Below are 138,931 nucleotides of genomic sequence, written 5' to 3' on the forward strand. Positions count from 1 at the left end.
TCTGAAATCAATAAAAATATATATTTTTTAAAAACTTCAACTGCTAACCTCTCTAAAGAGACTAAGTAAATAATGCTAATGTGGTAGGCAGCTAAGCATGAGCAGAGCAAGGATGATGGGCAGGTACAGAAGGCCACCAGGGTGGAAAGTCCCAGGTGCATAGCAATGGGGAAAACTGGTAAAATAAGAACCTTGTCCCCAGGGTGACCTGTGCTTCCCTAGCATATCACTGGTCATTCGGTTTGGACACTCCCCTGACCTCTCCTCCCCTGGCATGTTGCTAGCCATACAGGTTAGACCTTAGACCTCCTTAGAGGGGAACAAACAAGGGGGCCGGAGAATAGCCCTTCAGCATTAAGGCCCCAGGACGATGAGGCTCTGACCTGCATCAAATCCACCTAGACCTCAGTTGTGTTTCAGCTCCAGGCTCAGACAAGCAGCCAAACCGGACAAGGGACACTATGGCTGACATCAGGACCAGCTGTGTTGACTAATGACCCCTGCCCTGGCGCCAGCCCTGAAAGGACACACTGGGAAAGCTGAGACCTCAGCTGGAGTGCGGCTCTCTCCAGGAGCACACCCTCTCCCTTCCCCTCTTCTTTCCCCCAGGCATGGTTTTCTTGCCTTTCTCTCTCCTAAGCTCCAAGGCCCTTCTTTTGCCTCTGTAACTTGTTTCCTGAGCCCATTTCTTCTACAGCTCACTTCTTCTACCTCTGTAACTTCATAGATAAACTTTCTTTTATAGTTTGAGTCTTGAGTCTTTCTTAGCCAGAATTCAAGTACCAAGGTTGCCGAACCAAGGTTTGGTCTGACTCCACTGGTCTAATACCTGGTGCTATTTTCACTGCCAACACTAAGAAAATAAAAGTTAGTGCTTTAAGAGCTCTAGAACCCCCCCCCCCCCCGGCTGGTGTGGATCAGTGGTTGGAGTGTCGGCCTGTGCACAGAATGGTAGCCGGTTTGGTTCCCAGTCAAAGGCATGCACTTTGGTTGCAGGTTGCGGGTTCCCTTCCTACCCACCCAATGGGTCTCTCTCACGTTGATGTTTCTCTCTCTCTCTCTCTCTCTCTTCCTCTCTCTCTCTCTGAAAAGCAATGGGAAAAATATCCTCGGGTGAGGATTAACAAAAACACACACACAAAAACCAACCTCTAGAAATCCCCAAATTACAGAGAGCATCCACCTTGAGGGGGGCGGGGGGGGGGGGGGGGAACTGTGCCAGCCTGAGCGAGGGCTGCACAAAGGCCACGGTGTGCGGTGAAGGAGGCCACGCCTGAAAAGGCTCAGACTAGGGACCATCCCTGTTGCCCAGGGGAAGGCCTTCCCTCACAGGGTCTTTCTTGGCCACGGGAACAGGGGTATCTTCCAGGAGCTGAATCCAAGACTTCTTTGAGGGCAAACGCTCTGCTTGCCAGGTGCCCTGCTTCGCCTGTGCTGAGGCTGCATGGTCCCGGCCACGCCATTGAACCACACAGGGCCTGGAAGCTGCCAGGCCTGGCCGGGGAGCAGGCTGGCTGGAGCTGGGACCTCAGATAAAAAGGTGACATAGGAACCTCACAGCAGCAGAGGGCGCTATAACACCAACTCTGGGAGCTGCCCTTCCATCTCCGTCCTGTCTCCCTCTGGGGAGAGGGAGGAAAGAGGATGCTTTCCTGACACAAACCCTGCCTTTCCGCGCCCCCTAGCTGCTCCCAGAACTGGGAATTGGTTTTCTGTTTGTGTGTTTATGGTCTGTCCTGCCTCAGAGGAATGTCAGCTCCAGGATTCCTGGATCCAGGAATCAGAAGTGGGAATGGGAGAGGCCCCAGGACTCACTGAAGCAGGACGGTAAGAAGCTAGATTCCCTGACAAGTGGAACAGGGAAGCTAAGACAATACAACGAAACAGGCCAAACAATCTGAGCAATTTACAGCGAGCGAGCGAGTGAGTCACAAGGTTTTACCTTCCTTAACCAAGGACACTAAGGAGCAAATTTCAGATCGTCTCAGGTCAGAATGGACTTGGTCCTGGGTCCTTTTTCAATACCATTCTTAATGACGTTCTTTTAAAAGAAACTAACCAGAAAAGAACCCCTGTCCCCTCCATACTCACATTTGGATGAATGAGCACACTGAAGAACACACCTGAAAGGCTAATGAGCCCTGGCAGGTGTGGCTCAGTTGGTTGAGCATTGTCCCAGGTACCAAAAGATCGCTGGTTCAATTCCCAGTCAGGGCACCAGCTTTGGTTGCAGGCTCAGTCCCCAGTAGGGGGTGGGCAGGAAGCAGCTGATTGATATTTCTCCCTCACATTGATGTTGAAAGGGCGAGGGCTAGGCCCTCCACCTTGCCCCAGGGTAAAGGCTACGCCCTCCATCTTGCCCCAGGGTAAGGGCTACGTCCTCCATCTTACCTTGGCCACGTGCTTGGCAAGAAGGTTCTTCCCGGAAGTCTAAGACTCTGCTAGCCACACCCAGGAACAAGACATCGACTTGCGCCTGGCCAATCGGCAGAGCATAGTCCTTTCTCCTCCCCTTACTCCAACCCCCCCTTTAAAACCCATCTCTAGGCGGGGTTCTGTCTCTTGGCCACTTGGCTAGCAGATGTGTCGGTGAGTCTGGTGGATGGAGAGCTCAAGCTAGCTTGAAATACAGATTCTTATGCTTTTGCATCGGATTGGCTGGCTCCCTGATGTGGTTTCTTGGGAATCTTGAAATCTGGGCATAACATTGTCTCTCTCTCTCTCTCTCTCCCTCTCTCTCTCCTGTTCTCTCTTTCTAAAGTCAATAAAAAACAATTTTTTTAAAAAAGAAAGCAAAGCTAATGAATATTCTGTGAAGACCCTCCCCTGAGAACTCCCCTAGGATTCTGGCAGGTCAAAGAAAGTTAAAAAGCCTCAAGACAAAAGAGCCACAGTGCGCCCTCCAAACAGCATGTCCATGCCTTGTGTCTTTGCTGGTTTTCTCCTAAACTCTAGGGAACCCCATGAGACTTGTAACCAGGGGAGCGGTGGGCAATGACAGCTCCAGCTGGGCTAACCCCCCGGACCTGTCTCCATGGCCCCCTTTCCTCTGACTTTTCCTCTCCTGTTGCTTCTCCTACCTAAGCCCCCCGTTGTTCCACTGTCCCCAGCTTTAACAAACACACTCTCAAAAGCCACCTGGACTCGTGTTGTGGAATCTTTTCTACACAAAGTCAAGAACCCACACACTATGGTGACAAGCAGGCTGTGTTCTAGGAGGCCCGATTAAGGAGTTTTAGATTTTATTCCAAAGGCATTTAGGAGAGATTTTAGAAATTTGTATTTTAGAGATATTACTCTGACAATATAGATGCTAAAATGTTAACAGTGATTGTCTCTGGGGGATGGAATTGCTTGTGTACGTTTTTTCTTTACTTTTCTTCTTCTCTGTTCACTTATCTGTATTTTATCATGTTTCCCACAATGAACATGGCCTACCTGTGTGTATCAGTGTCCAGGGGCTGCCATCATAAAGGACCACAAACTGGGTCACTGCAAACAACAGGAATCTGTTATCTCCCAGACTGGGAGACCCTGGGACGTCCAAAATCAAGGTGGCACAGGGCCATGCTCCCTCCCAAGGCTCCGAGGAGGATCCTGTCTCTCCTTTTTTCTTTACTTGGGTTCTGGCTAGGAAATAATTCAGAGCCCAAACCCAAATTATAACAGAACATTTATTTGGTAAATCATAGAGGTAGAAAAAGTAATTCCTAAAAGAAATGGACTCAGGAAACAAGTTATAGAGGTAAAGGAAGGGCCCTTGGAGCTTGGGAGTGAGGAAGCTAGCTGTGATGTGCCTGGGACCACCACGGAGGGGTGGGAGGGGGAGGCAAGTAGGAGGGGAAAGGGAAAGGGAAAGGCAGGGGCGTGCTTCCAGGAGAAGAGCACCCAGGGAAGGATCCTTCCTGCCTCTTTGGTTTCTGGTGGCTCCTGGTGCTCCTTGGCTGGTGGCTGCATCACTCCGGTCTCTGCCCCACCTTCACATGGCCTTCTCCCCTGTGTGCCTCTGTGTCTCCTCTTCTTATAAGAACACCAGTCACTGGGTTTAGGGTCCCCCTTAAATTCATAATGATCTCATCCAGAGATCCTTCACTAATTGCATCTGCAAAGCCCTTTCTTTGTCCCAAATAAGGTCACGTTCTGAGGTTCCGAGTGAACATCAAGTTTTGAAGGGCTGCTATTCAACCCACCACATTGCAGGATACAAATAAAGCATCAAAGGAAAATTAAAAAATCATTCCTGAGGCCCCATGAGACTGGAAGCAAAGCCTAGCAGCCAGGGGCCTGGAGAGGAGGCTGGTGCTGGAGTCCAGGCCCGGGTTTGGACAGCAGCAGCTGGGGATGCCGAGGGCAGGGTGAGGGAGAGGCTGTGGAGGCCATGTCACAGGGTTAACTGGAGATGGAAGTCAAGTGGGGCCAACGGCTGGCTTTCTGGCTTGGATAACAATGCTACGTATCCTGATGGGAATGAGGAGAGGAGCACGTTGGGGAGAAAGGCATCTGCCAGAACCAGGAGAAAACGCTCCACAAGCCAGTGGTACAGACTCCGAGTGACCAAGATATAGTCTCTGAAGGAAGAGTCCTAAGACTACAGAATCCAGTGAGAAAGGTGTTCATGGTTTCCTACTAATGGCAAGCATACTCTTCTTTTTTTTTTTTTAAAGATTATATTCTTTTTTAAATATATATATATATATTTTATTGATTTTCTACAGAGAGGAAGGGAGAGGGATAGAGAGCCAGAAACATCGATCAGCTGCCTCCTGCACACCCCCCACTGGGGATATGCCCACAACCAAGGTACATGCCCTTGACCGGAATCAAACCCGGGACCCTTCAGTCCCCAGGCCGATGCTCTATCCACTGAGCCAAACTGGTCAGGGCTGCAGGCATACTCTTCTAATGGTCATATTTGTCTAACACAGTGGTTCTCAACCTTCGGGCCCTTTAAATACAGTTCCTCATGTTGTGACCTAACCATAAAATTATTTTCGTTGCTACTTCATAACTGTAATGTTGCTACTGTTATGAATCGTAATGTAAATACCTGATATGCAGGATGGTCTTAGGCGATCCCTATGAAAGGGTCCTTCGACCGCCAAAGGGGTCGGGACCCACAGGTTGAGAACCACTGGTCTAACAGCTCCATTTTACAGGTTGGGAAACTGAAAACTAGTGTATACCATTCAGAATATATGGCTTTATCTGTTTTGCCTAGTTTAATCAGACTGTAAACTTCTATAAGGGAAAAATATATCTCATGTTCAACCTCACTTGTGATTATTAAAATGCAAATTCAAACTACACTGAGATAAACTGGATCTCATTAAAATTAAAAACTTTTGTGCATAAAAGGATACTATAAAAAAGTGATAGTTTGCTCAGTGGATAGAGCATCGACCTCTGGACTGAAGGGTTCCAGGTTCGATTCCAGTCAAGGGCACATACCTTGGTTGCAGGCTCCTCCCTGGCCCAGGCCTTGGTTGCGGCTCATGCGGGAGGTAACCAATAGGTGTGTTTCTCTCACATCAATGTTTCTCTCTGTCTTTCCCTCTCGCTCTTCCACTTTCCCTAAAAATCAATGGAAAAATTTCCTTGGGCGAGGATTAACAAACAACAAGAAATTGAAAAACAACTCACAGAATGGGAGAGAACAGTCACAAATCTGATAAGGAACTAATCTCCAGAATATATAAAGAACTCTTACAACTCAACGACAAAAACACACACAACCCAGTTAAAAAATGGGCAAAGGACTTAAATAGACATTTCTCCAAAGGAGGTATACAAATTAACAATAAACACATGAAAAGAAGCTCAAAGTCACTAATCATTAGAGAAATAAAAATCAAAACCACATTGAGATACCACTTCGTACCCACTAGGATGGCTAGAATAAAAAAGACATAATAACAAGTGTTGCTAGAGATGTGAAGAATTGGAACCCTGTGCATTGCTGGTAGGAATATAAAATGGTGAAAGCCTTGTGGGAAAGAGTCTGGCAGTTTCTCAAAAAAGTTAAACATGAAATTATCATATTGAGAAGGCTAACCCTTATTTTGTAAAACTGCTGTTTGAAATTCTCTGCTATTTTTTTTAAACAGCCTCTTATTCTGAAAAAAAATAACTTTGCTTTCTAGCCTGCTTGAATAATAAGGAAGATAAACTTAGCTGTCTGACTTTGTAGGCCAGAGACTAGATACGCCCATACTCTCATGCTATGCCAGGTGTATTTTTTAGTTGGATAGAAATGTGTTGTTTTCAAGGCCATCAACAAGATAACCACGAAGCACACATAGGGCTGGCTCTTTAATAGAAAATTCTGCTTGTAGCTTTGCTTAGAATTTGGATTCATTTTTCTCTAAGCCCACCGGTGAAAATTAAAAAGTGTAATTCCAAGCTCTTTAAGCATTGTTTGATTTTTTTTTCCTGGTTTTCTGCAACAATATGAGCCAGCAATTCTACTCCTAGGTATATATCCAAGAAAAATGAAAATATACCCACATAAAAACTTGTATACCAATGTTCATATATAGCAGCATTATTCATAATAGCCAAAAAAAGAGAACAACTCAAATGTTTGTTAATGAATGAATGGATAAATAAAACACAGTCTATATAATCCATGGAATATTAGCCATAAAAAGAATGAACTTCTGCCTAAACTGGTTTGGCTCAGTGGATTGAGCGTTGGCTTGCGGACTGAAAGATCCCAGGTTCGATTCCGGCCAAGGGCATGTACCTGGGTTTCGGACACATCCCCAATAGATGTGCAAGAGGCAGCTGATCGATGTTTCTCTCTCATCGATGTTTCTAACTCTCTATCTATCTCCCTCTCTGTAAAAAATCAATAAAGTATATTTTAAAAAAAAAAAAGAATGAGCTTCTGATACATGCTACAACGTAAATAAACCTTGAAAACATTATGCTAAGTGCAATAAGCCAGACACAAAAGGACAACTGGACATTATATGATTTCCACTCATATGAGATACCTAGAGTAGTCAAATTCTTAGGCACAGAAAGAAATGGAGTAGAGGTTACTAAGGGCTGGGGAGAGGGTGGAATGAGGAGTTATTGTTTAATGGCTATAGTTTCAGTTTGGGGGATAAAAGAAGCTCTGGAAATGGACAGTGGTGATTGTTGCACAACATTGTGAATATACTTAATGCCACTGAATTGCACACTTACAAATAGTTGAATTGGTAGATTTTATGTTATAGAAATTTTACCACAAAAACCAACACTGAAATTCCATTTCTCACCTATCAGGTTAGCAAAATTGAAAAGTATAGCAACCCACCCTGTTGGTGAGGCTGTGGGAAAGCAGGCCCTCTTATATTTTGCTAGTTGGAAATGCAACCCTTACTGAGAGGAATCTGTCATTAGTAACAAAACTACATATGTCTTTACCTTTTGCCCCAGAGACCCCACTTCTAGAACTTTACCTTGGAGATATACTCCCAACAATATGAAAATACATATGTACTTGGTTGCTCATTGCAGCAGAGGAGCTATTTAGATGCTCATACATAAAAAAGTGGTTGAATAAAAGTTCTTGCACACACCTCTGTGAATTGAGGTGGTGTGATTTCCAGGATATAATGCTAAGTGAAAAAGGCAACGAGGGAAAGAATATCTATAGTGTGCTACTTTTGTATAAGAAACAAGGGGAATTAAGAAAATATACATCTGCCTCCTCACTTGAGCATAAAGAAACCTAGGAAGGAAAGAGCAGAGAGAACTGAGGTTGATTACCAGAAGGCAGTGGGCAGGAATTGCGAGGACAGGATGGAGGGGACAGGGGAGAAGATACTCCTCTGAATATATCTTTTTGTGCAGACCTGCCTTTTGGAACCATGCCATTCTTCTACGTATTTGAAAAAGTAAGTAAAATCTCCAAAATGGGAGGAAAAGGTCCTAAAATTTAATACAAACAGAACCAAAGCACATTTGAAATGAATAACAAACACACTTGTTCTCACTCGCTGCAGCGGGCCCACACTCTGCTCGCAGCTTTGCTCTGTGCTATTCCATTCTCGGAGACGACTGTTGTCTCCTCCTCCAGTCGCCATGGAAGAAGAGATGTCATCAACTATGGCTATGGCCTGTGCTGAGCTGGCTTTGCTGGGGATGATTCCACCCCTCCCCCAGCTGTGTTTCCTTCCATTGCCAGATGCCCCCAACACCAGCATCATGGTGGGCATGGGGCAGAAGAACAGCTATATGGGCAACAAGGCCCAGAGCAAGCACGGTATCCTCACCGTCTTGTATGACATGAAGATGGAGAAGATTTGGCACCACACCTTCTACAACGAGCTGCTTGTGGCCCCCAAGGAACACCCTGTGCTGCTGACCGAGGTTCCCCCGAACCCCAAAGCCAACCATGAGAAGATGACTCAGATCATGTTCGAGACCTTTAACACTCAGGCCATGTACATGGCCATCCAGGCTGTGCTGTCCCTGTATGCCTCTGGCTGCACCACTGATATTGTTATGGACTCTGGGGATGGGGGTCACCCACATTATGCCCAACAATGAGGTCCACTCCCTCCCATTCTATCCTGTGTCTGGACCTAGCTGGCTGGGACCTGGCCAGCTATCTCACTGAAGATCCTCACGGGGTGTGGCTACACCTTTACCACCACAGTGAATGGGAAATCATGTGTAACATCAAGGAGAAGCTCTGCTACGTAGCCCCGGACATCGAGCAGGAGATGGCCACTGCAGTGTCCGCCCGCATCCTGGAGAAGAGCTACCAGCCTGAGGGGCAGGTGATCATCATCAGCCAGTGGTTCCCGTGTCCGGAGGCACTCTTTCAGCCCTTCTTCCTGGGTATGGCGTCCCGTGGCATCCAAGAGACCACATTCAATTCTATCACGAAGTGTAATGTTGACATCCGGAAGGACATGTATGCCAACACAATGTTGTCTGTAGGACCACCATGTACCCCAGCATTGCCGACAGGATGCAGAAGGAGATCACAGCCCTGGCTGTGATCAAGATCAAGATCATTGCCCTGGCCGAAACCTGTTTGGCTCAGTGGATAGAGCGTCGGCCTGCGGACTGAAAGGTCCCAGGTTCGATTCCGGTCAAGGGCATGTACCTGGGTTGCGGGCACATCCCCAGTAGGAGATGTGCAGGAGGCAGCTGATCGATGTTTCTCTCTCATCGATGTTTCTAACTCTATCCCTCTCCCTTCCTCTCTGTAAAAAATCAATAAAATATATTAAAAAAAAAAAAAAAGATCATTGCCCTGCCAAAGAACAAGTATTGGATGTGGATCGATGACTCCATTCTGGCCTTACTGTATACCTTTCAGCAGATGTGGATCAGCAAGAGTGTGACAAGTTGGGCCCGTCCATTGTCCAGTGCAAATGCTTCTAAACATACCGCGGGCAGATGAGTAGCATTTGCTGCATGAGTTGATCAAGTTTGAGTTTGCCCTAGCAAATGTATACACCTCATGCTGGCCTCATGGAAGTGGAATAAGCCTTTGAAAAGACATTGTCCTTGAAGCTTGTATCTGATCTTGTATTCAAGTTAACTGTTCTCTTGGTACGTATCTATGATTTTTAAAAAATATATATTTTTATTGATTTCAGAGAGGAAGAGAGAGAGAGAGATAGAAACATCACTGATGAGAGAGAATCATTGGTCAACTGCCTCCTGTACACCCTCTACTGGGGATCAAGCTCACAACCCAGCATGTGCCCTTGACTGGAATCGAACCTAGGCCAACGCTCTATCCACTGAGCCAAACCAGTTAGGGCCATATTTATGATTTAAACCCCTGTACATGTGGTTGGTCACTTGGTGGCCGAACAAAAACATGATTGTGCAAGAGAAATCCAGTGTCTTGGTGAGAATTGGGGTACTAACCTGCAGAAGCTGCCTATTCCAGGATTTCTTTAGAGGCTGGCATGAGTCCTGAACCAGCTGTCATTTCTGTCCTGCCAGTCTGATGGTGTTGGGAGAGTTTGAGGCTTGGAAAGTTTCTATCTCTCTATCCCTCTCCTTTACTCTCTCTCTAAAAATCAATGAAAATACAGTTTTTTAAAAAAGGTTTAACTGTTAGGGAATCAATTAGACATTGAGAATGACTAATCTTCACTAGCAGAGAGGTGTGGACAAGGAGCCCGGAAGGCTGGTGACCCTTGAGCCCTGGCAAAGGTCAGAGCTATGCACCCACTGTTTAGTGGAGACAATGGTAGCTGAAGCTACTTCCCCACCAGATAGTCATGTAAATCCTTACTGATAAGGTAGTTTGTCTGTTCCTGGAAATTGCCTGCCTAAGGGCTATAGGTGTATCCCAAACTGAATAAAAGGATGGCTAGGCCTGAGCACAAGTGGAGTCCTCCCTCTTGCGTTCAGCTCCCTCTTGGCCCCCCAATTTACAAATTATTATTTCTTGTCTCATCTCTGTCATTTGCTCACGCCCTTCTCCAGAGCCAGAACCCTGAACCACGCAGACATGGGTCATTCACATCTTATGATGACCTCAAAAATAGTATTTCAAGCATTATCACTGTGTTACCACACTAAATAGGAAATTTAGTTTCTAAAAACTCTTATCTGTTTTTTATTTTACTGGCTTGAAAGGCAGATTCCTGTTTTGAGAATTACATGTTGTAATATAATCACAAATAAGTTAATGGTTCAAAAACAAATGATAGTACTTTATAAAAGGAGCAAGACCGTTTTCACTAAGTTGTGACACCAGGCTAAGAGGGCTTAGGGTTGGAAAGCAAGGAGTGTGGGTAGTGCATGGGCTCAGGAATAAATCTGCTTATGCTCTAGAACAGTGGTTCTCAACCTTCCTAATGCCGTGACCCTTTAATACAGTTCCTCATGTTGTGGTGACCCCCAATTTCATTGTTACAAATTGAACATAATTAAAGCATAGTGATTAATCACAAAAACTATATGTAATTATATATGTGTTTTCCGATGGTCTTAGGCAACCCCTGTGAAAGGGTTGTTCGACCCCCAAAGGGGTCGCGACCCACAGGTTGAGAACCGCTGCTCTAGAAGAAGGGATCTAGAGAACCTAGACCTATTTTCCTTTCTTAGCTGATGTTTTCCTGCCAGAATACCTACGATGCTTGTTTCTTGCCTTAAGTTGGAAAACAATTTGCATTTTCACCTCTAAATTTATTCATCTTTTTTTAAAACCTTATGCTTTTAAAAAAATACATTTTTATTGATTTCAGAGAGGAGAAGAGGAGATACATAGAAACATCGATGAGAGAGATACATCCATAGGCTGCCTCCCACACGCCTCCTACTGGGGATCAAGCCCACAACCTGGGCATGTGTCCTGACTGGGAATCAAATCTGCGACCTCTTGGTTCATGGGACTACGTTCAATACACTGAAATACACCAGCTGGGCAATTCATCCTTTTAATTGATGTAAAATTTTTGTACACAATTCTCAATTCTTTAAGAGATAACAAGTTTTGGTTTTCTACTGTCATGTGAGAACATGAGGCTCCAAGAACAAGTCATTGTGAGAAAAATAAAGTGCTGCAGTAAAAAAAAGAGACACATACTTAAGGGCGAGAAAAAAATAAAACCAATGAACTTCCGCAACTTTTGAATATAGGATTTAGAGCACATGCCTTCAGGTTAAAGACAAAAAGAACTCTAAACAAATACTAAACTCTACTAGGTAGGCATTTTCCCCCATAGGCATGAATGAACAATTTGAAGTTACTTTTTGGAATTCTAGAATTGAGCAAATATGTAAATATACAGTATTGTGGAAATGAAAGCCAAGTTCCTCATGGTTGGAGAATGGAGTTACAAATATGGAGAGGGGATGCCTGGCCGGTGTGGCTCAGTTGGTTGGTTCTGTCCCGTGCACCAAAAGGTTGCCGGTTCAAGTCCTGTTCAAGGCACATGCCCAGATTTTGGGCTCAATCCCCAGTAGGGGGCGTGCAGGAGGCAGCTGATCAATGTTTTGCTCACATTGATCTTTCTCTTCCTCTCCTTTACCCTCTAAAACTCAATTTTAGGAACCTGGCTGGAGAACCTCGCTACACTGATGGACTGAACGCTGCCTCCGTGTCATTCCTTCTTCGCCGACTCCATCCATCCACACCTTTGGGAACCCCTGGACCTGCTGGGGCTGGACCCCAACATCTGGCACCCAGCGTGGGCCACGAACCCACCACCATGAGATTAAGAGTCTCGTGCTCTACCCACTGAGCTAGCCGGCCACATTCCAGGCTCACACCCCACGGGGCTGGCATCCACTGACTGCCGAAGGGAGCCGGATTCCGCGCAGAGCTCGACCGGCGGGGGCGCCCGCAGCCTCTCCCGGGGGATCGGCGCCAGAGGAGGCGGGAGAGCCCCCCTGATGCGGCTGCTGTGAGCTGGCGACACCGCCCCTCCCGCTTTCACCCCGCCGGCCCCGGCCCCGGCCCCTGCCCCTGCCCCTGCCGCGGGGGCGGAGGCCTCCCCGCACGCCTGTCTGCTCTGGAGCCCGCGGGTCAGCCGCTCTTGGAGTCCCCGCTCTCCCCCGTTCCCGCCCCCTCCCCTCCCGTCCCCCTCTCCACCCGCCCGAGCCCGGGCCATGGCGTGCGGGGCCATCTGAAAAGGACTCTGGATTTCCACCCGCTGCTGAGCCCGGCGGCCCGGAAGCGGCGGCGATGTGCGCCATTGTCAGCGCCCACCTCCGCCGCCGCCACCTCGCGGCTGAAGCACCTCCGAATGCAGCCGTCCCCCTTGGGCGACGTCTCGTCCCGCCTCACCACAGAACAAATTCTGCACAGCGTAAAACAAGACTATAAACGCATGCAGAAGAGAAGACATTTAGAAATTTGTTTTCAACAAACGGTTCCATGTTGTAGCTCGGATGCACAGCCGCATCCATTTCTCCTCCGTGCACCGGCTTGGCCAGGGACTTCATCTGCAACATCCTCACCTTTTTTAATATATATATATATATTTTATTGATTTTTTACAGAGAAGAAGGGAGAGGGACAGAGAGTCAGAAACATCGATGAGAGAGAAACATGGATCAGCTGCCTCCTACACACCTTCTACTGGGGATGTGCCCACAGCCAAGGCACATGCCCCTGACTGGAATTGAACCTGGGACCTTTCAGTCCGCAGGCCAACGCTCTATCCACTGAGCCAAACTGGTCAGGGAACATCCTCACCTTTAAAGAAAGAACAGCCCTTATTCACCCTAAGGCAGGGTGGGATGATCTGTGAACGCTTGTGGAAAGAACGGGAAGAAAAAGTTCGAGAAGAGTATGAAGAAATACTGAACACAAACCTTGCAGAACAAGATGATGCATTTGTGAAGTTTACGCAGGATCAAATAATGCGACGATACGGAGAACAGCCTGCTAGTTATGGTTCATGAATCACATTTTCAGCATTTGCGGGCTGCCTTGTTCCTTGTTGAATTGTTGCAAGAGGTCCCAATTATGACATGCAGCAATGCGAATACCCCCCTGTGAATACAGGTTATTTCAAGCTTTCGTCAGTGACAATTACTCTTAGGCAGCAACTGGTTTTGGAAATCCCTACCTTGTACAGTAGGAAAAACAACCCCCTTTACAGAGGTTAAACAGAAGGTCGAGGGACCGTATCAGGATTTCTTTTCTTGCCTCATACAGGCAGTCAAGAGAGTAATCACTAATGAAGAGGCAGCCGATATCCTAATTAAACAACTGGCTTTTGAAAATGCTAATAATGCCTGTCAGGCTTTATTAAGGCTGATTCGCAGAACGGGAACTATAAATGATTTTATAAAATAGTGTGCTGATGTAAGTCCAGCATTAATACAGGGTGTAGCTATAGCTGCAGCCCTCAAGGGGGAGACATACCCTCAATATGTACAGGGCATAGGACACGCTAACAATAATACAGATAATAAAAGAAATATGAACTGCTAAACAAAAATAAAAAATAAATAAAAAATAAAACTCAATTTTAAAATATTTTTTTAAAAATATGGAACCCTAGCCTGTTTGGCTCAGTGGATAGAGCATCGGCCTGTGGACCAAAGGGTCCAGGGTTCGATTCCAGTCAAGAGCGCATACCACGGTTGCAGGCTCCTCCCCAGCCTAGGCTCTGGTCAGGGTATGTACAGGAGGCAATCAATTGATGTATTTCTCTCACATTGATATTTCCGTCTTTCCCTCTCTCTAAAAATCAATCAATGGATAAATATCTCAGGTGAGGATAAAAAAAGAAAGAAAGATATATGGAGAGGGGAGATAGAATGAACCTTATAGCATTACACTGGAATTGGAGATATCAGTATAAACTCACTGATGTATACATTTCATTGATTTCCCAGCTCTATCCTCCAAGAGGGCACCACAATAACTATAAGTACACTTAGTACCCAGATCTTGGTTTCTAAATACATTTTCCACTAAACACTTTTTTTTATGTTAATAGTGATCCTCTTTGAGTGGTGTTTATTTATTTATTTACTTTTAATTTTTGTTTATTTCAGAGAGGAAGGGAGAGGGAGAGAGAGATAGAAACAGCAATGATGAGAGAGAATCATTGATTGGCTGCCTTCTGCATGCCCCTTCCTGGGGATTGAGCCTGCAACCCGGGCATGTGTCCTTGACTGGAATCGAACCTGGGACCCTTCAGTCTGTAGGCCCACACTCTATCCAATGAGCCAAACTGGCTAGGGCTCCACTAAACTTTTAAAAAACAACTACAAAGCATCAACTAGAAGTTTTATAGCAGAGGAAACCTGGTTGATCAATCAAAGTCAGCCTTGGCAGTAATGAAACTATTGGGCAATATATACCTCTTCATATTATACACCGAGAGCTCAGCATCACTTCCGTACTCTTCCTGCCTAAAAAAGTGAATAGCCTAAATCTAAGTATGATGAAACTGAAACTGAGGGATATTCTATAAAATAAATGGCCTGTACTCTTCAAAATGACAATGTCAAAACAACAACAACAACAAAGAAAAAAACAAAAACAAAATGACAATGATTATAATAGCTAGGAACTATTTCAGATTAAAGGAGTTTAAAAAACAAATGCAAACCTTGTATGATTTTGAATTTTCTTTTGCTATAAAGAATATTATCAGGACAATTGATAACACCTCAATAAGGTCTGTAGATAATAGTATCATTTCAGGGTTACTTTCCTGATTTTGAACACTGTTCTGTGGATATATAAGGGAATTCATTGTTGTTCCCATAGGAAAAGGAGAATAATACCTACCCCATGGGGTTGTCAAGAGCATTAAATGCACTGATTCACATACAGAATTCAGCATAAAATATTTAGTAAATATAAAGAAGAATACCACTGGGAATTTGGTTACAAGAAAGGGTCTCATTGGAGGTGGTATGGTCCAAAAAACCACCATCCTATACCTTCAACTTCAGAAATACCAGCTTAGGTGCAGAAAGACAAAGGCTCTGCCACTATGGATATATTAAAAAAAACAACAACACATAAAAACCACAATATATCTGCCAGGAAGGAATCGTAGTTAAGTGGGCACAATCTGATAACTAAAGTCTAGTTGCCATTGTTGACAGAGGCCTGTCATGCACACTGCATTTTAGGGAAAAGCTACAAACTGAACCTTTAGACTTCTGTACTGTTCTCCTAACACAAACCCTTATAGGAGTTTCTGGTATTGTCTTTTAACCAATGAGCTAAGAGCTGCACTGCTATTTCTTCATTTGCATATTTATGGACCAATCAGAGCAACTCCATAATGACCAATCAGAACATGTGATTCTAACCAATCAGGAGAGTGCTATTTGGACCAGTCAGACTATGCAAATTTGAGCTCCTCATTTGCATAAAATGGGCCAATCAGGGAACAGGGCAGGAGCTTTCTCTATAAAAAGTGGACTATGGTCCTAATTGGTTTGGCACGTAGGTCTGCAGACTGAAGGGTCCTTGGTTCAATTCCGGTCAAGAGCATGTACCTTGGTTGCGGGCACATCCCCAGTAAGGGGTGTGCAGGAGGCAGCTGATTGATGTTTCTCTCTCATTGATGTTTCTAACTCTCTATCCCTCTCCCTTCCTCTCTGTAAAAAAAAAAAAAATCAATAAAATATATATATTTTTAAAAAGTGGACTATGGAGCTCAGTTGGTTAGAGCATGACCCAACATGTCAAGGTGTGATTTGGTCTCTGGTCAGGGAACATATAAGTATCAGCCAATGAATGCATAAATAAGTGGAACAATAATGGATGTTTTTCTCTCCCCCCTTCCTTTCTCTAAAAATCAATAAATTAAATAAAATGTATAAAAAGCAGCCTCTCCAGGCAGGGGTGGGCTCAGTTGGTTGCGCACCATTGCAGGTTCCATTCCAGGTCAGGGCACAAGCTGGGTTACAGACTGTATCACCAGTAAGGGGCATGCCAGATTCATATTTCTTTCTCATTGATTTTTTCATCTCTCTCTCCTCCCTTTCTCTCTCTAAAATCAATTAAAAATATTATACACACACACACACACACACACACACACTAGTGGCCTGGTGCACGAAATTCGTGCACATTAAAAGGGAATTAATTAGAGGAAACATTTTATTTTATTTTATTTTTTTATATATTTTTTTGATTTTTTACAGAGAGGAATGGAGAGGGACAGAGAGTCAGAAACATCAACCAGAGAGAAACATCGATCAGCTGCCTCCTGCACACTCCCCACTGGGCACGTGCCCGCAACCAAGGTACATGCCCCCGACCAGAATTGAACCCAGGACCCTTGAGTCCACAGGCCAAAGCTCTATCCACTGAGCCAAATCAGTCAGGGCTAGAGGAAACATTTTAATATTGCTATTTGCCCTTTCTCTATAATAGAAGTGTTAGAGATGAAAGAAAATTAATAAAATGTATATGAAAATATTCCTCCTGTCAGAGTCTGGGGCATGCCGAGGGACCCAGAGTCAAGTCCCCATCCACCCGCATGCATCTCAAAATCACGCGAAACACAGACCCAGCCGGCCCCACCCCCATTGGGTGAGATCCAGACCTGGCTGGCCCCATCCATGTCAAGCCCTGCCAAGCGGGGTTGTGCAGCCTCAGGTCCCCCATCAAGCCCTGCTGGGTGGGGGCATGCAGTCTCAGGGTCACCGGCCCGGTGCCAGCCTCAGGTCCCCCAGCCCAGCACCGGGGCTGGGGGAATGGCCTGAGGTTCCCATTCAAGCCCCACCAGGTGGGAGGCGTGGCCTCAGGTCCCATGTCAAGCCCTGCTGGGCCGGGAGCACGGCCTCAGGTCCCCCACCCCAGCCTGGCAGCCACACAGCCTCAGGTTCCTGCTGATCACTTGTTATGGCTCATTATGGGGACCCCGCCTCTGCTGTGGGCACAGCCATCTTCTGTTATGGGAACCCTGCCTCCTCTGTGGGCGCAGCCATCTTGTGATGGCGTGATGGGGGGTCAATTTGCATATTACCATTTTATTATATAGGCTATACACATCTTCTATTTATATAAAAACCCTGGGTGTAACATTACGACCAGAGGCTTGACCAACTACAAGGAAGTCAGTCCTGCAGGGGTTGTCTTGGAAACGGCTGCACCTTCCCTGAGCTGTTTCCTGGGAGGGCGAGGTTTGAGGCAGGAACCAGCCCTCGGAGCGTGGAGGCGTATCTTTATAAAGTTTTAATACATTATTTTAGAGGTCGTGGTGGTACTGTTTTCCCCACAGAGTCTACAGGAATTGTTGCACATTTACTTTTCAGTGGAAGGACCTTTCATTTCCAATATAAATTACCCATTCCACTAAATGAAACTTCAACTTCTAGACTCAATATAAACAGTGAAGTTGCTAAAACTATTAAAAAGGCCCAACTTCTCATTATTAATGAATGCACCATGGCATCCAGTCATGCTATAAACGCCATAGACAGATTACTAAGAGAAAATTAAATGTTATATTTGGTGGGAAAGTTCTCCTTCTTGGAGGGGATCTTCAACAAAGTCTCAGTATTGTACCGCATGCTATGCGTTCAGCCATAGTACAATGAGTTTAAAGTACTCAGTGTTTGGGGATGTTTCAGAAAGTTGTCTCTTACAACAAATATGAGATCAGAGGATTCTGCTTATAGTGGATGGTTAGTAAAACTTGGAGATGGCAAATTTGATAACAGTTTTCATTTTAGGAATGGATATTATTGAAATCCCCTGTGAAATGATTTGTAATGGATTTATTATTGAAGCTACCTTTGGAAATACTATATCTATAGATAATATTAAAACTATATCTGAGCATGCAATTCTTTGTCCAAAAAATGAGCACGTTCAAAAAGGAAATGAAAAAAATTTTGGATATACTCAATGGAGATTTTCACACATATTTGAGTGATGATTCCATTGATTCCACAGATGATGCTGAAAAGGAAAAATTTCCCATCAAATTTCTTAATAGTATTACTCCTTTGGGAATGCTGTGTCATAAATTAAAATTGAAAGTGGGTGCAATCATCATGCTATTGAGAAATCTTAATAGTAAATGGGGTCTTTGTACCAGATTTATTATCAAAAGGTTGTGACCTAACATTGTCAAAGCTGAAGTATTAACAGGATCTGCAGAGGGAGAGGTTGTTCTGATTTCAAGAATTGATTTGTCCCCATCTGACACTGGCCTCACATTTAAATTGATTCAGTGACAGTTTCCCCTGATGCCAGCATTTGTGATGACTATTAATAAATCACAAGGACAAACTCTAGACAGAGTAAGAATATTTCTACCTGAACCCGTTTTCACACATGGTCAGTTATATGTTGCTTTCTCTCGAGTTCGAAGAGCATGTGACATTAAAGTTAAAGTTCTAAATACTTCAGCACAAGGGAAATTAGTCAAGCACTCTGAAAGTGTTTTCACTCTTAATGTGGTGTACAGGGAGATATTAGAATAAGTTTAATCACTTTATCAGTCATTGTTTGCATCACTGTTGTTTTTTAAAAAATATATTTTATTGATTTTTTTACAGAGAGGAAGGGAGAGGAATAGAGAGTTAGAAACATCGATGAGAGAGAAACATTGATCAGCTGTCTCCTGCACACCTCCTACTGGGGATGTGCCTGCAACCAAGGTACATGCCCTTGACCAGAATCGAACCTGGGACCTTTCAGTCCGCAGGCTGATGCTCTATCCACTGAGCCAAACCGGTTAGGGCCACTGTTGTTTTTAGATCATGTTTTTGTCATTTTTATATCATGCCTCTGTTGTTGTTATATCCTTTTGTTACTGTTTATTTATTAATGCATTTATATATTATTTTCATATACATTTTACTAATTTCCTTTCATCTCTCACACTTCTATTATAGAGAAAGGGCAAATAGCAATATTAAAATATTTTCGCTAATTAATTCCCTTTTAATGTGCACGAATTTTGTGCACCGGGCTACTGGTGTATATATATAAATGCCTCTTATAGAAACCCAAAGTACACCCCACTTTGTCCCTGGGGGCGTACTTTAGGTTTCCACCCGAGGCTTCATTTCCTGAGTTTGCAAACTATTCTCTTGAATAGTTTTTCCTCTTTCCATACTCCCAATTTGGGGCTTTTGTCATTATTAGCTTGGTGGTAGTGAACTTTGTCATAAGGTATTCCATTGGTGGGTCCAGCTCATGGAAGCAGTATGCGAGGTGTCCGAATTCAAGGAGGCAGCTACACCAGCTCTTGGGCACTGAAGCTCCTGCAGAAAACGGTGGGTCCCGCAGTTCTAGTGTCTGAGGTGAGTTTATCCTTACAAGGGCAGGTTAACAAGAATACTTAGCAATATCAAATACAATTCCTCCAATTCAAAACGACTGTCATGAAATAACTACCATGTGCTGGGCATTGTTGAAGGTGCGAGGCAGCCTCTCACCCCAAGGATCAAGACCACTGAGTGTGAGCCCAAGGTTGATGGGCAAGTGAGTGGCATCTGGTGACACATGTTGGCCTGGCTGAGAAGTTCAGCTTCTTTCAACTCTGCTCTCAGACTGGCAGGATCTCAGGCTCAAAAGGAAAATGTGCTTAAATTAACAGGAGACATTCTGTAAAGGTGGGAAAAATTTAGGGGTGTTTGGAACGTCTTTGCCCTGCTTTGTTTGTATATCACATTGTTGCCTGGACGCTTCACCTGGAGCTAAAAGAAAATTATTTCCGGGGATAGAGGACCCGATTCTGCTTTTCTGCAACGTGAAAGCTGCGAGCTGGATGGGCTTTTGCCTCAGGTCCTGGGCCTGGAGCTGGGCCCTGTGGTTCCGTGGGAGCCCGCAGGCTCAGGTCTGAGGAGATTTTCCCCAGGTGCGGTCGCAAGGCCGAGTGCGGCAGCGCCAGTGCCAGCGACCCAGGAAGCCCCCGGTCACAGAGAAGCAGCAGGGTCTCTGCACTCGGGGCCATCGCTTTCCAACTTGGGGAGACAAAATGGCGGCCATGCCCAGGGCCGAAACTACAAACGGGTTCCGGGCTACGCTAGAACCACAACTCCCAGAATGCTCTCGGTCGAACTCGGAGTCCGTGGAACATTCCAGCGTCTCTAGATGTGGGCACTAGCCCCTGTGTTCTCCCCTTCGTAATACGTTGCCCCTCCCTAGCCCGTCATCGCACTGGCCAACGGGACTCGTAGTTCTTCGGCTACGTAATTGAACAGCCCTCGGGACTAAGAAACTACACTTCCGGTTGGGTTTGGGCGCCTGCGCATCATGCCGCGGTGCGTACTACGGCATCCGGCGGGTACTGCGACGCCCGCGGCTGCGTGCTGACGCATTTAGTCGTGCTGACGTGCAGCGCGGCCCAGGCGGGGTGCGAGTGGCGCAGTCGGAGCCCGCTGCGGCCCTTGAGGAAGCGAGGAGGCGTCAGTGTCGACTGAGGCGGGCGAACCGGCGAGGCGGCGGCTTCAAGCCCCTAGAGACTCGGGAGCTGGAGCAGCGGTAGCACCTCTTCCCCTAGGAAGCAGCGGGCGGCGGCGGCGGCGGCGGGTGAGAGGGTGAGGGAGCGCGCGAGCCGGGTGGGGGAGGGGCGGCGGCCCCGGCTTGAGGCCAAAGCGCGCGGAGAACGGTCTAGGCCGCCGCGCGCACGCGCGCTCGCCTCCCCTAGCTCGCGCGGACGCCCTCGCTCGCCTGCCTCCCCTCCCCCTTCGCGCGGTTTCTGTCGCGCGCGGGTTTTCACCCTATTCCCCCTCCCCCATGGCAACGGCGCGCGCCCGCCGATTGCATTCAAGCGCGCGCGCGCTCTCGGCGAGAAGGGGGGAGCGCGCGAGCGCGCGGCTCGGCTTATCGTCTCCCCCACGCGTGCGGCCGAGGAGGTTCCTTGTGTAGCTGCCCTTTCTTGGCGGGGAGGAGGCGGCGGCGACCAGGGCCTGCCCCGGGATCATTTCCCCGCTCCACTCGGGCTTCCCCATCCTTCCTGGGCCTGTGGTCGGCTAGGAGCCTCCCAGACTTTGGGGCGCCACGCAGCCCCCTCCCCCCCTCCTCCCTCTTCCATCCCCTCCTCCCTTCCCCCTCCCCCATCTCTCAAGTCCGAAAATAAGCCTTGGCTTCTCAGTGCAGAGAAAGCCTTGAACTACAAGCCGCGGAGGTTTAGATCGTTCGGACTCCTTACTGTTCGCCCTGAAAGTATTAGGAAGAGAAAAGCCCCAAATCTTAAAAAAAAATACTCAACGTGGGTATGTAAAGGCAGACCGTGTGCTTTTATAAAATTTAGGTTTTTTTCCATCGTCTCCCCAAAAGTTGTGTTAAAGTTAGGGAGGAGGCTGGCTGTTGGAGCCTTCGGAAGAAAACGCTGGACTCTCTCAGGCATTATTTGGCACATAACGCTTCTGAGCCTTGGTCTCCAGTCACGCTTATCTTAAGATATCTTTTGGATCAAAAATTCGAAGAGAGTCTGTTTCGCCTTCCATCTTCAGTGTGTAGGCTTAGGTCTCGGAGCTAATATTTTAGGCTTTCTGGCTTTCATAGTGTCAACTCAGCTATACAGTGCCCTAGTGCTGTGCTTGCTTTGCTTACGTATGTCCATATTCCGGAACGTTCCCCCTTCCATCCTGTTTGGTGCCTTTCGTTTCTTGGATACCTTAATACTGGATTTCAGGACTGCCTTTTATCTCATTAGTTCAGCGTCGTGATAATTTCCCAATAGAAAAAATTCTCTTTTGCATTCCTTTGCAGCTTTTATTTTCTGCCTTTAGCTTGGGTAACTTTTGCATTTATAATCCCTCAAAAGTCCATGGACCCCAGTTTAAGAATCCCTATTTTATAAAGTTATCCGGTTTTGGTGATGTGTTGTTAATGTGTCCCTGGTCGGTCCTTCCTTTTAATGTTTTGGATGCTGTGGGTTGTTGTTTTTCCTTTTCCTTTTTTTGGCTCATTCTCTACAAGTTCTCCAGTTTGTTGTGACTTAATATCCTTTGCTTAGCAGATACTGGTTTAACCTCCCTAGGGAGCGGGAGGATTATTGTGTGAGGTGGTATGGAAGTGTGGGTGAATGGTTAAACTGAAGAATTAATTGCAGGTCAGAAGCATTCTGCAAGGGAAAAATTAGATGGGGTATAGAGAGGCAAAGAAGGACCTAGGTTTAGAGTGGGGGGGATTGGTATTGGAAAAAGTGAAAGTGAGGTTTGGAAGGTAGAGAAACTGATTTCTTGTGCTATAGTTTTTCATTTCTTTGTCATTATTGCCTTTCCTAGACTTAGCCTCATCTGTCATTCCCTTTACCTGGTATAGTTACCTTTTTTGTTTTCAATTTCTTATTGAGTCTGCTACTGAGATGGGCAGGGACCCAGCCTTAGAATTGGGGGGCGGGAGAGAAGGGGGTTCCCAAGCTGTTCTAGAGTTTGGGCTATCTCCCTTCCATTCAACATCTCACCATACCTCTTTTTTTTTTTAATTGCTTTAATACATTTTCCCAGGCATTTGTATGATGCTTCTTTATTCTGGAATTTTAAATAACATAGCCTTCCCTTTTATTTAATTCAGTCTCTTTTCCCTCTTTCACTAATCTATCCACTTTGTTCCTTGGGTAGTTTTCCTAACACATTTATATTTTGTGAAGTTATCTTGGTCAGGATAAGTTGGAGAAAGAAATAGAGTATATACAATATGAGAAAGGAATAGACTATGTGTAGCCAAGAAATCTAACAAGGAAAACTGGGGCTTGAGGGCTCGTTAGAGTCATGTTGAGGTTGGGACTAGTTGAGAGGATAGGACCTGGTGGGAGGCATGGGATAGCAATGTGAGAGAGATAAGGCAGGGCTGGAAGAGAAAAACTAGGAAGTGAGATACAGGAGACTGGTAGGGAAAGCCGGCAGTTTCACATAGTGATAGTGAACTATAAAGGGGTTGTTTTTCATTATAAGACAAAGAATAGAGAAGGTATGGGAACAGTTGAAACAGAGGAGGCTGGTTTGATGTATTTAGAGCATTGAACTGGAAACAGGTAATTAATAGGTGTTAGGGAGACTTGGATGAGCTGCAAATCGTGAGAAATCCTATAGGAAGGTAGTTGAAGGAATAAGGTATTGGGGTAGTTGAGAGGAGGTATAAATATTTGGCATCAAGGAAATGGCCCCTGGGAAGTAAAGTATGAAGTTTGTTTCCAAGGTTTATGAGTTTCTGACATGCATGTTGGCCTTTAATCTGGGTTTGAGGCTGCACAGGATACTTTTGATTTCTCTTACTCAGTTGGTCTACCTGTTTAGATATCTAGGGGCTGTTTAGTCCATTTTGTATTAATAACAAGGTAGTCTGAAATCCTTAGGTCAGTTCTTGGAAGTCTTTGAACTTGAGCTGTAGGCTCGTAAGTGTTTGTTGTGCCAGTTTGGAGGCCTCTGTCAGTAACCAGAGGTTAGGAGTTAGAGTAGTTGGTGGAGGCACCACTTGTGTGTATTGGGGCCAAAAGAGAGAATAAAGGGACAGTATGGAGAAATTTGAAAGGATCTTTGTTTGCTTAGGGTAGAAAAAAGAAAATCTAGGTGCAAGTAGGAATGGCTCTTGCACATTGAAGGAAAATGCTGTAAGAGCTGGGCTATGAGTTGGTGGAAAGAAAGCATTGTGGGAAGGAAGGTTTTGTTAGGAGACGAGGAAGATTATGCAGCTAAAGGTTGTTTAGTGTGTATGTACATGTTGTAATAGGGATGAAGGAGAGCAGGGATTTGGGTGGTGGTAAGTGGTTAGCTTGGGGCCAGGGGCCTGACCCGTGTTTCCCCGCTCCCCCTCAGGAGCGGTGGTGCCCCACTCCCCCCGGGCACGGGGCCATGTACAACGGGATCGGGCTGCCGACGCCCCGGGGCAGCGGCACCAACGGCTACGTCCAGCGCAACCTGTCCCTGGTTCGGGGCCGTCGGGGTGAGCGGCCTGACTACAAGGGAGAGGAGGAACTGCGGCGCCTGGAGGCTGCCCTGGTGAAGCGGCCTAATCCTGACATCCTGGACCACGAGCGCAAGCGGCGAGTGGAGCTGCGATGCCTCGAGCTGGAGGAGATGATGGAAGAGCAGGGGTGAGGGGAGGGCTGGGGGAGAGCCAAGCACTGAATGAGTACAGAGCTGGGGGAGTTAGGTGGGGTGTAGGTAGCTTAGGAGTTGTTGAAAGAGGCCTGGAGGGGAGTTGTAGGAGGGGTGGAGGTAAAGGAACTAGCACCTTGAAAGGAGTTAAGGGACAGTTCAGAGTGGGAGATGAGGAAACTGTCTGGGACATCTAAGGGAGCCTGATTTAGACAGAGGCACATGGGGAAAGGGGGCCATTGAGGGGGAAAAATGTGCTTTAAGGGAGAGGTGGGAATGCAGAAAACAGGCAAGAGAAGATCTAGATAAGTTGACCAGTGTTGTTATTGATAGAGAAGACGAAGGTAAATGTATTTAAGGATTTAGGCCTTGGAAAGTAGCAAAGGCAGGAAAACAGGAACTGGAATACCTGGCTGGATAAGAGAGGATCATGGGTTGGATAAGAAGTGAAATTTTGGGAAAGGAGCACATTCAGGGAGAAAACCTTTTAGAGCAGTGGTTTTCAAACTTCAGCAGTGGCGCCCCTTTTATACAATGCACCTTATTTTGTAATCCTAGGAAATGAAAGACCTGTTCTTGTCGAAGTTGGGGAGGAGCACCTGAAACTCTGCCTGTTTAACTTTATTCTCTTGGCCTGAGTGTAGCATGTTTAAAATCCACTGTTCTAGAGGGTGTAGTAAGTGGAAGGAAGATGACAGGGAGAAGATCAGAAGGACTTAAGAAAAGGGTGCTTTGGGTGACAGTGAGTGCAAAGTTCTATGTGTGCATGGAGAGGGAAAGGACCCTGTTGGGAATGAGGAAACTGTAAACCTGGGACTGGGGAAAGTGTCTACTCAAGCTTTAACCCAGAAGGGATTTGTTCTCCAGGTACGAGGAACAGCAAATTCAGGAAAAAGTGGCGACCTTTCGACTCATGTTGCTGGAGAAGGATGTGAACCCTGGAGGCAAGGAGGAGACCCCAGGGCAGAGACCAGCGTGAGTGTTTCATTCTCCTTTGATTTCCTCTGGACTATATACTGCTCCTTCTGTCCTCTCTTCTTACATTGTACTTTCTGTTTTGTCTTCCTTTTCTCTAATCCTGTTTGGCTCCTGCCTATAATTCTGTAAAAATGATTGTGTCCTTCACACCTTTGCTATTTTTTCCCTCTAGGGTAACTGAGACTCACCAGTTGGCAGAATTGAATGAGAAAAAGAATGAGCGACTCCGTGCTGCCTTTGGCATCAGTGATTCCTATGTGGATGGGAGCTCTTTTGATCCTCAGCGTCGTGCTCGAGAAGCCAAACAACCAGTTCCCGAGCCTCCTAAACCTTACAGGTACATAAGTCCAAGAAACCAGTGTCAGCTTCTCTCCCTAATTCTAAGTACTCTGCTTTATTTTATTTATTTATTTATTTTGGTGGACTGTTTCTTCCCAAACTCTTTGGATTTTGTTCTTTTGAAGTTGAAATATCTTGAGAAAATTTGTCTTAACACCCATCCTTCCTTTTCATTTTCCCCCAGCCTTGTTCGGGAGTCCAGTAGTTCTCGTTCACCAACCCCAAAGCAAAAGAAGAAGAAAAAGAAGAAAGATAGAGGACGGTAAGTTAGTTGGAAAGTTACTGTAGTAAACAAGAGGATTAGTTCTGTCATGCTTGCATTTTTTTCTCCCCAATCAACCTGTATATGTACCTTTCTCTGTCTATAGAGAATTCTTGCTTCTAGAAAGCAGGAGAGAGTTATCTCAGGGAAGAGGGAGTTACCATTCAGATTTCAGCTGGGAGAAGGAATGTATATGCTTCTTTAGTGGAAAGGGTTGATTCTGTAGCTTTATCAATTAAGAACTGGCCAACAGCATTTTGGATTTCTGAGATTTTCACTTTGATGTTTGTTGATATAAGGAGGAGGTACTTATGTTTTTTATTTTAATAAGTCCTGGGCTTAGGTCTGGGACATTAATGCTGTTGGAGTTGTTCGGTGCTTTAGAAGCCTTTAGTGGCGGGCGGGGGGCGGGGCGGGGCGGGGTGTTATAAGTGGGAGAGCTAGGGAAGGAGCCAAGCAGAATGACCTTGTTTCTGAACTCATCTTTAGCAGGTCAGAGAGCAGCTCTCCTCGACGAGAGAGGAAGAAGAGCTCTAAGAAGAAGAAGCACAGGTATGAGGTGGGAGTACATGGAATGATTTGAGAGGCTTAATGAGTTCAGTTATAGTTAATGGTTTATGTTTTATCCCCCCCCCTCCCCCCCCAACAGGTCAGAGTCTGAATCCAAGAAACGGAAGCATAGGTAAGAGCTCTTTGGGGCATAGGGGACATAGTGGCATGCAGAGCAGTGAGCCATTGCTTGATGGCCTTGCTTGCTTTCTGTGGGGCTTTTTTCTTGAAATAAAGCTCAATTCCTTGTTTTTTCAATAACTCCCTAATTCTTTTCATTTCATTTTTTAAATGTGATTATTACTTTTAATAATTTTAATTTAATTCCTAGGTCTCCCACTCCAAAGAGCAAACGTAAATCTAAGGACAAGAAGCGGAAGCGGTGAGTGAATTGGAGGAGAATTTGCTTAGCAAGTAGATGAATGCTGCCTAAGGGGTTAGGGTAGAATATGTCATGTACCTGACTGATAAAGGGTTGAGGGTTGGCTCAGTGGATAGAGCGTCAGCCTGCGGACTGAGGGGTCCCAGGTTCGATTCCAGCCAAGGGCACATGCCTGGGTTGCGGGCTCAATCTCCAGTGGGGTGTGTGCAGGAGGCAGGCAATCAATGATTCTCTCTCATCATTGATGTTTCTATCTCTCTCTCCTTCTCCCTTTCTCTCTGAAACCAATAAAGAAATATATATATATATATATATATATATATATATATATATATATATATATATTTTTTTTTTTAAAGGGTTGAGGGATGAATGAGGGGAAACCAGTACAGGTGTGACAGTACCTGAGTTATGGGTGGTGGTCTTCCTTCAGGTCTCGAAGTACAACACCAGTCCCCAAGAGCCGCCGGGCCCACCATTCAACTTCTGCTGACTCTGCCTCCTCTTCTGATACTTCCCGCAGTCGGTAAGGGGTGGTCCAGGAGGAAGGGAGGGAGAGGGACTTGTGGGTTAATTAATTTAATATTTATTGAGCGCCCACGGTGTGCTAGGCGCTGCACAGACCATTCGGAAGACACGGTCCCTGCCCTGTAGGAGCTGACAGGCTAAAGCAACAGGATGGACAGACATATACATTTCCCCTTCTCTTTTTTTTTTTTTTTTTTTTGGTTTATTTTTGTTTTGTTTATTTTGTTATTTTTTTGTTTTGTTCTGATGTATATGGACTGCCAGAATAGGGGGGGTTGGTGGTTTGTTCGTGGTGTCTGGGGGAGGAAGGAATCCTTGCCCTGGCTTCCTTAATCGGGGAAGGCTTCCTGAAGGAGGTGGGCTCAGAGGTGAGTTGTGAATGAAGTGGGTAGGGAATGGCTGGGTGGAGGGTTTTGGGAGGTTTGTGGGAGGTGAACAAAGGGGTAGAGGGAGAACATTTTTTGGGATCGTGTTGGGAAGAGAAGGACCAACAAAGTGAATTGGACTTGAACTTCAGTGAGTGATTTGAATCTTATGAATAAGAGAAGGTTTACTTGGAAGAGGGTTGTATACAGTCAGGAAAGGTGGATGGGAGCTGGGGAGGGGGTTTTCTGTACTCCCCTGAACTGATTTTCTTTCTCTCCCCAATCCTCAATTACCTCCCTCAGGTCTCGAAGTGCTGCAACAAAAACCCATACAACTGCCTTGACAGGGCAAAGTCTTTCCCCTGCTTCAGGGCGTAGAGGGGAGGGAGATGCACCTTCCAGAGAACCAGGTACCAACAACACAGGGCATCCAAGCAGCCCAGAACCCTCTACAAAACAGCCTAGTAGCCCTTATGAAGACAAAGACAAGAAGGAGGAGGTATGTTCATGAGTTAATGAATGTTTGTGGGGTTATAGGGATATGGACTTAGGTGTTTGCATGAAGAAAAGTAAGAACTTATTGAGATAAATGAATTTGGGTGTTTTTTTTAAATATGTTTTTTAATTTAGAGAAAGGGAGGGAGAGAGAGAGAAAGAAACATAATGAAAGAGAGACATCAATTGGCTGCTTCGCCTGTAACCCAGGCATGTGCCCTGACCAGGACCTCTTGATTCATAGGTATAAGTTCAACCATTAAGCCACACTGGCTGGGTGAATTCACTTGGTTTTTCTTTTTCCCCTGTATTTCTGTCTTGTTATCAGATTTTCTTTTATATTTGCAAATCCTTTAGAATTGTGGTTTTCAAACTTCACTTAATATAGTTTTTGCATTATCATCCTGTTTATGTATATAGAACTCGAAAGTTTCTTCATATTTGGTATTACTACTTAGATTCCTCTAATATTTTCTCTCATTAAATGCTGGTTGTGGCTAACTAAAATGTTTGAACCCACTACTGGGTTGCTACCTGCAATCTGAAAACACTATTCTGGAGTGTTTATTTTTCAGTACCTGTGCTTTTATACTTGCTATTCTAATGCAAACCCTAATGTTTTCTTGCTTCAACTATTATATTTTAATTGCTGTTTTGCTAAATTCTTAGCTCTCCTATCCATTTTCCATGTTCTCTGTCTTTTCCTGTGCTCCATCCCAGTGTTTATTTATATAAGTCCTCAAATCTTTGCCTTTTTTCTTTTACTTAATAGTTATTTTTTAAGGATAAAGTCAGAGTCCACCACTTTAGTGAACTGCTTTATCTTTCCACTTAAAAATACTTTTTTTCTATGTTTACAACATTTTATAATGGCTCTTTTCTGTAAAATGTACTGTGTTGTTTGCATCCTGTCTCTATATTATATGACCCTTGAGGTCACAGACTGTCCATATCTTCATGTTTTCCCCCAATGTTTTTTATGTTAAATGGCCTCTTGTTACTGAATAAATGTGATGGCTTGTCATGGGAAAAAGGACCAGTTTGGTATAATGGGGCATGCAGAAAAATTCCTCTGGAAAGGGTGTTGGAATCTTACGGGTGATAAAAAGTTTTAGTGCTTACATATCCCTATTCCTGCTTTTTTTTTCCCCCTCCCATCCTTAGAAATCTACAGTTCGAGCTAGCCCCTCTCCGGAAAGGAGCAGCACAGGCCCAGAACCATCTGCTCCCACTCTGCTCCTTGCTGAGCAACATGGCAGCTCCCCACAACCCCTTGCAAAAACCCCCATAAGTCAGGAGCCAGTGAACCCCCCATCTGAGGCTTCCCCAACCCGGGGTCGATTACCACCTAAGTCTCCTGAGAAACCTCCCCAATCATCTTCAGAGAGCTCCCCACCATCCCCTCAACCTACCAAAGTTTCTCGGCATGCCAGCTCTTCCCCTGAAAGTCCTAAACCCACACCAGCTCCAGGGTCCCACCGAGAGATTTCTTCTTCTCCCGCATCGAAGAGTCGCTCACATGGCAGAGGAAAGCGGGATAAGTCACATTCTCCCACTCCTCGTAGGATGGGGAGGTCCCCTAGCCCTACCACCACGAAGAGGGGGCGATCGCGGTCTCGAACCCCTACTAAGCGAGGTCATTCTCGATCCCGGTCCCCTCAGTGGCATAGGTCCCGGTCTGTACAGAGGTGGGGGCGATCTAGAAGTCCCCAGCGACGTGGCCGATCTAGGTCACCTCAGCGACCAGGCTGGTCCAGGAGCAGAAATACCCAGAGAAGAGGCAGATCTAGATCAGCAAGGCGAGGAAGGTCACACTCCAGATCTCCAGCTGCTAGGGGCAGATCTCGTTCTAGAACACCAGCCAGACGCGGCAGATCTCGCTCTAGAACACCCACGAGGCGTAGATCACGATCCAGAACACCAAACAGGCGTAGATCTCGGTCTAGAACACCAGCCAGGAGGGGCAGATCTCGGTCTAGAACACCGGCTAGGCGCAGATCTAGGACCCGTTCAGTACGACGGAGGTCTCGTAGCAGATCACCAGCTAGGAGAAGCGGCAGGTCTCGCTCTAGAACCCCAGCCAGGCGTGGCAGGTCTTCCTCTAGGACCCCAGCCAGGCGTGCCAGGTCTCGCTCTAGAACCTCAGCCAGGCGAGGAAAATCTCGATCTAGGACACCAGCAAGACGAGGGAGATCTAGGTCTAGAACTCCAGCAAGACGAAGATCCCGTAGTAGAAGTCTAGTTAGACGGGGAAGATCTCATTCTAGAACACCACAAAGGAGAGGCAGGTCTGGCTCATCAGAGCGGAAGAATAAATCCAGAACATCCCAGAGAAGGAGCAGGTCCAACTCAAGCCCAGAAATGAAAAAATTCCATGTTTCTTCAAGGCGGAGCAGGTCTCTCTCCTCTCCACGATCCAAAGCAAAATCTCGCTTGTCTTTGAGACGAAGCCTTTCTGGATCCTCTCCGTGTCCTAAACAAAAGTCTCAGACACCACCTAGGCGTAGCCGCTCTGGATCATCCCAATCTAAAGCTAAATCTCAAACACCACCACCAAGACGAAGTCGCTCTGGTTCTTCACCTAATCAGAAATCTAAAACACCATCAAAACGAAGTCATTCTGGTTCATCTCAACCTGAAGGGAAATCTGGAACACCACCAAGGCAAGGATCTGTAACAAGTCCTCAGGCAAATGAACAGTCTGCAACACCACAAAGACAGAGCTGTTCTGAAACATCACCTGACCCTGAGGTGAAGTCTAGGACCCCTTTGAGACAAAGCTGCTCTGTGTCCTCACCTTCTGCAGTGAAATCGAGCACATCTCCAAGACGGAGCCGGTCTGGGTCGTCATCTCCACAACCCAAAGTAAAAGCAGTAAAATCACCAATCCAGAGCCGTTCTGGTTCATCTTCTCCAAGTCCTGGTAGGGTGACATCTAATACACCACCAAGGCAAGACAGATCAGAGTCTCCTCGCTCCAAGGTGGAATCTATATTGTTACAAAGACACAGCCATTCTAGGTCCTCCTCACCAGATACCAAAGTGAAACCTGGAACACCACCAAGACAAAGTCACTCAGGGTCTACTTCGCCAAGCCCCAAAGTACAGCCTCAAACTTCACCAGGCCACAATCTTTCTGGATCAAAGTCACCAGGTTCCCAAGAGATGTCTAAAGATTCATCAGCACAAAGTTGTTCTGGGTCTTTCTCAGTCTGTTCAGGACTAAAGTCTAGCACACTACCAGGAGAGAGCTATTTTGGCACTTCATCTCTGCAGCAGGAAGGACAATCTCTCACTTCACTAGATTCTAGATCTGACACTTCAAGTCCAGAAAGGAGACAGAATCACTATGACACTCTGTCTCTGAAGAGCAAATCTCAAACACCTCCTAAGGGTGGTCAATCCAGGCCCTCTTCTCCTGTCACTGAGCCTGTACCCAGATCTCCAACAACACAAGATAGAAGCAAATTGTCAGTGAGTCCTCGGCTGAAATCTGGAATGTCTCCTGAACAGAACAGATCCCAATCTGACTCTTCCCCATATCCGGCAGTGGACTGTAAATCTCTTCTGGGGCAGAGTAGATTGGAGCCTTCTCCTGAATCAAAACAAACAGACTTACTCCTTCAGGAAGATAATACTGCATCATCTATACTAAGTGACAAATTGAGTCCTCCTCCAGTACAGAATAGACCTGAGTCCTCACCAGTACTCAAAGATACACCTAGAACCTCTTCAAAGGAAAGAGGTGGTGTTGGGTCATCTCCAGATACAAAAGACCAAAGTAGTCCATCAGCTAAACCAAGCCAAGATGAGGAATTAATGGAGGTAGCTGACAAATCTGAAGTGTCCTCAAACCAGGTCTTGTCCCATGTTTCTCCAGAACTCAAAGAAATGGCTGGAAGTAACTTTGAATCATCTTCTGAAAAAGAAGAAAGGACTGCTGTGTCTTTGACTCTTGACCAAAGCCAGTTGTTGCAGGCTTCTTTGGAAGCAGAACTCCCTGCAGTGGCGTCAACTTGGAGTGGGCCACATTATTCTCCAGAACATAAAGAACTGTCTAACACCCCTCCCAGGGAGAATAACTATGAGTCACCTTTAGAATTTAGAAACTCAGGCCCTGTTGCAGAAATAAATACTGGATTTTCTGCTGAGGTTAAAGGTTTGAATGAACCTTTTCCTAGTCAGTTGGAGACAGATCCATCTCTAGACATGAAAGAACAATTGAGGTCCTCCAGACGCAGCAGTTCTGAGTTATCCCCGGATGCAGTGGGCAAAGCAGGAATGTCCTCAAATCAGACTCTCTCTTCGCCAGTACTTGATGCTATACCTAGAACACCCTCAAGGGAAAGAAGTAGTTCTGCATCTTCTCCTGAACTGAAAGATGATTTACCCAGAACCCCCTCAAGGAGAAGCAGGTCTGGGTCTTCCCCAGGACTTAGAGATGGGTCTGGGACTCCCTCAAGGCACAGCTTATCTGGATCCTCTCCTGGAATGAAAGACATACCCAGAACACCATCCAGGGGGAGAAGTGAATGTGATTCTTCTCCAGAATCAAAAGCTTTGCCTCAGACTCCTAGGCCAAGGAGTCGTTCTCCATCATCCCCAGAACTCAAGTGTATTACCCCCCAGAGAGAAAGAAGTGGGTCAGAGTCATCAGTTGAACAAAAGACTTTGGGTAGGTCTCCTCTTGGGCAGAGAAGTCGATCTGGATCTTCTCAAGAACTTGATGAGAAACCCAGTGCATCCACTCAGGAAAGAAGTGATTCAGACTCTTCTCCAGATGCTAAAGTTAAAACACGAATGTCACTTAGACAAAGGAGTCGTTCTGGATCATCTCCAGAGGTTGATGGCAAATCCCGACCTTCTCCTCAGCTCAGTAGGTCTGGCTCATCCCCTGAAGTTAAAGATAAGCCAAGAGCAGCATCTAGGGCACAGAGTGGTTCTGATTCCTCTCCTGAACCCAAGGCTCCTGCCCCTCGGGCCCTTCCTAGACGAAGCAGATCAGGTTCATCAAGCAAAGGTAGAGGTCCTTCTCCTGAAGGAAGCAGCAGTTCTGAGTCTTCTCCAGAACATCCTCCCAAATCCAGAATGGCTAGAAGAAGCTCTAGGTCATCACCACCGCCCAAAACTAAGTCTCGCACCCCACCTCGTCGTCACAGCTCTAGATCATCGGAGAGGGCTAGGAAGACCAGACTCTCCCGTAGAAGTCGTTCTGCATCTTCCTCACCAGAGACACGTTCTAGAACTCCCCCACGACGCCGACGAAGTCCTTCAGTGTCCTCCCCAGAGCCAGCTGAAAAGTCAAGATCTTCACGCCGGCGGCGTTCAGCTTCATCCCCCCGCACTAAGACAACTTCAAGGAGAGGTCGTTCTCCTTCACCAAAGCCTCGTGGGCTCCAGAGGTCCCGTTCCCGGTCAAGGAGGGAGAAAACCAGAACAACCCGACGTCGAGATAGGTCTGGATCTTCTCAGTCAACCTCTCGAAGAAGACAGCGGAGCCGTTCAAGGTCTCGGGTTACTCGTAGGCGTAGAGGAGGCTCTGGTTACCACTCAAGGTCTCCTGCCCGGCAAGAGAGTTCACGAACCTCCTCTCGACGTCGAAGGGGGCGCTCTCGGACACCTCCAACCAGTCGGAAGCGTTCCCGCTCACGCACATCACCAGCCCCATGGAAGCGTTCCAGGTCTCCCACTCATCGGCGATCCAGGTCCAGAACACCCCTGGTCAGCCGACGTAGGTCCAGGTCACGTACTTCACCAGTCAGTCGGAGAAGATCAAGATCTAGGACATCAGTGACTCGAAGAAGATCTCGCTCAAGAGCATCCCCAGTGAGTCGAAGGCGATCCAGGTCCAGAACACCACCAGTAACCCGCCGGCGTTCAAGATCCAGAACACCAGCTCGCCGGCGTTCCCGTTCTAGAACACCACCAGTGACTCGCAGAAGATCTAGATCTAGGACTCCACCAGTAATGAGGAGGCGATCTCGAAGCAGAACTTCTCCCATCACTCGCAGAAGATCCAGATCTAGAACATCACCAGTCACCCGCAGGAGATCTCGATCTCGCACCAGTCCAATAACTCGAAGGAGGTCCCGCTCTCGAACCTCTCCAGTGACACGCCGCAGATCTAGGTCTCGAACACCTCCAGCTATTCGGCGTCGCTCTAGGTCTCGAACCCCACTTTTGCCACGCAAACGCTCTCGAAGTCGTTCATCGCTTGTCCGCCGCCGTTCTAGATCTCGTACTCCACGAATGACTCGGGGCAAACGGTCCCTAACAAGATCTCCTCCAGCCATCCGTAGACGATCCGTATCTGGAAGTAGTTCTGATCGTTCACGTTCTGCTACTCCTCCTGCAACAAGGAATCATTCTGGTTCTCGGACACCTCCAGTGGCACTCAATAGCTCCAGAATGAGTTGCTTCAGTCGTCCTAGCATGTCACCAACTCCTCTTGACCGCTGTAGATCTCCTGGAATGCTTGAACCCCTTGGCAGCTCTAGAACACCCATGTCTGTTCTGCAGCAAGCTGGTGGCTCCATGATGGATGGTCCAGGTCCCCGAATTCCTGATCACCCTAGAACATCTGTGCCAGAAAATCATGCTCAGTCTAGAATTGCACTTGCCCTGACAGCCATCAGTCTTGGCACTGCTCGGCCACCTCCATCCATGTCTGCTGCAGGCCTTGCTGCAAGAATGTCCCAGGTTCCTGCTCCAGTGCCTCTCATGAGTCTCAGAACAGCCCCAGCTGCCAGCCTTGCCAGTAGGATTCCTGCAGCCTCTGCAGCAGCCATGAACCTGGCCAGTGCCAGGACACCTGCCATACCAACAGCAGTGAACCTGGCTGACTCGAGAACACCAGCTGCAGCAGCAGCCATGAACTTGACCAGCCCCAGAACAGCAGTCACACCATCTGCTGTGAACCTCGCTGACCCGCGCACCCCTACAGCTCCAGCTGTGAACCTACCAGGAGCCAGAACCCCAGCGGCATTGGCAGCATTGAGTCTCTCAGGCTCTGGCACACCCCCAAACGCTGCAAACTATCCATCCAGCTCCAGAACACCCCAGGCACCAACCCCTGCAAACCTGGTGGGTCCTAGATCTACACATGCCACAGCTCCTGTGAATATTGCCAGCTCAAGAACCCCGCCATCCTTGGCCCCTGCAAGCCTCACCAGTGCTAGAATGGCTCCAGCTTTGTCTGGTGCAAACCTCACCAGCCCCAGGGTGCCCCTCTCTGCCTATGAGCGCATTAGTGGCAGAACCTCACCACCGCTCCTTGACCGAGCCAGGTCTAGAACCCCACCGGGAGGCCCAGGCTCCAGAACCCCACCAGCTGCCCCAAGCCAGTCTAGAATGACCTCTGAGCGGGTTCCCTCTCCGGTTTCTAGAATGGTTCAGGCTCCTCCCTCACAGTCTGTTCTCCCTCCAGCTCAGGATCGGCCTAGGTCCCCTGTGCCATCTGCTCTTTCTGACCAATCCCGATCTTTGCTTGCCCCAACGACCACTGTAGCAGGATCTCAGTCCCTCTCTTCTGGGTCGGTGGCAAAGACCACATCCTCTGCTGGTGACCACAATGGCATGCTCTCTGTCCCTGCCCCTGGGGGGTCCCACCCTGAGGGGGGGGAACCACCTGCCTCTACGGGGGCCCTGCAGCCAGCAAAGGAGCGGCGGAGTTCCTCCTCCTCCTCCTCATCTAGTTCCTCCTCGTCATCGTCGTCATCCTCCTCCTCCTCCTCCTCCTCTGGCTCCAGTTCTAGTGACTCGGAGGGCTCTATCCTTCCCCTTCAACCCGAGGTGGCACTGAAGAGGTAAGGGGACTTGGCTTTAAGAACTTTTCCAAGGGGAAGGTTTTGTAAAGGATGGGTCGGGATGGGGAAGGGAACGCCCTAACCAGGGGGTTCTTGGCTTATTTAGGTGGTATGGGGACCTGACCATTAAGCTGGGAATAGAGAGAATGTGGGGTGGGGGTGTTGGAGGGTGGAATGGGACAGAAAAATCTCCAAAGGTTAATTCTCTAGAGGATAATGATAAGTTTTCCATCTCTACAGAGGACAGAACTAGAGGAAATGGACTTAATTTTACAGCAGGAGGGATGGCAGTTAGACCTCAAGAGGAACTCCCTGGGCTGGAAGGATCTTCAGAGGTCATCCCATCCCTCTTCCTGCCTCCAGGCAGGACAGCTCCTCCCCCAGCCAGCGCACACACACACAGGAGCCTACCCAAGCTGGCTCTCCAAGGAAGGAGACCACCCAGCTTTGCACCCACACCTGAGCCCAGGGGCTGTATTCCTTCATCAGGGACATTCTTGAGGTTTAACCTTGATCCCTTGTGCTGTGGACCCCCAGCCTATTGCTTATGTTAGCAGAGGTTGGGTCAGCTTGGGGCCACTGCTCTCCAGAGAATATGCTCACTGGGTCACTGGCTCTCTGGCTTTGGCTGGGAGAGTTCCCAGGACCTTTCTCAAGCCCCCCTCCCCCACTGCCCTTCCTCCCGGTCTTGGAAGGTAGGGTTGGGGTTGGGGCAGCTTGTCTCTCCTTGTGACATTATACTCTTCCTACAGGGTCCCTACTCCTCCCCCAGCCCCAAAAGAGACTGAACGAGAGGGACGACCTCAGGAACCAACCCCAGCCAAGAGGAAGAGGCGTGATAGCAGCTCCAGTTCCAGCTCTTCCTCCTCCTCTTCCTCATCTTCGTCCTCTTCCTCTTCCTCCTCCTCTTCCTCCTCCTCTTCTTCCTCCTCCTCCTCCTCCTCTTCCTCTTCTACATCCTCTCCTTCCCCTGCTAAGCCTGACCCTCAGGCCTTGCCCAAACCTGCAAGTCCCAAGAAGCCACCCCCTGGCGAGCGGAGGTGAGTGCTACCTTGCTTGAGATGGTAGGGGTGGGATGTGACCCTGGAAGTGAGAGATCCCTGCTGGGTGTCTCATAGGGACTCTGGTGTCTGGTTGTATGGGAGGAGTCAGAATCTCTTCTCCCCACATAACTCTTGTACCTTGTTCTGACAAGGGCTGCGCCATCCAAATGGGTGCCCCAGCCAAAACTGGGGAGTCCTAGGTTCCTTCTCTTGCCCCTGACATGCAGCCTGGTCCCTGGTCCCAGGGATTCTAGCTTTTAAGTCTCCCCATTGCTATTGCCAGGGCTCTGGTCTGGCCACCGTCATATTCTCCTGACTCTGTCCACAGCCTCTTCCCTGTCTCCCTGCCTCCACGCCATTCTCTTCCACATGTAGCCAGAGGGATCTTTCTAAAACGCACATCTGGTTACTTCCCTCCACTCCACAAATCCTTCTGGGACGCCCTGTGGCCTACAGGATAAAGCCCCATCTCTGCGGGAATGGCGTGTGAGGCTCTCCACCAACTGGCCTTGCCTGCCCTGTGTTCTCCTCTCCTGCCCGCCCCCACACATGCCCTCTGCTCCAGCCACTCCCAGCGCCTTGCAGTCTAAGGAGAACCCCATGCCTTTGGACATGCTGTTCCTTCTGCCTGGAATTCCCTTGTCCGCCTGGTGAACTCCTCGTTCTGCAAGACTCCGCTCAAACAGCACCTTCGAGAAGACTACCCTGCCCCTTCCCTTCATCTCCCTCCCCTGAGTCCCCAGATCTACCTATATCAGTCCCTGTGGGGCTGCTTCCCACACATGAGGCTGAGCGTGCCTCTTGGCCTTCCTTCATCACCAGACTGAGCCCCTCCAAGGGCAGGCACTGTCTTTACCTTTGTGTCCCCCACCGTCCCATCCCCATGCCCTGCCCACTGGGGCACTCAGTGGATGGTATACGGGCGGATGGGTGAGTGAGCAGACAAAGGTGGGTCTGAGGCTGGCCCTGTGTGGTATGAGGTTTGGTGGTCAAGACCTGGGGGGCGGTCCTGAGTGCTGGCTGGTGGGTTTGGAAGAATGTGGCACTATGGGGACCTTCTCTGCTCTTTAGGTCCCGCAGCCCCAGGAAGCCAATAGACTCCCTCCGGGACTCAAGGTCCCTTAGCTATTCACCTGCCGAGCGCCAACACCCCTCGCCCCAGCCCTCACCACAGGACCAACAGAGGTAGGGCCACTAGTGTGTTCTTGCCAATAGCCAGCCCAATTTGGTCAACATCTGCAAAAAAAAGTTTTCAGGCTTAAAGATGCAAGAGATTGGGGTGTGTATGTGATCTGATGTCGTGTGTTGCAGGAGCAGCAGCAGTGAGCATGGTTCCCGGAGAGGTCAGCGTGGGGACAGCCGCTCCCCAGGCCACAAGCGCAGGAGGGAGACACCTAGCCCCCGCCCAGTGCGGCACCGCTCCTCCAGGTGTGTTTCATTGTGCTCCAGGACTGAGCCTTTTTTTTCTGAGAGCTCTGACTGCCTGAGACCTCTGCATTAATGGCATTCTTCTCTGTTGCAGGTCTCCATGAGTGTTTTTTTGGGGGAATCCCACCACACCCCAAGTTCTGGAGCCACAGGGAGTGCCCCCTTTCTCCCCAACAGCTGTGTGTGTGTGTGGGGGTGCTTGTCCCCTCCGAACCCTGGCAGCATTTTGAGGGGGTTCCCTTCTTTCTCTACCCCCCCTTTTTTTTTCTTGGTTCCTGTGAAATGTTAATCTGTGAGTTTTTCTGGTTCACATGTTTTGGGGGGGGTTGGGGGTGGGTGGGAGTAAGAATGGGAGTTGCTGGAGGAGGAAATAGAGTTCAGGATTCCTTCATTCTTGAGTCAAAAAGGGCCTGGGTGGCACTGTCCCCCCTTTACTCCTGAGTTCAGGGAAGAGGGGGAGGTGATGATTTGGGACTTGGGAACTTGTATGTTATGGAAAGGGGCAGGAGTTAAAATTAGTTGGCCCTTACTGCCCCCCAGTGAGATTGTGGCCCCTTCCCCCCAACTTTTCTTCACATTTCTTAAAGGCATTTTGGTTTTTTAAAATCTGTACAGCAAGAGCAACTTTTTCTGTCAAATAAAAATGAGAAATGCAGGAATTGGGTCTACAGACTGTTTATTAGAGGGCGGAGAAGGGCAGGGAGAAGAACTGCCCCTTCTAATGACTACAGGGTTCCACATAGACCGCTCTGAAGCCACACACTGGTTCTGGCTTACACTTTTGCTTCTGGTCTCTGAGCAGGAAAGCGGTACCTGCCTGGAAGCCAGTGTGCAGAGGTGGAGGGGGAAGCAGCAAAGGGGACTATTGATTGGGAACGAACAAAGCCTCAAACTTTTTGCCCCTAGGCAGGAGCAGGCTGAAAAACTAGCCTGGGGCCCTGGGTTTCTCCCAGTTCTCTCCCCATGGCCTTTCAGGGACGGGCTGGGCTGGGGATGGATTGATGAGCACAGAGAACCTGTGGTCCAGCAGGCCAGCCTGGCAAGCAAGAGAGGCTGGAGAGAAGTCTCGCAAGGAGTGAGCCCACCCTGGTGAGGATGATGCCTTGAATCAGGAGAGGGTGCGCATAAAGAGGCAGCAACCAGGCAGACACCCAAATCTTTTATTGGGGGGGATGGGGCACTGGGGAGGAGCGGGCCCCAGGCCCAATCACTGCACGGCTTGTTCATTGGCACTGCTTCCTGAGTCCTGTGGCTTCATCACGTCGGGCAGCTCTGGAGGGCTGGAGAAGGGCTCAATGCGCAGAGCTTCAAATGCATCATCTGGAGAAGAAAATAGGGGGAGCTGGAGGAAATACCCACCTCTAACTTCTGGGACCTCCAAGCAAACCCTCACCCCCCAAAGTGAGTCTCCTCCACAACCCTGACCTACCTACATCCAACTGCCTAGATTCAGTGGCCATATTGGAATGTCTCCCACCTCTACAGGACTAACTGACCCTGTTCTCCCTGAGCCTGGCCATCCTGGGGCCCATTTCCTTACCTTCTCCCCCCCATCTCCTTGTTTCCTTTACATCCCTTCTCTACCAAGCAGTGATTTAAAAAATCAAACCAGCCCTAGCTGGTTTGGCTCAGTGAAGAGAGCATCAGCCCACGGACTGAAGGGCCCCAGGCTCAAATTTGTTCAAGGGCATATACCTTGGTTGCAGGCTCAATCCCCAGCCCTGGTCAGGGTATGTGCGGGAGGCAACCAATCAATGTGCCTCCCCCTCTCTCTTCCATTGTCTCTAAAAATCAATGAAAAAATATCCTCTGGAGAGGATAAAAAAAAAAAATCAAACCAGACTATTTCATTCCTCCTTAAAATCTTCCAATAGCTTGTAACATCTACACTAATAAAAGAGAAACATGGTAATTAGTGTACGACCGCTACCCTTTTCATTGGCTAATCAGTGAGTATATGCAAATTAACTCAGCGAAGATGGCAGCCAGGCACTGAAGCGAGCATGAGGCTTGCTTGCTGCGGACTCCAACGTTCCCCGCCTCACTTGCCGTCCTCTCAGTTGCAACTCTAAGCAACTATGTACTATGTTGCAAATAAGAAGCTAAACAAAACCCCAGAAATCAGTCGGACTGAAAGCCAGGCGGTCCGAAACTTTGTATCGATGTTTTCAGCAGCGAGGCCTCAGAGCTAAAGCTGGCCCAGAATAAAAAAAAAAAAAAAAACAAGGAGCGGTTGGAAGCTTCAGTCACTTGCTTCCGGAAAACAGCCCTCAGCCCCTCACCCAGACTGGCCAGGCACCCCAGTGGGGACCCCCACCCTGATCCAGGACACCCTTCAGGGCAAACCAGCCGGCCCCCACCCGTGCACCAGGCCTCTATTCTATATAGTAAAAGGGTAATATGCCTCCCGGCACCGGGATCGATGGAGCAGCGAGGCTCCCGGCACCGGGATCAGTGTGACAGGGGGCAGCACCCAAACCCCCTGATCAGCCCTGCTCTGTGTGTGACAGGGGGTGGGGCCACAACCTCCCTATCTGCCCTGCTCTGTTCGTGACAGGGGAAGGCACCCCAACCCCCTGATCAGCCCTGCTCTGTGCCTGATAGGGGGGAGCTCCCCAATCCCGATTGCCCTGCGGCTCTGTGTTTGACAGGGTGCAGCGCACCAACACCCTGATCGACCCTGCCCTGAGTGTGACAGGGGGCGGTGCCCCAACTCCCCTATCGGCCCTACCCTGTGAGTGACAGGGGGGAGCTCCTCAACCCCCTGATCAGCCCTGCTCTGTGCATGACGGCGGGAGCTCCCCAACCCCCTGATTGACCCTGCTCTGTGTGTGACAGGGTACGGAGCCCCAACCCCCCTGATTGGCCCTGCTCTGTGAGTGACAGGGGGCAGCGCCCCAACCCCCTGATTGGCCCTACTCTGTGAGAGACAGGGGGCAGCACCCCAACCCCCTGATCGGCCCTGTTCTGTGCGTGACAGGGGGTGGCGCCGCAACCTCCCCATCGACCCTGCCTTGAGTGTGACTGAGGGTGGCATTGCAACCTCCCAATCCACCCTGCTCTGTGCATGACGGGGCGGCGCCCCAACTCCCCAATCGGCCCTGCTCTGAGCCTGACCAGGGGCTGCACCTAGGGATTGGGTCTGCCCTCTGCCACCCGGGAGCAGGCCTAAGCCAGCAGGTCGTTATCTCCTGAGAGGTCCCAGACTGTGAGAGGGCACAGGCCGGGCTGAAGGACCCCCCCTCCCCCCGCCCCCCGAGTGCACAAGTTTTTGTGCACCGGGCCTCTAGTACTCTGAATAAAATGTCAAGTTCTTGCCATCATGTTTCTCCAATCACTCATACTGTGTTATTCCAAGTTCCCATATCAAACTCTTTCTGCCTCAGAGCTTTTGCACTTATTGGCCCAAGCCTGCCATTCCATGACATTCAAACCAAACCAACTCAGATAAGCCTTCCCCAGCCATGCCACATGAACCACCACTCTGCATCCCAATGCCCTGTGCATTGCCTTGGAACACTAAACTGGCCAAAATGGCTCTCTGTTCTTTAGAAACAGTGGCTTCCCTGTCAGCATAGAGCAAATGAACCCCAGTTCACTTTTTCTTTCTCCTTTATTTATTGTTAATCCTCACTCTATTTTTCCATTGATTTTTGGGAGAGAGAGAAGGTAGCCGAACCGGTTTGGCTCAGTGGGTAGAGCGTCGGCCTGCAGACTGAGGGGTCCTGGGTTTGATTCCAGTCAAGGCAAGGGCATGTACCTTGGTTGCGGGCACATCCCCAGTAGGGGGCGTGCAGGAGGCAGCTGATCGATCCCTCTCATCAATGTTTCTAACTATCCCTCTCCCTTCTCTGTAAAAAAATCAATAAAATATATTTTTTAAAAAATAAAAAGAGAGGGTAACATCGATGTGAGAGAAACAGATTGGTTGGTTGCCTCGTGCACAAGCCCTGACCAGGGCCTGGGCCAGGGAAGAGCCTGCAACCGAGGTATGTGCCCTTGACCAGAATGGACCCTGGGACCCTTTGGTCCACAGGCCAATGCTCTATTCGCTGAGCCAAACCAGCTCAGGCCCCATTTCACTTTTCTTCTGCAGTTTCTTCCACCCAGAGACTTCCCTTTATCTGGCTCAGGGTTCTCAATCTATTAGGTACCCCCAGGGAAAGTTGGCCATATCTGGCAAAACTTTGAATTATCATAAGTTGGGAGGTGGAGGTCTGCAGACCTTTCCCATTCCTTGGATAAAGTCTGGATGATGCCGTTTAACACTTGAGTTGAACACTGTCACCTCCCTAACTGAAGCCAGTTTGTGGGTGAGCAGCAGACCAATGTCTTGTCCTTCAGCAAGCTGCACAAGGAAACAGCTACCCACATTAGCAAATGACCTGAACTCCCCATGTACAGTTAACTTATCCTTAATATGGCACAAGTTTTTGGTCTGCAGAGATGCTGGGAGATTAAGTGATGTGCTGCTGAGAGAATGGCTGCCAGGGTGTCTAGCTCAGGCAAGGTCCTGGCAGCTTTGCACCTGAACCATGTCTCCCCTACATTAACTGCTGGCAAGTCTGTGTCCACATCTCCAAAATATGGATGGCAATGCTTACCTCTCAGGGCTACCAAGAGGATGAGATAGGCCCTGGCCAGTGTTCTCAGTGGTTAGAGCATCAGCCCAAGCACCAAAGGGTCTCTATCTCCCCCCAACTCCCAATCCTCCCTTCCACTCTAAAAATCAATGGGAGGAGGGGAATATCCTTGGGTGAGGATTAACAAAACAAAAAAGACAAGACGGTAAAATGAAAATAAAACAGAGCACAGGGCCAGGTACTCAGTAGGTCCTCTCTCAGGTCCAAGATGGTGGCGGCATAGAAGGTTAAACTCGCCCCCTCCCATGAGCAAACTCCAAATAATAGAGCAATTCTTCACGCAAGACAACTGAAAGTTAAATAAACAATTTCTGAACAACAAATGAGAAAGAGACAGAATAGGGAAGGTTGGGAAGTCACAAAGCCATCTAGCAGCTGTGGAAACTCTGGACAAAGGAGCCAGTGAGCACCATTGTTTACATTCCCCTACACTTGATAGGGCTGGGGAGCTCTATCCAGGTGCTTTGGCCTACCTGCAAGATCACCACAGGGTGTTCCTGGCTACATTGCAGTCTTTTGCCTCCCAACAAAGGGAACAAGCCAGGAATAAGGCATCACCACAAATACCTGGCCTCCCTGCTGGGAGCCACCCTAGCCCCTGTAGCAGTGATGGCGAACCTATGACACACGTGTCAGAGGTGACACGCGAACTCATTTTTTTGGTTGATTTTTCTTTGTTAAATGGCATTTAAATATACAAAATATCAAAAATATAAATCTTTGTTTTACTATGGTTGCAAATATCAAAAAATGTCTATATGTGACACGGCACCAGAGTTAAGTTAGGGTTTTTCAAAATGCTGACATGCTGAGCTCAAAAGGTTCGCTATCATTGCCCTATAGGCTAGTGCTCCAACTAAGACTACATAAAGGTAACTTCTTCACCAGACCACTTTCTGTACAATAAACAAAAAAGAGCATATACAGAGAAAGGTGGGGAGCCCCGGGACTCCAGGAATTCTACAAGGTTGGCATTGTTTCCCCAAAGTTGTTTATGTCCCCCTCCGCCTCCACCAGGGTGGTCATGGGCTCTATCCAGGTGCTCTAGCCTACCTGCAAGGTCCCTGTAGCATGTTCCCAGAAACATTGCCTCAGCCCATTTCAGCCCCCAACAAAAGGAGCAAGGAAAATCAACAGGACATTACTACATGCACCTGGCTGCCTAAAACCCCTGGAGCCATTCTGGCTCAGTGGGCAAGGGCTCTGGACGCCTCTTACTAGCCCGCCAAAACCACCCAGCACACACAGCCTACACAGGCCACTTCTACCTCAGGCTACTTTTTCATGACTGGGAGAAAGCTATTTTGTGTAATTCATATAAACAAAGTCAAACAAAATGAAAAGACAGAAGAGTATCTCTTAAATGAATGAACATGAAAAATCCCCAGAAAAATACCTGAAGGAAATAGAAACAAGTAATTTTCCTGACAAAGAATTCAAATAATCATAAGGATGCTCTCCAAATTTGGGAGTAGAAAAGAGGAACTTAGAACTTCAACCAAGTTATCAAGTATAATAATCAAGCACACCTTTAGAATACATAACTGAAATGAAAAATACATTAGAGGGAGGCCCAGGCTACCCGGCCAGTGGCTTCCCTCTGTGGAGCCCACAATAGATCGCCCGCAGAGGGAGCCCCAGGCCAGCCAAGCGATCGCACCCCACGCCTATCGCCTGCAGTGGGAGGCGACTTCACCGGTAAATTCTGCCAAGCATTCAAAGAATTAAACGTATCCTTAAACTATTTCAACAGAGGAAGAAACATTTCCAAACTCATTCAGCATTACCCTGATACCAAAACCAGACGAAGACATTACCCTCCCCCCCCAAAAAAATTTATAGGTCAATACCTTTGATGGACATAGATGCAAAATTCTCAACAAAATATTAGCAAACCAGGATTAAACACCATGACCAAATGGGTCATCCCAGGGATGCAAGGATGGTTGGACAACCATAAATCAATGTGATACATCATATTAACAAAACATAAAAACCATATGATCATCTCAATAGATGCAGAAAAAGTATGACAAGTTAAACATCCTTTTATGACAAAAACAATGAAGTGAGTATAGAAAGAACATATTTCAACATAGTATAGGCTGTATATTACAAACCCACAGGTAATTTCATACTCAATGGTGAAAACTTTTCAAAACTAAATGGAGCCAGAGCTGACATGCAGAAGGAGCGGCCTTGCATGTTTTATGCCTCAAATCTTTAGAATGTTAAGGCAAAATAACCTTTGGACTGAGCCCAAAGCAACACTGTGTCCTATAGAAATGTTTGAAATTAAAACAAGAAAGCAGTTATTTTAACTACTGGACTGAAGACTATTGGACTAAAAATCACAAACACTGTTTAGAATTAACATTGCTAGCCCTGGCTGGTTTGGCTCAGTGGACAGAGTGTCAGCCTGCGGACTGAAGGGTCCTTGGTTTAATTCCGGTCAAGGGCATGTACCTTGGTTGCGGGCACATCCCCAGTGGGGAGCGTGCAGGAGGCAGCTGATCAATGTTTCTCTCTCATCGATGTTTCTGGCTTTCTATCCCTCTCCCTTCCTCTCTGTAAAAAATCAATAAAATATTTTTTTTAAAAAGTCTTTAAAAAAAAAAATGGTCAGAGGACCTGAACAGACATTTCTCCCAAAAGGACGCACAGATGGCCAACAAATATGACACTCAACATCACTAATGATGCAAATTAAATCACAATGAACTATCACCTCACATCTGTCAGAATGCTATCATCAATAAATCAACAAGAAGTGCTGGTGAGTAAGTAGAGAAAAAAGAACCCTCATACACTGTTGGTGGGACTGTAAACTTAGTGTAGCCACTATGGAAAACAGTATGGAGATTCCTGAAAAAATTAAAAATAGAGCTACCATATGACCAAGTAATTCCACTTCTGGGTATTTACGTAAAGAAAACAAAAACATGAAAAAATATATGCACCCCTTTGTTCACTGCAGCATTACTAGTAATAGCCAAGATATGGAAATAACCTAGATGTCCATCAATAGATGGATACAGAAGATGTGGACATACGCACACACGATGGAGTATTATTCAGCAATAAAAAAGAATGAAATTTTGCCATTTGCCATTACATGGATGGACCCAGAGCAGTGATGGTGAACCTATGACACACATGTCAGAGGTGACACACGAACTCATTTTTTTGGTTGATTTTTCTTTGTTAAATGGCATTTAAATATATAAAATGAATATCAAAAATAAAGTCTTTGTTTTACTATGTTTGCAAATATCAAAAAATTTCTATATGTGACACGGCACCAGAGTCAAGTTAGGGTTTTTCAAAATGCTGACACGCCAAGCTCAAAAGGTTCGCCATCACTGGCCTAGAGGGTATAATACTAAACGGAGTAAGTCAGACAGAGAAAAACAAATACCTTATAATTTCATTCATATGTGGAATCTAAAAAAAAAAACCAAAACAAATGAATAAATGAAACAAAACAGACCTATAAATAAGCTGATGGTTGCCAAAGGGGGAAGAAGTGTAAGGGGGATGGGAATTTTTTTTAAAAAGTCCCCTGTAAATATAAACTGGTATCATGAATAGGGATACCATTCATGAAATAGGCTCCAATTTCTACAAGCATCTTGTTTGCGAGGTAACAAATACAGTCACAGGATATTGCCTGACGTTTGTGGGCTGGGAACACATTGTCCTGGAAGAGTAATTCCAGGCTCCCTGATGACCCCCTTAACTTTGGCTGTCGGGCCCTGGCTGGCTTGGCTGCCCCTCTCACCTGCCCGGAAGGCCAGCCCCACAGTGGCTGGGGCTTGGGGCCTGGCTGTTTGACTGGTGAAGCCACACTCGCCCAGGGTCTTGCTGTCATCCAGAAGTTGGTCATCCTGAGGAGAGAGGCAGGCAGGGTTTCAGGAGAGGCCCCAGGCGGGTCAAGTCCCAAAGGCTTCTCTGGTCAAGAACCACAGAGGGCGTCAGAAAGGGGAGACAGCCCATAGTAGGGCCCAGGACCACCACAGAATTTACCAAAGTTCCCAGGGCCACAGTCAAGTCCCTCCAAACTGGAACCTCCCAAGGTAGGGCTCTGGAATGTTTGTTCCCAAACTCCAGGTGAATCTAATTTTATTTTATTGTTTTTTTACAGAGAGGAAGGGAGAGGGATAGAGAATTAGAAACACTGATGAGAGAGAAACATCCATCAGCTGCCTCCTGCACACCTCCCACTGGGGATGTGCCCGCAACCAAGGTACATGCCCTTGTCCGGAATCGAACCTGGGACCCCTCGGTTCGCAGGCCGACGCTCTATCCACTGAGCCAAACAAGTTAGGGCGAATTTAATTTTAAGAGCCGTTAACTCAACCTGGCCACAGGCAGACATGGATTGAACCCCAGCTCTGCCACCCCGGACCAAGTAAACTTTTGATGTGACGTTTCCTTATCTGTAAAATGGGAATTACTGGAATTCCCAGCAGGAGGTCTCGGAGGGAAGGCGTGCATTTGGCAGGGAAGCCCCAGTCGGTATCAGCCACTCACGTGAGGGACCTCATGCTTCCAGAGACTTTAATCAGGGGCTGACACACCCGATTCCCCAGTGAAAACCCCAAACCACAGCCATCCTTGCTAAATAACTCGCTGGTTGTAAGAAGGAAGGGGTGGGGGTGCGGGAGCTTTTATAACATCAGCAAGGCTGGGGAGTAATCAGTTTTGTGAAGCGCTGGCGGGACCGGACTCAACCGGACTCGTCCGAGCACCATGTCTTTGTGCGGAGTGTCTGGGGGGGGGGGGGGGTCAGTGTGGCTCTGACCGCCTGCAGAGGGGTGAGGGTATCCGGAATCAAACCCCGGCTCTGCCAACGACCTAGGGCTCTTAAGTGGCCACCTTAACAACGGAGCAGGGATGTCCGGAGCCGGCGCGGCGCGGGTGGGACCGTTTGCAGGGATCAGCCGTGATGCCGGCCCCGGCGCTCAGCACGGAGCCTGGCGCGCGCCTTCCACACCCTCCTCCATCGCGACCTCAGGTGCGGCGAGCGCTCTCGCTGCTTCATCTCCCCGAGTTCGAACACGGCCCCACGTGGGGGAGGTTCAGCCCGCGGCGTCCACTACTGTTTACATCAACGACGCCGCCTCCGGGCGCCTACGACCAGGCTCAGGGAGGCGGTTCCGGGCAGCGTCCGCCCCGGGCCCCAGCCTTCGCCAGGCCCCCGCCCTCCCGGAACCGGCGGGGCCGCACCTTGTACAGCCGCTGCTCGTCGGGCGGCCTCTTGAGAATGCCCTCAACGATGCGTTTCAGCTCGAACACGGTGCTCGACTCCTTGGCGTCGGTGAAGATGGTGGTCTTGTGGCGCCGGATCATAAGGAACACGTCCTGGGGGCAGCGGACCGGCATCAACAGGGAGCCCGACCCCCTCGACCCCCCGCGCGGCCCGCGGCCCCCGCCGCCCCCGGCCCCAGCCCAGCGCCCCTCCCCCACGCCCGCTCACCATCGTAGCAGCTGCCTCTCCCACTCGACGCGCCGGCGCGGCCGCGCTCCGCCCCGTTCCCGGCGTCCCTCGCGCCGGCCCCCAGCGTGCCCTGCGCCCGGCGGCCCCGCCCCGCGGCCGCCATTTTAGTGATCTGAAAAGCCGGTCCCACAGACTGTACGGCCGGCCGCCATCTTGGCGCCGTGGCGCGGGAAGTCTCGGCCGGGGTGGCGGAGGTGGTGGGAGTCGGCAGGGGTCGTAGGCCGGAGGGACGTCGCTGGGACGGCGCCATCTTGGGAGTGGCAAAGCGAGGTCCCGTCTGGATCAGGCAGCGGGAGGCCCGGATGCAGGGCCAGCCTTCTCTCGTTGCTATGGGAGCCGAGCTGACGAGCGTGGCTACTCCCGCACCCAGGAAGACTGAATGGATGATACGCTTCTGGGTCGCTGTGGGGGGCAGCATGAGCATCTCAGTGAGACCCGGGCTGCCGCGTGCAGGGGCCTGACGCATGATTCCAAGGGCTCTCGGCGGCCATTGGAGGGGCTTTTCAGTGCTGGCCCTCCAGCCACCATATAGGTCCATATATTATAGGAGGACTGCCCGCACTTCCCTGCCCCGCCTCAGGTGTGAGTCCGCTTCATCCGGCTCAGGGCGTCATGGCCTGTAATGGCCCTAGGAAGCTGCTGCGGGGGCCGGGGGGCCGGGCACGCTAACCGGGCAGAAGCTGCAGGCCTGGCGCAGCCGCCGGGAGCAGAGGAGGGCGGGCCCTGCCCCAGGCCTTGGCCGCCCGCCGGCCTCCTGCCCAGGTCCCTTGGCCTCGGTAGGGCCTACAGCCTTGCTTCCCTGGCTGCCTGTCCACGGGGGCAGCCTGACCCACAGCCCAGCCCGTCCTTCCTCCGCGTTGGACCTGCCCTGCGTCACTCCCAGTTGCAATCACGCTAGAGCAGCGGTTCTCAACCTGTGGGTCGCGACCCCTTTGGGGGTCGGACGACCCTTTCACAGGGGTCGCCTAAGACCATCCTGCATATCAGATATTTACATTACGATTCATAACAGTAGCAACATTACAGTTATGAAGTAGCAACGAAAATAATTTTATGTTTGGGGGTCACCACAACATGAGGAACTGTATTAAAGGGTCTCAGCATTAGGAAGGTTGAGAACCACTGCCCTAGAGCAAGGGATGGAGGCTTTTCTTCTACTGAACCCACTCTCAGGGCCAGCACCGGTGTGTGTCCCAGAGGAGCCAGTGAATGGCGCTGGGCGGCAAAAGCTCTGCAGTTGTTGGGCTTCGATGTGACTGCGTGGAAGCTGCTGCCGTGGCCCTGAATCAAGCTGGTGGCTCGCTGCACAGGCTCTGGGCTCAAATCAACAGATATTCAAGTCCTGGTTCCAGCGCTGACGGTGCAGCTTTGGGCGGCTAACCTCACTCATCAAGGCCCACTTTCCTCTTCTTCAAGATGGGAAAGTAACCGTTGGGACTTTGTAGAGCCTCTCCAAGAGTTAGCACTAAACAGATGTCTCCTGAACTCGAACTGGAGGTATTTTTTACTTCTCCCGGCTCCTCGGGAGCCCTCTGAAGTCCCTTCTCCTCCTCTAACTCTCCCGTCCCTGGGCCCTAAGGCAGCAGCGGCTCCCCGCTAGCCTGCCAGGCCCAGGCTGACCTCCCCTTGGGCTTCATCCCCCGAGTCAGGATGTGGTGGGGCAGGTCCTTGGCCAGCCTGAAAGTTTCCTTCACATCAGCATCTTTGTGAGCAGAGCGTTGGAGGCTTTGAAGGTCCTGTGCTGCTGAGGAGGGGAGGCCTAAGAAGGCAGCCAGCAGACCTCCCAGAGTGAGGCGGGTACAGACGGGGTGCGGGGACAGGAGAGGTCCAGGCCACCTGCAGCCTGAGCACATCTGTCTGGAGCGGGGCTGTCCTGCAGACCGTCCTGTAGACAGCTTCCTTGTCCGCCCAGCTGGTGTCCCAGCTGACGTTCACCAGGAGTCACCCTGGAGGTCTGGGGGTGGGGCAGCGCTCTTAACCCCCACCCCATCCCCCTGAGAATCGTGCCTGTCCCCAGCCTCCTCCAGCAGACCGAGTCCGAGCCCCAGCCTACTAACTGTGATCTTGGGCAAGGCACTGAGCCTGCACCTGGTTTTCCATCCTTGAAGAGAATATACGATGGGACGCCTTAGGATATTTGGGAGTATTAATGAACTAATGCACAGAGAGCACAATGCCAGGGTTCGGGTAATGTCGTGTCTGATTGAAACTGTCTCAGGTGCCCTGGCCTGGAGAGGTAGTGAGTCCTTCCCTTCAGAGGGGGGCCTCTGCCCACTTGGTCGGCGGTTGCAGGAGGTGACTGCGGGCATCCTGTCGTTCAGTGCAGTGATACTTCGTACCCGTAGGAATGGGGTGGGGGTGCAATTTGAGGGGAGAACAGGGGCTGACCACCCCCAACCCCTGTGCTCTGTGGTCTCGCTTGGTGTATGTATGTCCTCCCTCCTAGAGGCCATGACAGAATGGAAATCTTAAGGTGAGTTGGCTAGCCAGCTGCTCTGGCTTCTCTGCCCAGAAAGGCCTGGACCCTTCTGCCCCCTTGCCTCAACTACCCAACGCTCGTGACAGGTACCCTCCAAAGTAAGCCTGCAGAGTCTTGGCCTTGGTGGGCCTTCCCCTCCTGTCTATTTTTTTAACATTGGTTAATAAATAGTAATTATAAATGACCACTGGTTATTAGTGTGCCTCTCATTTGTAGTGTCTTACAACTAACTAATCTCCAAAGGGAAGTGACATGGAATTTGAGTCAGTTGCCCAAATTCAATTCTGGCTCCATCTCTAACCTGCTGTGCACCTTAGGGCATATCACTTACCCTCTCAAGGCCTGTTTCTCACCCATGGAATGGGAAATGAAAGCACCCAGGAGAGCCCACCCATGCCTGATACAGCAAACGTGCTCAGTGGGCAACACCATGATTGCGGTAGCTGTCAACTTGACTCTCCCAACAGCCTTGATAAGGCAGTTGTTACCAGTTCAGATGATGGGTGGGGAAATGAGGTTGAGTCGGTATTGGGAGAGATAAGGCCTTCTGCTTGTAGCACCACAGACAGGAGTAGGTGGGCAACTAGAAAAAGCCTGCCTTGGGCAAGAGACTAGCATCCCCTGTGCAGCCATGGTGGGCCCAGGAGCAGATGCACGGCCAGCTCCCCCTCCCCCCACTCTCAACTGACCTTGCTGACAGGATGCTGCAGTACAGGGTGCTGTGCCAGTGAGCCTGCAGGCTGAAAAGTGCTGCAACTTGCCCAGCCCCACAAGGCTGCCACACCAGGAATAGGCCAAGAAGAAGGGCTGGGAGGCCACAATATCAGCATAGGAAGAAGTGAAGACAGCAAAGGGAGTCATCCCCCCTCTACCATTCCCAGCTCCCCCTGGAATCAGACCACATGGGTTCAAATCCCAGTCTACCATCTACCAGCAGCATGACTTCAGGCCTGTTTTCTCATCTGACAAATGAGAAAACAAACCTACCTCACGGAGCCTCAGTGAAAAACCCACTGAGATAGTCCAGTAAAGCCCCCTGCACAGTGGCCCAGCCTCCTGGTAAGAGCCTGACCAGGAGTAGCATTTCTTCTCATTCACTGGCCCTTCCCTTCTCTGCCCAGTTCCTGCCCTTACCCCACTCCCAGGTTACGCTTTAGAAACACTGGACTCTAAATGGGAACCCGTCACTAAAATCACAGCAGGTCCAAGGCTGAGGAACCCTGGCTCCAGCCCAGGCTTGTTCCCATCTCAGTGCTTTGGGAGGCATCCCTTGGCTGGCTTCAGACTGAGAAAGAATTGGAGAATGGCCAACATCACCCCACAGGGGTCCTCTGGGTTCCACCGCAGATGTGACCACAGCCTTTTGCAGGCTGGTCTGCCACAGCCATACCCTGTTCTGGGCACCCTAGTCCCTGATGACCCCCAAGAAACAGCCAAGCTCTACCCCAGATGGATGGCCCTCAGACTGGGGGAAAGAGCAGCCTGGAGTTCCCTGCTGCCCCGGTCCGTAGACTCACACTGCCTGGCCTGGCCTACAGCAACCCAGCCGCGACCACCTGGTGCAGCCACTTCCTCTCCTGGGAGAAGAGAAGGGAGGAAGACAAGGCTTAGGCCTCTGTGGCGGCAGCTGCACTTGGGCCTCCCCCACCAGGCTGCACCTTTGATGATGGCCTTCCTGTTACCTCTTTACCGACTGCTGCTGTCAACTCCAAAGATTAGGCTTTGGATTTTCCAGGTTTTGTTCAGTTTCTTGTTCTTCCTGCAGCTCTAGAAACTGAGCTCTATCTACAGAATGGGTGTCCTTGGGCTGGGGATGAGGAGATGGCTGGTCCCAAGCACGTGAAGGTGGGCATGGAGCTGTAAAGGGTCTAAGCCAGTCTCCAGATTCAGGTGTTGGGGGTCCTGGGTGTGGGGGTTCTGTGCAAGGCTAGGACCCAGCCCCAGACTCCCGCAGGGCATGGGTGGGGTAATGACAGAAACAACAGCAGAAACTCCAGCCAGGCCTGCCTGGGGGCTCCTGGCCCCTTTTGGGCAGAGGGCATGATGCCAGGTGGTCCAGACTCCTGAGCCTGGTGGAGGCCCCAGGTATCTTCATTGTGGTGGGGCAAAATCTAGATTCATTTCCTATTGTTGTGTAACCAGTGACTACAAACATAGCAGCTTTAAACAACACAAATTTACTAAACCACAGCTCTGTGGGGCTGGCCGAGGGGACTCGCATTGGAGGCTGGGGAAGAGTTTGCCTCCCGGCTTGGTCAGGTGTCCAGATTCAGTTCCTTTTGGTCACGGTGCTGAGATTTCACTTTCCCTGAAGCCTGTCAGCCAAGGCTGCCCTCAACTCCTGGAGGCAGCTGCAAGTTCCTTGCCATGCGACCCCTATACCATCTTCAAAGCTGGCGATGGAGAACCACCTTCTTGGTGCTGAATCCCTCTACACTTCGAATCTCCCTGACTTCCTCCAGAGAGAGGGGCACACAGGCCAAACCGGGAATGCCACTGACCGTCGCTGGGTGCCCAGGCCCAGTCCTGGCTGGAGCTGCGGAGGATAAATGAGCAGGAAGGGGAGGCAGGAGTGCGAGACCCCCACAGATGGGAGGCCCTGGAGCGGGGCTGGCAGCTCAGGTTTGGTGAGCCCCAAGGAAGGCAGGGGATGGACAGCTGGATGGAGAAATGAGCCTCAAGTGAGAAGTGGAAGGGTTGGGGGATGTGCAGGTCCCCAGAGGGACCAAGTAGTTGAGGAACCCAAGTCAGAATCACCACATCAGCGGTCGAGACAAGCCTGAATCCAACGGCTGTACATGGCAACATTGGTGTAGACACCTGGACGGTAGGGCAGAGCACAGCCCTTGCCCCAGCTCACCACGCCCGCCAGGACCCAGCGCCCAGACTTCAAGCAGGTCAGGGGTCCCCCAGAATCACCCTGTAGGAGAAAGGCAAGCTTAGGTCCCCGTCCTCTGAAGGCTATGATCGTAGTCCTAGGGCTCCAGTCCCCCAGGTGGGACATCTGGGTTGGGAGCCAGGATGCTGAACCTGCAGGTGGTACCTCCTTGGTCCTGGGTTCAAGGGAGGTAGGCTGCTGGGCACAGGAGCATGGACTCAGAGGTTCCAGGCAGCTTCACGCACCTGGCAGGCATCCTTGTGGCCCTGGACGTAGCCAGCGCACAGGTTCCCTGGTAACACTATCTGCTCAGCACGCGGCACGTTGGTGCCTACATGGTAGAGGTGGTCACAGGTGCGCGCATCCAACACCGGCACTCTTACTCCCTGAAGAGGTCGCCACTCTGGAAGTGACACTGGGGGACGAAGGGGGACTCGTGAGCGATGAGAGAGGGTGTGGCAGCAAGCGGGGTGGTGGGAGAAGCCTCACCCGAGGATCTAACTGGCCAGGCCTGGGGTGGGGGGGCGGGTTGGGGTGCCCGCAGGTCGCACTGATTCCCAGATTGAAGCAGTGGTGGGACAGAGGAAGGAGGGGGGGAATGCCTGCCCCCCTCCCCCCCCCGCCCCCGTGCCCCCCGGCCCCGCCCTCTGCCTCACCTCCTGGGAAGAGGCTGCCCCAGCCAGTGACCCAGCACGGAGTACCGGGCGGCGGCCAGGCCCCGGGGTCCGGCAGGCACACGGGCTGGACTCGGGAGCTCAGGGGCACTGGGCGGCGCAGCTGGAGCAATGCCAAGTCACCGCGGGCCCCGTCCTCCGCGTAGTCGGGGTGCAGCAGCACCCTCTGCACGGGCACCGAGAGCGCGCGCGGCGCGGCCGGACCCAAACGAAGCGCCCCGAGGCGCACGCGGTACCCAGACACTGGCGCCCGCCTGCGGACAGGAGCAGGGCCGCTTACAGCCGCCCCTCCACTCGGGCCCAGACCCCGCCGTCCCGTGGAGCTGCCGCCGTCCAGCGCCTCCGCTAGGTGGAGCCGCATTTTCCCGGGCTTGGCTTCCCGCTCCCGCTGCCCCCATCCCCGCATCCCCTGACCCGAGCCTGAGCCTGGTGTCTGGCCGCTGACCTCTGGACGCAGTGCGCCGCGGTCAGGACCCATTGGGGGGCGATGAGCGAGCCCCCACACACGTGCGCCCCGCGGTGCTGGATGCTCGTCTGCCACGGCCACTCTCCGGCCCGGGCGTCCTGGCCCCCTACGATCCGACTGGACACACGAGGCTGCCCGCAGGCTGCGAGAGGACAAGGCGGGCGGCGAGGGTGGGCGGAGGACTGGAGGCTTGGGAAGGGAGGGCGGGGAGACTTAGAGCCAAGGTTAGGTAGGGGTTGGCTCGGTGGTGGGGGTGCGGGTGGGGTGGGGTGAGGAGGCGGACCCGAGGCTTCCTAACCTGCAGACTCCAGTGTCCCGGCCACTCCTGGAAGAGGAAGTAGGGAAGGCACTGGATTATGGATTTGGTATCAGATAACGGAGCGAGGGGAAGGAAGGTTACAGATAAGGAAGGTGGAACAAATCTGTTGCATTAACCTGGTGCCGGGATTACGTCCAACTGGTTACCCAATTTAACCTTCCCCGAAGCACTGTGAGGTGGGGACTTATACCCATTGCGAAGACAGCAGCACATCCAGGTTTGGAGAGCCCAAGGTCAGTGACAGAGAGAACTGGAACCCTTGAAGCCAAGATTAGATTGCCCTGGTGTGCGCTATGGGAACCAGGCCAGAGAGGGGTGAGATGGGACATCTGGTAGCCAAGGTCCCTGTGGTCAGCACCCGTAGCCCCTGTCCCACACTCACGTAGCAGCAGCAGGAGCAGTACCGGGGGGCAGGAAGCCCCCCTCATTCTGTCTCTAGGACTGTGCTGGGTAAAGGTGGCCCTGCCCAGGGCGTAGACTCTGCAGAGAGAGGAAGGAGGGTCCTAGCCCAGAGCACTCGTGTCCCAGAGGCCGCTCTGTCTTCCCTCAGCCCCCAGTTGAGTCTCAGGCTTACGCCCATGGCCCAGGCTCTGTCTGCTTCCATGCCCCAGGGAACACCCTTGCCCCCAACCCCTTTGAGACTTGGGCACCCTCGGCCTCCAGGCAAGCCCCACCCCACCCTCTATTCCCATTGCCCAACTGCTGCCCCCACCCACCCTGCCAGCCCCTGGACCCCGCTCTCACCCTTACAGCCTGGTCCCTCCCAGCTGACTGGGCTGGCGGAGTATGTGGGGGCTTAAAAGGCCAGGAGGGGGCGGGCCCTGCCAGGGGTAATTAAGGAGACCAGGGAGGGGCTGCGGCTTCACCTGTCCAGCCTCAAACAAAGATGCTTTGAGCAGCACTTTCAAGGTGGCAGGAAAGGGACACCTGCAATTCTCAAAAGAAGTCTGGTTTGGGCCAAGGTGCTGGAAACGGGGGGCAGGAGCCCAGCCAAGCAAGGGCAGTGAGGTAGGGGGAGAAGGGGGGCTGCGGTCAGGCCAGGAAGCTCCAGAGGATCCTTGGCAGCTCTCCTCCAAACCTGACCAGGCCCCAGGCTCCTGACAGGGCTGGCTGCCGAGGCACCGAGTTCCGGCTTGGCGGGCCCAACCTGGAGCCCAGACCCCAGGCCTGGCCAGTGCTCTCGAGACCCGGGCCCTTGTGAGCTGTGTGACTCCAGCGGTCCTGTCCCCTCACTGAGCATCAGTTTCCTCTTTGTGGCCGGGGTGTGGGGGGGGTTGGGGGTGTGTGTGTGTGGGGGGGGGCGGGGAGCTCCAGCCTCACAGGGCTGCCCCAGGGCACGAAGTCCAAGTGTGATGCCCTACGCCAGTGGTCGGCAAACTCACTAGTCAGCAGAGCCAAATATCAACAGTACAACGATTGAAATTTCTTTTGAGAGCCAAATTTTTTAAACTGAAACTATATAGGTAGGTACATTGTTATTAACTTAACTAGGGTACTCCTAAGGCTTGGGAAGAGCCACACTCAAGGGGCCAAAGAGCCGCATGTGGCTCTCGAGCCGCAGTTTGCCGACCACGGCCCTACACAACTGCACTGCTGGCAGGTGTGGGGCAGAAACCAGGAAGGCCTGCCCTCTGAAGACTCCCACACCCGCCTCTCCACAGCAGGGAACTGTAGGGCGGGCAGCCGAGGGAAGAAATCTAGACCAACCATAGCTCCTCACACGTCTTGAGCTCACAGCACTTGGGAATCTTGTGAAAACGCAGATCTGCCTGAGCAGTTCCAGGTGCCCCTGAATGGGCCCTACGACTGGCCTGATCCCTGGTCATGCTGAGGCTGAGTTCTGGGACACACTTGGTGCTGCCCACCTCCACCAGGCCCCCTTGTGGTGCTGCAGCAGCTCCTGAGGCACTGGGGTCCTTATGGGGACCTGCTGTAACTTGGAGCACCCAAGCCACCAGGACAACCCTCAACCTGTGGGGTCAGGAGAGAAGTGCCTACACACAGCATCCCTGTCCTCCAGGAGCCTGCAGTTTCTCCAGGGGCCCAGCAGGACGGCGCCTCAGTACCCTCCTCATTCAGGCAAACGTCATGGGGTTCTTCCTTCCCTGCTTCAGTGTCCCCCCTCCTCACTGGCGCTTCTTGGTATCGCCTCCCAAATAAACTACCCGCACCCCAGTCCGAATCCCAGGTCAGCCTTTGGGGGACCGGCCGCATTAAGACCAGGAGCAGCTGACATCTGTGTGATGAGCACTGGGGTGTTCGGGGGCATGTCCTCCACAATACCCCACTCCAGTCTTCCTAGCCCCCTAGTGCTACTAACATCTTTCCACAAATTCTTTCTGATTGCACTAACCTGTGAGGGTTCTCCTGTTTGCAACCAAAATATGTATAGTGCAGATCAGCAGAGGAAGAATTAGGAATTAGGGAGTGGTCTTGGAGAGGATGGGACATAAGTGACTATGAGAGTGTCCAGGAAGCCACCCAAGTCCACAAAATACTCTGCAAGGAATCAATGAAAATGCACACGTTTATTAGCAAAGGAGACAGAAGGGACCAGAGCCTGATCCAGCAGACAGTCCAGGGGTGTCCACAGCTCTGGGTGAATGTGCCCAGGGCTGTGGTAACTCCTGCACCCTTACAGGGCCATCTGTGCAGGTCAGCTACACGAGTGGGGCAGCCCAGAGCAGAGGGAGGAGCAGCAGTAGTGGGAAGGGGTCCGGCCTGGGTGTGCTGTGGGCCGTGAGCTTCTGGATCCAGCTGAAGTATCTACTGATGTTGGTGTAGACACCGGGTCGGTTGGGCCGGCCACAGCCTATTCCCCAGCTCACGATTCCAATCTGAGTCCACAGTCCATTCTTCTCACAGGTCAAGGGTCCGCCTGAGTCACCCTGGGGAGCAGCATAGGTGAGCCTGGCCTGGGGCAGGAGGGGCGCGTGGGGAGGCCCCAGAACAGGTGGGGCTATGGAGCTGGGCAAACGAGGTGCAAATCCTACTCCTCCCCCCGGAAGTGACCAAGCCTCAGTTTCCGCATCTGCAAAGGGGGGCAAAAGTCGCTACCCACATGAGGATCCAAAGAGATACTGCTAATGCAAAACGAGCTTTTATAGGCAGGGTAAGTAAGGGCGAAATCACTTCCTCATTAACCAACTCTGAGGGTAGGCCGGTCGTGGGGGTTGCTCTCAGGTCCAAGGTTGAGAGGGGCGGGGCCTGTTTCCAGCAAGGCTCTGACTGGGGCCGGGGCACTCACTTCGCAGGCGTCACGTTTGCCATCCTCAGAGCCAGCACAAATCACGTCATCTGCCAGTCTATAGAAGAAATTGGGCTGTTGGAACAGGTCATTACACCTGGAGTTGTTTATGATGGAGACCCGTACTTCCTGGAGGGTGTAGGGAGCCGGCAGCTCTGCATAGGAGTTGAGGAAACAGAAAGATAGCATTCTGTGCCTCTCCTCTGCCATCAGGTTGGGAGGAATGATATGGGCTATGCCGCTATGGCAACGGAGATCCCTGGGGCACTCACAATGCCTGGGCCATTGTTCTTTAAAAACAAAAAGGTTCTTGTTGATTTTTTAGGGAGGATGGGACATAAGTGACTATGTGTTAAGACACTTCCAGATAAAAAAGAGAAACATTGATGTGGGAAACTTCCATCGGCTGCCTCTTGCACGCCCCCTACTGGGGATTGAGCCTGCAATCAGGTATGTGCCCTAATGAACTGGCAATCTTCTGGTGCATGGGCTGACGCTCAACCAACTGAGTGACACTGGCCAGGGCTGGGCCATTGTTCTTTTCTTTAAAATAAATAAATAAGTAAATAAATAAGTAAGTAAGTAAATAAATAAATAAATATACAATTGTTGTTGTTGTTAATCCTCATCTGAGGATATTTTTCTTAGAGAGAGTGGAAGAGAGAGGGAAAGACAGAGAGAAACATTGATGTAAAAGAAACATCAATTGGTTGCCCCCTGTATGTACCCTGACTAGGGCCCAGGCTGGGGAGGAGCCTGCAAACAAGGTATGTGCCCTTGACCAGAATCAGACCAAGGACCCTTTGGTTCGCAGGCTGATGCTCTATCCAATGAGCCAAACTGGCTTTTTAAAAATAATTTTTTTTTAAAGCGGGAAATGCTTCTTTCTTTCTTTTTAAATATATTTTATTGATTTTTTACAGAGAGGAAGGGAGAGGGGTAGAGAGTCAGAAACATCCATCAGCCGCCTCCTGCACACTCCCCACTGGGGATGTGCCCACAACCAAGGTACATGCCCTTGACTGGAATCGAACCTGGGACCCTTGAGTCCGCAGGCCTACGCTCTATCCACTGAGCCAAACCGGCCAGGGCTTAAACATAATTTTGATTTATTGATTTCAGAGAGAGTAAGGGAGAGGGAGATAGAAACATCAATGATGAGAGAGAATAATTGATCACTGTCTCCTGCATGCTCCTTGCTGGCAATCAAGCCTGCAACCTGGGCATGTGCCCTGACTGGGAATCAAACTGTGACCTCCTGGGTCATAGATCGACACTCAACCACTGAGCCACACCAATAGGGCAAGGGCCATTGTTCTTCTTAAAATATTTATTTATTTATTTTAAATATATTTTGTATTGATTTCAGAGAGAAAGGGAGAGGGAAAGAGAGATTTAAACATCAATGATGAGAGAGAATCATTGATCGGCTGCCTCCTGCACGCCCCCTTCTGGGTATCGGCCCGAAACCTGGGCATGTACCCTTAACCCAAATCAAACCTGGGACCCTTTAGTCTGCAGGCCAACGCTCTGTCCATTGAGCCAAACTGGCTAGGGCTAGGACAGTGATGGCGAACCTTTTGAGCTCGGCATGTCAGCATTTTGAAAAACCCTAACTTAACTCTGGTGCCGTGTCACACATAGAAAAATTTTGATAGTTGCAACCATAGTAAAACAAAGATTTATATTTTTGATATTTATTTTATATATTTAAATGCCATTTAACAAAGAAAAATCAATCAAAAAAATGAGTTCGCGTGTCACCTCCGACACGCATGTCATAGGTTCGCCATCACTGGGCTAGAATGACATATTTTAAGTGCTGAAAGAATAAAAGTTAACCAAGAATTCTATTTCAGGCAAAACTATCCCTCAGAAAACGAAGAAGTTAGGACACTTCCAGATAAATAAATGCTGAGAGGATTCACTGTTAGATCTACCCAATGAGTAATGGGAAAGGGAGCCCCTCAGGATGAAATGAAAGGACGCTGATCAGTAACTTAAGCCCATTGGGAGAAATAAAGAACACTGGGACAGCCCGCACACCAAAGGGTCTCAGGATTGATTCCCAGTTAAGGGCACATGCCTGGGTTGCAGGCTTGATCCCTGGCCCCTGTTAGGGTGCGTGAGGGAGGCAACTAATCTCTCACAGTGTTTTTCTCTCTCAAAATCAATGAACATGTTCTTGGGTGAGGATTAAACAAAAAAGATCCTGCCTAACTAAAAAGAAAAAAAAAAGAAAAGAAAAAGTGGAACAAAATTGGAGGACTCACACTGCCCAATTTCAAAACATACTATAAAGCTAAAGGAATCAACAATGAAATCCTGGCACAAGGATAAACATACAGACCAGTGGACTAAAATTGTGAGTCTAGAAATAAATCTATACATCTATGGTAAGTCCACTTTTGATAAAGGTGCCAAGACAATTCAATGGAGGAGAGAACAATCTCTTCAACAAACAGTGCTTACATAACTGAATATGCACATGCAAAAGAATGAAGTTGGGCCCTGGCCAGTGTTTCCCAGTGGTTAGAGTGTCATCCTGCCCACTGAAGGGTCATGGGCTCAATTCCCAGTCAAGGGCATGTACCTGGGTTGCAGGTTCGAGCCCTGCTCTTGTTGGGGCACATGTGGGAGACAACCAATTGATATGTCTCTCCCACATTGATGTTTCTCTCTCCTCCCCCTCCTCCCTCCCTTCCACTCTCTCTAAAAAAATCAATGGAAAAGATATCATCGGGTAAGAATTAACAATAAAAAAGAATGAAGTTGGACTCCTACCTCATACCATAAGCAAAAATAAACTCAAAATGGATCAAAGACATAAATATAAGCACTAAAACAATAAAACTTTTAAAGAAAACATAGGGGTAAATCTTCATGACCTTGTATTTTCCAATGGTTTCTTAGATGTAACTTCAAAAGCACAAACAACAAAAGAAAAACATATAATGTGGATTTCATTAAAAAAATTGAAAATTGTGGATCAAACGACACTATCAAGAAAGTGAAAAGAAACCTACAGAAATGTGTGCAAATCATATACCTGATAAGGGTCTAGTATCCAGAATATATAAAAAGTTATTACAATTAAACAACAAAGACAACTCAATTTTAAAATAGGTGAAGGACTTGAATATTTCTCTAAGAAAGATATACAAGTGGCCATCACACACATGTAATCATGCTCAACATAACTGTCATTAAAGAAATGCAAATCAAAACCATAGTGAGATTCCACTTCACACCCACTAGGATGGCAAAAATTAAAACAATTTGGAAAATAACAAGTTGAGGAAAATGGAGAGAAATTATTACCCCCATTTATTGTTGACAGGAATGGAAAATGGTGCAGCTGCTGTGGAACATGGTTGGTTCTTCAAAAGTCAAACATGGAATTACCATGTGATCCAGAAATTGCACTGCTAAATATATATGCAGAAGAATGGAAAAAGGACGTTCAAACAATAATTTGTATACTAATGCTCATAGCAGCTCTATTTGCAATACCCAAAAGGAAGAAACAACACAAATGTTCATCAATGGATAAAGAAATAACTATAATTTATCCATACAATGGAATATTATTCAGTCATAAAAAGGAATGAAGTTCTGATTTCATGCTACATGAACCTTAAAAACATTATGCTTAGTAAAAGAAACCAGACACAAAATGTCACATGTTATATGATTCCATTTCTATAAAATATCCATAACCCATAGAGGTAAAAAGCTGGTTAGTGGCTCAGCTGGTGTCATTGAGCCACACCGGTGATCCATAAGCCAAGAGGTCACCGGTTAGATTCCTGGTCAGGGCACATACCCGGGTTTTGGGCTCGATCCCCAGTAGGGGACGTGCAGAAGGCAGCTGATTGATGTTTCTACCTCTCTATCCCTTACCCTTCCTCTCTCTCTCTCAAATCAATAAAAACATAGATATTTTTAAAAATCTGGTTAGTGGTTGCTAAGGGCTGGAGGGGGTGGGTAATGGGGAGGGACTGTTTAGTGGTTATGGGATTTCATTTTGAGATGATGAGAATGTTCTGCAATTAGGTGATGATGATGGTGCAACTGTGACTATACTAAAACTCACTGAACTGTATATACTTTAAAATGGTGAATTTTATGGTTTGTGAATTAAATCTCAATTATAACAAAAGCCAACACCCAAGGCCTTTCTGAAAAATCCACCCCCCAAACTCCAGATCCCAGCAGGTTGAGGAATTCGGCCTGGGGAGAGCTGGTCCTCCCTCATTGCTGGCTCTGGCTCAGTCTCTGGGGAGGACAAGGAACTGAGTGGGCACAGAGAGTCCTGCCCTTTCAGGGGGAGGAGTGGACAGCAGGTGGGGAGAGAATGCTGATTAGGCCCACAGAGGGGCCCAGCTGTACACCGGCCAAGGTGGCAGCTGGAAAAGGAGGGTAATGCCCCCCTCTTTCCCACTCATCTGTCCCCAGTCTCACTTTTATTCTCACGGATGTCCCCCCAGCCGGTCACCCAGCAGTTACTCTGGTTCTGGAATTCGAAGGCGGAGGCCATAACACAGATGGGCTGGATGTACTTGTTGTAGGTGACAGAGGAGGTCAGCCTCAGCAAGGCAATGTCGTTGAGTGACGACTCCTTGAACTGAGGGTACACAATAATGTCCTGCACGCTGAAACGGTGGTAGATGGCCCCCAAGTTCCAGAGAGATGGCCTGGAAGACAGCTCACCAAACTGGGCCATCCAATTCGACGGATCCCTGTGTCTGACAGGGGAGAGCAGTTAGTTAGAGGTCTTTTTTTTTTTTTATATATAATATATTTTTATTGATTTCAGAGAGGAAAGGACAGGGAGAAAGAGAGAGAGAGACATCAATGGTGAGAGAGAATCATTGATCAGCTGCTCCTGCAAGCTCTACACTGGGGGTGGAGCCCGCAACCCAAGCATGTGCCCTGACTGGGAATCGAACCATGAGCTCCTGGTTCATAGGTCGACGTTCAGCCACTGAGCCATGCCGGCCGGGTTCAGTTAGGGGTCTCTGGCGAAGTGTGGGCCACCTGAGCACACCTGGGGCCCGCTCGAAGGGGAGACTGCCCAGGGTGCTCCTAGGGCTCATCCTGGACACCAGGAGCAGCTCTTCTTACAGGACAAAGTGTCCATTGAAGAAATAGCGAGAGTCCAGAGAGCCTGCAACCAAAGCCCCAGAACCCGGAGACTTGGGGGCCGGGAGTAGGACAGAAGGGTGCCCCCCCTCCCCCAACCCTGTGGTCTGACTGGCCAGTCACTCAACCAGCCTGTCACCCCTCAGAGCCATCCTAAAAAAATGAATGAGCAGATGCACAGATGCCAGAGTGGGATGCTCAGCAGAGAGGAGTCCCAACAGCCTCAGGGGCCACTGCTGCCCCAGGCCAGGTTCTGTGCCCAGCACTCACCTCCTCCTCCCATTCCTCTCCCCTGTGGGGCACCTCCACTGGGAGGTGGGAGGAGGAAGGTGAAGGCTAGTCATGCCTTTTGGGGAGAAGAGAACAAGAAAGAGAACAGAACAACACACGAATGTACAGGGGAATGTTCTGGAAGACCCTTCTGGGAAAAACTGAAGAGTCCCCTGCAGGGCCACCATGGGAACTCCGATGGGTGTGAGCCGCTGCAGCGAGGCCTGGGGCTCAGGGGAACAGGCGGGTCACGTGTGTGAGGCGTGCTCGGGGCAGACTCACTTCCGGAAGCAGTGCGCGGCCGAGAGCACCCAGCGCCGGTTGAGCAGGCTCCCCGCGCATCGGTGGCCTTCGTGACGGAGCTGCAGGCTCACCTGCCACGGCCAGCGCCCGCGAGCAGACTCCGTTCCGCCCACTATGAGCGAGTGGACGTTCCGGCGGCCACAAGGCTCTGGGGGCGACAGACGGACATGCGGCCCACCTGCCCGCCCTCGGCCCCAGGGACACCGTGCTGGGGCCCTGCAGCCTGGGGAGCAGGGGACGCGGGGGGCCCTTCCCACCGGCCTGCAGGCCCCGCCCCTCCCTCAGGAGCCGGTCAGTTACGCTTCAGCCCCGAAGAATTCTTGAAACTGGGGCGGGAGAGAGATGAAAAGAGATGGCGCCCTTCGCGTCCTGGCCCTGGTGCCCTGGGCAGGGAAACGCGCATCCTGGGCGCCTTACCTGAAAACAGCTGGTTCTGATCCTGCAACCCTGGAGTGAGGCGAGAAGGTGAGCTCCCCCCGGTGTCCATGCTCCCCTCCTACCCCTGACACCCCAGGCTCCGGCCTGAGCTCACCCTGCATCTCGAGTTGGACCCTCACCAACAGCTGCGCCAGCAGCAGCACCCCGACTCCAGCGCCCATGCCTCCTCGCCCCGGCTTGATGCCTCCACTGCTTCTGCGGGCTCCAGGGCCAGCGCTGGGGCGCCCCCTGGGGGAGAAGGAGCAACAGCAACCCTGGCGCTGTTGACCAGCTTGACCTCTCTGGCTCCAAGGGCTTTTGGGAGCTTTGAGTTTCCCCTGGGGCTGGGTCCCCAAATACACCCCTTGATAATATGACCCAGGAACTAGTAAACCGCCCCCCCCCGCCCCCGCCCCAAATCCCTTTCCTGTCTGAACTCTGGGATCTTGGCTGCCTCCTTTGCTGTCCCCTTTTCTACTCATCCTTCCTTCTAGGAAGGACCATGACTCCCATGAAAGCACACGAACAAGTCCTCACTGAGTGCCCGTCGGGGTCCTCGCGCTGAGTCACCTCTGTTAACACTGATGGTCCTGTACAGGACCCATCGAGTAAAAGCCGGCCTGATTCTGACCACTGGAGAGCTCTTAGCCTCCCACTCTGCTTGCTGTTCTGCAACAGGCCCCAACCAACTCCACAGAGTCTACAGGCAGCTTTCCTTTCTTGTGGCACCAACGTCAACAAATGGGCTCCTCCATCGTAGAGATGAAGGGACAACCAAGCCGGGCCCACAGCACCACCTTCAGGGTCAATGGTTCACGAGAAGGAATCACAGAACTCAGAAAAGCTATTACACTCCTGGTTCATTCCAGTGAAAGGATGCAGATAACACCAACAAAGTGCGAACGACACAGGGGACGGAATCCAGGAGAGAGCAGGGGCAGGTTTCCTGCTGTCCCCTCTCAGCGGAGTCAGATGTGCTGAATTCTCCCGGCAACGATTTGTGACACCACATGTGAAGTATTGCCAACCAGGGAAGCTCCCTGAACCTTGGTGTCTGAAGTTTTTATTGGGGTTCCATCACATAGGCATGGAGTACCCATGTAAGTGACCTTTATGCTCAGACTCCAGCTGGGCCAGAGGTCCAACTAAGGAAATGTGACCCAAGGCCCCACCACACATCACATTGTTGGCATCGACTATGTGGAGTGGCACAGGACTCCATGCCTACAGAGACCCTCTTTTCAGGCAGGACATTCCAAGGTCTCAGAGGTCAATTCCCAGGAGCCAGTCAAGGGCCAGTCCTTCCTTTGGACTGTTCAGGTTTGGATATTCCTAGACCTGGTCAGTTAACCTTTTACTGCACAGCAACCCAGGATTAAGAAATGTTGGAGATTTTCATTAAACAAGAATATATGGGAAAAGAGCAGTCAGAGAACAAGAAAGAGTGTTTGAAAATTTAAAATTTTGCTGAAGTACAACATTTTAGACAAAGGGCTGAATAATAAAATGGACATTGCTAAAGAAAGAATTGGCAAACTTGAAGGTATGGTAGAGAAATATGACCATAACTTAGAGCAAAAATTTTAAAAGGCAGATTACATGAGAGAAAAATGTAAAGACATGGAGGAATCTAAAGATTGGTTTTATAGACACAGATAACAGTATGGTGGTTACCAGAGAGGAGAGGGATGAGAGGGTAGTAAAGGGTAAAGGGTGTCAAATATATGGTGACAGAAGGCGATTTGACTTTGGTTTGTAAACACACAATCAAATAGATGATGTATTATGGAATTTTACACTTGAAACCTATATAATTTTATTAACTAATGTCACCCCAATAAATTTAATAATAAAAAAGGTTGGTTCTATGTTGATAATTGTTTAAACTGAGGGCCAGATGTCAGGTGTTCTTTGTACTTGTCAACATGTGTGTGTGTGTGTGTGTGTGTGTGTATGTGTGAATATATTCCTCACCTGAGGATATGTTCACTGATTTTAGAGAGAGGAAAAGAGAGAGAAACACCGATGTGAGAGAGAACATCAATTAGTTGCCTTCCATACATGCCCCAACTGGGGATGGAACCAACAGTCTAGGTATGTGCCCTGACCAGGATTGAACCCGCAACTTTTCAGTATATGGGACAAAACTCCAACCAACTAGCCATACCGGCCAGGGCAGCATCTGTGCATAGTTTTATTTATTTTTTATTTTTTTAAAATATATTTTATTGATTTTCTCCCACAGAGAGGAAGGGAGAGGAATAGAGAGCCAGAAACATCAATGAGAGAGAAACATCGATCAGCTGCCTCCTGCACACCCCCCACTGGGGATGTGCCTGAAACCCAGGCACATGCCCCTGACCGGAATCGAACCTGGGACCCTTCAGTCCGCAGGCCAACACTCCATCCACTGAGCCAAACCGGTTATGGCTGTGCATATTTTTAAATGTCCATAATAAAAAATGTTTTAGGTAAAATAAAAGCTTGAGAAAGACACAGGCCAGGCCAGCCTCTAGAATCCCCATCAGCAGATCACTAGAAAGGCAGGTGTTGATTCCATATACTCCGGGTATCAGTCTACAGCCGTATGGACTATCCCAGATTATGTAACTATGAATAAAGAAGTATCTCCTCCATTCTGTATCTTCTGAAAGTAACATCAGTAGAGACAGGGAATGTACTGTACACACGTGGGAAAAGCATTTCTGAGGCCAGTGCTTGGCTGGGTGTCCTAGTACATTTGGGCTGCTATAGCTTATCAACCACAAACATTTGTTTCTCTCAGTTCCTGGGCTGGAGTTCTGAGATTACAGCACCAGCAGATTCAGTGGCTGCTGAAAGCCCACTTCATGGGGCATAGCTACTGCCTTCTTTCTGTGTCCTCACATGGAGAAAAGGGGAGGGGTTGTCTGGGGTCCCTTTTATAAGGGCTCTAATCCCATTCCTGAGAGCTCTGATCTCATAACCAAATCACCTTCCAAAGGCCCGCCTCTGAGCACCATCGCTCTGGGAGTTAGGATTTCAAGCTATGAATTTGGGGGAGTAGGGAGACACAAACATTCAGAACATAGCACTTAGGCTGTGAATGTTTTACCTCCTCAATATCACACTTCGCAGGTGACCTGATACCTGTGAGCACAATAAAGGATTATTGAGTGCGTGTGGTTCTAAGAAACTCACTGATGATTACAGTAAGGGCTGTTGTGATGTCTTTAAGACAGGTTTCTTATTAAATGGGCTGGCTCTTTCATAATTCTGATAATCTAGGAGTCCTCAAACCATCTCAACTAAGCAGGATGTGTCTTCAGCCCCATAAGGTATCAATGAATCATAAAAACCATTTTTGTAGTCACAAAAATTGATAATATGTTCATGGAATTAGTTTACTACTTTATAAGTATTCTAGCAAGTATATTTCAATAAGGGTAAGTAGGTTAAGACATTTAATTTTTTTGTAATTTCAAAGTAATATAGAAAAGGGGCATGGGAACTATACAAATCAACTAACATCAAAGTTAAGTCTGGGCCTGCTCTGTGCTGTCCGACATGGAACTCAGCTAACTGAAGCTGGAAGCAGACCAGTAAGGGACTCCGGACAAAGAAAATTCCTGCAAAGACTGATTAATAGCTACTCACCCATACCTTATCGCTTACCCATCCCATAAAGGGAAAACAGACCACAAAATACACCTTGTAGAGGTTAAAGTTAATCCCAATGGTGTGTTTTTTTTCTTTTCCATTCTCTATTTCCCCATACAGCAATTTTCCACAGAAACTACAAACATATAAGCTCAACCTCTAGAGATGGTTGGGGTCTCTCTTCCTGCTCTTGTGAAGAGAGTCTGCCACTCTGTGTGTGGAGTGGCCTTTCTTGCTTGTCCTCTCTGCTCAATAAAACCTGCTTTCCTACTTCGACCTCTTGTCTGGCTCGCATCCTAAATTCTTTCCTGCCCGTAGCCAAGAACCCTCTGGGCTCGGGGCTGGAGTCCCCACTAGGGACTTGCCTCTCCGGAATCACAAATGTTTTGTTTTCATTTTGTCTTGATTGAAAGAAACATATTGGTGAAGAAATAGCAAACAATATGAAAGTGGCTGTGTGTAGTATCACATATCAGATAATTTCAGGTAAAATAGAACCCAGGGCTACCCCAATGAACTAGAGATAGGGGTGTTTTGCATTGACAAAAGTTACAAGCCCCTGAAAAGATGTAAGAGACATGAGTCTTTATGCCCCTGTCAACAGAGCTTTGAAATACATAAAGAAAAAAAAAAGTTCTAAATACTCAAGAAACAAACGAATCAACATTTTTTTCTCAGAAATCAAGAGATCAGGTAGAGGGAAAAAGCAATAACACTGGGGTACTCACTGAGCATGATTTCAGCCTAAATCAAGCATTTGGGGCTGTGAAGGATCACTGTGCCCCCAGGGGTAATACGCTCTTGGAGGGGGAACTCCCAGGAGGTTAGGTTGATGGGAGTTGGGGGGCCATCGGAAGGATGGGAAAAACTTAGGAATCAGGAAAAGTCTCCCACATCCTCCCTCCCGCTAGTGCCCAAGGCTGGTCGGCTCTCCTTTCTGGCCCACACAACCTCTGAAGGCCTCTGACGAGGGGGCCAGGGTCACAGCTGCAGGCCAGGGCAGGGGGCACTTGTATTCAGAGGAGAATATCCCTGGGGGTCGTTCAGGTTGAGAATCCCTGACTCCTCCAGCTGCTCCACCTCCTTGAATAAAGGGTCCTTCCTCAGAACCCAGACATCCTGGGCCCACCTCGGGCCCTTGAGAGCCCCGGGTTGAAAACGAATGCTTGAGGGTACAAAGTGGGAAGTACCCCAGAGTCTGCAGTTCCGCTCCCCAACTTCTTACCCCACTCAGGGGTGCTGGGCACTACACACAGCACCGAGTAGATGTATCTGGCTTTGCCACCTGTAGGGCTTTGAGCAAGTCCTTCCAACATCAGAGTCTCAGTTCCTCTGCTATAGGAAGGGTTCACAGTAGCTCCTGGGAAATCAGGCAAGAGGCATGTGGCATGGTTGGCAGAGGGCCAGCACACAGTAAGTGCCCCATGGGGGGCAGGAGAGGCTGGTGCTGTGATGCCGGGGCCTGGGCAGAGGAGGGAAGGCCTGAGGGTCTTGCCAAGGATGTGGAAGAGGCCAGGGTCCCTGTGCCCAGGAGCACTGTAAGGGCCGAAGGTTGAGAACCACTGGAGTGGTCACACCCTTCAACAGCTCTCACCTCTTCCTCTGGGGAGCACGCCCAGGACCCTCTACCCTCTACCCTCTGTGGCCCCTGCCTTGGAGTCCACGGGCACTCCGGTTGGGGCGCTGCTGCTGGTGCAGCTGTTGGCGGGAGTGCCTGCTTGGAGGGACTCCCAGGAGCCAGCGCTGAGTCACTCATCACTGTGAATGCCATAGGGTCTCTGGTGGTGTCCGGGCACAGAGAGCTACCAGGTGGCACAGCCTTCCTGGGACCCCCATGCAGAGTCACTGGTCACAGGGACAGGGAATGGACAACCACTGGGGTATCTCTCGCTCGCATGTTGGTGATTTCCTTACCCCAGCACCCCAGGAATGTGTTTGAAAGATCCTTTCCACCTTTCAAGATTTGAGCCGGAGGAGGAGGAGAAGGGGGGGGGGGGGGGGCGGAGGCCTGCCACCAGGGGGCAGCCTGAGCAGGCGGGACTAGCCTGTCTGCCTCCTCAGGAACAGACGGCCCTGGGCCACCATGTCCCAAAGCAAGTCTTGTGAAGGATCTCCCTTCCTGGACCAGCCTAAGCGCCCTGCCCGACAGGCCTCAGTGAAGACTGTTAGTGCTTCCATGGCGCCCTGGCTGTGGGCCAGGTCCTTGCTCCTCCCTAGGAGTGGGCAGCAAGCAGGGTAGCCGGCATCCCAGAGTTTGCAGACAAGAAGGGGATGGTTTAGGACTCAGCGGTTCTCAACCTGTGGGTCGCAACCCCTTTGGGGGTCAAACGACCCTTTCACAGGGGTCGCCTAAGACCATCGGAAAACACATATATAATTACATATTGTTTTTGTGATGAATCACTATGCTTTATGTCCAATTTGTAGCAATGAAATTGGGGGTCACCGCAACATGAGGAACTGTATTAAAGGGTCGCGGCATGAGGAAGGTTGAGAACCACCGGTTTAGGTGCATCGGTTTCTGGGCCACATCAAGGGGGTGTGGTTGACCCCGCCCAGGAGAAACTCAAAGCTGGGCGCTGTAAGGTCAGAAGGTCAGTGTTCCCCAATGCCCTTTGACCCAGCAAGGTCACGCTTGGAGAAGGCGGCAGCCAGGGTTCCCGCTCCCCCAGGGGGCGCCGGCGCCGGGCCCTGGAGCAGCCAGAAGCGGAGGGGGCGCCAAGCGGCGGGAGAGGAGGCCATGGGCGCGCCGGCGGCGGCGTTGGCGGTGGCGGTGCAGCTGCTGGTGCAGCTGTTGGTGCAAGTTGAACTGGACGAGCTGGGTGAGATGCCGGCGACCTCGGGGTGGTGGGGCGGGGTGGGGAGCACGGAGGCCGAGGGGAGCTCACCTTCTCGCCTCCCCGCAGGGTGGCCGGAGCAGGACACGCTGTTTGCAGGTAAGGCGCCCAGGGCGCTCGCTTCCCTGCTCCGCACACCTGGGCCGGAGTGCACAGGGCGCCTCACCTTTTCGTCTCTCTCGCCCCAGGTTTCGAGAACTCGACGTTCCTCACATGTAACTGATGGGCCCCTGGGGGGAGGGGCGGGCGCCTGCAGACCGAGTGGGGGGAGGGTCCCCAGCGACCTCTTCTCCCTCCGCCGCGTGACCCCAGGCTGCGCGCGGTGCCCGGGGAACCCCCTTCCTGCCCTGCGCGCTCCCGGGTGGCCGGGGTGGGCAGACGGGTCTGTGTCCTGCAGCTCAGTCCAGTTCGGTCTGTCCATCCCAGGGCCCTGTGGCCGTCGGGCCATAGGGACGCGTGTGGTGGGCGGAAAGGACGCGACGATTGGGCGCTGGCCCTGGCAGGGCAGCCTGCGCCTCTGGGGCTACCACTCCTGCGGGGCGAGCCTGCTCAACCGGCGCTGGGTGCTCTCCGCCGCGCACTGCTTTGAAAGGTGAGCCCGGGGGTTGTGGTCCGGAGAACCGGACCCCGTGCCTGCACCACCCGCTTCGTATACGATGTGACCCTCGTGTTCTTCTGGACCCCAGGCCCCACTGCAGATGGTGGCCCTGCTGGGGACTCTTCAGTTTTTCCCAGAAGGGTCTTCCAGAACATTCCCCTGCACATTCGTGTCTTGTTCTGTTCTCTTTCTTGTTCTCTTCTCCCCAAATGGCATGGCTAGCCTTCACCTTCCTCCTCCCACCTCCCTGTGGAGGTGGGTCACAGGGGGGAGGAATGAGCGAGGTGGGTGAGTGCTGGGCACAGAACCTGGCCTGGGGCAGCAGTGGCCCTGGAGGCTGTTTTGTTTTGTTTTAATCCTCACCTGAGGACATTTCCCATTGATTTTTAGGGAGAGAGAGGGAAAGACAGAGAGAAACATTGATGTGAGAGAAACACATTGATAGGTTACCTCCTGCAGGAGCCCTGATCAGGGCCCAGCCGGGGAGAAGCCTGCAACCAAGGTACATGCCCTTGACGGGAATCGAACCCGGGACCAACGCTCTATCCACTGAGCCAAACCGGCTAGGGCCCTGGAGGCTGTTCTGACTGCACTCTGCTGAGTGTCCCGCTTGGGCATCTATCTGTGTGTCTGCTTGCTCTTGTTCGAGTCTGTGAGAGGTGACAGACTGGTTGAGTGACTGGTCAGATCATTCCTGCCCCATCACCCCCCCCCCCCAGTTCCCAGTTTTTGGGATTTGGGTTGCAACCTCTCTGGACAACATCTCACCACTCGTTTTTATTTTAATGTTTTTATTGATTTCAGAGGGAGGAAGGGAGAGGAATAGAAATATCACTTATGAGAGTGCGTCATTGATCGGCTGCCTCCTGTACACCCTCCCACTGGGGATCGAGCCTGCAACCCGGGCATGTGCCCTGACCGGGAATCGAACCATGACTCCTGGTTCATTGGTCTATGCTCAACCACGGAGCCACAGCGGCTGAGCTCACCACTCTTGGGAGCAGGCCCCAGGTGTGCTCGGGTGGCTGACCCTCTGGTAAGGCCTCCTGACTGCTCTCTTCTCTCTGCCAGGAACACCAGCCCCGGCATGTGGACAGTCCAGTTTGGTGAGCTGTCTGCCGCGCCATCTATCTGGAACCTGCAGGCCTACCGCAACCGTTACCAGGTGGAGGAGATTGTTATGAGCCCCAGGTATCTGGGGGCGTCAGCCTTTGACATTGCCATGCTGAGGCTGGCCTCGCCTGTCACCTACACTAAGTACATCCAGCCCATCTGTGTCCTCGCCTCTTCTGATGAGTTCCAGAACCGGAGTGACTGCTGGGTGACCGGCTGGGGGGAGATCCAAGAAAATGAGGGTGAGGTGGGGGACAGGTGGGGGTTTAGGGCAGGGGAGAAGGGGCATGATCCTCCGCCCCCTGTTCTAGCTGCACCAGCTGGGCCCCTCTGTGGGCCTGGTCAGCATTCTCTCCTCACACGCTGTGCCCTCCTGCTCCCCCTGAAATGGCAGGACTTGCTGTGCCCACACTCAGGCCCCTCTTCCCCCCCAGAGACTGAGCCAGAAGCTAGTGGTGAGAGGGAGGCCAGCTTGGCCCAGGCTACCCTCCCAGCGTGCAGGGGTGTTGGCGGGAGGGCCTGACGAAAAGGCCCCACCCTGGTGCTCACCCCTCCCCCAGCCACCCAACCTCCCCACTCTGTCTCCTCCATGCCATCTTTATCTATCCACGGAGGCCTGCTCTCCTTGAATGCTGAGCCCATTTCTCTATCCTCAGAATGTCAAGCTATCCTCCAACCTTGGCTCTGCAGGAGGTCTTTGAGTCAGTAATCAGCCACCATCTGCTTTTCTCTCACCACAAATCCCCTGAAACCACTGGGCACAGCCTCCCCCAAGTGCCCTGGGGTAGGGGAGGCATAGGCCCTCCGCCTGGACTGCCCCTTACACTGCTCCCTGGCCTGGCCCCTTCCTGCCTCACCCTTAACAATCCCATCTAATAATAGACAAACACGGTAATTGACCATACCTTCGCTACGCCTCCCATTGGCTAATCAGCGTGATATGCAAATGAACTGCCAACAAATATGGCAGATCCTGCTGCGCTGCCCCGCGTGAGATTCGGGCCTGCCGTGTGCAGGGCAGGGCAGGGCAGGCGGTAGCATGATCTGAGCGGCTGCCTGACCCAGCCTGGGATCCAGGCCTGCCGTGTGTGGCCCAGGCGGGGGGAGGGGGGGAGGGGGGGGAGGGGGGAGGCACAGCAGCGCAATCCCCAGCCACTGCCCGCCCCAGGGCAGGATCCAGGCCTGCCATCTGCAACAGGGGGAGATGGGGCAGACACCTCGGGATTGGGCGTGCCATCTGCCACCAGGGGAGCGGGCCTGAGCCAGCAGGTGGTTATCTCCCGAGGGGTCCCAGACTGTGAGAGGGCACAGGTTGGGTGAGGGACCCCCGCCCTCCCCCCGCCCCCCCCCCCCCGCCCCGGCCAGTGCACAAATTTTTGTGCACCGGGCTTCTAGTCGTAATAATAACAGCAGAAGCTCCTGCCTGCACACTGTGCCAGGCACTGTTCTAGGCTCTAGGGACTCAGGAGTGAGCAGGTACCATCTATCTTCCCTCAGAAGCTTACCTGCAAATGAGGCTGGGAACATTTATACCCACTTCACAGATGAGCAAGCTGACAAGGCAATGGAAATTGCCCAAGACCCCAGAAGGGGTCATTGGAGCAGCCAGGGCTGTCTGTGTGGTCACACATCTGGAATTGGCAGAGGGGATAGAGAAGTCAACACTAGGCTTGCCTCCCTCTAGAGTTGGGGTCCTTTCCTTTCCCTTAGAAGGGGCTGGATAAAGTGCCCCTGCCGTCCACCTCCCTGGCTCCAAAGGGCTGCAGGGAGGCCCAGCCAGGCAGACTGTCCCTCCCTCCCTGGCCCAAGTCCGACAGGTGATCACATCCAGCCCTGGGCTCCACCTCATTGTCACAGGTGGCGGGTGACTCGTGGAGCCCCTGCCTGATGTGAACCTTAGTTCTGCCACGCGCTCGTTGGAAGATCTTGCGTAAGCACTTCACCTAACTGTGCCTCAATTTCCTCACCTGTACAATGGGGTTACAACAGTTCCCCCTCATGGGGTGGCTGTGAGGTTTAAAAGCATTCATACAGAGGGTGGCAGAGAGCCCGGCAGATGGGAGGCTCTGCTGACACATCAGCTTTTGGTGTTACTGTGGTCACGATCCCCTGCAGGAAAAGGTAATGATCCCAGCCCGGACTTAGGAATTGGATAGACCTGGCTTCATGTCAGGCTCTGCCATTTCTGGGTGCGTCTTTCCTGAAAGTGGGTCATGACTGTGCCGCAGCCTGGGGGCGCTGTGGGAGCTCTAGGCTCAGGCCCTGACGTGTGTTAATCCTAAAACATCTCAGCTGCAGTCACCCGCCGCCCCCGGGGATGCTAAGGTCGCTCTTCACTGCTGCCATCTGCATGTTGCACGTAGGGAACCCGGGAGCGGCTGTAACGGCTTGTCCGGTTATTGGGTCCTTCTGTGATATTGCTCATCACCCATGAGGTGCTGGGTGCCAGGCCTGAGTAGAGGACTCGTCAAGGCACCACGGGTACCCCAGGGACCCTGCCCCCGCCCGGTAACCTACACCATCCCTCCCAACCAGGTGGCAGAGGGGAGTCTCAGGATGCTCTCTCTTTCTGTCTTTCAACTCCTCCGTAGACCTGCCAGCTCCCTACAGCCTCCAGGAAGTGGAGGTCGGCATCATAAACACCAGCATGTGCGACTTCATGTACACACAGCCTTCTTACCGCTACAACATCTGGGGAGACATGATCTGCGCTGGCCATCCTCAAGGCGGCAGGGACGCCTGCTTCGTGAGTGTCCCTCCCCACCCCAACCAGAGCCTTCTGGGTCCTAGTCTCTCGCCAACCCAGCCCCAGGCCCGAGAGGCACCTGTATCCTTTGGTCCTCACGGCAACCTGCGGAGTTGAGACTATGGCCCCCTTTTGCAGATGCAGAAACGTGGGCGCTTCCTGGGGGAGGAGTAGGATTCGTACCCCGTTTTCCCAGCTCTACAGCCCCTCCTGCTCTCCCTACCTCTCTGCCCACCCCTCCTGCCCCGCCCCAGGCCCTGCTCACGCGTTCTGCTCCCCAGGGTGACTCGGGTGGACCCTTGGCCTGTGAAAAGAAAGGGCTGTGGTATCAGGTTGGAGTCGTGAGCTGGGGAGTGGGCTGTGGTCGGCCCAACCGGCCCGGTGTCTACACCAACGTTAGTACTCACTTCAAATGGATGCAGACGCTGATAGCCAGCAGCAGCATTCACAAGCCACCCGCCTGGCTGCTCCTCCTCCTTCTCCGGACTGCCCCGTTCCTGCAGCCAGCCTGAGCCCAGCGGAGCCCTCTGCTGCCTCAGGCCCAGGCTCCTGTCCTGTTGTTTCTAATAAAAACATTTGCATGTCCTAGTGGCTGCCGAACATTCTGTGGACTCCAGGTGGCTTCCTGGACACCCTCATGATCACGCGTGTCCTGTCCACCCCAAGACCACTCCCTAACTCCTAAATCTCTCTCCACCCACCTGTGCTATTACAGGTTTGGGTTGCAAACAGCAGAACCCGCTCAGGTTAGTTCAAGCAGAAAGATAATTTATGGAAGGACATTAGTAGCACCAGGGTACCTGGGCACCAGGAAGACTAGAGTGGGGTATTGTGGAGGAAACACCCCCAAACACCCCAGTGCTCATGCCGGTGGCCCCATCACACAGATGTCAGGAGCTCCTGGTCTTAATGCGGCCCCCCAAATGCTGACTCGGGATCCAGGCTGGGGTGCAGGTAGTTTATTTGGGAGGTGATACCAAAACGCTGTAGTGGGAAGTGGGGGAACCAAGGCAGAGAGAGAGGAACCCAATGACATTTGCCCAAAAGAAGAGGTGGCTGTGTGAGCAGCTGAGGCACAGTCCCGCTGGAGCCCTCTGGGAAGCCACAGGGAATGTGCCCCAGCTTGGGCCCCTGGGAGACAAGGATATTGGGTGTGGGCGCTTCTATCCTGGCCGCCACGGGATTCTGCTGATGTGACTAATCAGCGGTTCTCAACCTGTGGGTCGAGACCCCTTTGGCGGTCGAACGACCCTTTCACAGGGGTCGCCTAAGACCATCCTGCAGATCAGATATTTACATGACGATTCACAACAGTAGCAACATGACAGTGATGAAGTAGCAACGAAAATAATTTTATGGTTGGGTCACAACATGAGGAACTGTATTTAAAGGGCCAGAAGGTTGGGAACCACTGGACTAAATGAAGGACGTGAGATGGGAGATTGTCCTGGGTCATCCGGGTGAGCCCCGGGTAAAAGTGTCCTTAAAACCGGAAGCAGTCGGAAGAGGAAGGCCGAACGGTGTGATAGGAAAAGCACACAGCCCACTATTGCTGGCTTTGGAGACGGAGAAGGGGCACAAGCCAAGGACTGAGGGCGGCCCCAGGGGCTGGAAAAGGTGAGGCAATGGCTTCTCCAGAGTCTCCAGATAGGAAGGCAGCCCTGCTGATGCCGTAGGATGTTTTTTTTGGGGGGGGGGGGGAGTAAATAAATTCTTTTTTAAAAAAATATATTTTTATTTATTTCAGAGAGGAAGGAAGAGGGAGAGAGAGAGAGAAACATCCATCCACAATGAGAGAGAAGCATGGTGGATCGGCTGCCATCTGCAAGTCCCCCACTGGGGATCGAGCCCACAACCCAGGCACGTGCCCTTGACCGGAATTGAACCTGGGACCCTTCAGTCCACAGGCCGACACTCTATCCACTGAGCCAGACCAGCCAGGCTGATGCCATGGTCTGAGTCAGTGAGATACTTGTCAGAATTCTAGCCTACAAACTTTAAGGCCATAAACCTGTGCTGTTTTAGGCCACAAAGAGAGTTACCGCAGCAATAGAAAAGTAACACGTTACGTAAGCCTGCATTCCTGCAAGGCCAGGGTGAAAACTCAGAAAACTGAAGATTCAGATGAAACCCATCCAGTGGGACCTGAAATGAGATTTAAGGTGACCGTGTGGCCGGGCCTGAAAGTGTTGTGGAGCGCGAGCGACAGAATGACCAGAACTCCAGACTGATTGAAATTCAGAGCCGTTATTGACTGGCCAGTGTCCGCTCCTCCACTCGGGAAGCCCAAGAGAGAAGCGGCCACGACCATCTGCAGAGTCCAATATTTAAAGGGGAGAACTACATCCGTGTTCGGGTTCCCACAGCAAGCAGAGCCAAGTCACAAAAGCTAATTGCGTAGTTTTAGCCAAGCTATTCATCCTCCTCCTGTTATTCATTTCTGGGTAACTTCAAGGTCAGGACTAGTCTTCATTTTGATCCGTCTGTTCTTTGTGGGACGCTGCTCAGGTGTGGGAGCTCAGTTCCTAGAAACTTCGCACGGGCTGTCAAGCGGCTGAGGTGGCTGGGTAATTAAGCAGGCCTAAAAAGTTTCCTCCTCTGTAACAAAAGCAATCAGAAGAGTAGGTCACCGGCTTCGGGCTGTGAAGTGGCCTGGGTCGGAGAAATAGAATAAACAAGAAATTGCAAGAAGAACGACAATCAGAAAAGCGGGCAGTGAAGGAGTCAGGACTCAAGGTCCAAATGCAACAAACCCAAGGTCCACAACGAGACAGTATGTCCTCCAGCGTCTAGCCAGGAAACGGCCAGGCTGACCCAGCCGGGTCTGGGAAAGCAAGTTCCCATCCGACCCACCGGGCACCAGGCACCTACCAGGAGGTGGAAGTGGGAGAGGGCTTGCCGTTCAGAGGGGCCTGGAGGACAGAAGAAGGGCGGAGAGAGGAAGCCCCCTAGTGGCATCCACATGACAACGCACAACTCCCCGGTGGGTCGGAATAGGAATTTTGACGAGTGCAGAGGTTCCGGGCGACGGCACTCGCTCCCAGTGGCTGGAGAGGTTAAGGTTGGAGGTCCTCAGTGTCTGGGGAGACAAGAAGCTCCCCCTGGGGCCAGAATAAGCCCCTGGGGTGAGGGAGCAGGAGGGAGCAGGAGAGAACAGGAAGGTCCTGGGAGTGGGCAGCAGGACCCAGTCATGTAACCAGCCCTGTTGGCTCAGGCCCAGCGCTCAGGCACACCGCTGCCCAGGAGGGCATGAGAGCCCTGATTGATCCCTTCCTGGAGAGCAGCAGTGGGACCTGCGCCCTGGCCTGGCCGGGAGCCTGTGGGGCCAGCAGGGCTGGGCCCCGGAGCATCTGCGTCAACACCAGGAAGACAGATAAGCCCAGCCCAGTGGCGGCATTGGGTGAGGGCACCCAAGGTATGCCTGGGGCAAAACAGGGCAGCTGACCAGGCCAGCCAGGGCCCAAAGGCCCGTATGGGACCCAGACTAGGGGCCCCAGGCTCAATGCCGGCCTTGCAGTGGAGGTGGGGGTGAAGTGGGGGTGGGGAGTGCAATTCCCTTTTCCTGGAGCCCTCACACACCGGGGCCTGTTGGCCTGCCCTCAAGAACACCACCTCCTCATTGAGGCGACGGCCAGTCAACAAATAAATGAGCCAAACCAAGAATATTCATGCCTCACCTTCCCTCCAGGTTCCTAGGGGAGGCTGGCTGCAAAGCTGGGCCGGACTGGGAACGGGGCGATGACCTGGGTGGGTGGGTCCTCTGGGCCCCTCTGCTGGGCAGTGTGGGGGCTGGTTCTGGCCCTACAGAGATTCCTGGGGTGCCCCCTGGACAAAGTCCTGGATGGCCTCTGAAGGTCTCGTCTCCCCTGACCCTCCTGGTGGAGGAGGGTGGTTCCCCACACACCTGGGGGCACGGGCCTCCGCCCCTGCCAGGCCGCTGTGCAGTTTTGGACAGTGCTCCCTCCTGGCCCTGGGAGGAAGTCCCCGCTTCAACACTGACGGGCTCCTGGGGACAGAGTCAGAATAAGACATGCCAGCAGATGCGAAGAGAATGAGGATGGTGCTGCCCTTAACCTGGCTGCCTCCTGCTCCAGGAGGAATTCCTTGGACCCTTCTATTGTGCCCGCCCCCCCTCCCTTGTAGGAGCAGCGGGCAGCCAGCCATCTCTCAGTCCCTACCCCACACTGGCCCTCCCTCCCTCACATCTGATCCCCCTCAGCGTCTGCCTCTGGAGAACCTCAGAAACAAGCGAGTCCTTCCTTTTTTCCTCTAGGGCAGCGGTTCTCAACCTGTGGGTCACAACCCCTTTGGGGGTCGAACGACTCTTTCACAGGGGTCGCCTAAGACCATCGGAAAACACATATATAATTACATATTGTTTTTGTGATTAATCTCTATGCTTTAATTATGTTCAATTTGTAACAATGAAATTGGGGGTCACCACAACATGAGGAGCTGTATTAAAGGGCCGCGGCATGAGGAAGGTTGAGAACCACTGCTCTAGGGAGACCCTCTCTTATCTGAAGAAACAGCTCCCTCAGGCTATCAGGAGACCTGGTTGGTGGATGGCCCTGTGGGCATTATTTGGATTTAGACATGTCCCAAACTGTATAGCAGTCTTCCAAAGTGGCTGTACCAATTTTGTGTTTCCACCAGCAATGAATGAGAGTTCAACTTACTGTGTGTTTTTTAAAATATATTTTTTTTATTGATCTCAGAGAGGAAGGGAAAGGGAGAGAGAGAGACAGAAACATCAATGATGAGAAAGAATCTGATCAGCCGTCTCCCGCACGCCCCCCATTGGGATCAAGCCCGCAACCCAGGCATGTGTCCCTACTGGGAATTGAACTGTGACCTCTTGGTTCATAGGTTGACGCTCAACCACTGAGCCACGCTGGCTGGGCTCAACTTAGTTTTTTTTATATCTAAATTTTTATATCTAAAAACCTGTACCTACCCTATAGACTGTTGTGAGAATGAAGTGAGTGAATACATCACATGCTTAACCATACCTGGCGTAGAGTAAGCTCTAAGCTACTGCCATCATTATCATCACCTCAGCCCAGCCAGCAGGACTCTGAGAGGGCGCGAGAGCCCAACTCCTGAGGCCCCAACATGGAAACCGAGCCAAGATGACCATCGTGGTCCCCGCTACTCCAGACTGATCCTGGGGCAGCCCAGCCCTCCTCCTCACGTATGGATCCTCTTCAGCAGTGGTTCCAATGGAACGTTATTTCCAAGAGATGTTAATGGGCTTTCTTTGTAAAAGGACTCTGTGGTCACAGATTTTGGGGAAAGCTAAATTAGTTTCTTTGTTGCAGGGCTTCTTGGTGACTGTGATATGCTAAAATGCATCAGGAAACTGTAAGAGGACATACAGTAGGCAGAGTTCTGCAAACTTGGAACCCTGGTTTTGGAGGAGTTTCATAGGGACTTGTGAGATGCTGCCCCATGGTCTCTAGGGCCAGACTGGATCTTCAAGATTCCTTTGGTCCCTCCCTCTTGTAGGGTCTCCTGATCAGACATCCTCCCTCTTCTCAGGTGATTCTTCTTCGGTAAAATCACATTCCTTTCTGGACCTGTCCCTGTCCTGTGGCTCATCCAACAGGAGGGGGCGCTGGTGAGCTGAGACATCGCTGCCCAAGAGCTCATTTCCAGGTTAGGAAATGGCACCCAGTTCTCGGTCCTCATCGGATATTTGCTCAATAAAGCAGGTATGTAAACATGGGGGTAACTTAAGGGGGTGACTCACTCAATGCTTATTTCCAGTCTACGGCGCGATGACCCCAGCCCCCTGCCTCCCTGTTCCCCATCACCCCCACTCTCAGTCTCCAGCTGAGCAGCCTCACTCTGCAGAGTCCTTCTTCAATGGTGTCTCCCTTTCTCTCCACCTCCAGGAGGTCTTTCCCTGTCTGAGTCTATAACCAGGTGCAAAGCTACGTACCCAGATTATCTACCTGCAAAGGAGTTGTTTTTTTCCCTTTCAATCAAGACTCCTTTGCAGGTGAGAGGTGGATCATGGCTTGAAGAAGAATTTGCACACACCTTGTCTTTCGCAGTCTGATCACACAGCTGCCCTGGACAACTGTTTAAGATAACGGGATAAACGGTTCCGTCGTTTCAGAACCAGACTTCTTTGCAAAATAAAAATAGCTGTATGATGATTATAATGTTAATGCATTCTGTTTAGAAAGAAGCATAAGAAAAAACTTTTGAAAGTCACCAGAACCAAACTGCTAACCCTTTTGGTGTTGGGCATTTGAGTTGTTGACAAATGTCATTAAAAACGACACCTCCATGAGCCCTGGCTGGTTTGCTCTGTGGTTAGAGCGTTGGCCTGTGGACTGTAAGGTTCTGAGTTCAGTTTCCCGGCAAAGGCATGTACCTGGTTGCAGGCTCAGCATGTGTGGGAAAATGCATCTCAGTTTTCAAAAGAGTACTTTGTTTTTGTAAGATTGGTACAGTACAGTGGGGCCTTGACTTACGAGTTTAATTCGTTCCGAGACGGAGCTCGTTAAGGAGCTCGTTAAGTCAAATTACTCTATCAACTCAATGCAAAAAATCGGCCGAGGAGACAGCTGGTATCTCAAAAAACTCGTTAGTCGGGACACTCGTAAGTCAAGGCCCCTCTGTATTATTAAAAAACTAGAGGCCCAGTGCACGATATTTGTGCCTGGCTTGAAACTCTAGACCTGGCTGGCGATCAGGGCCGATCAATCGGGGCCTCCCTTCCCCCGGCTGCTGGCTGCCGGCTGCCAGCCTTCCTTTGTTCCTCGCCGCCCCCTGGTGGTCAGCGCATGTCATAGTGAGCAATCCAACTCCTGGTCTCCCAGTGGAACTCCCAAGGGGACACTTTGCATATTAGCCTTTTATATATATAGATTGAAGCAATACAGAAAAAGAACAGAGAAAAATGTCCGAAATCCTATCTGGAGATAACCATAGTTTTGTTTGAACATTGTTCCAGAAATCTGTTTGGAAAGACAGATTCAAGGACAGGCAGATGGAAGGATGGCTAGGGTGTGGGGTCAGGATGGAGGCTTGGACCCACATGCTTGTTTCTCTAAGACACCTCCAAACTCTAGAAAACAACAAGGAGATACTGACAAAGGGAATAATTCTCTAAGCGTGCTGGGCCTAGGGATGTGGTGGAGCCTCCCAAAGGAGGGAGGCAGATTGGGGTGGGGGCATCATTGGAGCTGGCAGTGGGGGTTCTGGGGACTTCAGGGGGGATTCAGCCTGTTGTTTAAGCCCTCAGTTTATAGATTTGTTACAGCAGCACAAGCTAATACACAAGGTTAAAAAACCACGTGCCAGGGCGGCCTTGGGGAATCGGAACCTGGACCTCTTCAGCTTGATACTTGGGTAGTTTCATTTTATTTCCAACGCTTACACTAATGGAATTTTAATTACATAAACGATTAGGCATAATGTGTGGTTGGGTGTCCTGGTTTTCCAAGAAAATTATTTAATTTCTCTGGGGGAAAGTGCAGGTAAATTTGTAGTTTATTGCTCTGCATCCAACAAAGAATTTGCATGAGTGAATAAACCAGTCGGTGAGCATTGAGAGTTCAGAAACACAAAGCTGAATTGCCCCCCTTAGGGTGGGCCTTCCAACTTGGCAGCAGCCGCTCAAGGGCAAGCTACAAAGACCACAAAGTTTGCCCATCCAGCGTGGCTCAGTGGTTGAGCATCAACCTATGAACCAGGAGGTCACGGTTCGATTCCCTGTCAGGACACATGCACCGGTTGCGGGCTCAATCCCCAATAGGGGGCGTGCAGGAGGCAGCCTATCAATGATTCTCTCTCATCATTGATGTTTCCATCTCTCTCTCCCTTTCCCTTCCTCTCTGAAATCAATAAAAATATATTTTAAAAAAAACCCACAAACAAAAACAAAGACCATAAAAGTCATTCCCTTTCCCCTCACCAGCAGGCTCTTTCCTCTGACTCCTGGGTCCCCAGGGATCAGATGAGGTCACATGGAGGGTCCAGCCCCCCTACCTTTGCCCAGGCCAGGCCAGGCTCAGCCCTGAACCCGAAGATCCAAGCCAAGGACCCAGGTTCCAGCCCCCAAGGGCAGGTGGGGGCTCCCTGCATAGGGTCGCAGGGAGCCTGGACCAGCTGAGAGGACAGGGGATGAAGGCCCTCTTGTCTGTTGTGCCTCATGATGCCCAAGCTCCACACCTAGATGGCAGGGAAACCAGGGCAGCCAGCCCTGACCCATCCCTCAACAAACAAGGCAGCCAGGCCAGTGTCTGCTGTGTGGGAGAAGGCCCCATTGTTCTGGGCTCCTGACAGAGTGAGTTCTGGGGCACGCCCACGGAGGGGATTATGGCCTTGTAAATGCCCAGTAAATCCCCTCGAGGGGAGCCCTGATCCCAAGGGACAAAGGGCCTGTGTTGAGTCTTCCTCAGCCTCAGGGCCAGCTCTGGGCCAAGGTGGAACAGGGGGTGGGTCTCTTCCAGGATGGGGGCCTCCTACACAGGTGTGCACACATGTAGGCATGTGTGTGGGAGGCATGTGTAAGCTCCTATGCATAGCGTTAGTGGTCAAGTGTGTGTGTTTAGGGCACACCCGTGTGTGAGCGCATGTGTGTGCATGTGCCTCCGTTATAACTCGTGGCTCTGTGAAAATACACCTCATGTGTACTTTCAGGCAACTTGTGCCATCCCCTCTTTGTTCAGGCCAGAAACTCTCTTCCTCCAACTCCCACCCCAGGTAGTGCTTCCTGGAGTCTGGGCCCAGACAGACCCTCCTCTGGGCTCCAAACCCTGCCAGCCTGGAGCTGGGAAGAAGGCACCTGAATTAGCAGCAAAACGCCCGAAAGTTCCCTCAGGCTGGGCTGGGGCTGGAACAGAAGGCCCTTTGTGCAGCCTCCTGGCTCCTGCCACCCAGGAGGCCCTGGGCCTCTTCTGCCTCCTTCTGGCAGGAGGTTCCTGGGAACTGGGTGGGAGGGCCTGGGAGGCCAGTTCAGGGCTAGAGGAAAGGGTGCAGTTTTCAAGATAGAGCGCCTCTTTGCTCTGGTCTCCCCAAAAGGGTGGCTGTTAAATGAAACCCTTCTACAGCCCCCCAAGCCCCATGTGGCCAGTACCATGGACGGGGCTGTGGCTGTTCCGGAGCAGGGAAACAGGGCTCACCAGAGTTCCGCTGACTTTATGGGTGAAGGGCCATGTTTAGGTTTTCTAAGTCTTTTTTTTGTTTGTTTTTGTTCGTAGTTAAGGTGATTAACTACCCAAAGCTCTTTTTTTTTTAAAAATTGGTTTCAGAAAGGAAGGGAGAGGGAGAGAGAAAAACATCAATGATGAGAGAGAATCATTGATTGGCTGCCTCCTGCATGTCCCCTACTGGGGATCGAGCCCCCAACCCAGGCATGTGCCCTGACTGGCAATCTAACCTGGGACCTCCTGGTTCATAGGTCAGAACTCAACCACTGAGCCATGCCAGCCAGGCATCTAAATCTCTCTCTCTCTCTCTCTCTCTCTCTCTCTCTCTCTCTCTCTCTCTCTCCAGCTTAAAACAATACACATTTATTATCTCGCAGTTTCTGTGATGTCCAGCAAGGGTGACTGGGCTTCTGCTGAAGGTCTCACATGGCTGAAGTCAAGGTGTCTCAGGTCAAGTAGGGAAGAGCCCACTTCCATGTTCATTCAGGTTGTCAGCAGAATTCAGTTTCTTGCAGTTGTAGAATCCCTACCCCGGCCCCCCTGGCCCTGCTCATCTTCAAAGCCAGTAGTGGTGCATGGAGTCCTTCTCCTGTTTCAAGTCTCTCTGACTCCCCCTTCTGCTGCATCTCTCTAGGTTTTCTAAGTCTTAAAGTCTCTGTCACGAGGATTCAGCTTTGCCCTAGTGGAAAGCAGCCCCAGACTACATGCAAATTGGTGGGTGGGGCTGAATGCTGATAACACTTCATTGATGGGTGATGGCGCTGGGATTGCATGGAATGTTCATGTGGCACAAAATGCTATTCCTTTGAATTTTTTTCTAACCATTTAAACATGTGAAAAGTGTTCTTAGCTTACAGGCTGTGCAGAAACAGGAAGAGGCCCAGATCTGGCTGCAGGCTAGACCTCGGGCCTAAGAACCTAGGTAATAAATTTGCCAGCTAAACAGGGCCTACACTCCATCTCTCAGTCCTCACAGCATTGCCATCTCAATGAAACCAGACTGTTCAGTTCCTGGCGAACCAGCACTCCCGGAGCAAGTCTGTCTGTGCACACACGAGGCCATTCTCTTTTAGCCAAATGGGGACATAAACCCTTGAGTTTCCACTGGCCTGTGTCCTTGGGCAATGTGCCGGTGCAGCAGGAGTGTTCTATTCCTTCTTCACATCGTGTACTGCAGTGGGGCCTTGACTTACGAGTGTCCCGACTAACGAGTTTTTCGAGATACGAGCCGTCTCTCAGCCAATTTTTTGCTTTGAGTTGCGAGCTAAAATTCGGGTTATGAGCCAGCTTCAGATACCCCACCGCTAGTTGGCGCAGCGAATGTCACAGTGAACGCCACAACATCAGCCCAGCATCACGTGTCTCACTCGTTCACTTTTTATTTGACATACGAGTAATTTGAGTTACGAGCTCTGTCACGGAACGAATTAAACTCATAAGTCAAGGCCCCACTGTATTTCCCTGCATAGATGACACAATCATTTATTTAATAGGTTTGCCTCTAGACGTGTAAGTCCACTGTTTCGAATCTGTGATTGCAAAGGATGCTGCAAAGTAAAACCTCGTACACCTGCCTGCATGGCATAAGTCTTCGGTGTTCAGGCTCTCAGCTGGAGAAGCATCTTGTTGAATTGTCACAACATCCTGTGAGTCAGTTCTACTGTTATCCATACATATCAGATGAATCAAGGCACACAGAGGTGATGTACACGCCCCAAATCCCATGACTAGTAAGTACAAAAGTCAGGATTTGGACATGATCTGGCTCCAGCACCCATGCCCACAATTAGCCCCTATCTTTTTTTGTAAAGATTTTTTATTGATTTTGAGAGAGAGAGAGAAACATCGATTTGAGAGGGAAACATCGATCGGCTGTCTCTTGTATCCCCCTGACCAGGGATTAAGCCCGAAACTTGAACCTGTGCCCTGACGAGGAATCAAACCAGAAAACCTTAGGATGCATAGGGCAATGCCCAACCAACTGAGCTACACTGGCCAGGCCATCAGCCCCTATCTTGATGACTATGACCCTATGGCTCTTCCAAAAGGTTGGGGAGGCCCTGTGGACAGCCTTAGGTCCAGCCCTCACACAAAGCCTAGACTTGCTGCACCAGCAGGGTCCCTAGAACCCTGGGAAGTACCTTATTACCTCCAGATAAGGTCTGACCCCTTGGCCTGGCCCCAGGCCCTCTCAGAAGGTCTGGCCAGGAGGCTCACCTCTTCCCAATCCTCTGTGCCTCCTGTCATGTCACCTTTGCTGTTGGTCATCCCACACCCCATTGAGGCTGTTTCATCCCCAGCTACTCTCAGACCTGGCACCACACACCCCATTGAGGCTCTTTCATCCCCACCTACTGTCAGTCCTGGCACAGAGGAAAGATCACAGACATCTTCCACGTGACAGACCCTGGGAGGCCAACACCTCGCACCAGACACACAGAACTTGATTGTCCTCCCCGGCTCTCAGAGAGAGGAGCTTGACCTGGACTCCTGAAAACACAAGGGACCATGGGCTCTGCCCAGACCTGAATGAGGTCCTCATTCCAATTGTGCACAAGGCAGGAGCCCTGGACCCCACGAACCCTCCGTGGACACTCCACCTATGGCCCCTCATGGAGTTGAAACCTGTCTGGCCAACCCGGAAAGGGCTGTCAGCAAACTCCCCACACCTCTGAAGTCAAGGTCTAGTTCAGGTGCTCAGAGGTGGCAGCAAAATCCCATGTCCCGGTCCTGTTTTGTTTGCGTAAGCTCTGGGGCCAAGACAACAAACACAGCATGTCCATCCGGGAGCCTCCCCCAGGAAGAGCCCCCACCGATCTGTCCTCAGGGTGTCCCCTTCTCCTTCCTTCTGGATGGGGGCCCACAAGGCCTGGGGTATAAAAGGCCGGGTGGAGGGTGCCTAGGCGCAAGTCTCCCCAGTGCCAGGCTTGGGCGACAAGACTTTCCTGGCCAGGTAGGGCGGTGCTCCCCTCCCATGGACGGGCCGACCAGGTCAGGCAGGTCCCTTCTCTGAAAGCCTGGTGGCCTGTCCCTTCTTTCCAGGAGCCTTGGGACACGGGAGCCAGAAACCATGCTGCTGTGGCTGACCCTTACCATCCTGTGGAGCACCACCTGCTGGGCAGACCGTAAGTCCGGCTGGGTCTCCCTCCCTCCAGCCATCCCCCTGGGTCTGGGCTCGGCCCTTGACTAACTCTAGTCTCAGGACCGTCCCATCTGCCTGGAGGGGCTTCATCCAGTTCTGCGAAAAGATAACCGATATATTACTGTGTAATTTTTTCTCTCTCCCTCACCTGGTTCTTTCGTCCATCTAGAGATGTATGGGAATGGAGGAGGCACGTATTTCAGTTCCTCTATAGACAATAAAAATGACATATCTGGGATCCGAGTGTCTATAAGTCCTATAGGCATAATTAGGAGGTGAGTAGAGGCTGGGCACAAAGTCCTATCTCTGTCCCAACGCATGCCTCAGTCTTGGGAACTTGGGGAGGGGGGCTCAGCGCCTCTTCTCCAACATCTTCACTGGGCTCCCGATGACTCCTTGAGGCCAGTCTTGGAGTCATGCAGCCACCAGCCATCACCTTTCGGTTTGTCCCTTTTCCTCAGCCACCTCCCCTCCCGCACACCAGTCCCACTGCTTTCTGTCTCCACCTGCAAGTGCAGACATTGCTTCTTGGGTTGCTCTAAAAACGGGATAAATAATGCTTCTCCCTACTTGCTCCTTTCAACCCAAACCCAACTCAACCAAAAACAGCCTTTCAGTCTGAAAATGCCTGATGGGAAATTCAGGGGGAGGTTAGGGTCAAAGAGAAGGAAGTGAGGGTCAGAGTGGACCACTGCTTGAGCACAATTCGCCAGACCCTGTAGAGGCAGAAAGCACAGGGCCATTCCCCTAATGTTAGGGAGGTGTCCTTGCTTGAAGCCTGGGGGAAATCTTTGCTCTACACTTAGGAGTCCCGGGGACCTGGGAGAGAGAATGGGGGAGAGCAGCAAGTAGCAAAGGGGACAGAGTATGAGGTAGGGAGCAGCGGAGGAGGAGGATCTTGGCTAGACATCAAGGTGTGAAGGAGGACACAGATAAACTCAGATGAGCAAAGCTAGTGGGATTCCCCCAGGTGAGTGTGAGAAGTCACTTCCTTCTCAGGCCTGCAACCTGATCTGGTTGGAGTGATTTGGGCTCACAAAACCCAAGCTTGGCTGGGGAACAGCTCCCTGCTCTGAGCAAGGATGACAGCTGGCGCCGCCTGAGGGGCATGGTGACCCGGCATTTAGCAGAGCTCTCCTTCCGGATGATCTCAGTGCCTGCTCCCCACAATCACCCCCACCCTGCAGATGAAGACGCTGAGGCCCAAAGGCTGGGCCCCAAGCCCAAGACCACAGAGCCCGAAAGCCCCAGAGCGACCTGTCTGTCTCAGGATCCCCAAGTCATGTGACAGGGCTGTTCTCCTTCCTGGTGGCTGGGGGGAGGGGTGTGTGAGGGATAGAGGACCTGGGTGTGATGAGTCAGCCTGAATCCAGAGTGCTCAAAGCTCTTGTTTTCTTCCAGTATCCAGCTGAGATATGGATCTGCCTGGAGCCAAATATATGGCGTCTCAGGTGGGCATGCCCAGGAATTCATCCTGTGGCCAGATGAATACATTATAGGACTGGTCGGCTCACACAGGATCTACCTCCGCTACTTGGTTGTGTATACCAACTTGGGGCGCTGGGCCTCATTCGGGAAGGAAAGTGGCCGCAGTTTCACCGTCTACCCCAGCGAGCCCGGCAAGGTGCTCACAGGACTCTTCGGCCAGACTCAGCTCCTTGGCATCACAGGCATCGGTTTTAAATGGGATTATCCTATAGCAGAGCAGGAGTCTACACCACCAAGCACAACCCAGAATACTGAAGTAACCGGCTGATACGCCAAGGTCTCGGCTTGGTCCCTGGTCAGGGCACATACAAGAATCAGCCAATGAATGCATAAATAAGTGAACAACAAATCTCTCTCTCTCTCTCTCTCTCTCTCTCTCTCTCTCTCTAGTTAATTAATAAAAAAAATTTAAAAAGAACAACTAAATAACGCCACAAAAAATGAGCACTCCCGGGTCCCCAGGGCTGGGGGCATGGGTCACCCTGTGGAGGACGTTGGGCTGGTGGTAGCCCTGGGATAGCCAAGTCGGGGCGCTGAATCAGAATCCCCCAAATAAAGCTTCTGCTGCAGGAACAGGGTGTCCGGGTGTGGTCCTTGGGTCTGTTTACAACCAAAGCCCTCTGAGCTTGTGGGGAATCTGGCCTCTGGGTTAGAGCTCAGGGAACGGAGCTGCAGGATGAGACAGGAGGTGGGTCTGACACCCCAGGCCCTGGCGATTCTGCTGAGGATGCAGGACCGACCTTGGGCTGACTCCCCAATTTTTGAGGATTCTGGGCTCCAAGGATGTCCCCCAGCTCTGCTTGCCATCCCAAGCCCAGCCGGCGGGCCTCTGCTGGCCCCGGCTCAGTCCTAGGCTTCTCTGAGTGTGTCAGTGGCCTCAGGGAAGCCACTCATTCATTCACTCACTCAGCACATATTTGCCAAGACCTCACCCATTCAGGCTCTCCTGGGAAGCAGTGGTGTGAAGAAGAAGAGACCAGATGTTCCGCTGAAGGGCACCTCCTGGGGGTAGAGTCTGTCACTGACGCAGATGGTGGCAGTTGGTTGTGGCATCTGTGTTGATGGGCACACATGCAGGGCATTGGACATGGGCACCTCCCCGAGGTGGGGTGGTCGGGATGTACGTCAGGGAAGCCTTCCTGGAAGAGCTAAGTCCTAGGGGCCGAGTGAGAACGGGCCAGATGGAGATGCGGGGAAGAGGTCATTCCAGGCGGAGGGAGCAACACGGGCAAAGGTGAGAGCCAGAGACAGCCAAGGACACTGCTCCTTGAAGTGTGGTAAGTGATTATGGCGGCAACGGAGAACTAGTGCAGACCCAGGCCTCGCACACTCTTCATCTCTCCTTTCACAAGCCGGGACTCCCACACGATCTCTTACCAAGGTCCGAGTCCCAGAATCCTCCGGGGACAAGGTTTCCAAACATTCTGGACCATGGCCACAGGAAGAAGCACATTCTATGCTGTGACATGGAGCACACACACATCTGTCAAACTGCAACAGCCAAACAATCATGGTGCCCAGTGCCCATCCCACCTGAACTCCCTGCTCACGGAGGCCCTCGAAGGACAGGACTTCCACATCACCGTCCACTAAAGGAGAAAACGAAGGCACAGCGAGCATGGTGGCTTGGCCTAGGCTCCACAGCCGCCCATGGCAGAAAAGGAGGTTCAACCTGACATGGTCTGGCTGCAGAGTCTGGGCTCAGAACCACAGACCAAGGCAAAGGTTTCCCAATGGATTCTCATCTTCCTGGGTGAGGTGCAGCTGACGTATTTATTTTTCTGTACTTTAATTTGAAGTTCTACTTGAGAGCCACTTGTGGTTCTTAACTTGGAGTCTGTGGGGGAAATGCAGAGAGCCCGTGAACTTGGGTGAGGAAAAATTACCTCCTTGTTTCCATCGTCTTCTACTGGAAATTTTGTTTCTCCTTCCATTAGTTTTTTAAAACTATATTTTATTGATTTTTTACAGAGTGGAAGGGAGAGGGATAGAGAGCCAGAAACTTCGATGAAAGAGAAATATCGATCAGCTGCCTCCTGCACACCTCCCACTGGGGATGTACCCGCAACCAAGGCACATGCCCTTGACTGGAATCAAACCTGGACCTTTCAGTCCGCAGGCTGATGCTCTATCCACTGAGCCAAGCCAGTCAGGGCTCTCCTTCCATTATTAATGTGACCTTGTCCACCTCATCAACAGGGCCTGCGACTCTGTCATATTAATTACAGTTGTCCAGGTATCTTGAAATATACACTCATCCCTACTTTAAAATCATGGGTGTTTTAGACGTGTCTTTCAAGGTGTCAGTAGTAACAGCACAGAAATACACAGAACACGTATCAGCACCATTCTGACAGGTGCATCGGAGGTAGCTGCACAGGACCCCCTTCTCCTCCGACGTGGGGGAGACCCACCTTGCACCCCTCCTCCTTCCTGCTCCTCCAGGCTGGAGGGCTCTGCTGCTGCATAATTGGTTTCTTGCCCTTGATTTGCTAAAAGGGGAACCTGTTTTCAGTTATAAAGGGATTCTTGACCCCTTCACGGGCGCTCACCTTCCTTGGGACTGACAATTGCAAAGGGGGTCCCTGCTTCCCAAACCTCCTGGTGTGGCCACAGGATGGTCAGAGATGGGAGAGCACTAACAGTTATTGCCTGTGACAGGGATCAGGCAGGATGAGAGGAGGGACAGGAGAGTGGGGAGAGGAAGGGGAGGGGGAGGAGGACAGACAATGGCACCAGCTCAGGGGCTGTTGTGCAGACAAACTGTGAAGCACAGTGGGCGGCACCGTGATCCTTATTTGTGGAGGAGTTCTCAGGAATCCTCCATCCTTCCCACAGCACGCCCAGTGCGTCGCCCTGCCAAGCTCTGCCTAGCACCTGGGAGCCAGGCGCTGGTTCAGACGCCCCACCTGTGCTCAGGACTTGAGGGTCATCAGGGTGCAACCCTCGCATAGTGGTGGGGTCCTGGCCCACTCCCTGTGGTGACAAGGACCACGCAGGCTCTGGTATGTGCAGGACCTTTAAGACTGAACACGGGCATTCAGGGTCTCTCTGGCCATGCCCATTGATACTCGCCCGAGTCACCTGGACGCACGGCTCTGCCAGGTGAGCGAGCGCCAGGTGGGACCCAGGACCCTCAGGCGACCTCCCTGGGACCCCTTCCCCGCGCTGGCCTTTGACTCTCAGGTCCCCGCAGCGGGTCCTGGACGGGCGGACAGCTTCTCGGGGCAGATCGCCACCTGAAGCCGATCTAGACGGCAGAAGAGTCCCTCCCTGCTGGCCGGAGGAGGGGCGCCCGACAGCGGGCCGCGGAGCTGGGGAAGGCGGCCTGTCGCCCCCTGCTGGTGCTCGGGAGCAGGCGCTGGATGCCGGCGCGCGCTGCGGCCCGCGGGGATGCGCTCCCCAGCCCAATGCAGGAGTACCTGGGCCTGGGTACCGGGGCTGCAACGCCCCCAAACCTCAGCTGGATTCTGGGAAGGAGTGGGACTCCCTGGCGGTGCCCCGCTCCATCCCTCCTACCAGCTCAGCCAGTTCCCCAACCCCCCCAGCGTCTAGGAGGCCTTCCTGCATCTGCCCAGCTCTGAGCTGGACCAGCTGTCTGCTTCACCCCGGAGGAGTGACCGGTTCTTTCCCTTCTGTAACCACCCTCCGGCCCGGGCTGCTCCTGGGGCCTCTCTCCCGGACAGGTGCTGTGCTCCCCGTCCTCCAGACCAGTGGCCACCGCCCCGTCCCTCCAGGAGGCCTCTTTAGGACGCATCCCTCCTCCTCGGTCTCCGAGTGTGGGCAGGAGACCCACAGCTGTCGTCTTGGTGGCCCGCTGCCTCTAAGCCTATTCATCCGTGTCCTTTGGGGGGCGGGGGGCGGTGGACAGCTGCCAGCCGGCGGGGCAGAGCCCACAGACACGGGTGTGTGGGCCCTCACCTCCTGCTGCCCTGGCGGGAAGGACTCTCTAAGAGTGTGGGCAGCTGTCCCGCTCGGCCTTCTTGTGGCGGCTCCACCGTCCACCCAGAGCGAGGCTGAGGCTGCCGCACTGGCCCCTTGGCCCACGCCATCGCCTAAGCCCATGGCCACAGGCGGAGCCTGATCCACGCGGAGCCGGCCGTTCTCAGGGCCACAGGCGGGCGGGTTCTGCGTGTGCCTGGTGCGGTCACGTGTGCATACGGGCCTTGGGGCAGCCTGTCCATCAAGGGGCTGAAAACTGGAGAACAAAGAACAGAAGAAAGACAGAGAGAGGGCCCGAATGGCCTTCCAGCCAGGCTCTACTGTCTAGATCAGCGATTCCTGCTCTTACATTCCAAGATACATCCCAAGGAGGAATGCCAGGAAAAATGCAGGACACCCAGTTACATTCGAATTTCAGCTATACAATCAATAATTTTTTTAGTCTAAGTATATGTATATCAAACCTTGCATTTTTAAAAAGTATAACTATGTCCCAAATATTGATTTTTTTTAATTTTTTTTTTTAGTGTAAGCATATCCCAAATACTGCATGGGGCATAGTTATACTAAAAAATCATTTGAGTATATCTGAAACAAACTGTAATGGGGTGCACTGTATTTTTATTTGCTGAATTTGACAGCCCTAACCCAAGACACTTGGGAGCTGTGGGAGGAGAGGGGGCGGGGAGTGGGGGGGAAGTGGTCAGGACTGGGTCGGTCAGGAAGGACCGCCACTCTAGCCAGAGGAAAGGACAGATCAGGGAGACAGAACCGCACATGATGAAGCGAGCTCTGCTGAGGCACCAGGAAAACCCCAGAGAAGGGATCCTTCACAAGTTCCCATTTGACACCGTGTGCTCCAGCCTTTCCAAGCTTTGAGCACTTTCACCAGCTTCATTTAGGACTTGCCTGTCCCCCACTCAAGGCGGAATCGTTCCCTCTCTCTAGCACCCAGAGCCTAGGTGGGAACGAGGGTGTGGTGGGTGGTGTCACCAGGAAGCAGGAGCTGGGAGGGCAGGGCCTGCTCTAGGGGCTCCAGTGGTTTCAAACCCTCCTCGGAGAAGCAGCACAGAGTTGACACATTTGGGGAGCCAGCCCTAGGGCCCTGAGTCTTACTCACACCTTGATGAGGCCCATCACCCCCAGGGAGTGGGGCAGAAAGTGAGGGGGCAGGACAGGTCCTGGGTTCAGGGGCCCCATCTTCAAATGTCTGGCTCAGCTCTGCATTCAGCAGGGGGGAGGCCAGGCTTCATGCTGGGGGGTAAGGACGGGAAGGGCAGGGTCTTAACCTGAGCGCTGAAGGCAGGACTGAGAGGAGTGAGAGGACGGGAACCACAGCACGGCTCACGGTGGCACCCCAGGACCTGGACCAGGGGGTCGGGGTGACAGACTTCGAGAACACTTCAGGGAGGCTCTGGGGAGGAGAGATCAGGTGTGAGGACTCCTGGGGCTCCTGGCGGTAGAGGAAAGGGAACTGAGGAGAACCTTTTCCTACAGGTTTCAGGGCTTAATGAGGAGACAGAGTCCAGGGCTGTTTCACGGCTGTGCCACCTGCTCAGTCGCTCAGACAGGCCCCATAATAAGTTTTGATCAAGGGGCTTCACATTTTCTTTCTAATTTTTATTTACTGATTGCTTTTTAGAGAGAGAGAGAAAGAGAGAAAGAGAGAGAAACATCAACCTGCTGTTCCACCCATTGACTCCTGCATGTGCCCCGACCAGGGATCGAACCCGCAATCTGGGTGCACCGAGATGATGCTCCAACCAACTGATCACCTGGCCTGGGCAGGGCCTCACATTTTCATTTTACACCAGGCCCCCCAAAGATTGCAGCCAGCCCTGGAAGAGAGACTCTGTTTCCCAAGGACCCTGCTCACCCTGCTCCCCGATTCAGTCTCCAGGCAGGCCAACTTCTGCCTCCCCTTCCCTTCCTGCCCCCAGCCCCTCTCCTACCTGCTCTGTGTGCTCTGAGTCTTTCAATCTGTCCATTTATGCCCAGGTACCACCCAGCCATATGCACTACCAGCGGGGCCTCAAATGCTCTGCCCTTAGCAGGATCCATTTGGGGTGTCCTGGAGGGGTGCTCAGAGTTTATATTCCTATCCACGACCCGCCCCCCCCAAAGTAAGTCCTACTGCAAAGATGAAGGCCATAGGACATAGGGAGAGCCAACGAGGGTTAAGGAGAACAGTCACATTGACCAACCAAGGCAAAGGGATGTCTGCAGAGCCCAGGGTATGTGAGGAGGAAGAAAGCAGACAGGTCCTGCCTGAGATGACCCCCCAGGGATTGGAGACACAGAAGCAACTGCCCAGAGTAGAAGGCCAGCCGCAGAGAATGTTCGAGACAAGGCCCCTGTCCTTTCCTCCTTTGGGTGAATTTGCTGAAGCTCTCTTTAGATTCCCTACTTAAAAGATCTCTTCTGCTGCCGTGTCCAAGGACTTTCAACAATGCCCACTGATGGCGCACTCACCCAGACCAGCCTCCCAGCCTTTATGGTTTTGTCTCCTTCTTCTAAAGTTAGTTCATGTGATCCTCTATAGAGTTTTGATATTCAACTGTATTCTCTCAGAATTTTCCTGCATTTTCATCAGCTTTATTGAAGCATAACCAACTGAGCTACACTGGCCAGGCCATCAGCCCCTATCTTGATGTCTATGACCCTATGGCTCTTCCAACAGGTTGGGGAGGCCCTGTGGACAGCCTTAGGTCCAGCCCTCACACAAAGCCTAGACTTACTGCACCAGCAGGGTCCCCTCAACCCTGGGAAGTACCCTATTACCTCCAGATAAAGTTTGACCCTTTGACCTGGCCCCAGGCCCTCTCAGAAGGACTGGCCAGGAGGCTCACCTCTTCCCAATCCTCTGTGCCTCCTGTCATGTCACCTTTGCTGTTGGTCATCCCACACCCCATTGAGGCTGTTTCATTCCAAGCTACTCTCAGACCTGGCACAGAGGAAAGATCACAGACATCTTCCACGTGAAAGACCCTAGGAGGCCAACACCTCGCACCAGACACACAGAACTTGATTGTTCTCCCCGGCTCTCAGAGAGGGGAGCTTGACCTGGACTCCTGAAAGCCCAAGGGACCATGGGCTCTGCCCAGACCTGAATGAGGTCCTCATTCCAATTGTGCACAAGGCAGGAGCCCTGGACCCCACGAACCCTCCGTGGACATTCCACCTATGGCCCCTCATGGGGTTGAAACCTGTCTGGCCAACCCGGAAAGGGCTGTCAGCAAACTCCCCACACCTCTGAAGTCAAGGTCTAGTGCAGGTGCTCAGAGGTGACAGCAAAATCCCATGTCCCGGTCCTGTTTTGTTTGCGTAAGCTCTGGGGCCAAGACAACAAACACAGTATGTCCATCCGGGTGCCTCCCTCAGGAAGAGCCCTCACCGATCTGTCTTCGGGGTGTCCCCTTCTCCTTCCTTCTGGATGGGGGCCCACAAGGCCTGGGGTATAAAAGGCCGGGTGGAGGGTGCCTAGGTGCAAGTCTCCTCAGCGCCAGGATTGGGCGACAAGACTTTCCTGGCCAGGTAGGGCGGTGCTCCCCTCCCATGGATGGGATGGACCAGGTCAGACAGGGCCCTTCTCTGAGAGCCTGGTGGCCTGTCCCTTCTTTCCAGGAGCCTTGGGACACGGGAGCCAGAAACCATGCTGCTGTGGCTGACCCTTACCATCCTGTGGAGCACCACCTGCTGGGCAGATCGTAAGTGTCTGGGTCTCCCTCCCTCCAGCCATCCCCCTGGGTCTGGGCTCGGCCCTTGACTAACTCTAGTCTCAGGACCTTCCCATCTGCCTGGAGGGGCTTCATCCAGTTCTGCAAAAAGATAACCGATATATTACTGTGTAATTTTTTCTCTCTCCCTCACCTGGTTCTTTCGTCCATCTAGAGATGTATGGGAATGGAGGAGGCACGTATTTCAGTTCCTCTATAGACAATAAAAATGACATATCTGGGATCCGAGTGTCTATAAGTCCTATAGGCATAATTAGGAGGTGAGTAGGGGCTGTCTCTGTCCCAACGCATGTCACTGTCTTGGGAACTTGGGGAGGGGGGCTCAGTGCCTCTTCTCCAACATCTTCACTGGGCTCCCGATGACTCCTTGAGGCCAGTCTTGGAGTCATGCAGTCACCAGCCATCACCTTTCGGTTTGTCCCTTTTCCTCAGCCACCTCCTCTCCCACATACCAGTCCCACTGCTTTCTGTCTCCACCTGCAAGTGCAGACATTGCTACTTGGGTTGATCTAAAAACGGGATAAATAATGCTTCTCCCTACTTGCTCCTTTCAACCCAAACCCAACTCAACCAAAAACAGCCTTTCAGTCTGAGAATGCCTGATGGGAAATTCAGGGGGGAGGTTAGGGTCAAAGAGAAGGAAGTGAGGGTCAGAGTGGACCACTGCTTGAGCACAATTCGCCAGACCCTGTAGAGGCAGAAGCCCAGGGCCATTCCCCTAATGTTAGGGAGGTGTCCTTGCTTGAAGCCTGGGGGAAATCTTTGCTCTACACTTAGGCATCCCGGGGACCTGGGAGAGAGAATGGGGGACAGCAGCCAGTAGCAAAGGGGACAGAGTATGGGGTAGGGAGCAGTGGAGGAGGAGGCTCTTGGATAGGCATCAAGGTGTGAAGAAGGACACAGATAAACTCAGATGACCAAAGCTAGTGGGATTCCCCCAGGCGAGTGTGAGAAGTCACTTGCATCTCAGGCCTGCAACCTGATCTGGTTGGAGTGATTTGGGCTCACAAAACCCAAGCTTGGCTGGGGAACAGCTCCCTGCTCTGAGCAAGGATGACAGCTGGCGCCGCCTGAAGGTCATGGTGACCCGGCATTTAGCAGAGCTCTCCTTCTGGATGATCTCAGTGCCTGCTCCCCACAACCAGCCCCACTCTGCAGATGAAGACGCTGAGGCCCAAAGGCTGGGCCCCAAGCCCAAGACCACAGAGCCCGAAAGCCTCAGAGCGGCCTGTCTGTCTCAGGATCCCCAAGTCATGTGCTCAGGGACTTACAGTTGCAGTGACAGGGCTGTTCTCCTTGCTGGTGGCTACGGGGAGGGGTGTGTGAGGGATAGAGGACCTGGGTGTGATGAGTCAGCCTGAATCCAGAGTGTTCAAAGCTCTTGTTTTCTTCCAGTATCCAGCTGAGATATGGATCCGCCTGGAGTGAAATATATGGCGTCTCAGGTGGGCATGCCCAGGAATTCATCCTGCAGCCAGATGAATACATTATAGGGCTGGTCGGCTCATACAGGGTCTACCTCCGCTACCTGGTTGTATATACCAACTTGGGGCGCCAGTTCCCATTCGGGACGAACAGTGGCCGCAGTTTCATCGTCTACCCTGACGATTCCAGCAAGGTGCTCACAGGACTCTTCGGCCAGACTCAGCTCCTTGGCATCACGGGCATCGGTTTTAAATGGGATTATCCTCTAGCAGACCCGGGGTCCTCACAAACAAGCACACCCCAGAATACTAAATCTTCTTCCTGATATGGCTAGATCTCGGCTTGGTCCCTGGTCAGGGCACATACAAGAATCAGCTATGAATGCATAAATCAGTGGAACAACAAATCAATGTCTCTCTCTCTCTCAAATTAATTAATAAAAATTTTTAAAAAGAATAACTAAATAACGCCATAAAAAATGAGTACTCCCGGGTCCCCAGGGCTGGGGGCATGGGTCACCCTGTGGAGGCCGTTGGGTTGGTGGTAGCCCTGGGATAGCCAAGTCGGGGCGCTGAATCAGAATCCCCCAAATAAAGCTTCTGCTGCAGGAACAGGGTGTCCGGGTGTGGTCCTTGGGTCTGTTTACAACCAAAGCCCTCTGAGCTTGTGGGGAATCTGGCCTCTGGGTTAGAGCTCAGGAAACAGAGCTGCAGGATGAGACAGGAGGTGGGTCTGACACCCCAGGCCCCAGCAATTCTGCTGAGGATGCAGGACCGACCTTGGGCTGACTCCCCAATTTTTGAGGATTCTGGGCTCCAAGGATGTCCCCCAGCCCTGCTCGCCATCCCAAGCCCAGCCCGTGGGCCTCTGCTGGCCCCGGCTCAGTCCTAGGCTTCTCTGAGTGTGTCAGTGGCCTCAGGGAAGCCACTCATTCATTCACTCACTCAGCACATATTTGTCAAGACCTCACCCATGCCAGGCTCTCCTGGGAAGCAGGGGTGTGAAGAAGAAGAGACCAGATGTTCCGCTGAAGGGCACCTCCTGGGGGCAGAGTCCGTCACTGACACAGATGGTGGCAGTGGGTTGTGGCATCTGTGTTGATGGGGTCACATGCAGGGCATCGGACATGGGCACCTTCCCCGAGGTGGGGTGGTCGGGATGTGCTTCAGGGAAGCCTTCCTGGAAGAGCTAAGTCCTAGGAGCCGAGTGAGAACGGGCCAGATGGAGACGCGGGGAAGAGGTCATTCCAGGCGGAGGGAGCAACAGGGGCAAAGGTGAGAGCCAGAGACAGCCAAGGACACTGCTCCTTGAAGTGTGGTAAGTGATTATGGCGGCAACGGAGAACTAGTGCAGACCCAGGCCTCGCACACGCTTCATCTCTCCTTTCACAAGCCGAGACTCCCACACGACCTCTCGCCAAGGTCCGAGTCCCAGAATCCTCCAGGGACAAGGTTTCCAAATATTCTGGACCATGGCCACAGGAAGAAGCACATTCTATGCTGTGACACGGAGCACACACACATCTGTCAAACTGCAACAGCCAAACAATCATGGTGCCCAGTGCCCATCCCACCTGAACTCCCTGCTCGCGGCGGCCCTCAAAGGACAGGACTTCCACATCAGCGTCTACTAAAGGAGAAAACGAAGGCACAGCGAGCACGGTGGCTTGGCCTAGGCCCCACAGCCGCCCACGGCAGAAAAGGAGGTTCAACCTGACATGGTCTGGCTGCACAGTCTGGGCTCAGAACCACAGATTAAGGCAAAGGTTTCCCAACTGATTCTCATCTTCCTGGGTGAGGTGCGGCCGACGTATTTATTTTTCTGTACTTTAATTTGAAGTTCTGGTTGAGAGCCACTTGTGGTTCTTAACTTGGAGTCCGTGGGGGAAATGCAGAGAGCCCGTGAACTTGGGTGAGAAAAAATTACCTCCTTGTTTCCATCGTTTTCTACTGGAAATTTTGTTTTCCCTTCAATTATTAATGTGACCTTGTCCACCTCATCAACAGGGCCTTGGATGTTGTCATATTAATTACAGTTGTCCAGGTATCTTGAAATATACACTCATCCCTACTTCAAAATGATCGAACCTGCAATCTTGGGGCACCGGATGATGCTCCAACCAACTGATCACCTGGCCTGGGCAGGACCTCACATTTTCATTTTACACCAGGCCCCCCAAAGATTGCAGCCAGCCCTGGAAGAGAGACTCTGTTTCCCAAGGACCCTGCTCACCCTGCTCCCCGATTCAGTCTCCAGGCGGGCCAACTTCTGCCTCCCCTTCCCTTCCTGCCCCCAGCCCCTCTCCTACCTGCTCTGTGTGCTCTGAGTCTTTCAGTCTGTCCATTTATGCCCAAGCACCACCCAGCCACATGCACTACCAGCGGGGCCTCAAATGCTCTGCCCTTAGCAGGATCCATTTGGGGTGTCTTGGAGGGGTGCTCAGAGTTTATGTTCCCATCCATGGCCCCTCCCAAAAGTAAGCCCTACTGCAAAGATGAAGGCCATAGGACACAGGGAGAGCCAATGAGGGTTAAGGAGAACAGTCACATTGACCAACCAAGGCAAAGGGATGTCTGCAGAGCCCTGGGCACGTGAGGAGGAAGAAAGCAGACAGGTCCTGCCTGAGATGACCCCCCAGGGATTGGAGACACAGAAGCAACTGCCCAGAGTAGAAGGCCAGCCGCAGAGAATGTTTGAGACAAGCCCCCTGTCCTTTCCTCCTTTGGGTGAATTTGCTGAAGCTCTCTTTAGATTCCCTACTTAAAAGATCTCTTCTGCTGCCGTGTCCAAGGACTTTCAACAATGCCCACTGATGGCGCACTCACCCAGACCAGCCTCCCAGCCTTTATGGTTTTGTCTCCTTCTTCTAAAGTTAGATCATGTGATCCTCTATAGAGTTTTGATATTCAACTGTATTCTCTCAGAATTTTCCTGCATTTTAATCAGCTTTATTGAAGCATAATTTATATATAATAAAAATGCATCTATGTTAACAGTATAGTTTAAAGAGTTTTGACAAATGTATACACCTATGTAATTATCACCACACACAAAGGGAGAACGTTTCTGTCACCCCAAAAAGGTCCCCTGGTGTCCCTTGGTACTCAGTTCCCTCCCAAATTCAGTTCCAGGTAATCTATTTGCTTTTTGTTACTATGAATTCATTTTGCCTTTTTGAAAATTTCATATAAAGGAAATTATATGATATATACTCTTGTGTCTGGCTTTTTTTATTCAATGTTATGATTTTGAGATTCACCTATGTTATTTCTATTTCAGTAGTGTGTTTCTTTCTTTTTTTTTTAATCCTCACCCAAAGGTGTTTTCCCCATTGATTTCTAGAGAGAAGGAGGAGGAGAGAGAGAGATAGAGAGACACATTGATTGGTTGCCTCCTGCATGTGCACCTACTGGGGCTGGGGACCCTGCAACCAAGGTACCTGCCTTTGACCAGGAATTGAAACCCAAGACCCTTCAGTCTGCAAGTGGATGCTCTAACCACTTAGAAAACCAGCCAGGGCAGTGTGTTCCTTTTTTATTACTAAGTAGCATTTAATTTAATTTATACTTCATTTAATCTACCCATTTACCAGCTGATGAACATTTGGGTTGTTTTTTTGGGCCACTATGAATAAAGCTTCTATGAACATTTGTGCATGAACCTTTGTGTAGACATAAGTTTTCATTCCTCTTTGGTAAATATCTAAGGGTGGAACTGATAACTCATAGGGTAAGTGTCCATTTAAGTTGATAAGAAACTGCCAAACTGCTTTCCAAACTGCAGTGTTGCATTCTCACTAACAATGTATGAGCGTTCCAGTGGCTCCACATCTTTGTCAGCACTTGGCATTGTCAAGCTGTTGTATTTGGCCATCCTGGAACTAATGGTGAGCATCTTTCTGTGTGCATACTGCCCACTCACATATCTTCCTTCCTGAAATATCCCCCTCAACCTGCCTAGCTGTCTGATTTTTTTAATTGAACTCTTTCCTTCTGGCTGTTACTTTGGAGCATCAGGTGAAGAGAGGATCTAGTGAGTCACTGACAACACAATGCTGGACTCCTTCCCACTTTGACTCCGAGGGAGACAGAACCTGTGCCCAAGCTGTGCGAGATCAAAACATAGCTGTTTACAATCCAGGCTCACATCTACAAGCAGTTTCTCTTTGGCCTTTCTTGCTGGCCAGCATCCCAAAATCTCAAAGTCCACTTCCAGGTGACCTTCACTATATTTCCCAGCCAGGGCAGTGTGGGAGTGGGAGTTGGAGCATGGGGAGGGGCCCATGTTCCTACTTATCATATATTTCACCCCAACATGGGTACCTCCCTTTCCATTTCTGTATAATTTGCCTGTTATATTTTTATATATATTCTGGGGAGGGAGGAGGAGAAGTGAGACATTGCATTTATATTTTATAGCAACAATACAATGAATAGTAAAGGAATAACAGTATATATACTCTGATACTAATATACTCTGATACTAATCCTATTTAATAAAGAGGTACTATGCAAATTGACCCCCATGCCCTCACAAGATGGCTGCCTATGACCAGGCCGGCAGGGGGGGTTAATGAGGGACAACTGAACAACTGAACAGCAGGCTGCGTGGGGCAACCAGGCTGACAGGGGGGCAGTTGGGGGCAATTAGGCCAGCAGGGGGTGCAGTTGGGGGCAACCAGGCTGGCAGGGGGTGATTAGTCGGGGAGGGGGGGCAGTGAGGGGTGACTAGGCCAGCAGCAGGGGGCAGTTGGGGGAGACCAGGCCGGCATGCAGAGGCAGTGAGGGACTATCAGGCTGGCGGGGGGGTGGGGGGGGGCAGTTAGGGGCAAACAGGCAGGCAGGCAGGTGAGCAATTAGGAGCCAGCAGTCCAGGATTGTAAGAGGGATGTCCAACTGCCAGTTTAGGCCCAATCCCTGGGATCAGGCCTAAACCGGCATTCAGACCTTCCCCAAGGGGTCCTGGATTGGAGAAGGTACAGGTTGGGCTGAGGAGTACCCCCCCCCCCTCCATGCATTAATTTCATGCACCGGGCCTCTAGTATATATATATATTCTATCAGAGTATATAAAGTTGATCGCCAGTCCCTAGAAAACTTTCCAAATCATGTTGAGATAGGATTATTCTGTCAGATTGACTGGATTTGTTTTCCAAGGCAGCCCGGCAGTAGCAGAGAGGGGCATTTCCAAACATACCCAACATCTGAAACACTGGGCTGGGGAGTCACTTCATCAGCCCATCTCTCAAAGCTGTTAGCCTGCACTGAACTTAGGAGAATAAGACACATGTTTAGTAGGCACCAACACAGGCGAATCAGCACCAGTGGGGAGTATACAGGCCATTGCTCTATCCTGTGTAAGGATAGTGGCTTGCTTGGGTGGTCTCCCTGGCCTTCTATACTGTACCTTTTGACCAGTGAAGTCCCCTCCTCCTAGAACATTAGCTGTGAGAGGAGGAATACAAATCTGCCAGATGCAATAGTAGTTGGCCACCTACCCATTATGGTAGGTTGGATAAGCAAGCCCTGGGCAAGACACCTCCCCCCACTGGCACACCAATGGGTGCCAGTTTGAGTTTCCCTGGGCCGGATTAATATACCAGCTCCTGGGGTGTTGGCAACAACAGGCTATTTTCCATTCCCCAACAAGGTCTTATTTTAGTATCTGTTGTTTGAACTTCACTCTCAGTGGGGATGCTGCAGGTTGATCTGGTCAGGGCTTTTCATTCATGGCCAGTAGTACGTCAGAGAGTCTTGTGGTCCATCCTTGTAACAACATTTCTCTAGTTTTTAGAGCATTTTAAAAAATTATATTTTTGTTGATTTCAGAGAGAAAGGGAGAGAGAGAGAGAGAGATGGAAACATCAATGATGAGAGAAAATCATTGATCGGCTGCCTCCTGCATGCCCGCTACTGGGGATCGAACCCACAACCTGGGCATGTGCCCCGACCTGGAATCAAACTGTGACCTCCTGGTTCATGGGCCAATGCTCAAGCACTGAGCCACACCAGTTGGGCGTTCGGGCATTTTTTAACAGTCCGTTATAACACTCTATTAGTCCAGTTCCTGTTGGGTTATAAGGAGGTACAGTCACCATTCAATGTGGCTTTCAGCCCAGTTTCATATATAACGTCCTGTCGTTGTCAGTGAGGGACGCGGATGCTCCTCCGCACATACAGACCGCTGTTGACAAGTTGTGATCATGTCATCATTTTTAATGGAAGGCCCAAGGTTTTAGCTGTTTCTCACAGGGTGTTCTGCCCTGTATGTTTCATTTTTCTGTGTAGCCATGTAGCCAGGTCTTCTGCTGGGGCCTCTTCTAGCCATCAAACATGAGCAAACATATCTGCTTCATCATTCCCTGGACCTTGTGACGCCTGATGTCCTGTGACATGATATAGGGTCACCTCCGTACTCTGTACAACCGTCCATATGTCAGCCCACATGGTTTGTCCCCACAGGGCTCTGCTGTTGATAGTCCAGTCCTGAGTATGCCATTTAGGGGCTGCCCTCTGCGTGGGCCATCGGTGTACCCTGCGTCAGTTGGCGCTGGAACAGTACCTGCTTTCACTGGTGAAGGGCCAATAAGTTCTTCCTTGAGTGCCTTTTCAGCATCTCCTGACACAAAGGTGACTGGCCCCAACGGTGTCCGCAATTCCTGGCTAAGAGGGGATGTTGAATGAACATGTTTCTGCTGCAGGTAAACACTCCATCTTACTACAGTTTGTGTCTCTGCTGCACCAGATTTCAGGGTGTGAGACGTGTCCTGCAGCCACCCCGTGATCTGGACCCTTACAGCAGAGCTTCCAGTTATAGGCTCTGTTGCTTGCGGGGCATGGTAGGTGGCATAGAGCTGTTTCTTTATCAGGCTGTATCTTTCTCCCGGCCCTTTCCATACCTGGGACCTGTAAGGTTGGCAGCGCAGGAGACAAGGTCAGGTTACACGTACATCCAATTCCCCAGGTAGAGCTGGATCGCTGGATCATAGATACCGAGCACCTGTACCTGTTTAACTGTTCTTTTTGCCTTCTCAAAAGCCCGCTGGTGCTTCTTTGGCCAAACCCACTGTTGTCTTTTCCTCAAAAGAGTATACAGAGGTTTTAGGTGCACAATTCTATAATAAATGATCTGTAGACTGTATTGTGTGTTTACCATTCCAAGTCAAGTCTCCTTTTATTATTATGTATTACCCCTATATATTTTCCACATCCCTCATTCTTTCTTTTTTTTTTTCTGGGACTCATCATATTGTTGAATGTGTTTGTGAGTTTTTCATTTACAAGAGTCAAGATTTGGACTCAGTCAAAGTCCATTTTAACTCCTTAAAGTTTTCTGGTGACATTCAGAGTCTATGCATGTCTCTCTCAAACATGACATGCCATTCAAAGTCTTGGTTAATAAAATCAGTTTTCAATTGTGTCCTGTTATAAAGAGAACGGATTCTCATTGAATTTATGCAAACAACCATATTGCCATGAACATTGAATAATATTTATTAAGAGTTTCCAAATTCTAAAGGGAGCAGGTAGGGAGAAAAATATAAATGCTTTGGTATTGCTTACAAAGGTATAACGTACCACACTGCTCTAAGGAAAAAACAAGTGTTCTTATATCTAGAAAACAAAACATTTTTTTAAAAAAAATAGTAATATTTAGCCCTAGCAGTTTGGCTCAGTGGATAGAGCATCGGCTTGCAGATGGAAGGGTCCCAGGTTGGATTCTGATCAAGGGCATGTACCTTGGTTGCAGGCTCCTCCCCGCACCCAGGTCCTGGTCGGGGCTCGTGCAGGAGGCAACCAATAGATGTGTTTCTCTCACATCGATATTTCTCTCTGTCTCTCCCTCTCTTGCCCACTCTCCCTAAAATCAATGGATGAAAAAAGTTAGTAATATTTTGAGCAAACTCATAAAAGCAATAATTATTTTCAGTTTATTCAGGCCCATATGAATACATTTTTTAAATTCAGATCTATCATATTTCTACAAATCCAGTTTGAACTTGTAATCTGAAATTTTGTTCTCAGAAAACCTTATTTTAGAATAAGTCACAGTTCTTTCCATGGATCTTTAAAATGAAATCTCTTTGCAAATGCATCGGAGTAAAATAGTGACTACCTATGAATGACAAACTTACAATGGTATGGTTATATATTTGATTATAATGAAATAGACAAAGGACTTTGCTTTTCTGTAAGAGGTAAGATTCTAAGATAAAAATTCGAATGTAAAAGTGCCAGGCTTTTTCCCCCTCACATGCTGCTACCGCAGCCTGCCCAAGGCTGGGAGCAGCACCAATTCCCCACTGTCCCCCGGACCACGGCGGCCTCTGAGCCTCTAGAAGGTGCTCAAAAGACTCATTTTTAAATTTTCCTTCCATGTTGCCAGCAGCACTTCCATGCCACCGATACTAGGGCTGAAAGAAGCCCTGCTTGCACTTGCCAGGCGTCCCTGGAGCACTCACACGGTGGTTCCCTGGGTTGCCACCTCCTACCACATGGAGCTCCTTTTCCAAAGTGGGGTTCCTGGCACCACCTGCACACTGCCTCCCACCCCGCTTCCCCAGCCATCAACTCTACGGGAATTTCTCTGGAATCCATCTGCCCAAATATATCAATTGGTATGCAAAGTGCTAAGGTCCCAGAAAACCTCAGCATGCTGTTTGTGGATTCCAAAGAAATCATCCAGAGGACCGCTTGTGCAAGACATGGGTTTGTTAGGAATTAACGTGCACTGGTGGCGGCTGACCCGTGAGGGGTACGGCCACACCAGCTGCCAGCGGGGATGCTGGCCGGTGCTATTGTTTTATCACCACCCAGACTTTCCCAACACAAGGTTTTACAGAGCACGGGAAACACCAAACAACAGGGCATACAGGGGAGGGGGAGGGGCCGTGGACAAGCTGTGTGAGACGGTACGCTAGCCTTTTACAATCCAGGCTCACGTCTGGAAGCAGTTTCTCTTTGGCCAGCTTTCCAAGGTCTCACAGCCTTACAGGCCTTCACTGTATTTCACACAGGATGGGGAGGGGGGGAGTTGCAGCATGTGTTAACATTCAATGTAAGAAACATTCAACCTGGTGCAGCCACTATGGAAGACAGTATGGAGTTTCCTCAAAAAACTGGAAATGGAACTCCCATTTGACCCTGTGATCCCACTTCTAGGAATATATCCCAAGAAACCAGAAACACCAATCAGAAAGGATCTGTGCACCCAGATGTTCATAGCAGCACAATTCACCATCGCTAAGATCTGGAAACAGCCTAAGTGCCCATCAGCAGATGAATGGATTAGAAAACTGTGGTACATCTACATGATGGAATACTACGCTGCTGTAAAAAGAAGGAATTCTTACCATTTGCAACAGCATGGATGGAACTGGAGAGCATTATGCTGAGTGAAATAAGCCAGTCAATGAAAGAAAAATACCACAGGACCTCACTCATTTATGGATAATAAAGACCATTATAAACTGATGAACAAAAATAGATTCAGAGGCAGAGCAGCATTGAATAAACTATCAAACTATAGTGGGAAGGCCGGGGAGGGTTGGGAGGCAGGAGGGGGGGGTAAGAGATCAACCGAAGGACTTGTATGCATGCATATAAGCATAACCAATGGACATAAGACACTGCGGGGGAGGGGAGGCCAGGGGATTGTCATGGGCGGGGGGGAAAAAAAGGAGACATATGTAATACTCTTTGTAATACTTTAAGCAATAAAACAATTTTTAAAAAAAAGAAACATTCAACCTGTGAAGAATTTTTGTGAGTTTATTTGAGCCAAACTGTCAACAATTGCTGGGAAGCAGAATCTCAATGGATTGAGATAATGCTCAGGAGAATGGCAGTTTTGCACCTTGTTTTATACATTACAATTAAAAGAGGAGACATAGTGGGTGACATGAAATCCACGAGTGATAGGTTAGGGAGGCGGGAGAAAGCAAAGTGGGGAAACCTCTGGGATTGGATAAAAAGTAAAGTGATAGACACATACTTTTTTTTACTTAAGTGGGTGCAGGATAGTTAACAGTCAACAATTAACTCAAGCCCGGCTGGTGTGGCTCAGTGATTGAGCACCAACCTATGAACCAGGAGGTCACGGTAGGATTCCCTGTCAAGGCACACACGCGGGGTTGCGGGCTCAATCCCCAGTGTGGGGCATGCAGGAGGCAGCTGATACATGATTCTCTCTCATCATGGATGTTTCTATCTCTCTCTCTCCCTCTCTCCCCCGCCCACTTCATCTCTGAAATGAATTTTAAAAATTAAAAAAACAAAACAATTAACTCAATAACAATGAGGGAATTTGTGGTCTCCGCAGAACAGTGCCTGTGCTTTGAGGGGTCCAGAAAAAAGAAAATTACTTTGACATTCCAATGATATGTTATCATAGATGCAAAAAGACAATAGGCTCAGTTAAGGCAAAGACTGACCTTTGTCAGGGAAGATACCAGACTAGGACATCTAACCACCATAAACTGCTCTCCTTTTAGTTTTAAAAGTTTTAATTTCAGACCATCCTTTCTGGGTTACTTTAGGTCTCTGAGTTTGCATGGCTGATCAATGAGTCTCTCTCATCATTGATGTTTCTATCTCTCTCTCCCTCTCCCTTCCTTTCTGAAATCAATAAAAAATATATTTTAAAAAAGTCATATATGTATATTGCAGAAATTAGGAAATACAGCTAAATTGAAAAGAAGTCCCACTATCTAGACTCTAGGTCCTAAGGTACTCAACTGTTGACATTTTAATGTTTCTCATTCTGATACCGTTGTAATTAACCTAGTTATTGAACACAGAAAAGAAGCAAAGGGAAGGCCAGATACTATGGACATGTCATTTGAACGCTTCACCCGGAAGCTAAAGCTTTACATCCCCCAGGGAGCCACGGGCTATTCCCCGCAAATCACTTGGGTAAGGGGCTGGACAGGGAGGAGAATGGACACAAGCCCAGTAAAGTTGGGGTGACATAGGGAAGGTATTGTTGTCCGTCACACTTGAGAACAAAGGTCATTGGCCAGAATGGGCGTTGCCACTACAAGGACAGGAAATTTGGGATATTTAATCCCCTGAACAAAGGAGTTCGCTTTCTTGGTTCCTCTGGGCATGCTTGGCTCGTGGCTCACACTTGACTTCCTGGCCTTCGCCCACATGGTCCACGGCCATGTGAAACCGCCCCCCCCCCCCGCCCCGCCCCGCCCCTCCTTCAATGGACTAATGAACCGCAACTAGCCTAATACTGAACTGGACCCGGCTCCAACATGGAAAGGAAACTCCAGCTCTGCCTCTAGCATTACTGGAACCCCGTATTTTCCTATACTCCCATGACTGGACTAAGGGAATTGGAACTTTGGAAACCCAGGGGTGAATCCCACAGAAATAACGCTTCTACTATATCTCGTCCTCCTGTGGGGGCCTCTGGAAATGCTTATTCCAACAGTACCCCAAGAATCGCACTTCCATTAGCAATGGAGAAAGACCACCCATGCTTTTCTCCCATAACAGTTCCCATATTTTCAGAATGCATTTAGACATACGGAAGTGTTTAAGTTTGACCAATAGAATGCCTAGCCATTGAAGTTGGCGTGAGGGAAGATAAAATTTCTCTGAGGACAAGAGAAGGCGTCCAGAAGGAAAAGGTGCCCAGGGGGGACTTGAACAGGGAAGAAGAGACAAGAGGATCCAGGTCTTGGTGTTTTCAGGTGGTCCCCGTTGAGGCAGAGGATTGGGAAGGCTGGGAGAGCTGAGGAGCAGGCAGGTTTAGACAATAATGAAACATTCTGTGATGAGAGGGCCTGGTTCCCAAGGGCTGCTTTTGAAAACTAGTTCCTGCTGAAGTGTTTTGTGACGTGTGTACTGCCAGGTCTCTGGGATTTGGATCTTTTTCCTGGAATGAGAGGATGGATGGATGGATGGATGGATGGATGGATGGATGGATGGAACTCCAGCATTCATCATGCGCCTGTTTGGGGCCAGGCTTGATGCTAGGTGGCTTCACAATTGTTACCTCATTTCGCCCTCGCGAACACCTGTGGTGTGGGGCTTACCCTTTTGTTTTTACAGAGAAGAAAACCCGGATGAAAGAGTTAAAGTAATTTACCCAGCAAGTGTGGAATTCAAACTCAAATCCCACCATCCCTCTGCCACCCCCTGCTCAGGAACCAGCCCAGTGTTCACCATCACAGGGAGAAGATGTCCTTTCCTGAGCGTCCCTGCACCCCAAGTGCTCAGTCACTCTAGCACCCCCACAACACAGGGGTTTCCTACAGGTTTCTTCCCACTGCTGAGGACTAGGGGACTAGGGGCCTGGCTCACCCAGTGCCTTTGGCTGAGCAGAGTCCCCGTGAATTCTTTCTCAGTGACTCACCCAAAAGTTCAGAGATAAGGACTGGGCAGGACCTGAGCCCCCAGTTCGAGCTGAGGAAGGGACTGTTCATCCTGCGCTTGGTTCCTGCTCTCATCCTTGGCCAAACAGCCCGGCCTTTGGGTGGAAGGCAGGCTGTCAGCCTCCCGGAACATCTGAGTAAATTATAATCACTTCCTTATCCATGTTCTGGCTCAGCCCTACAAGGGACGTCTGTGTGTCCACCATGAATGGTTTCTTCTTACACAACCCTGAACCGTGCACCTCCCGACTGTGCAGCTCCTGGCCACTAACCTGTCCCTGAGTTATGTCACTGACCGCAGGGCCCGCCAGAGGCTCACCAGGGCGCATGGACTGCCAGCCATTGGGGGCGCCAGCCATTGGGGGCGCCCTGGAAAGACATCCCACTGGGCAGTCAGGATGGGCCAGGCAGCCAGATGCTGAGAGGAGCTGCTGGGGGTGGTGCAGTGCCCCCTCCACACCTACCCCCACCCCGCTTCCCAAGTGCCAGGACCCACACCTACTCCCCGCTCCCAGGCACCAAGAGAGCCCTCTTTGTCTGTTGCAATCAGCCGGGGCTGGGGGTGGAGTTTTATAAGCAGAACTGTCAGTCTTCTAAATCCTCTACAAATACCACCTGTGGATGGAGCCAGGGAGAGACAAGACAAAGGGGGCTTGTGTTTGTATTGCCGTCAAGGTCAGGCTGAAATACCCTTTCTGTGAGTCTCCGTTGGTTCAGGCTCCTTCCTTCTAACTCACTGATGGCAGCAGCGGGACCCATGGGGAAGGGGGAGAGGAGCCACTGGGGGTGGTGCAGTGCCCCCTCCACACCTACCCCGACCCCACTTCCCCAAGTGCCAGGACCCACACCTACTGCCCCCTCCCAGGCGCCAAGAGAACCCAGTTGGGGAGGCATCCCCTGGGGGTGAGTGGAGTGGTTTGGGCTGTCTACAGCTGGAAAATGTGGAGGGCTCTGGGAACACACACACACACACACACACACACACACACCTATACACACACACACATCTATACACACAGATACACATCTATACACACAGACACGCACAGCCTAGGCAGGGGCATCTGGGCGGAAGTGGGTCCTGGCGCAGAGCTACATGGTGTGATGGCCCTGGTCAGTTGGCCATTTGGGGAGATGGGGGAGTTGAGATTTCTGAGGTGGTTCAGGCTCATGCAAGGGAGACTTGCCAAATAAAATGTTCGGCACAAACGCAAACAACATTGAGGGTTTTGTTTTACTCTATCACTGCCCCCTCCTCACTGTTTTCTGGAATGGAGTTATTATGAAGAAGAGTCAGAGAATTCGTTACTAAAATAACACAGGGAAGTTATCAGCGAGAGGAAGTTGTCTGACAAGCAGAAAGTTCGGAAACCTCCACCTGGGCACAGAAGTGGAGATCCTCGGGGTCTAGTGAGGCCCACCCAGGAGACAGCCCTGCCCACAAAGGCAGAGGGGCAGGGGGGTGAAGGGTGAGGGGGTTGGGAGGGAGAGCAGAGGACAGAGCTCTGAAAGCAACTCCATGGGGAAAAGGAACGGCCATTTCAGAACATCCTGAGTGTGTGGCTAAGGGAGAGCAAGCCTTCTGGGTAGCAGGCTGGTCTCAGTCCTCAAGCTTAATGCAGAGGCTGCCCGGGCTTGTCTGGCCCCTGGAGGGGCAGAGACTGCAGAGTTGACGAGTCCACTGCCCACCCACCATCCTCTCCCTCCGTCCAGGGCTGACAATGCCAGTCAGTCCAGCTCGTGGCTTCGAATCTGGACAGGCCTTGTGGCCCTCCTCAGTGAAATGTTCCAGACAGCCACCCCCAGGGAGGAGGGGGGATGGGGACACCGGTCAGCCCCATATGGGTAGCCCCCTCACCCTCCCAGACCTCGTAGGCTAAGTGGACTAAAAGCAGGACCACCTTGTCTCTCAGAGGCTGTGGAGTTCATTGTGAGGCGTTCCCAACGTGTCTCTCCTCAAGAAAGTGCTGAACAGGCTCTGACAGGCCTGGCTTTGTCCCTGCTTCTAAGACACAGCCAGAGGGTGGGGGCCACCAGGTTGGTAACTGTTCCCAGGGCCCCTGTGGACTGCCCTGGTGTCACCAGAAGGGACGGTAGGAGGTGGTGGATTCACTGCTGGCCGGAGCTGGGAGATGAAGGTCTAACATGGCCAGCTGGTGGCCATGTGACCATTCAAGGAGGCAAGAGATTAAAAACTACGGGGCTTCAGGGACTGGGGCTCTTAGGTTAGTTAAGTCATTACTGGGGAGTCTAACATCGTCCAGCTTTTTGGACACCTATGAGAGAATTAGCAATTACACCGGGACAGGAATTAGCCAAGACTGTCCCACGCAAGCAAAAGCATGCAGTGACCGTAACTGTGAACACGGGCTGAAGAAGCAGCGATCAAACTGCCCAGAGCAGTGCTTCTTAAACTCTCTGTGGTGAAGAACTATTATTTCTCAATCTGCTATGGTTGATCTGCTCAGGAAGTCAGGCTGTCATAATAAATACCACAGGTTGGGCGGCGTAAACACCGGAATTTATTTTCTCACAGTTCTGGCGGCTGGAAGTCTGAGATCAAGGTGTCAGTGGGTTGGTTTCTCCAAGGCCCCTCTCCTTGGTTTGCAGATGGCCGTCCTCTGCCAAGTCCTTACATAACCTTTCCTCTGTGCACAGCCCATGTCTGTATCCAAATTTCCTCTTCATAAAAGGACACTAGGCATATGAATGAGGGCTCACCCATATGACCTCATTTTACCTTAATTTGGGGTGGAATCATGGAAGGAGCCCCTTGTGTTGTGCTAACAGTAGGCCAGAGAGCACCACTGTGGTGGGAAAAAAGAGGTAATAGGACCTTTTGTTTGTGGATAGTAAGGCCTGAGCTGACCTGAGACCCTTGATATGCGAATCCAAGTGATGACATAAGTAAATTGTAATAGGGCCAAGGAGCAAATCTAAAAGGAACTCTATCCTGGTACATGAAATAAAATGAAACTAGACCACCAACTTACACCACACACAAGAATAAACTCAAAATGGATAAAAAGACTTAAATGTAAGACATGAAACCATAAAAACCCTAGAAGAAAACATAGGCAGTAAAATCTCAGACATCTCATATAGCAGAATTTTTGCCAATACATCTCCTAGGGCAAGAGCAACAAAGGAAAATATAATCAAATGGGACTGCATCAAACTGAAAAGCTTCTGCACATCAAAAGACACCATCCTCAAAATGAAAAGGGAACCTACTGTAGGGGAGAACATATTTGGCAAGGATACATCTGATAAGTGTTAATTTCCAAAATGTATAAAGAATTCATACAATTCAACAAAAGGAAGACAAACAATCCAGTTAAAAAGTGAGCAAAGGACCTGAATAGACACTTCTCCAAAGAGGACATACAGATGGCCAAGAGACGTATGAAAAATGCTCATAGTCACTAATCATCAGTGAGATGCAAATTAAAACTACAATAAGGTATCACCCCACACCTGCCAGAATGGCTACCATCAATGAATCAACAAACAACACGTGCTGGTGAGGATGTGGAGAAAGGGCAACCCTAGCACACTGGTGGTGGGAATGCAGACCGGTGCAGACGTTATGGAAAACAGTATGGAGTTTCCTCAAACAATTAAATATGGAACTGCCATTTGACCCAGTGATCCCACTTTTAAGAAACCTGAAACACCAATCAGAAAGAATATATGCAACCCTATGTTCATAGTAGAGTTATTTACAATAGCTAAGATCTGCTGAGTGAATAAAAAAGCTGTGGTACATTCACACAATAGAATACTATACAAGTGATGATAGAAGTAAATTACATCATTGATATAAGTGATGATATAAGTGAATATACAGCTGTAAAAAAGAAGGGTCTCTTACCCTTTGCGACAACATGGATGGACCTAGAGATTATTATGCTAAGCAAAATAAGTCATTCAGAGAAAGACAATATCACATGATATCACTTATGTCTGGAATCTAATGAACAAAATAAACTGATGAACAAAATAAGTCCAGAGGCATGGATCCATGGGACAGATTTGATAATCTCAGAGGGGAGGCAGGTGAGGGAGATGGGAAGAGATTAACCAAAGAACTTATATACATACTAGGGGCTCAGTGCACAAATTCTTGCACCTTGAAAGGAACTGTGGGCTGAGAGGCTGCGGTGGGCACAGGGGCGGGTCTTGGCCCCTCCTGCACACCCCCCGTCCAGCCCCTCCCACCACGGCCCAGTCCCCTGTCTGCCAGCAGCCCTGCTCTTGCCACCGCTCCCACGGCTGATAGCATTGGCCCCGCTCACATCTGCTGACAGCGCGGAGCAATTGCAGTTGGTGCCAGCAGTGGGTGCAAGTGGGGCCGGCACCGTCAGTGGGTATGAGTGGCAGATGCTCCCCTGATTGCCTCTCAGGAGCAGGGGGAGGTGGAGAAGCCCTGAGGGGTGATTGGGGCCGGCAGCCACCACTCTCATCCACTGATGGTGCCGGCAGTGGGTGTGAGCCCGGCCAGCACTGGCAGGAGGTGCAAGCGCCGGGCGGGACCGCAGACCGTGGGAGCAAAGAATTTTCAGTAACCACCAGAGGCTCGCCCCGATGACAGCAACCAGCACCCCACCTTGGTCTGGTGCCCCCACTCACCTGCTCCACCATCCCACCACTGCTGACGCCCGCCATGTTCCACACATGCCCCTGATGGTCAGTGCACGTCATAGCGACTGATTGTTTGATTGTTTAGCTGTTCCAGTTGTTCCGCCATTTGGTCTATTTGCATATTAGCATTTTATTATATAGGGTATGCATAGCCCATCGACACAGACAAGAGTGTGGTGAAGGCCTGGGGTGGGGCAGGAGCTGGGTAGAGGGGGCATAAGGGGAGAGTGAGGGACATCTGTAATACTGTCAACAATTAAAAAAAAAACAACTGAAAATAAACAAATAAAAAATAAAAGAAACTCTATCCTTACTTTTTTATGGGGTCCCCAGTGAAATGGCCACCACTTCCTGGTATGTGGATTAAACGCAGTATCTCTTGGCTACACACAGTGATATACAGGTTGGGTGACAAACAGTGCCATGACAGGTAAATATCAGTAGCATTTCCTGGAGTCATATCATCACAGAACAGGAAATTTAAAAGACATTACTCATACATGGGAAACTTAAAGCAACTAAAATGATTAATGAAAAATCAACCAACAGAAAGAAAAACAAACAAACAAGAAATGGGTGTAAAATCCACTGGTGAATAAAACACAAAATAGTTGAATTTAAGTTGGAGACCAGTCATGAAAGTCAAATTTAGAGAGATTTGATATTATTAGTATTTCCCTGATAAATTGGGATAGTTCCACTGCGTCCGTTAACAGGAAGTAAACCCCAAGTGGTCCAGGGTCAACACCGTTAAGGGTCTCCAAAGGAGGACTGCATGAGGCCAGAAGTGATACAGGATTGTAAATGTATTAGGTCATCTGGAGACCAAATGGCATCAGCACCCAGAGATGGGGAGTCAGAGGTCTTAAAGGATTCTAGGAGGGCTTTTTCAGTAGAGAACTCTGGGAGGATACGGATCCTGGGAAAGTCCGGAGGGGAAAGATAATGGTCTGAGCCATTGGAATGTGGTCTAAGTGAAAGGGAATGTTGGTTGTGAAGTGGTCTAAGGTGAGTTTCCAGGGGAGGGGCGATGGATTCAATTATTTGATCAGACCTAACATCCCAGACTTTTTGTTTTATGGCTTCCTGCTGAGGGGAAATTCGAGATCATAGGAGGATGGGCTTTGATTGTAGTCGACTGGAACCCTGTATAGATGCCTCATGGTTGGAGTGAGGGGTTGCAGCAGCATGATTTCCCCGAGAGACTGGTTGGTGAAGGCTCGAAAGTGGTCCTGAAGGAAAGATGAAACATGGTGCAGAATACATGGGCCAAAATGAGGATGAGGAATAGGAATGTTAACGGTCCTATGAAGGGAAGTAACCAGGCATATCAATTTATATTCTTTACTAGTAGTTCCACGAATTTGATTGACGTTCTCTAATCTTTCTGTTAATTTTTGGGCAGCATCCCTGACTAGGCCAGCCTGATTGACATAAAAACAACATTCTTCCTCCAGCAAGAGGCATAGACCCCCTTTCTCCGCAGTTAGGAGGTCTAGTCCTCTCGGATTTTGGAGGGTGATAGCTGCTAATGAGTCTATCTGATCCTGAACTTAAACTAAACCTTTGGCAATGTTATCTAGGCTTTCTTGTAGGTCCTGAGACAGGATTTCAGAATACGATAGAGCAGTAGTTAAGCCGCCTATGCCAGCCCTGACACCTGCTGTGATGCTGAGGGTTACGAGGAGTGGGGTTATCTGGACTGCCCTTTTGTGTGGCCCTAATGGGTTACAAGGACAGGTAAAGACTGATTATTGGGGGCTACACCTACACTGGGCGAGCGGAGAGGAGAGTACAGGTTCCTGTCCAGTCGGGAGGCAGATGTATGTGTTTTCCCCACACAGGGAGAAAGATCCCTGATCATGGAGACAAGCTGAAAGGTATGGAGAGAAGAGGTGCACTAATAGGTATGAGGTTCCTTTTCCCGGTTCCGCACTCTAAACCAAGAGGGTAGTCGCCATGACACTTACCAATAAGAGGTAACTGATGAATGGCTGAGATTCTACTGCAGAGAAAGTGGGCGGGAATGCTAGAATGGGCTGTTATCCAATGGAAAATCAAAAGGGAAGGAAAGGAGCAGTTGAAGCCTTGGGCCTGGATGGTTAGATAAGAAGTAAAATGTACTAGCTATAGGAGCAAACCATTGGCTTCCAGGGAGACCCGGTAGTCAACCGTTGGGACCAATGGCTGTTCGGTAGTTCTAAGACCTAGAATCTAGGTTAACTGTGGTGTTCCAGGGACGGGTTCCAATGTGGAAATGTGGAGCCATGAGGTATGGCCCGACAGGTTAGCTGCAGTAGGGTTGTTAGGAGTACCTGACAAGAGCCTTGCCATTGGGGCTGTAAATTATTTATGGATGGTTTGCCTTTAGGAGGACCCAGTCCCCTGGCTGTAGAGGAGTAAGGGGATGTCTCCCACAAAAGGTCAAGGGAGGACCTGGCCAGCATGTTCTCTCAGAAACTGTCGGACGAGATTTTAAATGGGGATACAGTCTCCTCAAGGGGTCTCTGTGAAAGGGAAATTTCCTAGTAAGAAGGGTCTTCCATATATGAGTTCAAAGGGACTAAGAAAGGAGGGTTCAGGGGTGGGGGGTTGCCCGGATGTGCATAAGGGCTAGAGGTAGAGAGTAGCCCAGGGTTCTTTAGTTTTGAGATTTAATTCAGTTAGGTGAGACTTAAGGAATCCGCCTTTCCTACCTTGCCTGAAGACTGGGACTGGCCGGTAGAGGGTGTGTAAGTTCACTGGATGTTCAGAGTAGAGGAGGCCTGTGGAGTTGAGATATGAAAGCAGGTTCATTATCTGATTGTAATGAGGTGGGGAGGCCGAATCTGGGAAGGATATACTGAATGAGAGTTTGTGTGGCCTTGGAGGACTTTTCAGACATGGGGAGTACTTCTAGCCTGAGAAGGCATCTACCAAGGTTAAGAGATATTTGGTTCTTTTAACAGGGGGCAAGTGAGTGAAGACAACTTGCCAGTCTTATCCAGGGATTTGGCCTCTTGCCTGATGAGTGGGCAAAGAAGGAGGACTAACCTGTCCTTGGGGAGATACTGAGAAACAAGTAGAACAGGTTTTAGTGATATCATGCAGGAGGGAGGCTAGGCTAGGCTAGGTGATGAGGGGATTTAGGAATTGTAAAAGTGGTCTGAATCCTATGTGTAGGGAATTGCAAATAGCCCGTAAGATATCACGGGCCTGTCCCTGGGGAAGGATATATTTTCTCTGAAATTTTAACCATGGATCTTCCTACATAGCCCCAAGAGCTAACAAGGACTGAAGTTCCTCTGGAGTGTACTTGGGTGTTGTATGAGGTACAGCTAAGAGCTGGGGAGACGGAGGCTTCCTCTGAGCGCTGCCTTGCCTCCTGGTCCGCTTTGTTATTTCTCTGTATTACGGGATCAATCCTGACTCGGTGTCCTTTGCAGTGTATGACTTTTAAGAAGGCTACAAAAGGGGAGAGAAATCCCTAACTACCAAGCGGGAAGACCAGTTGAGGCTTTCAACGATAATGTCTGTGGATGGTGATGACAATGATAAGGACTGTGAATGAGCAGTGGAAATACAGAAAATCTAGGCTCCAACCTAAGAACTTAAGCAACAGGGGGGAGCTGGGCGGGGCTGCTTTTGCTTACTAGGAGAGAAGAGGTCCCTTCGATGTCAGGGGTGATCAGGTCCTGACTCACTGGACAAACTTTTCTACAACCTTCACAAACCTTTCTACCCATTCAGAAATAACCAGCTTTAGCCCTATCCATTTTGGCTCAGTGGTTAGGGCATCGGCCTGAGGACTGAAGGGTCCCAGGTTCGATTCCAGTCAAGGGCACATGCCCGGGTTGCAGGCTCGATCCCCAGTAGGTGGCATGCAGGAGGCAGCCAATCAATGATTCTCTCTCATCATTGATGTTTCTCTCTCTCCCTCTCCCTTCCTCTCTGAAATCAATAAAAATATATTTTTTAAAAAAATATTTAGATGTTTATGATTGAACCCAGCAATGCTCCAAAGCTTTTAAGTTACCGAAGACTTTGGGAAATTATGTATAGGCCTATGAGGCTGAAGAAAAGGCAGGGGAAGCAGGGAGCCAGCCCTGCAGCAGTTTCCAGGCCTCCAGCTGCTTGGATTTAAGAATGCCACATTTTCCCTTAGAGATAACATGCTAAGCTTTGGGTGATAATGGGTTCTGCTTCTGATAATAACAGGACTGTTAAGTAAGTGTTTGCAGTTTTGTAGTAAAGAAAGTTGTTCTTGCCCGGCCAGTGGGGCTCAATGGTTGAGTGTTGACATATGAATCAGAAGGTCACAGTTCGATTCCTGATCAGGGCACAAGCCTGGGTTTCAGACTCAGTCCCAAGGGGTGTGGGGGGCGGGGGGGGGGGGGTGCAGGAGACAGAGGATCAATGATTCTTTTTCATCGTTTTGTTTCTGTCTCTCTCTCTCTCTCCCCCTTCATCTCTGAAATCAATAAAAATATACTTTTTTAAAAAGGAGGTTGGCTTACCTGCCACCACTGTGGTTACTGGAGGCTCCGTCCTGGTGATGTAGGTCTGTGGGGCCCTGTCAGGACCTGGGCAGCTTCAGTCTTCGGTGGCCAGTCCCAGGAGATCTGGAAGCTCCAAACCGGATCCAGAGGGCAGCCTTCCTGGACTGACTGAGGTCGACCTGGAGGGGGTCAGACAACAGTCTGATTTCCAGGGGCCTTCCCTTCCCTTCCACACCTGGGGCAGGGGCCAGGCAGGATCTCAGGTTTGGGCAGGACTTGGCCCGGTGTCCTTCCTTCTTGCATGTGAAGCGTGGCCCGGAGGAGGCTTAGCCCCTGACTTACCCTTGGTTGGAGGACTGGCACTTTGTTTGGGGTTCGTGAGAGCGGTGGCTAGGAGCTGGAAGGCCTCCTAATGGGCCTCAGCCTTGGCCTGATCTTGCTTTTGTTTTTGGATTTGGGTCTCCTCATCTCTATTATTAAAGACCTTAAAGGCCAGGTTAACTAGGTCTTTTTGAGGGGTTTGTGGACCTGTATCTATTTTTCTAAGTTTATGGTATATGTCGGGGGCTACTTGGAATATAAAATGGGTGTTCAGAAGAAGGATTCCCTCTGGGGACGTGGGGTCTAAGGTGGTAAATTTCTGTAAGGCCTCCATGATGTGGGAGAGGAAGAGAGCCTGAGGATTTCATTAAGTTTTTCATAGGTGACCACCTTATGGGAAGCCCTTTTGAGTCCAGCAGTGAGACAGGTGAGCCTGCACCCTGGAGAATTAACCAGGCAGTCCCATCTCCCATAAGTTCAGGGATCACATTAGCACCAACCACATTGGCCACTGCATCCTGTCTATGGAGGGCCTCAGCCTGGTGCTGAGCTGCTAGCCAGATGCACCCCTTCTCCTCTGGGGTTAGAGAGGAGAACAGGATGACATAGATGTCCTGCCAGGTCGGTCATCAGACTGGGTCAGGTACTCAAATTCCTCCATATGAGTGGTCTGGTCGGTGGAAAAGGAAAGGGAGGTCAGTTCCTGCTCCCTCCCTCAAGGGTACAATGGCCGCGGGAATAGAAGCAGCTGTTGAGGAAGGCGGTCTTTGGGTGGCCCAAGAGCGAGGGTTAGGTGGGGAAAGGCTCTAATAGAGCTCGGGTTCTCTGGATTTGGGCTCTCAGGGGCCCTTGGAGAAGGTGGTTGCTGGTTAGATCTGGGTTTGGGGAATCTACTGCAGGTGAGGGAGGGGGCACATAAGGGGGTGGAGGTCGGTGGTCTGCTGGGTCAGAAGTAGATTCCGAATCAGAAGCTAGGGGTATGATGTTTTGTGTAAATCACACAATGTCAAAATTGAAAGAGCCGTTTCCAGGCCATGGAGACACATTTTCTAGTTTATATCGTGGCCAAACAGTGTTGCAAAAGAAAATGAGGCGCTGGGGCCTGTTCTTCGCCCTGAGTCTAAGGTGGTCAGGATTTTTAAGGACACAGCCAAGAGGGGTCATTTTAGTGGGAATGGAGGGAGTGTTCCCCTTGATAAAGCGAATAAGGGTGGCTCACAAGGTCTGTGAGTGACAGATCACAAGTCCAGAGGTGACTGTTTAAGGCAAGCGTCCCCACTGCTAAACAAATCACCATGAGAAACGAGGGGCGGCCCTCCGGACTGGGCATCCCCAGTCCAGAAGGACCCGAAGCTGAACAGCTGAGGAGTCTGCTGGCCTAGCGCTAGGACTTTCACGATGAGAGTACTTTCGAGAAGTCAGTGAGAGTAAGTGGGCAGAAGACTGGAGACAAGGGAAATTGTAGACCATCACTCACCTAGAGAAGATTGGCCCGTGTGGGATGGGGGGTCAGCAATGGAGAAGGAGAGGTTCCTGATCTGTCAGGTGTCTTCCTTGGCTGGCTCGGGAGGGCGCATAAGGAGGGAGGCCTAATTGAGGCAGGTGGTCAAGTCACCCGAGTAGGATTCAGAGGTAAGCCCAGGACGAGTTGCTGCTGTCTACTGCTGACTAGCAAACTCAGGGTGACTGAAGTTGGGGCGATGACTCCCCTTGCCCGTGGAACCCTCCCAGAATTTTTTATTTTTTAAAATGTATTTGTATTGATTTCAGAGAGGAAGGGAGAGGGAGAGAGAGACAGAAACATCAATGATGAGAGAGAATCATTGATCGGCTGCCTCCTGCATGCCCCCTACTGGGGATCAAGCCTGCAACTCAGGCATGTGCCCTTGACCAGAATCGAACCTGGGACCCTTCAGTCTGCAGACCGATGCTCTATCCACTGAGCCAAACTGGCTAGGGCCTCCTAGAATTTTGGCACCAAATGTTAGCGTCACCAAAGGAGGAACTCACGAGGCCAAAGTGGTACGGAATTATAAATGTATTAGGTCATCTGGAGACCAGATGGGCTGAGCCCCAAAATGGCATTAGCACCGAGGGATGGGGAGCCAGAGGTTTTTAAAGGACTCTAGGTGGGCTTTTCTGGCAGGGAACTCTCTGGGCAGGTCTGGATCCCGGGAAATTCCAGAGGGGAAAGATAATGACTTAGCAAGTGGAATGTGGTCTAAGTCAGTGGTCGGCAAACCGCGGCTCGAGAGCCACATGCGGCTCTTTGGCCCCTTGAGTGTGGCTCTTCCACAAAATACCCTGTGCAGGCGCGCACGTAGAGTGCAATTGAAACTTCGTGGCCCATACACAGAAGTCGGTTTTCGGCCTAGGCGAGTCTATTTTGAAGAAGTGGTGTTAGATAGAAGAAGTGGGGGTACGTTCGCTGAGGTCGACCCCTCAGATTGAGCACGTTTTTAGCAAAGGTCAGCTTAGGAGTACCCTAATTAAGTTAATAACAATGTACCTACCTATATAGTTTAAGTTTAAAAAATTTGGCTCTCAAAAGAAATTTCAATCGTTGTACTCTTGATATTTGGCTCTGTTGACTAACGAGTTTGCCGACCACTGGGCTAAGTGAAAGGGAATGTCGGTTGTGAAGTGTTCCAAAGGCCAGTCCCCCGCGGAGGGGATATAAATCCAATTATTTGATCAGACCTAACAAACACAAGTACCTGAGGCATCAAGCACAGCATATGGGCGAAGTGAGAAGCCCTTTGGACAAGGCCACTGAGGCACTCTGCTCTGGGGAGTGGGCCTGTGTGTATGACCTTCAAGACCTGCAACCCAAGGTCGCCCATGGAGGACACCAGTGCAAGGCTGGCAGTGAGAGAGACGAGCAAGAGCGACACCAGGGCATGAGAGTGGAGGTGGGGGTTGGTCTCTCAGACTGTGGGGGGTCACTGTTCATCCGCATCACCACTTGACCTTGACCCAATGGAACTAAATTGGAGGGTTGCTGGACTTTGCAATTCTCATAGAATTCCTCTCTTTGGACTAAATAAACCCCTAGGACTCTTGGACAATTCGTGGAGAGAGTGGGGCAACCCCAAGAGAGAATGAAATTCTGCTCATGAGGGAATGTGGTGCTTGAGTGATTCATTAGAGAAACAAAGCAGATATGTCTACAGTGTCCACCATCCTGACGAAATAGATCATACTCCTTACCATGGACTCAAGAAGCGTTTATAACATCTGCTATTTTGCCAGGCCCTTTTTTCTGGACACTGACTGTCCCAAGATGGATAAAATAAAGGTCTAACCTCTAATGGACTCAAAATATTTCTTGGGTAAGATAGCCTAGTAAACAGTGAAACAGAATATGACAAATATCTCCTAGTTGTGTGTGTTCGGGAGGGGACAATAAACAAAGAACCAGTAAAATATGTAGCATGTTCCATAGTAATCAATGTCCTAGAAAAAGAGAAAGCAAGAAAAGAAGCAATGTGGGAGGGGAACACTGCTCTTGTAAACAGGATGGTGACATGGTCATATTTGAGCAAAGACCTGTAGGAAGTGAGGGCGTGAGCCATGCAGTCATGTGGGGGAAGGGGAAGCTGCAGTGCAAAGGCCCTGGGGCAGGAGCGTGCCTATTGTGTTCCACAAGACAGCTGGAAGCCAAAGTGGCTGGAGCCCAGGGAGCAAGGAGAGGAGAGGTAAGAAGGAAGGCCAGAAAGGTCATGTCATTTCCTCTAAGTAAAGTAAGGAGTCATGAGAGGGTTTTGAATAGAAGAATGACATGATGTGACTTAGGCTTTAAGAGAACCACTCTGGCTGCTGTGCTGAGCATGGGCTGGTAAGAGCAACAACAGAAGCAGGGGGACCGGGTAGGAGGCTATTATAGAAATCCAAGAGAAAGAGGAGAGTGGCTTGGACCAGCGTGAAAAGAAGTAGCCATTTTTGCACGATTTGAAGATAGAATAGAACCAATAGGATTTTCTGATGGTTTGAATTTAGAGAGGATTCCACATTTTTGTTGTTGGTTTTTTAAAAAATCAAGCTTATGGAGTAGTTTACATAAGTAAAATTCACCATTTTTAGTGTATAGTTCTTTAAGTTTTGATAAATGCATTCAGTTACATAACTACCACCTAAATCATGAGAAAGAGCCAATTCCATCACTATAAAAAAAATCCCCCATGCTCCTTTGTGGTCAATCCTTCCTCCATTCCAACCCCTGGCAACCACCCATCTGCTCTCTGTCCCTACAGTTTTGCCTTTTCCACAATGTCATATAAATGGAATCATACAGTATGTACCCTCTTAAGTTTGGCTTCTTCTCCTGCATTCAAGTCTAGAAGGAGGAGGAAGGTGGGACAGGCTAATGTCCCTTTTATCAGGAAAAAACAGCTTCCCAAGAAACCACCCATCAGAAATCTGCTTTCATCTCATTGGCCAACACTCAGTCCCATAGGCACTGGTGACCTTGCCAGAGATTGTAGGAGTGAGTATTTAGCTTTTCCAATCTCTAAGGTGGAGGAAGCAGAGGATGGGGATCGGAATGGGTGTTGGCTGAGCCAACCAAAGAAGTCTGCCACCTAGGGGAATGTTCTGGGATTAAATGTGTTTTTTCACACTGCTCTGGACGCAGAGTGGAGGAGTTGGGAGGTCCCAGGCTGGGGAGGGGGAAGTCTCCTCGATGGTGAAAGAATTAAGGAAGGAGCCTGTGAAGGAGCAATAGCCAGACCTCACAGCCTGCAGCTAAGTCAGCTTCTGCTGTAATGACATTTGTCACTGTAGTGTCTCCACCCCTGCCCTTAGGAAGGTAAGAAGGACTCTATAAAGGGCTGTTCATTGTGGGAGGTCAAATGTGAGTGGAGGCATCTGCCTGGATGGGCATATTGGCCCTATTGCCACTGGAGGAGACTCCTCCTGGAGGGAACAGCTTGGCAGGCCGAAGGGTCTTGTCTGCAGCTTCCAGAGGCTGCAGAAGGAATCTATGGAGCCAAAGCAGTGAGGCCTTCCCCCTTTGGTTGGCCTAGATTTGGGGAATGTTCCGGGGCCCACCTCCAACCGAGGAGCAAAGGGGCTCCTGTGTGGTATGGACCCTGCCAGGACCCCCATCCTGATTGGGAAGGGGGAGTCATGGGGAATCCTGTCAAACTTTGGAGCACCTGCTCCCCACGGAGGGCCCAGCCTGTCTCAAGTTCCTCGGAGGGCCCAGCCTGTCTCAAGTTCCTCAAGATGGGCAGAAGGGTGCCCTCAGGGTCAGGGGCTTCCTGGGGCTGATCATCCAACTCAGAGAAAACCCAGCTCACCCAGGAGCATCCTGCTATTCATGGGGCAGCTTCTCCACCCTGGCAGATATTTCTAGGCATCCCTTTCTCAAAGGCCTTTGTCAGCGTGTCACTTTAAGGAGCTCGTCTGTTTACTGAAGGGGAGGAAGGAGGGTAAGGAGACCAGAGTGACAGGTAAAGAGAGGACTAGGTCACAAAGGGGAGGTCCTGGGATTCAGCTGCCACCCACTCACTCCCCAGGGTGGTTTCCAGGTGAGCAGGAGGCCAGTTTAGCATTTGTTTGTTTATTTTAACAAAACCAACCCCACAACATTTCGTGTGATCTGGTAATAACCTAAGGGTGATCAAAACAATAGGAACAAATGTTTTAGAAAAGTAGTTCCAATAAAGGGTACCAACCAACCGACAAACACCTGCGCTCCCCTCTCAAAAACTCACTTCACTGCCTGGTTCTGGTCGGAGGCAGTCCTCGCTGTTAGCTGGACCTAGTTGTTTTCTTGACTTGGCTTTAGAGTGAATCTCCTTTGCATGAACTATTCCAGGGAAGCCCAGGTGGACTGGGACAGGGGTCCAGATATGGAGGATGGGAGGGGAGGGGAGGGGAGGGGAGGAGAGGGGAGGGGAGGGGGAGAAGGCCTGGCCCAGGAGGAAGGAGGCCTAGCTGCAGAAGCGCGGACAGTGGAAAAGGCCATCCTAAGGGAACAAGAGTGTTAGCTGGGTCCCCCCAGGGCAGGAAGCCAGGCGACTCCTTGTGGCTTGGGACATTGCTCTCACCCCACCCCTGTGGGTGCAGGCAGGTGACTCAAGCCCAAGATGAGGCAGGGCCTGAAGCCCTGCTGTCTCATTGTTGTGCTCCTTCCTCCGCAGGGAGGATTCACGGAATCCGCTGTGAGTCACTGGTGAGTCAGCTCCTGGGGGTGCGAGGCATGGCTGCCTCAGCTCAAACCCGGGAGACAGGCCTCTGGGCGCAGGGGGCGTGGTTTCTCCCACCAGCCCTGTTCTGGAAACCCAATCGGCAGGGCCCTGCAGCCACCAAACCCCTGGGATCCTCTCCTGTGGCAGAGCTGGGTATCCTGCCTTCTCTCTATGAAAGGACAGTGCAAAGGTCAGGGGTCAGGATGTTGAACCTCGGGTGGACCCCTGCTCCCCAATGTCCCCATACAAGGGGGAAAATAAACAGGGTCTGGGGAATAAATAATTTATTGAAATTGGGGGAATAAATAAAATATGCGGGCGGGATTACAAATAACTGTAAAAATCATTAACATATATACACAAAGGCGCTCCCGGCCCCAGGGGTGGAGCCTGAGCCCGGGGGCGGGGCGGGGCGGGGTCTCCCGCGGAGACCGGGCGCCCAGGAGAGGTAGACGGCTTATTTACAGCGGAGGAGACCACGTGATCAGGCCGCGGGGCCGCCCCGGGCCGCCTGGCGTCCCTGGAGGATTCTTAACCCCGACGGCTGGCTCCCGCTCCCGCTCCCGCTCCCGTAGGAGTGTCCGCGGAGCTGCACCCCTTGCACGATCCTCTGCACCCAGGAGCGGTGGGCGTCCAGGCTGATGTAGACGCCGGGCCGGTTGCGCTCCGCACAGCCCTCGCCCCAGCTGATGATGCCGGCCAGCAGCCAGGCGCCCTCCACCTGGCACATGAGCGGGCCTCCGGAGTCGCCCTGCGGGGAGGAGGGCAGGTTAGGGACCCGCCCACGTGAGGCAGCGGGTGGGCACAGCCCAGGGTCCGACACAGAGACGGCAGGCGGTTCCCTTTGTGGGGAGAAGGCAGGTCTCCATCCTGAGGCCCTGAGCTCCACCCAGGCAGGGAGGGCGGGTAGGACGTGCCTCCTGGGCTCACTTCTGGTGACAAACCCCCCCTGTGAGACCTCCTCCCTCATCGGTGAGGCAGAGAGCATTGTCCCTTGTTGCGCGGATGGGGAACTGAGGCTCAGAAAGAAGACATGACTTGCCCAAGTTGGCAACTACGGGCAGCAGGGTAGGAACTGCAACCAGGCCTTACCATGTCCAAGGCCAGGCATTGCGCACTATCCTGCCATCCTCCACCCGTGACAGCTCCCTGAGAGGGCGGGCTGGGCACCTGAGGTGCCCAGTCTGTGTTGGATGTGTGAACAGATGGGTGAGTGACAGAACCCCCTGGAGGCCTGTTCTGCCAGCATCTAGGGGACTGCAGGCCACAGCTGCTTCTGGGAGAGGCCCCGCCAGCCAGGAAGAATCTCAGGGAAGAAGGTGGGGTGCTCACCAGACAGGCATCACGCTGCCCCTCCAGGTAGCCTGCGCACAACATGTCCTCGGTAATGGCTTCCTGCCCAGCTCCCCGCCAGTACAGGCGACCGCAGATTTCCGAGTCGATGATGGGAACCTTCAGCTTCTGTAGGGTCTGAGGGTGGGGCAGGGGCACTGGGAGCGGGGAACAGAGAGTCAGGCCTGGGAAGTTCTCCGGGTTGCCTCATCCCCTTTAGCAGCGCTTCTCAAAGGCTAATGGGTCACCTCTGTCAGGCTCTCCAAAGAGGGCTGCGGAAAACCCGAATACCAGGCCTCCACCTCCGGACCCACTGAATGGGATGTGAGCATGCAGCTTTACGCTCTGAACTGTCAAACAAGGTCTCTGATGCCCACAGATGGGTAGACCCAGTGGTCCAGGTTTGTCCCGGCTCAGGCACTGCTTTACCCAGCATGGGGACTGCGACAGGTGAAGTGTTCAATAAATGAGCACTCGGTGCTGAGGAATTTCCTGACAGCCTGGAGGTGGGAGGAATTGTAGACACACCCTCCTCTCCCCCCTGCCCCCCGCCCCCACAGCCCATAGTTCCAGTTCTCACAGAAGCCCCTAAGGACCATGGGGAGGCTGACACCTGTCAGTGGGATCTCCAGATTCCACAAATGGTGTCCTTTCTCTTAATTCTTCTGGAATCTGGTTAAAGTCCTATTTTTCTGATCTTTTGTCCTTTCTTAGTCTCTCTCTCTCTCTTTCTCTCTCTCTCTCATCTGTCTTTTCCTGCTTCACTGCCTCTTACCTTATCTCATCTGCTTTGTGTTTCTAGATGGTGTTTTCCAAACCTCCAAACTCAGTTTGCAATTATTATGTTTTACAATCATGGAGGCTCTACTTCCTCCTAGGAATTTTGCCTGCAATTACAGCAGGCTGCCACCAGGGATGCCGTTCCCATGTTGGAATCTTGGGGCTGTTTTCCTATTCCCCGCATTCAGCTGGGCCCCACACATGCCTCCTTCCAGCCATTCCTAGATCACTTCGTATCTTTGTTGCTCTGGCTCAGAACACAGCGGAAGATACCCTTCATGAAAAATGACCGGAAACTGTCTACCTAGGCTTCCGTGATGCCGCATCTGTGGGTTGTCCATCTTTTTGTCTGTCATGCTATGCCACTGGCCTCTAAGCTTTGCTGCCAGGGCACCTGTGTCTCTTAGTGTCCACCACCCTCTGTCCGTATCCTCCTCATCTGTCCCCAACCACATGGTGGAGAAGAGACGCACCTCCATCATGGACACTCCCCCAGCCTGCAATCCAGCAGTTGGTGTTCGGAGAGAGATGGATGGAGGAATCAGGCAGGCAGATGGGCAGGATTCGCTCGGAAAACTCGATGGAGTGCTCGAGGCGCACCAGGGCGATGTCTGCACGGGAGCCCTCCCTCCAGGAGTACACAGGGTGGGGCAGCGCCCAGGCAATGCCCACCTCCTGGGACCTGGGGCCAGGATTCTCCAGCTGCCAGGCGCCCAGCAGCACCGTGAACTGGGATGGCTTGTTCAGAGTGCTGGGAGGAAGAGGGAAGGGGGTGGGGTCAGGCAGGGACCACTGATGGCCAGGAAGGGTCCGGGAGGGGTGTTTGGGGAAGAGCAAGCACAAGAAGTCCCCACAAAAGCAACAGAGCCTTCTGGGAGGAGCAGGGTCGGTCCAGAGGGACCCAGACTGAGCCGTGGCTGTGAGGAGCCGGGGGGCGGGGGGGGGGGGGGGGGGGCGGCGCAGGAAGGAAGCTGGGGACTCGAGTGGAGGAGACTGGCTGTCATACCCCTTGAAGCAGTGGGCGGCGGTGACCACCCAGCGCCTGGTGAGCAGGGAGCCCGCACAGTGGTGGGTCCCGTTCTTCCGGATGCTCACAATCCAGGGCCACTCGGCGTCGGCGCTGTCCTCACCACCCACAATCCGGTTCAGCTGCTGCGGCTTCCCGCAGGGTGGGAGCGCTGGAGGAGGAGGGTCCGGTTTGCTGTCACCCCCTCAGCATGGTCCTCAGCCCCTTCCCCCTGCCCACCTCCAGAGGCCTGTGCCCCACTGCCTCTCCCTCTCCCTCTGCCCTCTGCCTGCACGTACCCCCTCTTCTGCTATGTCTTCCCCTGACCTGCTCTTCCTCTTCCTCTGCCCTCCCTTCTGGCTGGCCTTTCCCCTCCACGTAGCTCTCAGCCTTGCCCACAACTCTATCCTTTTACCTCCTGGGCCATTTGCCTTCTGGACTCCAGCTGCTCTTGGCCCGCTCTCCTCCACACCCCAGTCTCTGCTCTGCCCTCTGGGCCTCCTTTCCTGCCCGCTCACTAATCCAACCTCTGCCTCCTTCTGACCACCCCCCGCAGACGGACACACAGACACTGCCCTTCCCCTCAGACCCCCTCCATGCCCCCTCCCCTCAGGGCGGTTCCTACTCACCAGGTGTCTTGGCAGCATTGAGGGTGTCTGAGGACAAGAGAAGGAAAGGGTCAGGCTAGTTTGAGAGGAGGCCCCCAAGTGCCCAGTGGAGAGAATGGCCCCCCAGCGTCCAGTGGAGTGGACCTCCCCCCAGGCCCAGTGACCCTTTCCAGTCTCTCATTCCCAGGCCCCTCCAGGCCTTCCCAGGTGGGGCATTGCCTGGAGCCTGGAGAGCATGGACGGACTCATACTCTCATGGTGAGCTGAGCCTTGCACATCCCATCAGCTTCCTCCAGCTCATGCTCAGGATTCATCCCACCTGCTGGGGGGGAGAAGCTACCCCTGGGACACCTCTCACGGAGAGTGGGCACACACCTGACCCTCCCGGGCTTCCTCCCTCAGACCTAAGTCAGCAACCAACCGGAGACTCCCTTCACCTCCAACCCCAAGCCCAAGGCCTGGATGCTGCTGCCCCAGTAGATGGAAGAAACAGGAGGGAGGGAGCCCTGACCGGTGTGGTTCAGTGGTTAGAATGTCGGCCCAAGCACCAAAGGATCAAGGGTTTGATTCTCTATCAAGGGCAGGTACCTGGGTTGCAGGATTGATCCCTGGCCCAGGCGCATGCAGGAGACAACCAATCGATGTGCCTCTCTCACACCTATGTTTCTCCCCCCCACACTTCCCTCCCTCTCTTCCACTCTCTCTAAAAATCAATGGAAAAAATATCCTCCAGTGGGAATTAACAACAACAAAAATTAAAAATAAAGAAACAGGAGAATGGGAGATGAAGACAATAATGAATTTGGTCAACAATAACCACCAGAGATGGAGCATATGAAACCTCTTAGTACCTACCTGCAGTGTCTCATTTAATCCTTGAGCATTGTGGAGCAGTCAAATAACAGAGAGGGAGGGAGAGTGGGGGGTAAGGGGGGGCAGGGGAGAGAGCAAAGGAGGAGACGATTCCGGCAGGCCCTGGAAGGAAGGTGGCTGAGTCTAGAGGAAGGAGGAGGTGATCCTGTAGGGGCAGAGAGGGAGGGGCAGCAGGTCCTCTGGACTCACCGGTAGAAGCCAGAAGCAGCAGGGAGGTTAAAATCCTGAGGCAGCCCCCACCCAGGGCTGGGGGGGTTCTGGACACAAGCATGTCCAGTGGGGGTGGGGCCACGGCCTGGCGAGCTGTGCCGTGCCGGCCACAGGAGTGTTCACAGTTCCCTGCAGGTCACCCCTGGTTTTATCCTCGGAGGCGGAATGCTGTCGGACCTGTCCCCCCAGTGAGTGGCTCAGTCCCTGCCACTCGGGGCTGTAGGTCACCAGAAGGGGTGGGGCTGCCAGGAGGAAATGAGCCTTAACGGGAACTGGGGGGCTCTGGCCGAGACCCCTGCCCCTGGACTGGACCAGTGGACTCGGGCTCTGGATCTGGGGCTCAGGGCACCAGCTCCAGCTGTGGGCCCAGTATCTGGCCTCAGGAGGGCAGGCTCGGGAACCTGGACCGTGGCCTTGACACTGACCATGGAGATGGGGGGTGCAGAGAAAGGTGCTCATAGCTTGAAAGGAAGGGGGTCCAGGTGGGGAAAGGCAGGTGCTCAGACCCAGGAGGCTCAGGTATGAGGTCTTGGAGAGGCCCCAGGGCTTTGGGGAGATGGGGGGGGGGGGGGGGCAGCCAAGGGGATTGCCCAAAGGCTCAGCAAGGCCAATGCCTCCAGGGGCCGGCTGACCTGACTCAGCCAGGGGAACTAGCCCAGCCCGGGCCTCTGGGATCCCGTTAACCCTCTTACTGGAAAGCCATGAATCAGGCCCCCAGTGGCTGCCAGTTCTGGGGCGACCTTCCTGTGGGCCCTGTCACTCAGAAGCCCTAGGACTCACCCTCCTCACCCTTCACCTGCACTCCCAGGAAGCTTGAGTGGGCGGGGCCAGCCAGGTGCTCTGTGGTTATGACTTAGGAGGCTGCCTGGAAAGGGCTGGGAGACAGGGTCTCCCTCACTCTGCCCCACCCCTGCCCTCCTGAATCCAAGACCCCCACCCTGAGGGCAGGTCTTCCCTGACTCAGTGCCCACACTGGACTCCCCACCCCAAGCAGGAGGAGCAGGCTGCGTCCTCCTCTGAAACAGACGCATCTCTGTCCCTTCTTTCACTTGGTCAACACACCTCCAGCTGGGCCCTCGCTGCGCCTAGGGAGCGGGCAAGACGAATGACAATAGCAGCTGGCAGTTCTCAATGCACCAGGCGTCACCTCATTTTATCCTCAAAGTCCCATGTTATTACCCCATCCTGCTGATGGAGAAACTGAGGCCACTTAGAAGGGTTGGTGACGTGCCCCGGGTCCCCCAGCCGGCGAGTGGTGGAGCTTGGAGTTGAAACCTGAGCCCGAAGACAGGCAACCGGACTAGACTCAGTGGAGCCTGGGGACCTCAGCCCGGTGGATGGATACTGGTCACCAGGGGTCATCTGTGAGCTTGGGTGGGGGCCTCAGGAGCCCAGAGGAGGCACCTGGCTCCACTCAGGGGGCCAGTGAAGGAGGGCCTTGAAACTGAGGCCTGGAGAGGAAGTTGAAGGTGGCCCAGCAGAGGCAGGGCAGAGGGTCAGCACTCACTCCCTCTGCAGGGTGACTCTGGGGCTGGGGTGCAGAGGGACAGGGTGCTGGGAAGGGGCTGGGGGCTGCTATACCAGATCCTCAGCTCACCCCAGTGAATCAACGTGTTCTCCCCCAGAGCCTGCCCCAGGGGTGCCCACCGCCTCGCGCTGGTGGGGGCGGGGGGGTTCAGTGGTGGCAGGGTCCTGGGATCCCCTGGAGACTGTCAGTGCCGAAAAGGATCATGCTGTGTTTCCTGGGCCTGCTTCCATTGGGGGGCAGGAGGCAACTCAGGTTAAACTGCAGGGACGAGCCCCTGTCCCACCTCCCCCAAACACAAGCCATGGGAGGGGCGCCGGAGCATCGCACAGCCCCCAGGGTTCAAGGACTGGGGGGGAAGGGACTCCAGGAAAAGCCCTCACCGAGTGGCTAAGGCGAGGGGCCGTTTCTATGGGGCCCCTCAGCAGCCAAGCAGATATTTTCTAGGTGGGAGGAGGGTGCCCCCTCTTCACCTGCTCACTCTCCTGGGTCCACCTCTGCAGCCTATGGCTCCCCCTCAGGCTCCTCTAACCCACTCCCTTCCTAAAAATGAGGTGATTGGCCTCCCCAGCTCACTCTACAAACATTTATTGGGCACCTGCTGTATGCCAGCCCTTATGCTGGGCACCGGGACAAAATGGTGATAAGACACAGGTCCTATCTTCAGGCAACACACACCGCCCTGGGGATGGATGGGAGGCAGGTGAACAAGTCATGGCAGTGAGGTGCTGTGGGGGCGGGCACAGAGACCCTGGGCCTGGGGCAGGAGTGTCAGGAAAGCGTCGCAGTGGGCATAGACTCCGGAGGGCCACCCTGAAGTTGGGTGCAGTGGGGACAGTGTGAGGAAGCTCCCCACGGGTCCTCAGATTCTAGGGCCGTGCCTGGTACACGTCAAGCCTCAACGGATGTTTGTTGAATGAATAAACGAGCTCGGGAGAGGTGAGCCTGGAGGATCCCACTGGGGACTGGCGCTCCAGCCTCCTGTCTCTCCCGTTTCCTCTTTCTTCCGGGTTTTCTCGCCTTTCGTGGCATCTGGGTCACTGCCCAGGCAACCCAAGAGGCAGGCGTGTACCTCAAGATGTTTCTGTCCTAGAGATGGGGTGGCCGGGAAAAGGGCCCTAAGGAGCAGGGCCCGGTGGGAGTGGGAGGCAGAGGAAGTCCTGAGCAGCTGGTGAAGACTTCCGCACACAAGTCCTGGGCCAGGGCCCCAGAGACCGGCTCCGAGGTTCCCAGGAACTGGAGACCCCGGCAGGACTCAGCAGTCACTCAACAAAGGGCCGCCGTCTGCCGGGCCCACACGAGGCACCCCGGTTGAGCATCCCTTTACCTGGGCCTGAGGTGGATGGGCTGCCCATCCTGCCACCCACTGCCAAGCCGTCTCAGGGCCGTCGATGAATCTAAACAAGGTGCAGATGACAGACGTGGCTGCAGAGGCCTGACATGAAGCAGCAGCTGGAGCTGGCAGTGCTCAGCCCAGAGAAGTGACTCACCAGCAGCATTTCAGACGTGGGCACCGGGGTCAGGGCAGAGATATGAACAGGGGTATTCATTCATCATCAGCCAAAACCTACTGAGCACCTATTGCGTGGCAGGCACTGCCCTGTGAGCTGGAGACGCAGCCGTGAACAAACCCCGAATGGTCCTACCCTCGAGGCAGGGACGCTGGAGGAAACAGAATCAACACAGTAGCCCTAGCTGGTTTGGCTCAGTGAATAGAGCATCGGCCTGGGGACTGAAGGGTCCCGGGTTCGATTCCGGTCAGGGGCATGTACCTTGGTTGTGGGCACATCCCCAGTGGGGGGTGTGCAGGAGGCAGCTGATCGATGTTTCTCTCTCATCGATGTTTCTCACTCTCTATCCCTCTCCCTTCCTCTCTGTAAAAATCCAATAAAAAAATAAAAAAACACAGTAAATCATTTCGTCTGACAGATGATAAGGTTCATGGGGAAAACCAAAACAGGGAGGGGGTTAGCACAGGAACAGGAGGGCAATGGGAGGTGGGGATGGGGGGTAGGGCGTTGCTATCTTAAACCAGGAGCCCCGTGCAGTGCTCACTTTCAAACTGAGACTTGTGGGAGAGGGGGTGAGAGTTGTGGTGCCATCACTGACCCTCCAGCCCCAGGAATGGCTCGGGCAGGTGGGACTGGCAGATCTGAGCCTTGGTGAAGAAGAGGCACCGTGGCTGAGGGGCCCTGGCTCTGCTCGGGGGAGGTGAGTCCTCCCTGATGCTGTGAGCCCACCCCGAACTCCAGGTAAGTTGCTCGGCCTCAAGGAGCCCCCTTTCCTCAGGGTTCTAACTGTGTGTTCTGAGACCAGAACTGCAAGCCAGGCGTGGGATCCAGCCTTCCAGTGGGTTTTGTTAGACCTGCAGTGCTGCTTGTTTTTCTAAATTGGGCAAATCTATCTTTTTTTTTTTTAATCTGAATTTTGACTAACGCTGCCATGAACATGAGTGTACAAGTATCTGCCGGAATCCTTGCTCAAACAGATATCTGGCCCTGAGCGGGTGACTCACTTGGTTGGAGCGTCATCCTGTACACCAGAGAGGTTGGGGTCCAATTCCTGGTCAGGGCACATATCTGGACTGTGGGTTCAATCCCTGGTCAGGGTACATACTCGGAGGCAACTAATTGATGTTTCTCGCCGAAACCGGTTTGGCTCAGTGGATAGAGCGTCGGCCTGCGGACTGAAAGGTCCCGGGTTCGATTCCGGTCAAGGGCATGTACCTTGGTTGCGGGCACATCCCCAGTGGGGGGTGTGCAGGAGGCAGCTGATCGATGTTCCTCTTTCATCGATGTTTCTAGCTCTCTATTCCTCTCCCTTCCTCTCTGTAAAAAATCAATAAAATATATTTAAAAAAAAAAAATTGATGTTTCTCTCTCCCCCCCCCCACCTCTCTCTCTTTCTCTCTCTCTAAAAATCAATGAAAACATATCCTCTGGTGAGGATTTAAACAAACAAACAAACAAACAAACAAGAACAGCAACAACAACAACAGAGATTTGTAAACCCATGTTCATAGCAGCATTATTCATAAAAGCCGAAAAGTGCAAACAACCCAAGTGTCCATCGCTAGATGAATGGATAAACAAAACGTGGTTCATCCATACAGTTGAATATGATTCAGCCATAAAAAGGGATGAAGTGCGAACACGTGCCACAACATCGACAAACCTCGTGGACACTATGCTCAGTGAAAGGCGCCAGACACAAAGAACAAAGGCTGTACGATTCCTCTCACGTGAGGCGGTCCCTGGCGTCCTCTGACTCCTAAAGGCAGAGAGGAGGTTAGAGGTCACCGGGCCTGGGGGAGGGGAAAGAGGGAGTTGGTGTTTCATGGGGACAGAGTTTCGGTTCGGGAAGGTGAAAAAGTTCTGGAGATGAAGGTGGCGATGGTTGCACAACATTGTGAATATACTTAATGCCACTGAACTGTACACTTTTTAAAAATATTTTTTATTGATTTTTTTTACAGAGAGGAAGGGAGAGGGATTTAGAAACATCGATGGTGAGAGAGAAACATCCATCAGCTGCCTCCTGCATACTCCCTACTGGGGATGTGCCTGCAACCAAGGTACAGGCCCTTGACGGGAATCGAACCTGGGACCCTTCAGTCCGCAGGCCAACGCTCTATCCCAAACCGGTCAGGGCATGAACTGTACACTTAAAATGGTTAAAATTATAAGTCTTGTGTGCATTGTTCTAAAACGAACAATATCTGAATGTCCACTTTTTCAGGAACGTTGGAAGCTGTGGCAACACTGGGCTCCACTGGCTGAGTCGCCCTGATTGCAGCACAGCCCCACCCACCCACCCCCACTCTGCCCACCGGCTGGTGCCCTGGGTCCTTGGGCATTTCCTGCTCTTGGAGGGCAGGGCCTGGGACACAGCAGAGTCTCCATCCCCCGCTCAGGTAGCTCAAGGTGAGCCCGGTAAACAGCAGCTCCCTCCTCCAACCTGGGCCTCAGTTTATCCATCTGGGGAGAGGATCCGTCAGCACGGCGGTACCTGTCCTGACCACAGGATACAGGGCTGCTCAGGTGTGAGGGTTGGCAGGCGGCCTTGCAGGGCTGAGTGCTGATTGAGCAATGGGCTGGGCTGTGCTCACCTGCAGACAAGGTTTTCTGGGGCACTGATGGTTTTGAGACACCCGGCCTGGTTGGTGCCGTGGACATTGGAGGACACTGCTCGCTGGCTGGGATTTCATCACCTCCCCGTGGGGATGTCCTTCCTCCCATCTGACCACACTCCTGAACTGTCCTGGAAATCAGATGTTGCTCGGGACTCCCTGCCTCTTGGAGACTTGGGTTGAACTTGGCTCCAACCCCATCCCAGGTCCCAGGTCCCAGGTGCCATATCCCTCTCAGAACCCCCCCTTCAGACCCCCCCCCCCCCCCCCCCCGCCGGCTCCTATGCTCCAGACTTCACATTTCCTCCATCTCCACCCAGGTTCCTCATTCTCCGTTTTGTCCTGGCCCCAAAGCTCTGACCCTTCTCCCCTCCATAAGAATCCCACCCTCACATTGCATGTACATCAAATCCTTCTGGCTCTCCAACCCTGGGCTGGTGGTCAGGCACTCCCCACCCCCACGTCCCCACCTAAAATTCTGGGGAATAAAAATTTGCCCATCTTATAACATCATTGCCTATCCTCTTGCCATTTCTTTAAAATGGGAGATGAATTGGACAAAAACCTTACAGCTATGGATGGGGGGTAAGGGCATGGGGTGGGGTGGGAACCGGGTGGAGGGGAGCTATGGGGGGAAAAAAGAGGAACATCTGTAATAATCTGAACAATAAAGATTTATTTAAAAAATAAAATAGAATGGGAGATGAGCATCGCCTCCTTGCCCAGCATTCCATTCTCTAGCCTTAGGGATCCCTCCTCCCGGTCCCTTTCTCAACCCCAAACTTTCTAAAAGGCAGAGCTCCCACCTCGGGAGCCCTCAGATTCTTTGAAAGCTGGACTTCTGAGGTCCAGGTGTTAATTATGTGACACCAGGTGCTGGGGTCCAACCCCAGCGGGTCCAGGGGTTCCCCAAGGTGTGGACAGAGTTGGCGAAGAAGGAATGACACGGGGTCAGCGTTCAGTTGATCAGCATAGCGAGGTTCTCCCTTCAGGATCTCCAGCCAAGTTCTGTCTAGGTTCTCTTGCCAAGTTCTGTAGCCAGGTTCTGTTCAGGATCTTCTGCCATGTTCTCCTTCTAGGTTCTGTTTCTAGGTTCTGTCTAGGATCTCCAGCCACGTTCTGGTGCCATATTCTCTCACTAGGTTCTCCAGCCAGCTTCTGTAGGTTCTCCAGCCAGGTTCTCTTACTATGTTCTGTTTCTAGTTTCTTCAGCCAGGTTCTCTAGGTTCTGTCTCTTGTTGTCTTCTTACATCTGTATTTATACCAGTTGATTTTAATCCTGTCAATTTCTATTCCAAAGGTTAAGGCGTTTCTTTTTCCAGGGAGTAAAGATTATGTAGCTTAAGAGTGATTGTTCTTAGTTAAAGTGATTAACTACCTGCCTGGCACTTAGTTAAGGAATTTTATCCCCTCCCTAACTTCAGGGAAAAATTCCTACCTGGGGAAACAACCTTTCTCAGAGAGGTGACCTTGGTTAAAACACATAGCCCCAAGAAGGTGAGCAAACATATTAAGAACAGTATGCCATATACACCAGGTCCCTTGAAACATATGCTGTGCAGATGTTTCTTCTCTGCAGCGACTGTGTCAAGCAGCAAGGATGGACTGGCTCCCGGCAAATTCCCCCTTTTTTATTTTT

General features: G+C 51.1%; 7 protein-coding genes and 2 pseudogenes across 10 annotated transcripts; 5 read left to right on the plus strand and 4 right to left on the minus strand.

Annotated features, from left to right (window-relative positions):
- The first annotated feature begins 8,181 nt into the window (after positions 1 to 8,181).
- Positions 8,182 to 9,387, plus strand: LOC139008273 (actin, cytoplasmic 1-like; annotated as a pseudogene).
- Positions 9,388 to 12,579: 3,192 nt separating this feature from the next.
- LOC139008274 (akirin-2-like) lies at positions 12,580 to 13,377 on the plus strand (annotated as a pseudogene).
- Positions 13,378 to 20,753: 7,376 nt separating this feature from the next.
- LOC139009150 (serine/arginine repetitive matrix protein 2-like) lies at positions 20,754 to 28,253 on the plus strand. Its single transcript, XM_070413206.1, has 11 exons — positions 20,754 to 20,944; positions 24,178 to 24,455; positions 25,327 to 25,434; positions 25,610 to 25,774; positions 25,961 to 26,038; positions 26,528 to 26,590; positions 26,688 to 26,720; positions 26,919 to 26,969; positions 27,403 to 27,495; positions 27,581 to 27,865; positions 28,166 to 28,253. Exons 2-10 carry the CDS (start codon positions 24,214 to 24,216, stop codon positions 27,621 to 27,623), a joined length of 876 nt encoding a protein of 291 aa, XP_070269307.1. The 5' UTR covers positions 20,754 to 20,944; positions 24,178 to 24,213; the 3' UTR covers positions 27,624 to 27,865; positions 28,166 to 28,253.
- Positions 28,245 to 39,292, plus strand: LOC139009149 (serine/arginine repetitive matrix protein 2-like). 3 transcript variants are annotated; one of them, XM_070413202.1, is made up of 6 exons: positions 28,245 to 28,361; positions 29,522 to 36,162; positions 36,915 to 37,202; positions 38,277 to 38,390; positions 38,517 to 38,633; positions 38,728 to 39,292. In XM_070413202.1, exons 2-6 carry the CDS (start codon positions 29,924 to 29,926, stop codon positions 38,735 to 38,737), a joined length of 6,768 nt encoding a protein of 2,255 aa, XP_070269303.1. In that variant the 5' UTR covers positions 28,245 to 28,361; positions 29,522 to 29,923; the 3' UTR covers positions 38,738 to 39,292. The 3 variants fall into 3 exon arrangements, with proteins under 3 accessions (XP_070269303.1, XP_070269305.1, XP_070269304.1); XM_070413204.1 differs by lacking the exon at positions 28,245 to 28,361 and adding an exon at positions 36,403 to 36,497 and having other exon boundaries at positions 36,073 to 36,162; XM_070413203.1 differs by lacking the exons at positions 28,245 to 28,361; positions 29,522 to 36,162 and adding an exon at positions 36,183 to 36,497.
- Positions 39,293 to 39,773: 481 nt separating this feature from the next.
- Positions 39,774 to 49,058, minus strand: ELOB (elongin B). Its single transcript, XM_070413207.1, has 4 exons — positions 48,756 to 49,058; positions 48,506 to 48,640; positions 47,058 to 47,163; positions 39,774 to 39,953 (listed from the first exon to the last, which is right to left on the minus strand). Exons 1-4 carry the CDS (start codon positions 48,756 to 48,758, stop codon positions 39,841 to 39,843), a joined length of 357 nt encoding a protein of 118 aa, XP_070269308.1. The 5' UTR covers positions 48,759 to 49,058; the 3' UTR covers positions 39,774 to 39,840.
- Positions 49,059 to 53,411: 4,353 nt separating this feature from the next.
- PRSS33 (serine protease 33) lies at positions 53,412 to 56,020 on the minus strand. The gene is made up of 6 exons (XM_070411587.1): positions 55,975 to 56,020; positions 55,572 to 55,598; positions 55,253 to 55,415; positions 54,790 to 55,061; positions 54,379 to 54,548; positions 53,412 to 54,175 (listed from the first exon to the last, which is right to left on the minus strand). The coding sequence occupies exons 1-6, from the start codon at positions 56,018 to 56,020 to the stop codon at positions 54,017 to 54,019; spliced, it is 837 nt and encodes a 278-aa protein (XP_070267688.1). The 3' UTR covers positions 53,412 to 54,016.
- Positions 56,021 to 58,120: 2,100 nt separating this feature from the next.
- On the minus strand, positions 58,121 to 65,172 carry PRSS41 (serine protease 41). Of its 2 annotated transcripts, XM_070411588.1 has the most exons (6): positions 65,090 to 65,172; positions 64,975 to 65,004; positions 64,537 to 64,705; positions 63,304 to 63,587; positions 58,840 to 58,994; positions 58,121 to 58,480 (listed from the first exon to the last, which is right to left on the minus strand). In XM_070411588.1, exons 1-6 carry the CDS (start codon positions 65,154 to 65,156, stop codon positions 58,253 to 58,255), a joined length of 933 nt encoding a protein of 310 aa, XP_070267689.1. In that variant the 5' UTR covers positions 65,157 to 65,172; the 3' UTR covers positions 58,121 to 58,252. The 2 variants fall into 2 exon arrangements, with proteins under 2 accessions (XP_070267689.1, XP_070267690.1); XM_070411589.1 differs by lacking the exon at positions 64,975 to 65,004.
- A 6,049-nt stretch (positions 65,173 to 71,221) lies between these two features.
- Positions 71,222 to 76,419, plus strand: LOC139009495 (testisin-like). The gene is made up of 7 exons (XM_070413773.1): positions 71,222 to 71,435; positions 71,520 to 71,549; positions 71,639 to 71,665; positions 71,877 to 72,042; positions 73,120 to 73,403; positions 75,753 to 75,907; positions 76,189 to 76,419. Exons 1-7 carry the CDS (start codon positions 71,222 to 71,224, stop codon positions 76,417 to 76,419), a joined length of 1,107 nt encoding a protein of 368 aa, XP_070269874.1.
- A 50,688-nt stretch (positions 76,420 to 127,107) lies between these two features.
- On the minus strand, positions 127,108 to 131,733 carry PRSS22 (serine protease 22). The gene is made up of 6 exons (XM_070411590.1): positions 131,618 to 131,733; positions 130,577 to 130,603; positions 129,948 to 130,119; positions 129,415 to 129,692; positions 128,162 to 128,319; positions 127,108 to 127,580 (listed from the first exon to the last, which is right to left on the minus strand). The coding sequence occupies exons 1-6, from the start codon at positions 131,697 to 131,699 to the stop codon at positions 127,314 to 127,316; spliced, it is 984 nt and encodes a 327-aa protein (XP_070267691.1). The 5' UTR covers positions 131,700 to 131,733; the 3' UTR covers positions 127,108 to 127,313.
- Between the last annotated feature and the right edge of the window lie 7,198 nt (positions 131,734 to 138,931).

The sequence above is a fragment of the Myotis yumanensis genome, unplaced genomic scaffold (assembly GCF_028538775.1).
Source record: "Myotis yumanensis isolate MYYU_CA2020_CCGP unplaced genomic scaffold, mMyoYum1.0.hap1 SCAF_4, whole genome shotgun sequence".
NCBI classification, from domain to species: domain Eukaryota; kingdom Metazoa; phylum Chordata; class Mammalia; order Chiroptera; family Vespertilionidae; genus Myotis; species Myotis yumanensis.

Bases quoted from the DNA above. Each gene is read 5' to 3' on its own strand.
- LOC139009150 (XM_070413206.1), top strand. From the start codon at position 24,214: ATGTACAACGGGATCGGGCTGCCGACGCCCCGGGGCAGCGGCACCAAC. The intron at 26,039-26,527 runs GTAAGTTAGTTG...ACTCATCTTTAG, and splicing joins AAGAAGAAAGATAGAGGACG to CAGGTCAGAGAGCAGCTCTC. The intron at 27,496-27,580 runs GTAAGGGGTGGT...ACGGTGTGCTAG, and splicing joins TCTGATACTTCCCGCAGTCG to GCGCTGCACAGACCATTCGG.
- LOC139009149 (XM_070413202.1), top strand. From the start codon at position 29,924: ATGGGGAGGTCCCCTAGCCCTACCACCACGAAGAGGGGGCGATCGCGG. The intron at 36,163-36,914 runs GTAAGGGGACTT...CTCTTCCTACAG, and splicing joins CCCGAGGTGGCACTGAAGAG to GGTCCCTACTCCTCCCCCAG. The intron at 38,391-38,516 runs GTAGGGCCACTA...CGTGTGTTGCAG, and splicing joins TCACCACAGGACCAACAGAG to GAGCAGCAGCAGTGAGCATG.
- ELOB (XM_070413207.1), bottom strand. The intron at 47,164-48,505 runs GTGCGGCCCCGC...CTCTCTCCTCAG, and splicing joins ACGAGCAGCGGCTGTACAAG to GATGACCAACTTCTGGATGA. The intron at 39,954-47,057 runs GTGAGAGGGGCA...TTTCTTCTCCAG, and splicing joins GGGGCTGGCCTTCCGGGCAG to ATGATGCATTTGAAGCTCTG.
- PRSS33 (XM_070411587.1), bottom strand. From the start codon at position 56,020: ATGAGGGGGGCTTCCTGCCCCCCGGTACTGCTCCTGCTGCTGCTAC. The intron at 55,062-55,252 runs GTCAGCGGCCAG...TCCTGTCCGCAG, and splicing joins GCGGCGCACTGCGTCCAGAG to GCGGGCGCCAGTGTCTGGGT. The intron at 54,176-54,378 runs GTGCGTGAAGCT...TTTCTCCTACAG, and splicing joins GCCACAAGGATGCCTGCCAG to GGTGATTCTGGGGGACCCCT.
- PRSS41 (XM_070411588.1), bottom strand. From the start codon at position 65,156: ATGGGCGCTGGAGTCGGGGTGCTGCTGCTGGCGCAGCTGTTGGTGAGG. The intron at 65,005-65,089 runs GTGAGCTCAGGC...GCCTCACTCCAG, and splicing joins GGTCCAACTCGAGATGCAGG to GGTTGCAGGATCAGAACCAG. The intron at 58,995-63,303 runs GTGAGACTGGGG...ACTCCTATGCAG, and splicing joins GGACATCCGTGAGAATAAAA to AGCTGCCGGCTCCCTACACC.
- LOC139009495 (XM_070413773.1), top strand. From the start codon at position 71,222: ATGCCCTTTGACCCAGCAAGGTCACGCTTGGAGAAGGCGGCAGCCAGG. The intron at 71,436-71,519 runs GTGAGATGCCGG...GCCTCCCCGCAG, and splicing joins AGTTGAACTGGACGAGCTGG to GGTGGCCGGAGCAGGACACG. The intron at 71,666-71,876 runs GTAACTGATGGG...TGTCCATCCCAG, and splicing joins GAACTCGACGTTCCTCACAT to GGCCCTGTGGCCGTCGGGCC.
- PRSS22 (XM_070411590.1), bottom strand. From the start codon at position 131,699: ATGCTTGTGTCCAGAACCCCCCCAGCCCTGGGTGGGGGCTGCCTCAGG. The intron at 130,604-131,617 runs GTGAGTCCAGAG...TCTTGTCCTCAG, and splicing joins GCTGCTTCTGGCTTCTACCG to ACACCCTCAATGCTGCCAAG. The intron at 129,693-129,947 runs GTATGACAGCCA...TCTTCCTCCCAG, and splicing joins GCCGCCCACTGCTTCAAGGG to CACTCTGAACAAGCCATCCC.